The following is a 124515-nucleotide window of genomic DNA, read 5'->3' as shown; positions in this document are numbered from 1 at the left end:
CTGTCACGATAATATGGATCTGCTTATATCCTAAGTACACTTCTAGATCTTTTCACTGCATTTTACTGAGACACACATGCCGCCCTTCCCCCATTAGGTTTGTGTAGAGCACACACACAAAGCCCCTTTGCAGGCACTTGGCTGCAAGACCCCTCTTTCTCCCTGCTAGAATTCCTCCCCCCTCCCTCTTCCCTACTATACAGCTGTAATGTGAGACCCTAGTGTGTGCCAGCAGCACAAAGAGCAGTTCTGTGACCAGCCAAATCCGGTTGCCGGAAACATGTTTCTTTGTCCTTGAAAACTGAAATATAATGGCAATGTTTACTGATATAGGTGAAAAACTTACATTTCTGGCAGCTACATCGGTGGATCCACCACCCTGTGACTTTTTCTAAGCTTCCGCACTAGTAGAATCCGAGAAATGGATTTCTACTTAACCGGGTCATACAGCCACCCCATGTTTAGACTTAAATGTAAGCCAATTTCGTGAAAAGACCTATAATACTTCCATCAACCCTCTATGAGCTTCTCCCCAAGAGTTATGACTAATAGGTTTCTCATAACTTTCCAAGGGGGGCGTATTCAGCCACCCGGTGAGGTCAGCACGGGGGAAGTTCCTTAGTTTCTGGGCCAACTATTAAATAGGAACAGGCATTTTAAAGCTTGTTCAGTACTTGGAGGAGGACAGCTAATTACCATCCATGCTGTGGACTGAATCTTTGCCTTTGGGAACCCCTCCCCCACAACTCCACATGGCGTACCATTGACTGAAACATGTAAGCTCTTCTTTTAATCCTCTTTATTTCGTAATTGTTTGTACAAAATACTGTATTTCTTTTTGGAGTCAAAACTATAATATTTACTAGGTTCATTTTCCTTGCTCTAATAACTTATTGCCACGACCTCCGAACTAAGTCAGCGCTACTGATTGGGTTGGCTCCTGACCCATTATTAATCATAAAATCAGGAGCTGGTGGCAGCGAAGTGTTCTGGACTTTGGGGAGACTCTGGGATTGACGGACAGAGATTTATAAGTATATTTCCCGCCTGGGACTGGGAATAGTTATATCGCCCCCACTGCAGCATACCCAATAGCCAGTATACAGCTAGGCGGCCCTTCTGGCGACTACTTATCCTAGGTGTAGTTCCCTGACTGCCCTGATGGTAAGGAGGGGCGTCAGAGAGCTGCAAATTCCAAACCAGAACTGGAAAGTGGGAGAAAATAAATCCTGCTGAAGAACTGGGGGCAACCAAACACCCCCAGTTCATGACAAACTCTGAGGCATGTGTAATGAAAGAAATCATTTACAGATCATTTACCGATCAATTCCCATTTTAACTAATTCAAAATAAAACGGTGATTGTTAAATTAAAAATTTAAGTAACACATGCAAATCACATGTTCAGGTGCACATTAAAATTACACTGCTTCATATAGATAGGTCTGTAACAACCAGAAATCTTGCATGTTTTTAAGTGACCAAATACTTATTTTCCACCACAATATGCAAAATAAATCTTGCCAAACGAGACAAGGTGATTTCTGGATTTGTTTTCTCATTTTGACTCTCATAGATGTGGTCTACCTATGATGTCTTGAATGCTGCAGCCAGGATCATATTCCTCGCCAATCTTTACACCGATGCCTCTACCTTGTGCCAGTCCTTACACTGGTTACCCATCCACTCCAGAATCCAGTACAAACTTATTACCCTCACCCACAAAACACTCCATGGCTTAGCACCACCCTACATCTCCTCCCTCGTCTCAGTCTACCACCCTACCCGCGCCCTCCGTTCTGCTGATGACCTGTGGTTAGCATCCTCAATAATCAGAACCTCCCACTCCCGTCTACAAGACTATACACGTGCTGCGCCTATTCTTTGGAATGCACTACCCAGGTCAATACGATTAGTCCCCAATCCCTACAATGTTAAGCGTGCCCTAAAAACTCATTTATTCAGACTGGCCTACCGCCTCAACACATTAACCTAACTGACCCTGTGTGGCACAGTCAGAGGTTTTACCATAACCAGGTTCCCCGCATCATGTTCCCACATGATTTATGCATCTATTAGCCCTCTGTGTCTGTACTGTTACACACTTAACATTATGGCTGGTCTGAACAATGAAGGCAACTGTTACCACCCACCTTTCGTGTCTACCTCATAGACTGTAAGCTTGCGAGCAGGGCCCTCATTCCTCTTGGTATCTGTTATGATCTATGTGATTGTTGTTATGCTGTAATGTCTATCGTCTGTACAAGTCCCCTCTGAAATGTAAAGTGCTGCAGAATATGTTGGCGCTATAGAAATAAAATTATTTTATTTAATATAAACATAAGGGAGATAACATTGTTGATGCCACCTTTGTTTCTACTGATAATTCCGGTGGCCTCTTTCAAAGGTCCAAGTAGGTGACACCAGTGTCAGACTGGGGTGCTAAGGGTCCACCTGTAACCAACTCCAGGGCCCCACTTTTCAGCTTCAAGAAAATGTGACATTATCATCAATCACAAATTTATATAACAATGAACTGTGTAGATAGTTAATGAATAAGATGCCGCTTTTGTCTGTACATAGTGATTCAAGTATATAGTGCCAAGTTTTGATACTTATAACACTACGCAGTGAAGAGGCAGTGACCCACAAAGTTCAAACACAAAAGTCTCTTTAATGTATTTTCTTCACAGCATTAAAGTTAAATTCACACCACACAAGTGCATAGTATTAATTAGTGTCCATTTCAGCACACCACATATTACACGGCATCCTTCAGATTACAGTCACTAAACACGCCGGACTTCCCTTTGTCCATATTTCCGTGGGCGACTGCAGTGCTGTGTTAAAGTCTCTGACTCACAGCCTCCTATCGTTTGCAGTCATTACACACGCCAGTCCTCCTTTGACCAGTTTCCGTGGACGACCACACCACTGTGTACGCTGTCTCTACTCACAGCTGCACAAAGTCCTTTACTTCCATTTGTAGTCATTACTCACGCCAGTCCTCCTCTGACCAGTTTCCGTGGACGACTTACACCGCTGTGTATGCTGTGGGTGCCACGCTCTGTCCTCTGTCTCCTTACACAGACAGAGCTCTGCATGAGCCAACTGGTCTGCACGCTCGCACCCACGAGACTGACACACCTGACACAGACTTCCCAAACCCTTTCCTGCAGGACTTTTAACAAACAAACCTGTGGCTTTGAACCACATGGAAAACCTGGGCTAGAAATGAAACAGACTGCACCACTGACATACTACAGTCAGTTTCCAAACACACATTCCAGAGCAGGTTTTCCCTACATCTGTCTTGGACACGCCTATGACCTTCATACGCCTCCATGCACATCCTGGGGAGAATAGTGACCCCTACAGGTGACACCGGGCACTGCCTCACAGAGAGTAGTGGCCCACTCTTGCACAAGAGTCCCATCGGAACATTCTCCTGAAGGCCCGTCCAAGCCTGGGTGACACAAATCTCTTGTTAGCTGTCAATGCTTAAATTCAAAGAAACACTAGCGAAATGTAGCATGATAAAGTCGTTGACCATTTTCTGCAGCGTGTACTGATAATCCAGCATGTACAAGATGGAATTCTATGAAACTGGCGCACCACAAATCTAGTAAGAAACAGGCAGACCATATTTTCACTGCAAAGCCTGGAAGGCATTATTTGCCACGTAAGAATGGCTGAAATGCCAAGATACTTTCCTGGTCATGGGTATCATCTTCAAGTTACAGGATTTGTTTAAAAAATGTTGAGCCATCAAATTTCTGTTATAGGATATGCAAGGAGCATGGCAAGGAAATGGAGGAGAAGAATGACGAACTGAAGGTTATGTTAGTATTGACGATGATGATAAGCGCAATAACTAGCTACTGCTTGTGGATGAGAAAAAAAACAAGATAAAATAAAATTAGCACATACCCTGCAGTAAGTAAATAGTAATAACACGTATAAATAAGATAGGCTACTTGGTTAACACTATTTTAATGAAAAAAAGATAAAAGCCATCCCACCGCGATAAGGTGTTCCTAATCTGGATGGTCCTATCCTCTAGTATTAAAACCTCACCTTTTTTCAGAAGACCTGATGAGATCTATTTCTCTATAGACAACAGAGCCAATGTCCTAGGTGCAAATGCTACAATAACATTCAGGTGGGTCTTACAGTCTTCAAAATTGTACTAGATCTATAACGTTATGTATATTTTGGACCTTATCTCACATGTAGCAGCAGGGCCGGTTTTAGACAAAGTGGGGCCCTAGGCAAAGATTAAAATGGGGCCCCAAAAGCTAACATATTGCACATCACACAGAAGCATTTTGATTGTATTTACATGCGCTAAGTTCAGGCCACTAAATGAGTGTGAGCGACAATATTGAAGTCGTTAAACACTTGTTTCACGGCCTCGTTCCACCATCTGAGAAAGAATGATGGGAACAGAACCATCACTAATGGATCACTAACAGATCACCATACAGTATCATGTTGTTATCAGTAGCACATCTACAGTTTACACCCCATGGTCCTCCATATAATATAATGTCCCCAATAGTCCTCCATATAGCATAATACACTCCTCAGTCATCCATATTGTATAATACAGTCCCCATAGTCCTCCATATTGTATAATACACTCCCTATAGTCCTCCATATTGTATAATACACTCCCTATAGTCCTCCATATAATATAATGTACCCCACAGTCCTCCATATAGTATAATACACTCCTCAGTCCTCCATATAGTAAAATATACTCCCCATAGTCCTCAATATAGTATAATACACTCCTCATAGCCCTCCATTAAAATACACTCAGTTCTCCATATAGTATAATACACTCCCCATAGTCCTCCATGTACTAAAATACACTGCTCAGTCCTCCATATAGTTGTCATGATCCAGGTTGGATATGACAGAGAAAATGCACAAGTAACCTTTTTTTTCCTGTAGCTGTGTGCTAAAGTTTGGTTTTTGCCCACGGTGGCCATTAGGATTATTGCACTCTGGTGTCTTTTTTCCCCCCCGGTGGTGGTGAGCGTCATTCCACTCTGTTTCTTTAGTTAAGTGCACATGATTAGATTGCAGGTGTGATTGCTGGCTCTGCTATAAAAGAGTCACAAGTATAATCACGGGGGGTGATAGTCCTCAGTTACAAGCAAGCCTGGTGAAGGATGGAGCTGAAGGAGAGTCCCGGGCAGCTCAGTGAGAGTCCTGGAGTGGCAGCTATGGTGTCTGCGAGGAGGGCTGGCATGGCTTGGTGGAGTTGCAGCTATGGTGTCAGCAAGGAGTTCTTGCATGGCTTGGTGGAGTGGCAGCTATGGTGTAGAGCTGCACTCATGATGCTGGACTTGGCTGCTGGAAAGCTGGACTCAAGGTGCTGGACTCTTGCTGGAAAGCTGGACTCATATGCTGGACTCTGTTTCTGAACGGCTGCACGCAGGTGGTAGACTCTGTTTGCTCCAATGCTGCACTATGGTGTTGGATCCGGTTGGAGGAAAAGATGCACGCAGGTGGTGGGCTCTGTTGCTGGGAACGTAAGCAACAGAGCAAAGCTAAGTGGTGTTTCCATGTTTTGTCTCTTTTCCTTATGTGTGTTTTAGTGCAGTGGTGGGATTAGTTTCCGCACCGTCCACTTCACTAGTGAGGGTTTGGGTGCAGGGCGAGCTAGGGTTTAAAGGTATCCTGAGCGGCGCCTGGTGCGGAAACGGCCTAGGGAACGTTAAGAGTGTAGAGACACTGACTCAGGGGAGTGCAGGAGGTCTCCACTTCCCCGTTCCCTATCGCAGGGCCACCATTGTTATTATTACCCTGGTTTTCCCTTTTATTGTTTAAATTCACCTTACTGGAGGCGGGGTTTCCAGACATACATGTATTTCCAAAATTTGCCTGTTGGAGGCGGCGTATCCAGCTGCACGTTTTATTATTTAAATTCGCCCAACTGGAGGCGGTGTATCCAGGGTCACGCGTGTCATCTAAATCCGCCCTGCTGGAGGCGCTGTGTCCAGTCGCGTGTGGCCGTGACAATAGTATAATACACTCCTCATAGTGCTCCATATAGTATAATGCACCGCCATAGTCATCCATGTAGTACAATTCACTTCCCATAGTATAATGCACACCATAGTTCTTCATATAAAGTATTCCCCATAGTCCTCGATACAGTATAATGCAGCCCACATATAGTATAATGCAGCCACCCCACAGAGAATAATGCAGCCCCGTCATACAATATAATGTAACCCCCATAGAATATAATGCAGCCCCCCTCTTATAGTATAATGCAGCCACCCCTTAGAGCATAATGCAGCTACTCCACAGAATATGGAGGACCATGGGGTGTAACCCCCCATAGATATAATGTAGCCCCTCGATAGAATATATGGCAACCCCCTCATAGAGTATAATGCAGCCCCTTATATAGTATAATGTAGCCCCTCCATAGAATACAATGTAGCCCTTCTCATATAGTATAATGCAGCCCCCATAGAATATAATAAAGCCCCCATACAATATAATCTAGCCCCCCACAGATTATAATGCAGCCTCCCCATAGAATACAATGTAGCCTCCTCATATATTATAATGTAGCCTCCTCATAGAGCATGATGCAATCACCCCCCATAGAATATAATATAATACAGCCCCCCATAGAATATAATGTAGACCCAAATAGAAAATACAGCCCACCTCCCCATAGAATATAATGTAAGCCCCCCATATTATATAAAACCGCCTCCCCCATAGATTATAATGTAAAATATACCCCCCTTGGTATATAACACAGCCGCATAGTATATAGGCCAGCACCACACGGTATATAGCACAGCAGCACACGGTATATAGCACAGCACCAACATGATATATAGCACAGCATCACAATGGTATATAGCACAGCCCACCATGGTATATAGCCCTGCATGGTATATAGCCCAGCACCACAAGGTAAATAGCCCAGCATAGTATATAGCCCATCATGGTGTATAGCCCAGCACCACATGGTATATAGCTCAGCATAGTATATAGCCCAGCACAGTATATAGCCCAGCACAGTTTACAGCCCAGCACAGTATATAGTCCAGCATAGTATATAGCCCAGCACAGTATATAGCCACGCATAACATATAGCCGCCCCCCCGAATGGCCCCACAGTCCTGTACTCACACTGATATATAAAAAAAACCCACTATTCTCACCTCTCCTCTTGCCCGCGCTGCTGGCTGCTCCTGTCTCCTGCTCTGTCGGCACACAGTGAGTGCGCGATGATGTCATCGCACACCCACTGTGTCAGAGGCAGAGCGGGGAATGATGGGAGGGGAGCATCGGCTGACGCTCTCTCCTCCACTATTGCTTTGAACTGTACTGGCAGTCACCGGTATAGTTCAATGCGGCGGCGGGGGGAGTCAGCGCTGGGGGCAGGCGGGCCCCCCTGCCTCACAGGGGCCCCATAGCGGCTGCATGATGTGCCGCTAGCTGGGGGCCTCTGGGGGAGCGGGGGCCCTAGGCAGCTGCCTGGTCTGCCTGCCCGTAACGCCGGCCCTGTGTAGCAGATCCTGCAGTTGTTAACGCGAGGGTTTTTCCTTCATATAAAATCAGTCACATATATGTCTGGAGTCTTCACATCCACCGGAGTTGATACGATTTAATTCTGCTCTGGAAAATATGATAAACCCAAAATAGTGATCCACAATAGTGAAGGTCCAATAAATGAAAATAAGAGCTCAAGTTTTATTACTACTTACAAAATTTTACTCTTAAAACATCATATCATAAAATTTCATCTGCTGAACACGAAATTTCACCTTCAGCTTTTTAAAGGTCAGGTCGCGTTTCCTAAATGAGCTAATGGAGAGCAGTAGCTTCTCAAACAGGTAATGCCCGCGCATACGTCATCGCCAGCATTGCTCACGATATTCCTGCCAACGCTACGACCAGAGCTTTCTTTCGATCTGACAGGTTTTGTGCCTAAACCAACAGTGGCATCTGCTCCAGTACTGACCACAATGGAAGCATCAAGCATGATGACCCTACAGCGAAAAATTTTCTGGTCAATGGGGTTGAGCAATATTTGTATGGTTTCAGACATCAGTTGAAAGATGACAAGGCGGTTCTTCAGCTTAGGGTGGTTTCACGTTAGCGTTTAAGGCCGCAGCATTGGCCTGCGCACGGCCGCCGCTAAGCCCCGCCCCCTGCTGCGCCTCCGCCGGTAGCTCTGCCTACGGGCGCATGACGTTGCATGCGTCCTGCGTCCCCTATCTTTAGCACTGGGGACGCAGGCCGTGCGCAGGTATGCGTTTGGCGGCGCATGCGTCCTTTTGACGGGTGCGCCGACCAGCGCCAAATGCAACCACCCTTATACACACAAAAGGTGTGATTGCAGAAGGTGTAAGTACTGTAAAAGAGGTGGTGGAGAAGTGCCTTATGGTGCTGGAACCTTCAATGGACCTAGTGCCGTGGTGATGTATTGTGGTGGTGCTAGCATGCAAATCATTTATCCAGTGTACTGTGAAAGACATGTACTGTCTCTTGCCATAATTGCCGCCGCCCGTTTTGATGGTGGAGTACAACAAGCTACACAAAGACAATTTTAAGGATGTGAGAATACAAAGAAGGGACGGTTTTCTTCAAGAAATAATGTTGGCTTGGTATCTTCCAATGAGCCTGAGACAACAGCATCATTTGCCAAAAGGTAATATGATCCACTAAGTGGTACAGATAAGACCGCACCACCGGCTGCTGGACCAGGTGGGAGTTGAGTTGGCAAACAAGTTGTTTCTTAACCACCCAGTCAGGTATGGAAAAATGACAATAAAGAGGAGGAAAATTAGGACAAGTTTTAGATGTTGATGATAATACTGTTGAAGAGAATGACCAGGATACAGCAAAAATTGAGGATGGGGTGGAGAATTACAGTCCTGCTTACATTACTGGCCAGTTTGCTTTTCCCAGAGAGGTATAGTTCCTAGTTGCTAATAGCTTATTTTGTGAAAAAATAATTCTCACACCGTAGATGCCCACACAGTCACCACCGCGCCGTCCACAAGCAGGACTTTCAGTAGAAGATCTACTCCAGGAAGATTTTGGTCTTATGACCATGCATCAGCTCTGCTCTTTATCACCGATGCCACCACCCTCCTCCTCTGATGTTGTTCCTTCCTTGTCATTACAATCTTCTTTCCAGGTTGTGTCCACCACACAATCAGCATGATCGTCGTCATCATACCGGCAAGTTCTCTCATTTTTGGAAGTGTCATAGCCCGTCTCATGAATCTCACCTCTAAAATTCTTGAGAATACGGTGTCTTCCTCCACGTATGGCGCTGTGTGGATTTCAGCATACGGCTAAACCCTCAGTAAACAGACTGCATTCTTAAGTCTATATTGAAATGACGATGTGAATGATAACAGTGGATGATAATGGGTAAAAACTACAAAGAAATACAGTCATATGTAAAAGTTTGGGCACCCCTATTAATGTTAACCTTTTTTCTTCATAACAATTTTGGTTTTTGCAACAGCTATTTCAGTTTCATATATCTAATAACTGATGGACTCAGTTATATTTCTGGATTCAAATGAGTTTTATTGTCCTAACAGAAAATGTGCAATCTGCATTTAAACAAAATTTGACCGGTGCAAAAGTATGGGCACCCTTATCATTTTCTTGATTTGAACACTCCTAACTACTTTTTACTGACTTCCTGAAGCACTAAATTGGTTTTGTAACCTCATTGAGCTTTGAACTTCATAGCCAGGTGTATCCAATCAAGAGAAAAGGTATTTAAAGTGGCCACTTGCAAGTATGCACAGTGACACCATCTGCAGCAAGATGATGCTGCCGGTCTTTGGAGGTGGTCTGTGGATTGTCCTTGACTGTTCTCACCATTCTTCTTCTCTGCCTTTCTGATATTTTTCTTGGCCTGCCACTTCTTGGCTTAACAAGAACTGTACCTGTGTTCTTCCATTTCCTTACTATGTTCCTCACAGTGGAAACTGACTGGTTAAATCTCTGAGACAACTTTTTGTATCCTTCCCCTGAAAAGCTATGTTGAATAATCTTTGTTTTCAGATCATTTGAGAGTTGTTTTGAGGAGCCCATGATGCCACTCTTCATAGGAGAATCAAATAGGAGAACTACTTGCAAGTGGCCACTTTAAATACCTTTTCTCATGATTTGATACACCTGGCTATGAAGTTCAAAGCTCAATGAGGTTACAAAACCAATTTAGTGCTTCAGGAAGTCAGTAAAAAGTAGTTAGGAGTGTTCAAATCAAGAAAATGATAAGGGTGCCCATACTTTTGCACCTGTCAAATTTTGTTTAAATGCAGATTGCACATTTTCTGTTAGTACAATAAACCTCATTTGAATCCAGAAATATAACTGAGTCCATCAGTTATTAGATATATGAAACTGAAATAGCTGTTGAAAAAAACAAAATTGTTATAAAGAAAAAAGGTTAACATTAATAGGGGTGCCCAAACTTTTACATATGACTGTAAACAGCTTATATCAATACTGGCACATTACACAAACAACAGCATGATACAGAGTGCCATTACATCAGTAACTCATAACCAGGGCTGTGGAGTCGGAGTCGTGGAGTCGGAGTCGGTGCTCATTTTGGTGGAGTCGGAGTTGGAGTCGGTATAAAATGGACCGACTCCGACTCCTAAAATATATAATAAATTGGGCACAGTAGTTCAATGCAGGATGTGCTGAATATTTTTTCATAGGAGTTTGGGAAAGTTATGAAATGTCCTATAAATGGCTGTTCTATTCCTGATCTAAGGCTACATTCACACACAGTGTTTTTCCTGTGTTTTTTGAGGATACGTTTTTCAGCTGCAAAAGTTGATCATCTTTTTAAAAAACTGCATCACCTGAAAGGTTTTTGAGCTCATAGATAATGTTACTCAATAGCAAAAGCAGATTAGAAATCTGCTCTATCTATCCATTTATCCATATCTGTCTATCCATATCGTATCTGTACCAAAAAGAATGAAAACCGGGTAGTACACCAATATATATTCTGTTCTATCTAAATATCTTGATTATTGGATCATAAAAATGATTAAATGTCTGAGGTTCACATTGTACTACAATAAATTTTTCACTTAAATATAAGCAATATGTGTGGGAGTCGGAGTCGGAGTTGGAGTCGGAGTCGGTGTAAGGGAAATTGAGGAGTCGGAGTCGGAGTCGGAGTCGGAGTCGGTGTAAGGGAAATTGAGGAGTCGGAGTCGGAGTCGGAGTTGGAGTCGGTGTAAGGGAAATTGAGGAGTCGGAGTCGGAGTCGCAGGTTTGGTTTACCGACTCCACAGCCCTGCTCATAACAGAAGCAACATTACAACACATAAATGCAGTAATGAAGGCTATCTAGGGCAAAGTTCATGCTGCATGCTGTGCAAAGAGCATTATAAGGATACTATACTACACGGTGGCTGCATATACAGATTCCACCCCAAATACGTAGTTGTATTAGGACACTCACCGGAATCTGCAGAACAGGAGCAGTGATTGTAGAAAAGAGAGAGCCAGGATACACTTCTATCACTCAGAAAGCCCGGGAAAGATGTCTGCAGATTTGATTCTGCCCGGGAAAACTAAGGGGGCGGTTCTATGCAGAAAACATTACTTCTTAAAGGAGAAATAATCATGTATACAGAAGCAAGATAAATGGGTAACCAATGACATCTAAAGGCTGTAACGGGTATTACACTATAATATTATCTTGCGGCTCATGAATGGGCAGAACATACGGATTTTTGAAAAGTTCAAATATATTTCTATTCCACTTAAGTAAATGCACCTGTAATAAATGTGCAGGTACTGGTATGTCACCACGGAACCGAGACAGATCAAAAGTTAAAGGGTTTTATTTACAGGGATATGATACTCCTCGCAGGGAGAAAGCAGTGGGGGTTAAACTTGTTTTAAAGGGAATCTGTCACTCATTTTTAGTGATATCATGTAAAGATATCATTCAATTCTGTGCCCATATGGATTCTATTAGTACTTTTGATCCCCCCTTGACCCCGTGCCTTTGATACAAAAAATACCTTTTTAATCACTCTTCCGATGTATGTAAATCACCGTGGTCCGGTCCGATGGGCGTGGCTTCTTCCCCCCCCACCTTGGCTTGCTGGACGTAATTTCATCTGTGAATATCACAGATGCCGTAGTGCTTTTGTGCCTGTGTGGGCAAAGCATATAATCACTACTGCGCATGCGCCGGTATTTTTCCCTGCCGTCTATGCCCCAGAGGTCTTCACATGCCAGAGATGCTCTTCCTGAACACCGGATACCTGAGAAAAGGCCTGAGCAGTGCGTTCAGTAGATGATTTTCGTCCTCAGGTTCCAGGGTAATGAGCACTGCTCAGGCCTTTTCTAAGGTATCCGGCGTCCAGGAAGAGCGTCTCTGGCATGTGAAGACTTCCGGGGCATAGACCGTGCTGGAAAATACCCGACATGCGCAGTGTTAGGCGTCTGGTTTCTGCGTCTGCTCTGCAGGAATCCAGAGCCTCACATTCTGCGGTCTCCTGCTGTCTACTGCATAGAAGATTACTTTGCAGCAGACGGCTCCAGAGACTAAGTTCCTCTGTGCTCCTACTGGGCATGCTCACGAGGCGATCTCCCATTGGAGATCGGGAGTCATGTGCCCAGGTCCTGCTCCAGATCTCATTGGTCCATCTCGGAGATCTGGAAGGTCACACACGGCTATAAAAAGCGCACATGACCGTTCGGCCATGCGCTAGTATAGACTTTTCAAGCTAAATGTGTGAATGGTGACGGATGTATGATTCTGGTGACTGACTCATTTGAAACCCCTTCCCTCTGATATTACGCATGGTGATAGGGAATTAGTGTAGCAGTCAGTGGCAAGCCTTAGGCCACTGTGCACACCGCACCTCTACTCTAGCATCCAACATTGCACCTGCTTCCTAGCTTTGTCGACTAGCGGCCGTGCCCTACGCCGCGCTGCAGCCCTCCATGGCGTCCGCAGTAGCGACGCCGCACACACGGTAGGTCTAGTCGGGTGCAGCTCCTCTGCCTTGGGTCCTGCTCCTGTGACCAGATACCGTGTGTGCATTTCCCTGTGGTCTGTGACACTAAGAGGCTCAGCGTTTTCGTATGTTTATGTTGCGGCGCCTGTGTGTGAACAGGGCCCGCTTTGCGCACTTCGGGTGAAGTCTAACCCGTGCGCATTATACCGCCATATTGCTCGTCTGTCATTACCTAGCAGCGGTGTAACACCTACTGCACGGTGGACCCCGAGCGGCGAACGCACTTTATTTATTTTTATTTAGTGCGTTCCGCCGTTCCTAATAGTGCAGTAGTCATTGTATGCTTTGCCCACAGTTGCGCAGGCGTGAATACACAACGGCATCTGTGATATTCACAGATGAAATTACGTCCACCAAGCCAAGGGGGGGAGGAGAATAATCCCCGCCCATTGGACCGGACCACGGCGATTTACATACATCAGAAGAGTGATTAAAAGGCATTTATGCATCAAAGGTGCGGGGTCGGGGGGGATCAAAAGTCCTAATAGTATCCTTTTGTGACACGGAATTGAATGATATCTTTACATGATATCACTAAAAATGAGTGACAGATTCCCTATAAAGCAGTATATCAAACAGTCAAAAAGAATAACAGAAACAGGTGTTCATGGAACTTATCAGTCTGTTGAGTACTTGTTTGTTGGGTCGTCTACTCCTGCGTCGGCGGCGTCAGCAGCGGCACTTGTCGTCTCTCTAGTCGCTGTAGGCTCTGCAGTCTCTAAGGACCCACAACAGGGGTCTCGGGGGTTAATGAAGAAAGGCAGGGGGAACACAAAGCATTACGGGTGTCCCCTGTTCTGAGTCTAAGCTCCAAAACTAAACAGTCTCTCCAAGGAATCAAGGGCTCTGTGTCTCTATAAGTCTCTCAACAGGAGTCAGGGGCTCTGCACCAAACCACAGGTACCGGGGCTACGCACGGGGGTCACTGTCTCTGCACGGGGGTCAGAGCGCACCTCTCCAGTCACTGCAGGCTCTGGTCTCACGTACTCACAAGATGCAGTCTCTCTGCACAGTCCCCCTGGATTTGCCCTCTGAACAGGACTTCTCTCTTCTCCCCTGTGTGCAGCTGTAACCTGCCCTGTCCCCTGCACACACTGCTCTGAGCTTCGCGCGCTCTCACGCTGCCCGCCTTCCTGTTCCTCTCTCCTCCCAGCAGTCACATGACCCAGCACGTCCAGGGCAGAAAGTCTTCCCCCTAGCAAGCCTGCTGTCTGGCCAAGTGGTTCCAGATCTGGAGCAGAGAAGGTAGCCCCCCCCTCTGAGTCTTCTTGTGCTTCACCCCCTTACACACCCATCTCTACTATCCATCCCATCATGTTTCTCTATCACAAGTGTTCAAATTTGTCGGCTTTGCTTCAAATCGATTTGCTCGTCTCCACTGAGGGATGAAAGAAGTACCTTAATCTCACAAGGTGTCTTGTTTTTAACAATTGATGCAAATAATCAAAGAATATTTCATATTTCATTGTTTCATAAATGTATCATTTCAAAATGTGAAAAATACATTTAAAAAAGTTGAAAAACTGCTGTTATTTTTTACATTCACTGAATAAAAAAGAATAAAATCTAAACAAAAGAGTTCCAAGATGGCCGCCGCAGGGATCAGACACACATGAGGGAGCTCCACACCCAGAGGAGTCAATCCGTGTCATCCATCCTTAATACAGGAAAGATGTATATCTTTGTACCGTGTTAGCCAATAGATAGAAAAATATTCAGGATTGAGAGTCCTCAGTGGTTGATACCTTTTAATGGCTAACTGAAAAGATGGTAACACATTGCAAGCTTTCGAGACTACTCAGGTCTCTTCATCAGGCTAGACTAATACAACATCTGAAGAATTACATATATATGCACAACACAGCACAGAAATAACGCAATAGATAAGACAAGTGACGTGAAGCAGAATTATGATTATGGGAGAGGGAGAAACATAAATATTGGACCAGTACATAGATAAGGAGTCCGGATGTTTTGTTGTCCTCTGATTGGGATCTGGTTCTGTGTTGTGATGCCCCCACAAGGTCTTAGGAGCAAATTCCTTAATTGATGTAAAAAGACATAAATCCATGCGGCACATTCATTCCAGCACTGAGAGTGTCAAAGGTCATCATAAATTTATATTCACAGACTCTTCTCTCTCTCTGAGATGTGACGTTACCTTTCAATACCAGTAATTTCATATCCCTGATGTCGTGGTCCATCATACAAAAATGTTTGGCCACAGGTAGATTCATTCTTTTTTCTCTTATTGTGTGACGATGAGCATTCATCCTTGTTCTAAGTTTTTGCCCTGTCTCCCCCACATACAGACCCCCAGTTGGACATTTAGTACAAATAATTAGGTACACCACATTAGATGTAATGCAGGTGAAAGTGCCTGGGATCTTGTAGTCCTGATGTGAGTTGGGGATCTTTATCTTGTCCGTGGTCATTATAAATGGACAGGTTTTACATTTTTTTCTGGTTGCAAGGAAAGGTTCCTGCAGCTGTAGGAGAGGACAGGGAGCTTCTGACAATGATGCTTCTTAGATTTGTGGGCTGCCAAAAAAATCTTGCAATGTGTTACCATCTTTTCAGTTAGTCATTAAAAGGTATCAACCACTAAGGACTCTCAATTCGGAATATTTTTCCATCCTTAATAGTGCTTCTCTAACCATCCTGCTCTGGTGGGTGCCCAGTGCCCGGGGGACCAGACCTCTCCCTACCCATCTGCTGTCTTACCTGACGGAGGATTGCTGATCGGGTTCTGTGTGATTGCCGGGAGCTGTGTTTCCTCTCCTCCTGTGCAGTTACACAGCAGGGGAAATCCCCATCTGCTGCAGAATCACTGAGCAGCCTGGGGCCTTAGAGGGACACTGCAGATTTCCTCTACTGTAGCCAGAGCAGTGCTGTTGCCTCTCCACAATAGTGGCCAGAGAAGCTTATTAAGAAACGCCAATATTTGTGAGGGGCTTTGAGAAGATCCAGGCATTGACCTGTTATTTGTGTCACTGGTTACCTTTGGGGGGGCAGCTACTGGAACAGAACTTTCTTGACCCCCCCACACACCCCCTCCCCCAAAAGGATACATATAAAGCAGGAGAGTATCTACTCCAAAAGCCGCCTGATCCCTGATTTACTATTTCATCCAACATACCAGTTAAGTTGGAGCTCTGCTGCCATCTACTGCTCATAACAAAAATGAGGCACTGAAACGGGCTGCAATATACTACCACTCCGGATACCACTGCTGAGTGGCACTCAGTGCTCTCTTTTACACATAGACGCCCAGAGGCGTATCTAGGCTTTCTGGCACCCGGGGCAAGAATTCGGTTCAGCGCCCCCCCAGCCCAAGTACATATGCGACTTGCACACTTAGCCATGTACCCACGAGCTGCTCTCCCTAATGCTCTCAATGTTCAGTAAAAAACAGAGAAGCAGGAAGAGAAGCTCGTTGTCAAGTATGAAAATCGCATATGAGTGAAGTGTCCGTGTGATGACTACTGGAACCTGCAGGGCTGAATCCTGACATTGCAGCTTCTGAATTCTCACAACGAATGCACTGCACACTTTTAGGATTCTCCCTTGCCGATGTACAGTAATGTCAGCACAAGTATGTGATTTATATACTTCTGGCCACATTCCGACTAAACGTGCCCGGCCTCGCTCTGTTCATTTTCATTGAGTGAGGCCACACATGTCTAGTCAGCATGTGACCGTATGTATGTAAATTACCGGCACGAGAGAATCCTGACAGCGTTCAGTGAGCACTGTGAGAATTCAGAAGTCTGCAGTCACATAGAATGTCTGCAGTCTGATCACCGACCTGGACAACCCCTGTAATGTTCCTAATATAAATAAAACCATGAGAATAAGTCAGTGTCACAAATAACATTTACACCCAGGTACCTTATAGATGACGTCGTCTCTGCAGTCGTTCTCCTTTTCTTCTTCTTGTCCAGACCCCATGATGAGTTTTCTCATCCACAGCCGTCTCTGTAGACTTCCATCTTCTCCGGTCTTCTGCAGCAAATCTCCACACGATGCCCTTAAAGATAGAAGTGTCATTATAATGCTCCTGAATAAAAATGTCTGCAATATACTGTCGCCTCACACTATTCCCCTCCCTCCTCATACTCTCCTCTAACATCCAACCTGTTCACCATACTGTCTCCTCATATATTTACCCCCTCACTGTCTATACTGTCTGCTCACACATATCCCCGACTCCCCATACTGTGTCCACATACATCCCATCACCCTCACTCCCCATACTGTGTCCACTTACATTAACCCGTTCGCTCCCCATACTGTCTGCACCCATCATACTGTGTCAGCACCAATCCCCCATACTGTTTCCTCATACATACTCTTCATTTTGTGTCCTCAAATCTCCCCACACATTAAATCCCCCATCCCCACTCCAAATCCCCCCACACATTAACCCAATCCCCACTCATTAACCCCCATCACCACTCCAAATCCCCCCACACATTAAATCCCCCCATCACCACTCCAAATCCCCCCACACATTAACCCCATCCCCACTCATTAACCCCCATCACCACTCATTAACCCCCACACACATTAACCCCCATCCCCACTCATTGATGCCCCCACACATTAACCCCCATCCATTAACCCCCCACACATTAACCCTTATTCCCACTCATTAACGCCCCCACACATTAACCCCCCCCACATTAACCCTTATTCCCACTCATTAACGCCCCCACACATTAACACCCATCCCCTCTACAAATCCCCCCCATCTCCACTCATGAACACCCCCCCATCTCCCATCTTCGGTGGTTCTTCAGCTCCACAGTGGAGCACACTTACCACCAGGATTCTCTCTGGGCGCCGGGGAGTGACGTCAGCAGCGTGATCACATGACCTGATCACTCTGCTGACGTCGCTCTGACCCGGCGGTCAGAGCTGTACTAGCGTCTGTATAGACGCCAGTACAATTGCTGCCTGGGAGTTGGCGCGGCGTCCTTCTCTGCGTTGGCTGTCAGCTTGACAGCCGACACAGAGAACCGCCGACTCTCAGGCCGGGGGGGCGGCAGAACGCAGCCGCCGGGGGAGAGACATTGCCGACCGCTGCATTAGGCGGCCGGGCGGCCCGACTGCGCCCCCCTGCTGCCTGCGCCCGGGGCAACTGCCCCGGCTGCCCCCCCTGGATACGCCACTGTAGACGCCTCTCTTAAGGGCTCGTCTTCTAAACTGCTGTGGATACCGGCCCAACTGGAGACTCTTTTCAGCCTGTTTACCGTTATGATCTTCTGAGTGGTCCATATCCCCTAAACCATCTTGGATCTCCTCTGGATCAATTCTCCGTGATGTCCTACCTAAACTACTTAGTTATGTAGGTTCTTGCACTTAAATCTCGACTGAGACGTCTCCCCTCTCCTTACAAGTGCATTTCTATTCATTTTCTCTCTCTCTCTCCATCTACATGGAAACATTTGTAAATTCCAGTAGCTCCAAGGCTACTAAAACCAGGGCACAGGCCACCAAATCTTCTCCTGAATCACCAGATTCTAACTCCGTTATGTCTAAAGAATCCCTACAAACCATTGCTGACTATCACAAAGCAACTTATGCCAAAAATAGATGCAAGACTTCTTTCCTTTCAATCATCATTGGCATCGATCACATCCCAGTTGTCCGACCAATCCACCAAAATTTTGGCAGCAGAACAGCGGATCAGTGATTTGGAGGACATTGAACAGTCCTATGTTGCTCAGCTTAAAGATAAGGACCATGTGATAGAGCAGCTCCAAGACAAATTCGATGATCTGGAAAACTGGAGCCGCCGAAACAATCTCCACATCATCAGCGTTCCCGAGTCAGTAAAAGATATCCACCACTTTACTTCCTACTGGCTCCCATGAGCACTTAATTTGCCTGACCGACCTGGCTCCATGATAGTCGAACGAGCCCACAGACTTGGACCTCCAACTCCAGAATCCAATGCCCGCCTCGCCCTGTTATTTTTAAGTAACTTAATTTTCAGGACAAAATGCTAATGTTTCGGGCATTTCGGGCTATGTCTGCTGTGAAATATGAGGGACACTCTCTTCTTATGTTTCAAGATTATTCTGCCGTGGTGGCAGCCGAGCGCCGCGCCTTTGCTCCAGCTTGTAAACTTCTGCATGACAGAGGCTCCTGCTTTGCCCTTTTCTACCCGGCACGTCTGAGGGTGGAACTCCGAGGAAAGATGATGTTTTTTGTTGACCCTAATGAAGCCATGGAGGAGGTGAAGCGCTCCTCCCGAGCCTCTTCTCCGGACACTTGATTTCAATTTCATGGTTTTTGTAATTTTTTTCTAGTTGATAGCCATGTTGCATCTGTTTATATTTACCTGCATGATTAATCTTTCAGTTTCTACTTAATGCACGTTGTTTGTTATTTTTACTGCATTATGATTATGGGAGGTCTTAGTCGAGATACTGTCATATAATGTTTATTGTGGTTTCTCTATTGCTTGTGGGTTTGTTGTAGGGTGGGCTCTTCCTCCCTAGGCACGATTTTTTATTTGTTTTTCTTGGTGTTAGGGTTTGCTTGCTGGGACAGACCTTTGCCCAGGTGTTTCTTCGCTGATATTACTCTTTCATGGCCTCAATGTGGCATAGGCTAATATGGCTGACTCTAATACTGTAGATCCTCACATTAATGTAGACTCTCTCAAATTGTTATCTTGGAACGTGGCTGGGCTCAATACTCCGGTGAAATGCAGGAAACTTTCTGGATTCTTGGAAAACATCCTCCGCTCCGTAACAAGCATTATCCGGACTGCATAGAGGCTTCTTTTTCAAGGAAGAAGCGTGGAGTTGCCGTCCTGTTCCATAGAGACCTTGAATACTCCATTCAAGATGTGGTAAGAGACAAGGCGGGATGATATTTGCTGATTAGGATCCTTGCTGAGCAGAGAGAATACTGCCTTATTAATGTTTACGCACCTAATGCGGCTAGCCCTTCCTTTTTTTCTAAGCTGGTAGAAGTCATCCATAGCTGGCATCCTACTACTATATTATTAGGTGGGGATTTAAATGCTCTTCATATCTTTTTAGATAGGTCTACCTCACCGCCTGCATCCCTCTCCCCAGTTGGAATGATTGCCATCTTATTAGATAGGCTTGACTTATTGGATTCCTGGAGATGCTGCCATCCTACGGAAAAAGAATATACGTTTTACTTTAGGGTTCACGACGTACACACTCGCATTGATTACTGGCTAACATCTACCCTTCTTTTTTCATCTTTAAAATCGGTTGAGATTCTTCCAATGGTTATTTCAGATCACTCTCCTGTCCTACTTACCCTAGACCTTCCCACAAGGACAACGCTCTCCTTTCGTTGGCATTTTCCCTCATATCTTTATACGTCGGACAATTTAAAAAAATGTTTGGCTGGCTGGTGGGAGACATACATGGAGGATAACTTGGAACACTTAGAAGACATCAGTTTATTCTGGGTTACCACTAAAACAGTGCTCAGAGCACATATTATCTCTTATATGTCTCAGAAAAAGAAGAAATTGTCCTCCTTGCGGCCTCTTCTTGACCAGCTCACTCAATCCTATAGAGATTTCCGGCTACACAATACCTTCTCATCCAAGGAGGCTTACCTCAGTGCTAAACATAATCTGGACACCTTACTGCATGAACAAGCGCATAACCAACTTGCCTACCAACGTAACCGCTTCTTTAGTTGGTGTAAAATAATGCATATCCTGTAAAATACTCAGGACTAGTTACCAGATAAAAATATAGTGGTTTATTTGGTTTCTTCCATCAAAGAAAGGTTATTACAGAAAAACAGGTGAATAAAAATAAGTGAAAGAGATATTGTCCATTGTTCATAGCAAAGCAGCATGTATTCTTCTTTCTCTACGGGATCTCACATGGCAAATGGCGTCTGTCTCTCAGTTCGGCTTCTTCGTAATAAAGTAACATACCAGCTGTTGAGTTATGTCATCTTGCGTCTGTCTCTCATGATGGTGAAGGAAGGAACGAGCGACCTCTACAGTTAGCCATGAATTATATACGTCTCCTAAAGCACGTGGTCTCTACATATATGGAGCTGTCTTTCTACCATGAGCCAAGCTTAAAAATAGCCTATGTCGTGTAAGCTAAAGCAATGTACAGAACTGGTTCTTATAAGAAATTAACGGATTATTAATATTTAACAATTCCCCCTTTTGAGGGAGACAGACATTAATTGGAACCCTCAAATATAACAAGATCTTCTTTCTTCTTTTCTTCTTCTTTGACAAAATAATTTAATATCAATAATAATAATAATAATAATATCAGATTACCGTTATAAGTACTCAATGACATAATTGATGTGAATTCATGTTATGGTAAGTCGTGAACAATATTCATATAAAATATGTATAATTATACTTCCCTAAGTCTAAATTGAAGCATCTCAGGTCCAGTCATCATCATCTGATGTCATCTGGTCTTCATTTTGATGTCTTCTGTCTTCTTCTTGGTTCTTTTAAAAATACAGTTTTCTTATAGCATATAGATGTGTTGTGTATCAAATCAAAGTCCATAATTTCAAATGTTAATACGAAAACAAAGTCTATGCAGCTTTAATATCTGTGCAGTGTCATCTTTAAAAACCTGGGCTTACATTGGCTCGCCTTGGATATTCTGGAATCCTCCATCGGTACTGGTCTTTGAACAGGTGTGACGTCTTTGGTCAGCAAAGCAAGGGTTAAAATGACTCTTCCTTGCTAAACATAGCACCATAACCAGTCCTTGTCCTAATGCACAGGACATATGTCAGGGTTGTAGCTTCCTGATAATTACCTTCATTGTTCACCAGCTTTCATCGAAGCTTTTCAGGTGATTGAAAACCTCTGGAACTTGATAAGAACGTGATAACACCGTTCATCTCAGCATCATAGGATCATCGTCCTCTGGTTGTCAGGTTAGACACTTTAATTGTGACTGTCGGTGGTGGATACTGCACTTGTGACTGTCAGTGGTGGATACTGCATTTGTAATTAACACAGTCTATTACTCAGTAATCACAGCTTTGTTACCTTCTGAGATTTCTGGATCGCGGCATTCTTCTTCTTGCAACTGATAAAAATCAATGAAGTTTAGAAATGTGAAAAGTCTTTATTAACATAATTTCAGTATCTTGCTTGAAGTCTTCATTCCCTATTCTATACCAAATCTGGTAATTTCCCTATCCCATAATATCACAGCGTACCATAGCAATCAGTAATATCCATATAATTATTATCAGAATTTGTACTGTATATGGATTTCAATATTTGAAATAATAAACCAATAATAAGTGATAATACATTATTATCCATTTTTTTTCATGTGATAGAACATTTTTATGTCATAGGTGTAATTACCTTTTTCAACCCATAGGTGTCACTGTGTTTTATGTAACCAGTGTTTTCATCTTTATTAATAAGGAATATATTTATTATACTAATAATATGTAGGAATGTAAAGCCATGAACCAAAATAAGAATATATGAGTGAGCGAATGAATGAATAAAAGAATTGTTGCATATAACTCAGAAGTGAAACATTTTCTTAGTAATAGAACCATATAATTGCTATATTTAATGAAGCAATATTCTCAGTAGATATTACTTTACTAAATATTGGTGAAAGAATTAAAAATAATGAAAAATAAGAATAAAAATAAAAATAAGAATAAGGCCTTTATGTTGATGCAGAGTAGTTATGTCTTCAAATTATGCAACTTTGCATGTAATTCCTCTTAGTGTAAAGAAATGACTCTTTATAATACTTGTTATTATACCCAATACTTATACCATTGTACCTTATTAATATTTTTTCCTATTAAAATGTGTGAAGAAGAGGTATTAATCAAATGTGATTATGTAGTCAGGATAAAAAACATATTTCCCCCTTAATACCAAAAAATATTGTTTCATGAAATAATTCATTTATCAAAACCAAAATTAAAAATAATTAATTAATAAATTGTGTAAATATTATACTTGCTTATACCATTATTTGTCTGAAGATGTGTAACCATCAAAATTAATTTGAATATCATAAAATTATCCTTTGGAAAAATTAATTTAAATGTAACACACTTGGACAGAGAAGGAAGGTCCACTATTCCCAGATGCAGCTGGTGAATACCAGGCTCTGTGCTGGTGCCTGTTTAAAAGAGCTAAAGCTGATAAGGAAAGAATAGATTTTCTTCCTAAACTATTTTCTATTTTGTTGTGCGATTGCACTTATCCACAATTAACTAAATCAAGAAATAATAATTACTATAGAAATATAGAAATATATGTTTGTATAGATAATATTTCATTATGTATCTTAATATTCTAATTTCCTAAAGATAAAAGCTTTGGGGTTTTTTTTTTTTTTTTCTCTCATGCATTCAGGATCCTGAGGTCTCACAAACGTATCACATTACTCGCTCAGCAGCTGCTCATACACTCAGTCACTGTCACTCAGAGTCACATATTAAGTTTCACATATGAAAGTGTGATGAATACACGTATTTTAACCCAAATTATCCTAATTATCAATGCATTGTAAACTATTTCAATTTAGTCTCTTAATATTTCTTTGAATATTCCCCAAATACACATGACATAAATATATATGTATAGCTATACTTGACATTTAGGCCTGGAAAAAATTCCATTGCTTTGCAAAAGTTGAGACCCCCTTTAAAATTCTTTTCCTAAGGAACAGGGACATAGTATACTGGTATACTTGTATTATTAGAACAAGGTTCAAATTCCCCTGCTGTGGTTGTCATTCAAACCATGCAGTAAAAAAAAACACACACCCAGAACATTTTAAAAAGCAATTGGTTATTTCCTTTTAAGGGTTAGATATATAAAATCATGCAATATTGCAACATCCTGTGTAAATAAAGGCATAAATCCTTGGAAGAGAATTTTTCTCGATTAAGTCCTGCTTTGAAATGAAAATTCTAAGGAAACATAAAAAATAAGGTTAATATCATATAATTCTAAATATTATTACTGATGTAGATTTTAATTTTCATTAAAAAATACAGTTCTACTATTTCTACTTCTACAAACACTCTATATATACTGTATGACTATGTATATATCCACAAACCATAAAACTACAGGATTATACTCTATAAAATAATTACATATAACTCACTAATTGTATAACACTGTTACACAATATATATATTACTTTTTCTAGCCAATTCCTACACCCATACTTATTTCTCTGCAAAAAATATCCTGAAAGGTTCTTGCCATTTTAAAGCTGATAGATTCTTGGAGCAGAGTATTCAGTTTACAGGCCATGATGTCACTCACCACCTGTTTCTGTCTGTTAAATTCGGCCATCTTTGTTACAGAAAGAAAATCAGAACTCATCATTTTTCTTAATTCAATTTGTGTCTTTTCGGTGTTCTTTTGCATCATTCCATATGGTTTATAACAAACATGTGATTTTCTTTTTCTTTCTTCGTAGATTTGATTTTGGGGAAAACTCATTTTAAAAGGTTTTGCTAATACAGGCTTCTGATAAGATTTTACTCTGCCTGTCTTTCCAAAATTAGCACAATTTATTTTCCTTTCACGATTCTCGTGTTTCCTGGCAAAATCAAGAAATTGCGCACATTCAAACAAAGAATCTTTTTGTGACGCAATAACACGAGATGCAGGATTTAGAAACCAAAATTTGCTTACAAAACTCCTTATGAGGGACGGTGTTTTGACATTCTCACTCAGCATTTTGTACAAACGTTCATATATGGACATGAACGTAAAAATACATTCCTTCCGACCAATCCTTAATTTTTGAAGAATATCAATATCTGGATGATTTTCATTTGATGAACAAAAAATGAGAATTTTTAATCTGTCCTTATCAGTTAAATTCTCATGTGTTTCACCAGATAACTTTAAAGACAATCTCCTAGCAAAATTTACAGGGATCCACATTTTGAACAACTGATTCTTCTCCTCGTTAGATAAATCAAAGTTATCAGTACAACTTTCAAAGATCTCAGAGTTTCTATAAACATCTATTTTGTTGTCATAAGCAGGAATTATTTGGCATATTTTTATCAAATTCTTCCTCACGCTACTTCGGATTTGGGCCTGTGAGTCTTCTATTTTTAGTGGTACGTCTTTCCCTTGTACGTCCTCTACGTCAGTTCTGAAGTCTCCTCCTACTTCTCCATCTTGTTCCACGTCTGCAAGGTCACCTTCAATAGCTGCTACTTGTAACTGTTTCTCCACATTACAGTGAATCTCGGGAATATCACTATCCTCTACACAATCATTTTTAGATTTCTCTGACACAGATCTATGAAATATATCTACCATCTGTAGAATATTTTTTAATCTCTCTCTTTCTCTATTGAAAAACTTAGAATCTAACCTCTGATTCTCGAGTTCACACTCGGCATATAAACTTAACCATAAAACTTCTGAATTAGAATTGTCTACAGACTTAAATTTCAATTTACTCTGCTTAGCAAGACAATTAATGACATCCATTTTATCTTACCTTGAAATGTCTCAGCTCCTTTGATGGACAACGCTGGGTTCCTGTCTTCACACGTCTGGCTTAGGTCTGGTACTTTTGGCACTTGTAGTACTTCTCAATCTATCTGGTACTTCTTACTTCTAGGTTCTATGTGATTCTTGTAAGTAGTGGAATTCCCGATAACTTGCACATATGATTTGACGTTAGCAAAGTCCAATCCCCCGTGTGTGCAAGTTGAAGGAAATCCGCAAAAAAGTACAAAAATTCAGATCCGGCTGGCTCTCCAATGTAAAATAATGCATATCCTGTAAAATACTCAGGACTAGTTACCAGATAAAAATATAGTGGTTTATTTGGTTTCTTCCATCAAAGAAAGGTTATTACAGAAAAACAGGTGAATAAAAATAAGTGAAAGAGATATTGTCCATTGTTCATAGCAAAGCAGCATGTATTCTTCTTTCTCTACGGGATCTCACATGGCAAATGGCGTCTGTCTCTCAGTTCGGCTTCTTCGTAATAAAGTAACATACCAGCTGTTGAGTTATGTCATCTTGCGTCTGTCTCTCATGATGGTGAAGGAAGGAACGAGCGACCTCTACAGTTAGCCATGAATTATATACGTCTCCTAAAGCACGTGGTCTCTACATATATGGAGCTGTCTTTCTACCATGAGCCAAGCTTAAAAATAGCCTATGTCGTGTAAGCTAAAGCAATGTACAGAACTGGTTCTTATAAGAAATTAACGGATTATTAATATTTAACAGTTGGGGCAATAAACCTGGGCGCCTTTTGGCATCACTAACGAAACCCTTCAGAAAGGCTACTAAAATCACCAACATCAAACATCCTAATGGTTCCATTATCCGTGACCCAGTTCAAATATGTGCAGTTTTCAGAGATTTTCATGCAGATTTCTATGGCCCACCCAACGATTCTCAGGAAGAAGGCTATAATTTCCTTCACAAGGTTGATCCACCAAAACTTTCCATCTCTCAAAGAGAAATTTTAAATAAACCTATCTCTCCTGGGGAAGTTGGATTGGTGATCCAGTCTCTTAACTTGCTTAAAGCCCTTGGACCGGATGGTTACTCAGCAGAATTCTATAAAATATTGCGACCATTACTTATACCCCACCTTACCTCTCTTTTTAATCATATTATAGATTCAAGTTCCCTTCCTGACCGCTTCAATGAAGCGAGCCTTTCATTACTACCAAAGCCAGGTAAAAACCCATTTCTCTCTGCCTCGTACCGCCCAATCTCCCCTTTGAATGTAGATTTCAAATTGCTCACCAAAATTATGGCCAACAGATTACAATCTATACTTCCTAATATCCTCACCACGTCCCAACCAGGCTTTGTCCATCACCTACAATATTAGAACGGCATTAGCCGCTGTTATTCATAGTCATCAAACCAAAGCTAAACGAAATATCTTGGTTAGCCTTGACGCCGATAAGGCTTTTGACCGGGTATCTTGGTCCCAATATTAGGAGTCGGATTTCTGCGTTTACTTCGCAGGGATCCAGGTCCTCACATTCTGCAGTCTCCTGCTGTTTATCTACTGCAGAGGAGATTGCAGAGGAGATTGTCTTGCAGCAAATCTCTCCTGAGGCTAAGTCCTTCTGTCTTGCTACCGAGCATGCTCATGGGACGATCTCCCATTGGAGATCGAGAGTCATGTGCTCAGGTCCCGCTCCTGATCTCATTGGTCCATCTCAGAGATCTGGAGGCTTGCGGAAGGTCCCGGCTGCTATAAAAGGCACACATGGCTCTTCCACCATGCGCTAGTGTAGACTTACTTGCTGCTGTGTGTATGAGGACGGATGAATGATTCTGGTGAATGACTCATTATGAAATCCCTTCCCTCTGATATTACGTATGTGGTCAGGGAGTTAGAATCAGCGCCAGCGCTCCTCTGCTGCAACATCCACAGCTGCTAGCATCCGACATTGCGCTTGCGTCATAGCATTCTCATTTAGCGGCAGTGTCCACGCCGTGCTGCAGTAGCAGCTCTCCTTGGCGTCCGCAGCTGCGACGCTGCACACACGGTAGGTCTAGACGGACGTAGTGCCGCCGTCTTGGGCTACTCCTGTGACCGGATACCGTGTGTGCATTTATACTGAGCACTGTGACCTCAACAGGCTCAGTCTTTGTATTTGTGTTTGTTTTTGCATCTCTGTGACTTAACTGAGATTGCTCTGCTCATCTGGGTGACGTTTAACCCTGTGCGCATTACTGCCATATTTCTCCTGCCACCACTTAGCAGCGGTTATATCACCTACTGCACGGTGGACCCCGAGCGGCGAACGCACTTTATTATTATTTTTATTTAGTGCTTTTCGCCGTTCCTAACACCCACCTCATCCGAACTCTTAAATACAGATTGTTTGGATTTTCCTTTTTCAATTTTATCCGGATGATTTACACCACTCTTCAGTCCTCAGTATGGCTCCATGGTATTCAGTCATCCCCTTTCTCAATTTTCAGAGGTACGAGGCAGGGATGTCCTTTAAAATATTGCCCTAGACCCTCTACTTAGATATCTGGAGATGATTCCTTCCTTTGAGGGAATTGAGACAGGCCACCTTACACTCAAGTCCTTGGCATTCGCTGAAGACATACTACTCATGATAGCCAATCCTAAGGAGTCCATTCCTTTCATAATAGGGGCTTTCCATGACTGTGGAGAAATCTCGGGATTCCGCATAAATTTTAACAAATCCAAGGCTGTAGCGATCTTCAGGGATGCTCGACAAAAGTGGCCCTTCCCTGTTCCATTTCAGTGGGGGCATGGTTCTTTACGATATCTTGGCATTCTTCTACCCTCCAACCCACATATTATTTACCAACTTAATATCTGACCCTTAATATCTGCCATTACTCGGGAAATACAATCTTGGATGTCTTTTAAATTATCTTTCGCGGGTACAGCTCACCTTACTAAAATGGTTTCCTTTCCTAAAATACTCTTCCCTTTACAAACGCTACCTATTCTATTATCTAAAGCTGACGATCAACTCCTGACTAAGATTTTTCGACAATTTATATGGGGCTCGAGGGGGAGATCTAGGATCAGTATTTTTAAATTGCAACAGGCTAAATCTTTGGGGGGGGGGCCCAAATTTTCCAAATTTAAGATTATATAGTGTTGCAGCCATTTTCAGACATTCTCTTGATTGGATTTGGGCCCATGCTAAATTTTCCAACACCCCATTAGATGAAGCAATGTCTGGACCGATCAGTCTTCCTGCCTTACTCCATTTACAACAAAATAGAGTTCCCACTGCGATCAGGGATAATCCTCTGCTATGGTCTGTGGTATTGGCATGGCGTCATGCTGGAAGGATCAGCGGACTAGACCCTTATACCTCAATTTTCCTTCCCTTTCAAGGTAACCCTTTCTTTTTAGAAGGCAGACCACCCCCAATTTACCGAGTGCTGGGGGAGAGAGGGTGCAGACTGGTCTGCGATCTTCTGACAACTGCTCAATGTCCTCTTTCTCTGGAGGGTATTTTCTCCAAATATTCAATCTTAGTGGGTAATATTTTTATCACTACTCAGATTAAGCATTACGTTGACTCGGTCTTCCGAGGCATACCAGACAGTGTCAGAACCTGTCCTCTCCACCTCATCTCCCTTGGCGCTCGTGCAGGAGTTTATTTGCTAAGTCTTATGTATAAATTAATCAAACCTTCTATTTCATGGTCAGATTCTTCACCAGGCCCGGGCAGATGGGTATCACAACTATCTAATTACAGACTGACTGATCTTTTGAAAGCCACTCTACGTTTAAACTCTTTATTGCCATATGACAGCTACTCAACTATGGCCCTCATGATTTTCCATAGGGCTCACATCTCCCCGGAGGTCAAACCTAGGATGTCTCTATCGGCTAATCCCTCTTGTCCCAAGTGTTTACACTCTACAGCTGACATCTTTCATTCTCTCTGGGATTGTCCGAAGACACAGGAGGTTTGGGATATGCTTCTTCGCCATCTCACTAACACCTTCAACATTTGCTTTACATTATCTCCGGAATGGGCGTTATTTAATATTCTCCCACGGGATCAACTACTCGGACCCTCTGCTCAGCAACGACGTGTTTTATCTATTTGGGCGGCGGCTACCCGCAAGAGTATTCTGCATTTGTGGGCACAGGACGCAACCCCTTCACTAAGTCTAATTTATTCGAAGGTGACATATTTGTTTAAAATGGATTGGATTGAGTCCATACTTCATAAAGAAAGTCATACGGAACATTTTTTCCTCACATGGTCCTCCTTTTATGAATCTGCAGCCACTATCGGTGCGTCAAGCATTACATGGCTGCTTTCAATTCACTGGTTGGTATATGAGAGAGCTTATATCTGGTAACAAACCTGATTAAACCTGCAGGGTTTCAGACGTGCCTTTAGTTGGAGTTGGGATTGACTGTTATACTGAATAACCCCGTCTTCCTTTGATTCTTTCAAGCTACACTTTCTGGATATTGTTATGTCCTTCTTTGTCTTTATATGCTATGTATGTCACTGATTCTTATCTTGTTTGTAGACGGTTATAAATAGATTAAACAATAAATATCTCAGCCACAGCGCTGGCGCTATAGTCTACTCAGCTGCAAAATATTAGGATAATACCACAAAATTAATCCAAATAAATAAATAATTAAAAGTTTTAATATTTGCGCTCAGAGATAGACCTTTATATATACTAAACTCACTCTTCAAGTAGAAGTGGAAAACTAAATAGCCAACATAAAATGCAACCTCCAATTAGCGATGAGGGTCAGGCACCGCCTACTTGACTCTTTACAAATAACTCCAAAAATAGAAAATGAAGTTCAGATAATGCCACATATACAAAGTTCACCATGAGGCTAAGGAAAATAAAAATTGTCCATAAAAAGAAGAAAAAGAATTACCTTAAAAATAACTTCTTTGAACTGATAGTGATTAACAGTCCAGGTCCTGTGCATAGAAGGTTCCAATGAAATGACAACGATAATCTTTATAAAATCCAGAGAGAAGAGTGAATGCTATCAGTTGCGGACGCTTGTCCCGGCCGGAGACAGGCGTCCTCTCTGCAGTGCACCCTCCTGGGCTTGAAGCGGTAACCGCGCACGCCGAGAAAAGCTGACAAGGTCCGCAGGACCTTATGTGACGTCACAATCACGTGATCACTCACGTGACTAGCTATGGAGAGCGGTGAAGCTCAAAAACATCCGACGCGTTTCTGAATCAATGGATTCCTTCATCAGGGATACTCCATAGCGGATAGATAGCATTTATATACCCTCCACCTTCAGAGGTTCTGGTTCAGACATTGAAAGCAAAAAGTTCGATTTCACTATTAAGCCCATTAGGCATCAGAGTGTCCATCATGAAAATCCATCTACTTTCTTCTTTTGACATCTGATGGATGAAGTTGCCTCTCCTCCAACTCCTATTAACCACTTTGATGCCTGTCACTAAAGTACCTCTTGTAAGACCCCCATGGTTAATTAAAAAATGATTGGAGAGGGGGTGACCACTAAATTTATTCTTAATATTCCTCAGATGTTCCGCTATCCTTATATGCAATGGACGTATAGTCCGGCCGATATATAATTTGCCACAAGGGCAGGTGATTCCATATATAATCCCCTTAGTTTCACAAGTTATGAAGTCCTTAATTTTGACCTCCCGGAATTTATTTGAAATGGACAATTGCTTTCTGAGTCCTAATTTTCTACAAGGTCCACATTTATTGCATGGAAAAAACCCTTTTGGGGGTGTGTGAACATGTACATGACTCGTCAACATAGATTTAGGAATAGAAGGGGCTATTGTGTTACCGAGATTATTTGCTCTCCTAAAAACAAACCCTCTTGAAGGGTGACCCCTGTACAGGATCTGGAGCATCTGAGCCTATAAATACAATGGAGGATGATCTCCTTCATAGTGAGAACCAAAATGCATCTAGGACACAAAGTCCACTGATTACTATAGATGAAGTGCAGGGGGTGGAAAACTGTTCATTAACATCTAGTGAGCGGTTTTCAATACATCTCACTTCCGATGTTGAGTACTCTCAGACTGTTGGGAGCAATAGTCTGATGGTCAATACTGTGCATTCTAATATCAACGAAATATCACCATCCATCTCTACCCCACTGCCTTCTACTGTAACTCAGAATAGATTTATTGTGTTAGACAATTTAGGGACTACTCCCCTTAACTCAAGAGTGGACCATATTCATTCACAACCAGGCGTGAGTTTGGGTACTAAACCTCCGAGTAAACAGAGGAAAGCGCCATTGAGAATGAAAACCAAACAGAGCCATCTTCCTTTTTTACAGGTAGGCCAAAAAAAACACGTTACCGCTTCAAGCCCAGGAGGGTGCACTGCAGAGAGGACGCCTGTCTCCGGCCGGGACAAGCGTCCGCAACTGATAGCATCAAACTCTTCTCTTCACATGGTGTCATTACTCTGGATTTTATAAAGATTATCGTTGTCATTTCATTGGAACCTTCTATGCACAGGACCTGGACTGTTAATCACTATCAGTTCAAAGAAGTTATTTTTATGGTAATTCTTTTTCTTCTTTTTATGGACAATTTTTATTTTCCTTAGCCTCATGGTGAACTTTGTATATGTGGCATTATCTGAACTTCATTTTCTATTTTTGGAGTTTTTTGTAAAGAGTCAAGTAGGCGGTGCCTGACCCTCACCGCTAATTGGAGGTTATAAATAGATATTAAAAAAAAAAAAAATCTAAACAAAAAAAAAATAATATATATATATATATATATATATATATACCCCAAAATAACTTAATTAAAAAAAAAAAAAATCTATCTATATATGGACATATTGATCAAAGAAAAAAAAATTACAGCTTTTGGAATGTGCTGATGTAAAATCGAAGTAAAAAAAATAGTTGAATAAGATAATGCTTAAAATAGATGAAGTATAAAAAGTGATATAAGAGATGAAGGAACAGAGGAAGGAAAGTGACAGCCAGCATCCGAGTGCAGAAACCCCTCAGGACACGATCCCCCTGATCTGATGAATCCATTCCTCCAGCTCACCCTGAGCCTCCTGGTCATGTGATCCCTGACTCCGCCCACACATGTGACTAATCACATGACTGTGACGTCACCACAGGTCCTGTGAGCACAGAACAGCCCTGTACCCAGTGTGCGGCTCTGCAGGTATGTGGAGGGTCACTGTTACCAGGACCAGCCTACTTTTAGTAATCAAGAATTTGTTTGTCAACAGTCAGCATTTTCCAGTTTATGTCTCTGAGGTAACGTTACCCGTGCACGGAGAATAAGCCTCCTCACCTTGGCATGCCAGAGCCGGCATGTCACTCTCCACAAGGAGAAATGTTATCCCTTAGACCAGAGGCGTAGCTAGAGGTTCAGCTATCTGCGTGGGCCCCTAACCTCTGATTACAACTATGGTGGCGCCCTCTAGTCGTGGGTATAGGAGAACCTCGGCAGAAGACCCTGCTGTAACTAAAATAAACATCTCCACGAAGACCAACCCTGATATTACCCCCATATTGTGACCATACAGTGGTAGACACCAGTCCTACAAAGCATACAGGAGATCATAGCTCAGTCATAGTTGGTGTCTTACCGCTGACGTTCTTTCTGATGGAATCGTTCACTTTTCCCGTCTTTTCCATCTGGCCCAGACCGACATGACGTCTTCTCCAGCCAGGACTCGTCTGCAGAGATTACAGCACAGACACATCTGACTTCTCACATTCCCTGCACCGTCCATATCTATACCCAACCTGCGCAAACTCCCTATCCTGCTGATACCCCAATACTGAGCCGCTGCTGCTGTGTCCCTGTTACTGCACCTGCTGTGTGCTACAAAAGCAATGCTCCTCATACTGCTTCACATAGTAATGCCACCACTGTGCCCTTACATAGTAAAATGTCTCCTTTGTGACCTCACAGTAGCCCCAAACTCTTTACAGGCCCCACAGTAGTCCCCACACTGTATATAGGACCCTCCACTGTATGATGGCCTGACAGCAGCCTTCAAATTGTATAACGGCCCTTGCATTATCCCCCACACTGTATAATGACCCCCCCGCATTATCCCCCACACTGTATAATGACCCCCCCGCATTATCTCCCACACTGTATAATGACCCCCCGCATTATCTCCCACACTGTATAATGGCCCCCTGCATTACCTCCCACACTGTATTATGGCCCCCTGCATTATCTCCCACACTGTATAATGACCCCCCCGCATTATCCCCCACACTGTATAATGACCCCCCCACATTATCTCCCACACTGTATAATGATCCCCCCGCATTATCTCCCACACTGTATTATGGCCCCCTGCATTATCCCCCACACTGTGTAATGACCCCCCCGCATTATCCCCCACACTGTATAATGACCCCCCCGCATTATCTCCCACACTGTATAATGGCCCCCTGCATTATCTCCCACACTGTATAATGGCCCCTGCATTATCTCCCACACTGTATTATGGCCCCCTGCATTATCTCCCACACTGTATAATGACCCCCCCGCATTATCTCCCACACTGTATAATGACCCCCCCGCATTATCTCCCACACTGTATAATGACCCCCCCGCATTATCTCCCACACTGTATAATGGCCCCCTGCATTATCTCCCACACTCTATTATGGCCCCCTGCATTATCTCCCACACTCTATTATGGCCCCCTGCATTATCTCCCACACTGTATAATGACCCCCCCCGCATTATCTCCCACACTGTATAATGGCCCCCTGCATTATCTCCCACACTGTATAATGGCCCCCTGCATTATCTCCCACACTGTATTATGGCCCCCTGCATTATCTCCCACACTGTATAATGGCCCCTGCATTATCTCCCACACTCTATTATGGCCCCCTGCATTATCTCCCACACTGTATAATGACCCCCCCCCGCATTATCTCCCACACTGTATAATGACCCCCTGCATTATCTCCCACACTGTATTATGGCCCCCTGCATTATCCCCCACACTGTATAATGACCCCCTGCATTATCTCCCACACTGTATAATGGCCACGCATTATCTCCCACACTGTATTATGGCCCCCTGCATTAGCTTCCATGCCTTGAATTCTGGTCTGTGTCGGTCCCTGTCTGTGGGCTGATACTTGCACAGTCCTAATATATATGGCAAAGAGCTAAATAGAATCAGCTAGTGGTGCGTATAGAAGCCAGCATATGGGTATGGCTCCCTGAATGTATCCAGGTGACCCTAAAGAAATACTCTTGTCTGGAAAAGACCCCAAAGAGGGGAACAGAAACAAGGCAACCAGAGGAAAGAGAGGGAGGTAGAATGTTACCAATCTAAAGAAGAAAGTACACCCCTTGGCTTGTCTATTCCTCTCTTTTCCCCTTCTCCCTGTTTGGGGGTATTGTTATCTAGACTGAGTATATGTTCAGGGGCCTGCACCTATATGTGATTGTCTATATGCACCTATTTGCTGTTTCTATTTTCTGTCAGGCTATTTATCATATATATTCCTCAACCTTTTTTTTTGATAAAAGGTTTTAGAATGGGGTTTTCATGGTTGCCATCTTGGATTTACTGATATGAGATGACACAGACACTGGACTGATAGGACCCTAACCCCGGGACTACAGGACTGCATCACTATATATATATATATATATATATATATATATATATATATATATATATATATATATATACACACTTTGCTCCAGCAGTGGGTACACCAAATCCCACACAATTTTGCCACTCACTCCCTGAACAGTGGGACATTCAGGGGGTTGAATCTGGGTGTCCTTCCCTTCATAAACCTTAAATCTGTGGCAGTACCCTGGGGTAGTCTTGCACAGCTTGTAGAGTTTAATTTCATTCTTGGCCCTCTTACCGGGAAGATTTTGTCTTTATTTAAGCCTCTTCTTTAAATGTATTAGGGATTCATCCACACATATGTCCCTTTGGGGAACGTATACCTCAGCAAACTTGTTGCTGAAGTGATCAATGACCTGATGAATTTTGCAAAAATTTGTGGATGTCCTTGAAGCGTTTACGGGTCAAAGCCTTGGGGAACACTGGAGTGTTATATAAAATATCAACACTCCAATGATGTCAAAGTTCTGGTTTCTTCACTGTCCCCATATGAAGAACAAGGGCTCAAGACTTCATAATTTCTTCTCCTTCCATGGGTGTTCAGTTAGAAAATTATGAAGTGGGGCAAAAAATGTTGGGCATATAAATTTGTCTGAGAAAAAGACTTTGAAAAAGTCGAATTCTGTGAGTCAAGAAGTGGATTCTTGATCGCGCCACAAAATCTGGAATCTATGGCTTATAGTCTTCTGGGAGTGAAGTGCTCAGGGGGGCGCTGGCTCCTTTGCCGTTTTGGGGCGTATGCCTGGTGTTTTGTTATCACTTGTGTAAGAGGAGGAGAAATAAAGGAAGGTGTCATCCTCTCCCTCACTATCGGTGTCGGAGGCAAGTTAGGCGTATGCCTCCTCGGCTGGATACCGTATTTGGAATGAGTGCGACATTTTTTCACATGTGTGGTGTGTGTGTAAAATAAGCTAATTTTATTCAGGTGTGTGTGAGTTTGTTGTAAACTTTTTTATTTATTAGATTATAAGAAAGAAAAAAATAATAGAACAAAAGTATCAAAGAAAGAAAAAGATTAAAAAAAAAAATTTTGGTAAAGTAAAAAACAAACTTATTAAACGGACATCAGAAAAAAATAAATAACTGAGTGCCCTCAACTGACACTAATCCTGACTATTTTCATAAAAAATACTGCAGTAGACTGATTGCTACAGAATATTTTTACTGTCCCTAATCTAGCCTTATCAATTAGTCTAAATTGTTATATTCATTTGCTTCTTTTTCATACTTGGAAAAAAAACCCAACAACCGGATGACGATCAGTGATGTGCGTTACGAATTACCGCTCGGCAGCTGTAGGACGCATGCATGGATGTTGTCATGACTCTTGACAGGATGTTCTGTCTCAATACTGGTCAGGTCAGGGTTAATTCTATTTCGCCTCTCTTTGGTTCTGGGGTGGCTATTTAATGTTGGCAGTTCCTGGATTTGGTGTCGGTGATACTTCCGTATACTCGGTTTGTGGTTGCTGACCCAGGTTATTCGTCCGTAAACGTTGTGCCTCTGTGCATGAGTGCTTTGCTGTGTATGACCTAGATTGTCCCCTGATTTTTGCCTATGTATCCTGCTTTGTACTTCCCTGTCCTTCCTCGTAATCTGACCCCTTCGCTTGTCTCCGTTTACTCTCTGTCTTATTCCTAGGTACCACGCTCTCGTCTGGCTTTTGACCCTTGGCTCTCCTTTGACTACGTTAACTTTCTGTGCCCTGTATGCCGCGGGCTCAGTTGCCTTCCCTGTCCTCGTGCGCGGTGACTCCGCCCCCTGGTCACGTGACTGCTTAGTGTCAGGTCCTTGCGCACTGCGTGCCTTGTTCCTCCACTCCTTGTGCTTGTTCTCGTGCCCCCAGATAGCACCTTCTAGGCTGCGCCAGTGACACCATCGGTGTCATTACATTATCCCCAACCCTTACAACTTTTCAGGGGGTTTTGTGTGTTTGTTATGGAACCGCTGCATTCTCTGTCAGTTCAGGTATCTAACCTGACCAAAATTATGCAGAACCTATCAGTAGAGCAAAGAGCATTGGTTGCTTCTCACCAACAGGTACAGAGGGAGTTGACAGAAACAGTTAATATTGTTGGGGTGCTTCTTCGTTTGCCAATGTGGAGGGTACTGTGTCTGATGTTTCCCTGTCCTCTCCTGTACCCTCTGTCAAACTTCCGGATACCTTTCCTGGGGATAAGAGAAAATTTCGGGTGTTTAAGGAGAGCCGAGTCATTGGATAAAGGACTGTCCCTCCTGCCCCCCGGATTCCAAGGTCTCAGGAATTGACTAGGTCTCGGTAATTGCTGAGGAGGTTACCCAGACCCACAGGTACTTTTTTCCTCAGTCTTCAAACTGTTGTTAAAGTGGAAGTTGGTGTGAACAATTGTTATTTTTCCTCTTCTGCTTTTGTGGATTGCTGGTCTTCAGTAAACTTGATTGACTCGAGGTTGGTGGCCCACTGTGAGATAGGGACAGTGAGGTTGGACAAACCCGTGAGAGTGGTGGCTGTTGACTTGAACCAGTTCACAAAGGATAGGATCCGTTCTGTTACTAAAGGATTCGTCCTTAAGGTGGGGTCTGATCATCTGGAGCATATAGCCTGTTTCGTTCTGGACAACCTCGCTGCAGGTTTGGTTTTGGGGTTTCCTTGGCTACAATGTCACAATCCAGTCATTAACTGGGAGGCCCAGGAGATTGTTAAGTGGGGATCTAACCGTGAAAACAAATATCTGAATTCTGTGTCTGTCGTCCGTCGGTCTGGAGGTTATTCCGGAGTACCTGAAGGACTTCAAGGACGTGTTCTCCGAAAGTTAGGCCGAGGGGTTACTGTTGTGAGTTAATTCTCTGGTTCACCAGTTGTGAGTTATCCTTCCAGACTCCCTCTGGTGGTGACAGGAGGTAGTGAGGCTGATTTGATCGGTGGAGATCTGCCACCTGGGAATGAGGATGACGATTGGACCTCAGGAGTCTCAGATTGGACTTAAGACAGTCGACGCCCTATTCTGTTGCTGGTGATTCCTTCTGGCTTGTCAGCTCTTGTTTTCAGCTCTGTTACAGTCATCTAAAGCTAAGGTTTTCTGCTAATGTTCACACTTGATTTTGTTGGTCTGTTCAGTTTTTTGTGTGGTCAGCCAGCCCCGGCTGGGGACCGTGTTGAATTTCCACTCTTATTTATCTGTATTTGCCAATTTGCTTTTTGTCCCTTACTTGTTTGGCCTCTTTTTGCTCTGTCTCAAAATATTTCAGAGTGCTCATATAGTGGGAGAAGTCTAGTGTCTTCAGGGTTAATCGTAGGATCAGAGATCTGCAATCTGCATAGTTACCAACCTCTCTGGATTTCTGTGACTTAGCTTGTTTTGCTTTTTTCTCCTCGGTGACCCATTCATAACAGAATCACCAGCCATACTGCAGATTCTAGGGTACTCAAAAGCAGGAAAGAGTTGTTAAAAAAAAAAAAAGAGAGAAAAAAAAGTGTCAGAATTTTTTTTATTTTTATATTTTTTCCTCTTTTTCTCTGGGGCCGTAGGAGGATTTTTTTTTCTTTTTCCTAATGGAGATTAAGCAATTGTCTGATCGTGTGGAGCAGCTTGCTGCTGAAGTGCAGGTAATTTCCACCTACCTCATTCAGTCACATGCTGCTGAACCTAAGATCCCTACTCCTGATGTGTTTTCTGGGGATCGGTCTAAATTTCTGAATTTTAAGAATAATTGTAAATTATTTCTGGCCTTGAAGCCTAACTCATCGGGGAGCTCTGTGCAGCAGGTTAAAATTGTCATCTCCTTGCTGCGCGGCGATCCCCAGGATTGGGCTTTTTCTCTGACACCTGAAAATCCTATTCTGACTAATGTGGATGCATTTTTTCAAGCCTTGGGGTTGTTGTATGATGAACCTAATGCTGTTGATCAAGCTGAGAGAACTCTGTTGGCATTAAACCAAGGTCAGGATTCTGCAGAGTTATACTGTCAAAAATTCCGAAAGTGGGCGGTCCTTACTACATGGAATGATAGTGCATTGGCAGCTCTCTTTCGGAAGGGTTTATCAGAAACCGTAAAAGATGTTATGGTGGGATTTCCTGTTCCCTCTGGTCTGGATGGCTCTATGTTATTAGCCATTCAAGTTGATCGGCGTTTACGCGAACGTAAAACTACACGTGAGGCGCTGCCACCTTTTGGACAAACTACTGAACCTGTGCAATGTGATGGGGTTTTGTCTAGGGCGCAACGTCAGGAGTTTAGAAGGCGTAATAAGCTGTGTTTTTTCTGTGGAGACGTCTCTCATACTATTTCTGTCTGCCCTAAATGAGAGAAACGTTTTGCACACACATTTGCTGTGTGCAGTATACAACCTAAGTTTCTTTTGGCAATTACTCTGATCTGCTCCTTATCCACGTTTTACACGAAGGCTTTTGTGGATTCAGGAGCAGCGTTGAATCTGATGGATTTGGACTTTGCTAAACATTGTGGTTTTTCCATGATGCCTCTGCGGACGCCTATTCCTTTGAGGGGTATTAATGTTACTCCTTTGGCGGAGAATAAACCTCAGTGTTGGACCCAGGTGACAATGCGAGTTGCCCCAGACCACCAAGAAAATTGTAAATTTTTGGTGCTGCATAATTTGCATGATACCATTGTTCTGGGGTTTTCCTTGGTTGCAAACTCATAATCCAGTTGTGGATTGGAAATCTGGGTCTGTGGTGAGTTGGGGTTGTCAGTGTGTTCTTAGGGATGCTCCTGCTTTCTCCACCTCTCCTCAGTCTCAGGATATTCCTGATTATCTAGCCGATTTTTCTGATGTATTTAGTGAGAGCAAGTCTGCGTCTTTGCCTCCTCATAGGAGTTATGACTGTGCAATTGAGTTGATGCCTGGGTGTAAATTTCCTGAGGGTCGGCTTTTCAACTTATCAGTACCCGAACATGATGCTATGCGATCCTATATTAAGGAGTCATTGGAGAAGGGTCATATTAGACCATTCTCGTCACCTTTAGGTGCTGGGTTTTTTTTTGTGGCCAAGAAAGATGGTTCATTAAGACCGTGTATTGATTATCGTTCCCTTAACAAGATGACGGTTAAATATCAGTACCCGTTACCTCTGATGTCTGATTTATTCTTCAGAGTTAAGAGTGCCTGCTGGTTTACTAAACTTGACCTCAGGGGGGCGTATAATCTTATTCGCATCAAGCACGGGGATGAATGGAAGACGGCGTTTAATACTCCGGAGGGACATTTTGAGTACCTGGTGATGCCTTTTGGGCTCACTAATGCCCCTTCTGTCTTCCAGTCCTTTATGAATGATATTTTCCGTGACTTTGTGGATAAGTTTTTGATCATCTATCTGGATGATATTTTGATCTTTTCTAGTGATCGGGATTCTCATGTGGAACACGTCCGGACTGTGTTCCGGATTTTGAGGGAGAATTCCCTGTTTGTTAAGGGATCGAAATGCCTCTTTGGTGTACAGAGGATTTCATTTTTGGGATTTATCTTATCTCCATCGACTATTGAAATGGACCCGGCCAAGGTACAGGCTATTTATGATTGGGTTCAGCCTACTTCTTTGAAGGCCCTCCAGAAGTTTTTGGGTTTTGCTAATTTCTATCGTAAATTTATAGGTAATTCTTCTGGTATTGTCAAACCACTGACTGATCTGACCAAGAAGGGCGCTGATTTAGTCTCCTGAGGCTATCTCAGCATTTCAGGAGCTTAAGCAGAGATTTACTTCAGCTCCAGTTTTACAGCAACCTGATGTCTCACTTCCATTTCAGGTGGAGGTAGATGCTTCTGAGATTGGTGCAGGAGCTGTTTTGTCCCGAAAAGACCCTGTGACTTCTAAGATGAATCCCTGTGCCTTCTTTTCTCGAAAGTTCTCCCCATCTGAACGCAACTATGACGTGGGGAATCGGGAATTGTTGGCCATGAAATGGGCATTTGAGGAGTGGAGACATTGGTTGGATGGAGCTAGACATCAAGTTGTGGTCCTCACCGATCACAAGAATTTGATTTATCTGGAGTCGGCCAAACGCTTGAATCCTAGACAGGCTAGATGGGCCTTGTTTTTCACGCGTTTTAATTTTGTGGTCTCTTTTCTTCCGGGCACTAAGAATGTTAAGGCAGACGCCCTTTCTTGGAGTTTCTTTGCCGATTCTCTTAGTGTGACCGAGCCTACTACCATCCTAGGTGAAGGGGTAGTTCTTTCTGCCTTTTCGCCCGATTTGAGACGCGCCCTGGAGGAATTTCAGGAGGGTAAACCTGAGCGTTGCCCTATGGGAAAATTGTATGTTCCTGACCAGTGGAGAAAGTGAGTGATGTCTGAAATTCATTGCTCGGCATTGGCTGTTCATCCAGGTATTTTTGGTACCAGAGATTTGGTGAGTTGGTCCTTTTGGTGGCCTGCCTTATCTCGTGACGTCAGGAATTTTGTACAGTCCTGTGGGACTTGTTCTCTGTCTAAACTCTGTTCTCCTTCTAGTGGGTTGCTGTTGCCCTTGCCCAAGAGGCCATGGACCCATATCTCAATGGATTTTATTTCTGATCTTCCTGTCTCTCAGAGAATGACTGTTATCTGGGTGATTTGTGATAGATTTTCGAAGATGGTTCATCTTGTACCACTCCCAAAGATTCCATCTTCCGCTGAGTTGGTGCCCTTGTTTTTCCAACAGGTGGTTCGGTTACATGGGATGCTAGAGAACATTGTGTCCGACAGAGGAGTCCAGTTTGTTTCCAGATTCTGGAAAGCCTTTTGTTCCAATCTGGGAATTCAGTTATCCTTCTCCTCCGCGCTTCATCCCCAGACCAATGGACAGACTGAGAGAACAAACCAGACCTTGGAGTCTTATTTGAGATGCTTTGTATCTGCTGATCAGGATGATTGGGTCTCATTTTTGCCCTTGGCCGAATTCGCACTGAACAATAGAGCTAGTTCTGCCACTTTGATGTCACCCTTTTTCTGTATTTTTGGGTTTCATCCTTGATTCTCTTCAGGGCAAGTGGAATCTTCGTCCTGCCCAGGTGTGGACATTGTGGTTAAGAGAATGCAGCAGATATGGGACCAAGTGGTGGATAAGTTGTCACTCTCTCAGGAAAAGGCCCAGCGATTTTCCAACCGGCATAGGACCATTGGTCCCCGGTTTAAAGTGGGTGATATGGTTTGGTTGTCGTCTAAGAATATTCCTATGAAGGTTGCATCTCCGGAATTTAAGCCAAGATTTATTGGTCCTTATAAGATTTTGGAAATTCTTAATCCTGTTTCGTTTCGATTGGCTCTTCCAGTTACGTTCAAGATCCATAAAGTATTTCACAAATCTCTGTTGAAGAGGTTTGTTGAGCCAGTGGTTCCTATGGCAGCACCTCCTGACCCTGTGTTGGTTGAAGGCAATGTGGAATATGAGGTAGAGAAAATATTGGATTCTCGTTTGGTTAGACAGAGACTCCAGTATTTGGTCAAATGGAAGGGTTATGGTCAGGAGGATAATTCTTGGGTCTCTGCCTCTGATATTCATGCCAATAGATTGGTTTGTGCTTTTCACCGGGCCCATCCTGATCTGCCTGGTTGCGTGGATGAGGGTTCGGTGACCCCTCCTCAAGGGGGGGTACTGTTGTGAGTTCATTCTCTGGTTCACCAGTTGTGAATTCTCCTTCCAGACTCCCTCTGGTGGTGACAGGAGGTAGTGAGGCTGATTTGATCGGTGGAGATCTGCCACCTGGGAATGAAGATGACGATTGGACCTCAGGAGTCTCAGATTGGATTTAAGACAGCCGACGCCCTATTCTGTTGCTGGTGATTCCTTCTGGCTTGTCAGCTCTTGTTTTCAGCTCTGTTCCAGTCATCTAAAGCTAAGTTTTTCTGCTAATGTTCACACTTGATTTTGCTGGTCTGTTCAGTTTTTTGTGTGGTCAGCCAGCCCCGGCTGGGGGCCGTGCTGAATTTCCACTCTTATTTATCTGTATTTGCCAATTTGCTTTTTGTCCCTTACTTGTTTGGCCTCTTTTTGCTCTGTCTCAGAATATTTCAGAGTGCTGATATACTGGGAGAAGTCTAGTGACTTCAGGGTTAATTTTGCTATCAAAAGTGTTGGACATTATTTTTGTAGGGTTTTTTGCAGGTTGCAGACAGTGTCTTTCCTTTCCTTTCTAGTTAGTTTGGGCCCCATCGTTTGCTCAGCCTATTTTCCTGCCTGTGTTTGTGCTTTCATCTTGTTTCACCGTCAATATATGTGTGGGGGCTGTCTTTCCTTTGGGGTCTGCTCTGGGGCAGTTAGTTTTCTGTTATGAATGAGTCACCGAGGAGGAAACAACAAAAAGCAAGCTAGGCCCAGAAAACCGGAGAGGTTGGTAACTAGCGGATTGCAGACCCATGATCCTATCCACAACAACCAGCAGTAGCCGTACAGCACGCCCACGGCGGTCCCAGACGCCCCGTCACGGCCAGAGAACCAAACAAGCCCAAAGAAAGACAGGGAAAATCTAAACTGCCCCAGAGCAGACCCCAAAGCAATAGACAGCCCCCAACATGTATTGTCGGTGAAACAAGATGAAAACACAGAAACAAATAGAAAGATAGGCTGAGCAAACGATGGTGCCCTCACTAACCAGAAAGGACAGGAAAGAAAAGCTGCTATCTGAAAGATAGTGAGGAAACACTTAGCTAACCTAAATGAATTCAAGTCTCCAGGTCCAGATGAATTACACCCCAGAGTACTGAAGGAGATAGCAGAAGAAATTTTTGAACCCCTCTCCATAATCTTTGAAAATTCTTGGAGAACAGGAGAAGTGCCAGAAGACTGGAGAAGAGCAAATGTTGTTCCTATCTTCAAAAAGTGGAAGAAGGTGGACCCAGGCATCTATAGGCCGGTGAGTCTGACTTCTATACCAGGAAAGATCTTTGAACAAATTATTAAACAACATGTATGTCAATACCTGGATAAGAATGAAGTGATTAAACAGAGTCAGCATGGGTTTGTAACTAATAAGTCATGTCAGACTAACTTAATTTCCTTCTATGACGGTATCACTGATTGGGTGGATCAAGGAAATGCTGTAGATATAGTATATCTTGACTTCAGCAAAGCATTTGACAAAGTCTCTTATACAATCCTTATTGAAAAAATGACTAAGTATGGAATGGACAAGGCAACTGTTAGGTGGATTCATAACTGGCTTAGTGATCGGACCCAAAGAGTGGTCGTAAATGGCTGCACATCCAGTTGGAAGAATGTCTCAAGTGGGGTACCACAGGGCTCTGTCCTGGGCCCTGTATTGTTCAACATCTTTATCAACGATTTAGATGAAGGAATTGAGGGTAAACTGATTAAATTTGCTGATGACACAAAGCTAGGAGGGATAGCTAATACTAGAGAAGAGAGAGAGAGGATTCAAAAAGATATAAATAAACTAGAGAAGTGGGCAGCAACTAACACAATGGTTTTTTTTATTTAACTGTGTATTTTATTAACATTTTTAAACAGATACAGAAAAAGTACATGAATGTATAGATATGTCTCACAAGCTTGTTAGCAATAACTGTAAACCAGAAATCAGTATACATATCTTAATATCCACTAATACAATGAAAACAGGGAATATGACAAGACGAACAATACAATACTAGACAGGGAAATATAAGGAGGGGGGGGGAAGGAGCGGGGAAGGTGAATATTTCAGGCTTCCATCAAGGCCAAACTTCACTGTTATTCTTCATTGGCCCAATAAGTGTCCCATAGTGACCAAACACTTTCAAAAAGATCTACCGTGTCATTTGACAAGGCAGATAGATACTCCATCCTTCTCACATCTTGGATCCGAGAATGGAGATCGGCAAGTGAGGGTGGGTGGGCTAACCTCCAGTTACAGGCAATTAGACACCTGGCGGCTGTGGTCATATGCAACAGTAACCGCTTCACTCTCTTCCCCAGCTGAACAAGTGGTATATTTAATATGTAGAATTTAGGATCCAGGGGAACCCGAAGGTTAGTTACTTTATAAATAAGAGATTGCACCAGCCTCCAGAAACCCTGGATATTGGGGCATACCCAGAATATGTGCGGTATGTCTCCTCCTGTAGCTCCACACCTCCAACAATTGTCAGGTATAGTTGGGTTTAGTTTATGTAGTAGTGATGGGGTGTGATACCAATACATAATTAATTTATACTGATTTTCCTTATAAACATAGCACGAAGATGTCTTTGAGGCAGTATCCCAGATCCGTTTCCACGTACACAAGGGAATGGTCTCACCAAGGAAATCTTCCCATTTCCTCATATAGGTGTGATTTGGCTTGTCTTCTGGGCATGGGGCAACTAAAATACGATATATATCTGAGATGAGGCCTTTAGTAGAAACCCCAGCGCTGCATAATCTTTCAAATAGTGTAGGGATAGAAACTTCTAAGGAGGCAAAAAGGGAATGCATCAGGTGTCTTACTTGTAAATACCGATACTGGAAATTGCCAGGGAGATTGAATTTAGCAGATATGTTGGCGTAGGGGAGAAGGACTCTGGAACTTGCGTCTACTATGTCAGCAAAGCAAAAGAGTTTCCTGTCAAACCATGTTTTAGTCGCTATACCCTGCATACCGTCTGGCATTCTGGGATTAAAAAGAAAAGAAGTCAAGGGAGAACGTTCGGATTTAAGTGGAAACTTTTTGACACAACAGTCCCATATCCTCTTAGTGAAGGCTGTAGGGCCCAGGGTATGTGGATCAAGCTTGTTAGATGAGGTGCCCCAGAGGTAGGAGTTGGGGTGTATTGGGGCAAGCCATAACTTCTCTATTTCCATCCATCTAGAGAAGGCACAGCGATTAGACCATGCAGGGATGTGACGTAAGTGTACTGCCCAGTAGTACCTAGTAATATCTGGGACCCCCAAGCCTCCTCTCAGTTTACTGTCAAATAAAGTGGTTTTCTTGATTCTATGTGTCTTGTGGGCCCAAACAAATTGAAGTATACTAGACTGAATGCTGCGCAGCTCTTTGTATGGCACACACACCGGAAGGGTCTCAAATAGGTAAAGTAGCTTTGGCAGAACAGACATTTTGACTGCAGAGATTCTGCCAAACAGAGACAACGGGAGCCTGTTCCAATTGAGCAGGAGCTTTTTTATCTCAGTAAATAAACTAGGATAGTTCTGCTGGTATAATAGCTTATACTTAGATGTTAATTGTATCCCCAGGTATGTCAAGGATATATTTTTCCATTTATAGTTGTAGTTTTCCTGTAATGAGGAAACCCGCACCTGTGGAATATTAAGAGGCAGAGCTTCCGTTTTGTTCTGGTTGACCTTATACCCCGACAGCCTTCCAAATTGTAGCAATAAGGAATGCAAATTCGGGAGGGTGATATGTGGTTGGGACAAAATCAATAGGACATCATCCGCATATAGAGATAGCTTAAACTCCTTATCTCGTACCATTACTCCACGTATATTAGGGTCATTGCGAATAGCAGCAGCCAATGGTTCAATACACAAGACAAAAAGAAGGGGGGACAAAGGGCATCCCTGACGGGTGCCGTTGTGTATTTGAAAGGGTTGAAATGTGGCATAAGGAAGCCTGACCGAAGCTGAGGGGCATGAATATAGACTTTTCAGGGCAGTAATAAATGCACCCGAAATTCCAAAATGATGTAACGTTTCGAACATGAATGGCCACCCCAGTCGGTCAAATGCCTTCTCCGCATCCAAACTAAGAAGGAGTGCTTCACTCTCTGTCTTATTAACAACCTCTACTAAGTCAATGATCTTCCTGGTATTGTCTCCTCCCTGTCTACATGGGACAAAACCCACCTGGTCTTTGTGTATTAGGTGAGGGAGTAGCGCTGAAAGACGTAGAGCCAGTAGTTTAGTAAAGATTTTCATATCAGCATTAAGGAGTGCTATGGGCCTATAATTGGTACATTCCATAGCATCCTTCCCCGGTTTGGGTATAAGCGTAATGTAAGAATGTAGCATACTTGCGGGTATAGGGGAGCCCGTGAGGAAGCTATTAAATAATTTAACTAAATAGGGGGTGAGTCGAACCGCAAACGCCTTGTAGTAGAAGTATGTCTGGACCCGGTGATTTTCCATTAGGAAGTAATTTAAGCACCTCTCCTACCTCTTCACCCGTGATTTCTTTATTCAGTGTATTTACAGTGTTCTTAGTAAGAGTAGGCAGCTTACACTGCTCAAGAAAGGAGTGGATTAGGTCCCTCTGTTTTCCTGGGTCTGTAGGAAGAGTGCTAGGCAAAGAATACAATCTTGACAAATAATCCTGAAAGATGTTTGCGACTTTAGTGGGATCATAGAACATATTCCCTCCCGAATCTCTCAAGGCATAAACGGATGAGTTCCCCCTATCCTCTCTAAGTTGGCGGGCTAAAAGGGAGTGAGGTTTATTTCCTTTGTCATAATATTTATGCTTGCTATAAAGTAGTAATTTTTCTGTTGTATTGACCGCTAAGTCCCTCAGTTGGGCACGAGTCTTTACTATACCTCTAAGGGTACGTATTGTTGGGTTAAGGGTCATCCTATTCTCTAAGTCTCTGAGACTTTTGAGGAGCTGATCTCTCTGATATAATCTATCTTTTTTTATACGAGAGCTTAATGCTATGCATTGCCCTCTAAAGACGGCCTTATGGGCTTCCCAGACAGTAGAAAAATTAGGCACTGACCCCTCATTGTTCTCGGAAGTATTCCATCAATCCGGCTTCCAGTTTGTCTCTGTAGGGAGCCCTCTTGAGGAGGGACTCATTGAGCCTCCAGTGGCAGACTCTTGTACGTGGGATTGTCTGGTCTAGGGTGAGAGTCATTGGCGCGTGGTCTGACCACGTTATTGCACCAATATCCACATTGCTCGTCAATCTAAGGGTCTGAATGTTGCCAAAGAAAAAATCGATCCTGGTGTGTGTGCCATGAGGGGGGGAGTAGAAGGTAAAGGTTTTTTCTGAGGGATGTTTAACTCGCCATAGATCAAATAAGGCAAACCTGCGGATCAGTCTTCGAAAGGCAGCTGTCAATTTACGTTGAGACGGGCTCGACAATTGATTGTTAATGGTCAACCTGTCCAACGAGTCAGAGAAAATAGTGTTAAAATCTCCACCCACAATCCACGCTGAGGAGGGGAGGCGTGTTAATTTGAGGAGTACCCGGTTCAAAAAGAGGACCTGGGAGGTATTAGGGGCGTAGATGTTACACAGAATAATTGGAACTTCCTTATATGACCCTTGTAGGATAAGGTACCTACCCTGTGGGTCTGCCAGGGAGGTAGTAACTTGGATGGGACAGGTCCTTGATATCAAAATCGCCACACCGGCTTTTTTCCTTTCCTGGGAGGCTAAGAAAATTGTGGGGTAAAGGTGTTTAGCGAAATTGCAGTTCCCATTGAGATTCAGGTGTGTTTCCTGTAAGAAAACCACATCAGCTCGCTGGGTCCGCATCTCACCAAGCGCCATTCGTCGCTTAATGTTTGAGTTTAAACCCTTAACATTTAGTGTTAAAATTTTAACCATATTTTAGGTTGTAGTAGCAGAAAGCAAAATTAGCATTACATACAGAGACCAACCGGGTATTGCCCATCTCAAAATTGCCTGATGGCCCACGATGGATGGCTCTCAAAGAGGTACAGAAGATTCCCTCACCACAATCAGGGTAGACACATAAGGAATGGGAGAAGACATTTACAATACACACAACACATAGATCACAACATTTACATGTCACAAATATTACCAGAGAGGAGTAAAGCCACAGGCGAAAGCCTTCTCCGCTACCGTCCTCTCCGGCCAGGGTCAGAGAAAAGAAGATTGGCATAACGTAAAACTACCAATATCTAAACCCTGACCTCCTTTACCAACTCTTCCGTAGGAGGAACCAGGGTAACTCTAACCCTTAAAAGGGGGTCTGTAGCTATGGACACACTGCTATCACAGTCAGTGTCAAAAGCTAGATTCTAAACATTTAAGAGAGGGGAGTGTTCAATTCTCACCACCCTAGTAGCAAGCCAATGCAAATAGTGTGAGGAGTCTTAACCAGATATATTATCATAAAAGAAAAAAGTGAACAGCTACTTATGAAAGAAAGAACCAACCAAAGTCCCTATAATAAACTGGGGAGGACACAAGATCCCCCACCAACTGCCCCCCAAGGGGGGACTCCAGCTTGGAACCAGAGATTCAAACACAGGGCTCCAGTTCCCAGAAGGAAGAAAAAATATGAAAAATTGTTATCTCAGGTCGGAGCCGGTCGTGCCTTAGGTCGTGATGAGGGAGATCCCCCCCTAGAGTCCACCTGTTGCCAAACCGGACGGAGTGGACTGGACGGCATCTCCAATTCCCAGTCCACCAGGGAGGGCGGAGGAACCCCCAGGTCAGTGCAGAAGGCTGGGAGGTCCCGAATAGATCGAAGCACTACTGTACGACCATCTTTTGAGGCTATGAGGGCAAACGGGAACCCCCAGCGATATCGGATGCCCTTATCTTTTAAGGATGCAAGTAGTGGCTGCAGATGTCTCCTTTTCTGTAGGGTGATCCAAGATAAATCAGGAAATAATTGGATCCGAGTCCCTTGATATTCAATTCTCTCCGAAGCACGGGCTTTAGCCATAATAGACTCTTTTAATTGGAAGTCATGGACACAGCAAATAATGTCACGAGACTGATGATATTGCGGCCCCCTGGGGCGTAATGCTCTATGTGCTCTGTCCAATTTTATCCTTTGAGTTGTGGGGCACTCCAGTACAGTGTTGAATATGGTTTCAAGTATGGCATGGACATCCTCATTACCCGTGGCCTCAGGGACGCCTCTCACTCGGATATTATTACGGCGTCCTCTGTTGTCCAGATCTTCCAGATGTTTGTTAGTTTCACTCAGAGCCTGAGCATAAGAAGTCACGTTCTTTTGTAGTTTGATGATGTACTGTCTAGTATCATCGTGATCCCTTTCCATTGAGTCCACTCTGTCTGCTAGTAGCCCAACATCTTGGCGGATTGAGTTAATCTCTGACTTACAGGTTTCTTTTACTTCTGAGATCAGGGATTTGAAGTCCTCTTTGGTAGGGAGGAGATCCAGATACTTCTTCAATCCTCTGTGGTCAAAATGGTGTTCCATCTCTCCCGACTCAGTCTCTGATGGGGAGTCACGCAACCCCCCCCGTCCTCCTGCTGTGACACCAGAGCAGACAGTGAGGGCGTAGAGTCCAGGTCCATACCCACTGGGCCCGACCACGTAGTTTTATTTTTCGCTTGAGTGCCTTTATGGATTGATTGTCATTGTGACTTTGGTGGCATGGGGTCACTCGCAACACAGTCTCTCTTAGTAAGAAACTTGTCCAAAGGGGTCATAAACGGCTGCCCCCTTCTTAATCTGTATGACCAGCTTGAACCTCGTCTCCTCCTCAGCCCCGCCAGGTCGTCCCCTAGTCCGTGCAATGTATTATATCTCCTTTCAATATTATTTATTGATGTAAAACCGTTAAAATTATAGCTGTCCACTTATGTCCTCCATCTGGGCGGAAAGGCAAGTCTCCCCTCTACGCAGACATCATACAGGGGTGTATATCTCCTTCATGGCTCTTTCTCTTAGTAATTTCTTTACAACAGGCTATTATTTCGATGACCACTAGATGGCACTAGAGTATAAGGCAAAAAGAGCTTTTGCTGCTTTTTTTTTTTTTTTTTAAGGCAACTGCAGCCCAGTTTCCCGCTCCCTTCTTCTTCAGCTATCAGAGCTTGCAAAATGGCGTCGCCCACATGGAGCCCCGGGGTCCCGAGGGGGGCGCAATCGCCGCCGTTGCACCTCTGGAGCACAACCACTTTGTCACTTGGAGATGCCTCCTTCTCCTCAGGGACACTATCTCTCCCGTGTCTGAACTGGGACAGCACTGAAGGTAAGACCCAGGGCTGCACCCTGACTATGTGGAGGTGCTATAAGAAGGCCTTACCTCCACTGTTTCTCTGTGCGTGCTAGGAGCTGTCCCACGGGTATAGTTCCGATCTCAGTGTTCTGCTTGAAGCCCTCCTGGAGTTATGCTCCCAGCCCAGGTCTGTGTCCAGAACCCGGGGTGATAGCCAGGGAACCTGGCTTGCCCCTCGCCGGCCACCTAGGGGTGCTGAATCCTACAGGTATCTTCCAGGGTAGCAGGGGAACCAAGTCAGGATGTTTTGCAGCAAATTGTAAAGTTTAAAGAGGAAGTTTCGTGTTCTAAAAGCAGGAGCCCAAGTGAAGTGCTTCTTCCCTGTTAGGTGCCCAGGCCACGCCCCCAACAGAATGGTTTTTAACAGGGAGAAATGCAAAGTACTACATCTGGGCAATAAAAATGAAAAAAGCATATACAGAATGGGAGGAATAGGGCTAAGCAACAGCACATGTGAAAAAGACTTGGGTATACTAATAGATCACAGACTGAATATGAGTCAACAGTGTGATGCAGCAGCTAAAAAGGCAAATGCAATTCTAGGATGTATTAACAGAAGCATACAGTCTAGATCACGTGAAGTCATTATTTCCCTCTACTCCTCTTTGGTCAGACCTCATCTGGAATATTGTGTCCAGTTTTGGGCACCACATTTTAAAAAAGACATCAACAAACTGGAGCAAGTTCAGAAAAGAGCGACCAGAATGGTGACCGGTCTGCAAACCCTGTCTTATGAGGAAAGGTTGCAGGATTTGGGAATGTTTAGTTTGCAAAAGAGAAGACTGAGAGGAGACTTAATAGCTGTCTAAAAATATCTAAAGGGCTGTCACATTGTAGAAGGATCAACTTTATTCTCATTTGCACAAGGAAAGACTAGAAGCAATGGGATGAAACTGAATGGGAGGAGACACAGATTAGATATTAGAAAAAACTTTTTGACAGTTAGAGTGATCAATGAGTGGAACAGGCTGCCACGAGAAGTGGTGAGTTCTCCTTCAATGGAAGTCTTCAAACAGAGGCTGGACAGACATCTGACTGGGATGATTTAGCGAATCCTGCTTTGAGCAGGGGGTTGGACCAGATGGCCCAGGAGGTCCCTTCCAACTCTACGATTCTATGATTCTGCAATCACGCAAAAAACCCTGCCAAAAAAAAATGTCGGACGCATAGTGAAGACGGGATTTCATAAAATCCCCTCCTCTATGCAGGAACATCTGGCTGCTGCAGATTAAACGCTGCGGCAGGACGCAGCGTTCAATCCGCATCAAATACTGAATGTTTCCGCTACGTGGAAACATGCCCTTAGCAGTGAGGGGCTGCGGTGGGTCTCTCTGGGAGAGCGAGGAATGGATGGGGTTGGTGCATGGGGGGCGTGGTGGCTCAGTGCAGTGCGGGAAAAATAAGCTACCGCCCGGGACAGCGGTGCAGGTAGTCAAAATCAGAACTGTCCCACTAGATCCGGGACGGTTGGGAGGCTTGGTCATAATCCCACAGTGATCTCTCCCACAGTATAATGCTTTCACAGCCCTCCACACTGTATGATGCCCACACAGCACTAGACACAGTATGATGGTCCCCTCAAAGCATGATGCCCCTCAAAGTCACCAGCATACGTTATGATGCCCCCACAGACTCCACCTTAAAGTATGATGCCCAGACACAATCTGATCCTCATGCCATTTCCACCACACATTATGATGTCCCCACAATCTTTTACAAGAAATGATGCCTGACCGTATGCTGCTCTGAGCTGATGTTTGTCTCAAGCAGATGTTCTTCACGCAGGTCCTACTATGTGTCCTCTGTAATCTAGGATGGATTGTGATTCATGGCAATTGCCAAAAAATTATGTTTTTGGTAAATAAAGGTATTTAGATAAATGTTTAATATATAAATGTGTATCTGTTATGTATCTATTTATTTTTCAGAGAACCGCATTAAAGGGCATGTGTACACATGTTAGTTTGTCATTTTTTTTGCCACAAATTCAAAGATTTACTTAAAAAAAAGTGCAATATTGACTTATGTAACTAATATGTGCCAATTTTTCCCAAAAATAACTAGCTCCTGAAGAAAGGGGAAACCTCTCTGAAGAGTGGGCAAATCTCCAGGGTGCTGCAGAAACCTTTAGTAAGGCAGCTGTTCTGGCTCTACAGTGACATGTAAGAGTTTGAGCAATCCTGGTCAAAATCACTGTTATTGTGAACAGTTAAGCAAGTTGAAGATAAAATGATGTCTAAAAGGCCTAAAGTTAAAGATGACACGTTTCCTTTGTATTTTAGGCAAAAAAAAATCTACTCTATCATTTCTAAACACTGTTTTTCGGTGATTCCTTTGTATCCCCCTTTCATACTGCACCCACACACACACACAATACACCATTTGAAAGGTAAACTTGCCCCCTTGAGCAAGAAAGTAGCCAAACAAACCCCACATCCACGATTTGATCACAAAATACAGTTTAAACATTAATTTTCATAAATCTACAGTAAGGAAAAATGACCTGCAGGTGGCACTACAGTACCCTAAAACACACTACCAACACATTGTAAACATGCACTGCTTTTTCGCTGATTATTTCGCCCCACACACACATGATGTACACCATTTGAAAGGTAAACTTGCTCCCTTCAGCGAGAAAATAGCCAAACAAACCACACATCCACGATTTTATCACTAAATACAGTTTAAACATTCATTTTCATAAACCTGCAGAAAGACACAATGACCTGCAGGTGGCACCTCAACCGGAAGACATTTTTTGGCCTTTACTTATCAAAACAATTTATTGTATTACCAATCTACATATATAAATATTGTGTCTGTTTTCATCATCTCATGGAATTCATTTACAGTTGACCAGCTTGCTTTTTCTGAAACTACCTGCGCCCCCGACAACCAATGTGCGAAAATTTCACACGGGCCAAGCTAGTATATATATATATATATATATATATATATATATATATATATATATATATATATAGTGACAATATTCCCATGTTTCCTCACCTGAATCCCTCTTGAGTTTTGTGCCTTTTGAATTTTTTTCACTTCTCATGTAATTATTGTATATACACTATCAATTAGTGTTGAGCGACTTTTGGTTTTTTAGGGTCGAGTTTCGTTTCATGAAACCCGACTTTTCCAAAAGTCGGGTCGAGCAAAATCGGCCGACTATAGGGAAAAGTCGGGGTCGTCCCGAAACACGAAACCCAATGTAAGTCAATGGGGAATAAAAGTCGGCAGTGAGAGGAGGACAGGAAACACACCTACAGTGCCCATTTGAATGCCAAAAGCATAAATTCTTGTTACTGAAGCTTGTCAACCTTAATTAACTTCATAATACAAGTTACGCACTGAAAAATGGGGGTTATTTGGCTACAGTTGTGAGGGGGAGGGCTGGCTCCAGGTTTTCGTGGGCCCAGGGCCAAAGAGCGCCCCTTTAACACATATCACAACTCATGATGCTCCGATACGGCAGAGAAATAGCAGTATAGTACAATGAAAAATACTTCACTTCTTACATCTCATGACTGATATCCATTTTAAATTCTCCAATACCTCCAAAAACGGACAGTATATAACTCCATACAGTATTATGGCCAGCGCTTAGTGCGCTATACAGAGTAATGAGGCCCATATATTTCTCCATATGGAATCATTGATCCCATATAATGTTTCAAACCGTATATGATGAGCTCCACATAATGCTACAGTATATGTTGGTCCAAATGGATGAAGCTCCACTGTCTTATGGGCCCAAATAATGCACCATATATAATGGGCCCCATTTCTACTGCTCTAGTGTATAATGGTCCCTGTAAATGCTGCTCCAGTGTCTGATGTCCACCTTTGGAATGCTCCAGTGTATGGTGGGCCCCATATATCATTCACCAGAGTATAGTGCTCCCCAAAAATTGCTGTCTCAACATTGAAAACAATTACATAAGTCTCCTTGCTAAGGAATCCCTGCACTACTCTGAACTCCTTGTCGTCCCCATCTTCCATCTCACTGCACTTGGCTGTTTAGGCCCTCCCACCGGCAGAGACACTTTTGCGTACTATGCGGTGCCCTGTGCCAGTGCCATCGCCCATGAGTATGCCCCCCCACCTGCTCAAGGAACCTGCACTTTCATCTGCACCTTCCTCTTTGTCACCGTGTAAGGTGGTATAGTATGCGGGAAGGGGAACCTGAGTTTCCTCTGGGTCAGATTCTGGCTGTGTAGAGTGCGAGGGGAATGTAGTGGTCTGGGTCAATGTACCAGCAGCATCATCCAGCAGTGGCTGGGCCTCAGTGCACTTGTGGCGTCCACAAGAGTACGGTCGCCACTGTGGCATTGCCTTCCTCCTAGGGAGTGTGTTGTCAAGCTTGGGAGCAACGAAGGATCTCTCTAGCAGTGAAACCAACACACACATTTCCCACTCCAGGCCAGCAGGGAGACCTCTGAACCTGACTGCTGAGGAGCTGCTCTCTGTGGTCGGGAGGAGGTAAGTTAGGGCACTCTGTGCAGGGATGGGGAAGTGTGTGGACGTGAGAAGGGGAGCTGGAGGATGAGCAGAGCTAAGGCTCACTCCTAGCTGGAGCGCATGGTCCGGATTCCGGTCTCCGAGTTTGTAGGGACACTGACGTTCCTGCAGCAGAAACCGGGGGAAGTAGCAGCTATAAATGCTCTGTACCCAACTAAGGCTCGGAGGCCTCAGCATCGACGTGTGCGAGGCAGAAGGAAAAGGCTTCAGCTGTCTGCCATACAAGTAAAGTCTGAGGAACATCTGTTAGACAGGAGGCGTTTCAGTGAACCACGGTCCTGTGAGTGCTTCCCCCACAAGCGCTAGAAAGGAGACGTTCAGGAAGGTACATGTTGGCGGAGTGTTGGAAGGGAGCTTTCCATTCTGGTCCCGGAGGTTGGCAGAGGTCCTGACCCGGAGGACACAGCACGGAGGCAGGCATCTGTGTAACCTGCAGACTGTGAGTAAAGCTTTGGAATTGCACGCTCTGGTGTCCTACAGTTATTCCAGCACCGCTACATCTGGGTACCAGCACCTACACCGCCTGTGCCTTCCCCCATCACTACATCTACACTTCCCTGGGACTCCAGCTCCACCTGTGGGGAGCTTCACCATCTTCGCTGCACAACACCATCAGTCCCAGAGGATCTGCATGCAGCGTCGGCCTAACATCTATGTCGCCAAACACCACAGGTGGCGTCAAACTATCTATATAAACTCTTTACCATTATACCACGCCATTTACATGGGCGCCCAGGGCCACCGTCCGGGTCACCGCTGCTGTGACACATCCCACTGACACCGGCCCGGTACCGAGTACCCCACAGCCCTGGGAGGGCGACCCATATGCCGACTGCTGATCGGGCGGCATTATTCCCACGAACCTCCAAACAGCGTCTCTGAAGGCAAAGTTTTTGGTTTCCGGGGGCAGTATGACTGCAAAGCTGAACCTTAAAGGAATGTCCAAAAGGGCACCACCAGGGGTGGAGCCTGTGGCTTAATTGGACTGCACCCGGGAAACCACTACCATACAAGCTACAGAAAAGATGGACAGATTGCAAGCTTTGTCGATTTTGTGTGTGGTGTGGTATGTCCGTTTGTAGTTGTGCTAGCGATTTCTCAGCTTTATTCCGTTAATGACCGAGACTCCGGCATGGCCCCGCGGTACGCGTCAAGCTTACTAGAGGGATACGAGAGGCTGTGGCACGTGAGATCGAGCAATAACAGGTCTAGCATTCCAGTACATGTCCGGGGCTGCATGCACGCTACACTGAAAGGACCAGCTTTTGTCACTTACAGGTGCAGATAACCTGCTGAACTCCGTTAGTGATGGGGATCTGGGATTCAGATTATTCCCCGCGAACGATGATTTCCCAGTAAGTTCAGGTCAACCGCAATTCCGGAGTTAGGCCTAACCGTCATTCCTGAAAAAATTACATGTCCAAACCACAGGTGCTGTAGCTTGCTTAACGGCTCGGCAGCCGTTCTCAGGCCCAGTATGGATTCAACAACATTGTAGAAAGTTGATAAAGGGTACAGTTTCACCGGATAACACGTATATATGTAGCCTAGTTTACACATTAAAAATGTATGTCTATAGATCAGGAGGCAGACTCAGATGTTCTCAGGCCCAGTATGGATTTTACCAGATTGTACAAAGTTGAGAAAGGGTACTTTATCACTGGATAGCAGGTATATATAGCATAGTTTAAACATGTAAAATCTCTGTGTTCTCAGTATCACAGCAATCTAAAAAGTGGAAAAAAGGAAATGCATTTGAGGCGTACACAACTATATACTTTTGGTGTTAATTTTAAATCTTCATATATATTTCTGTCTCAGTAATACAGTCCAGCCTCTCCGCAATAGGAAATGAGATGCATACAATTAGTGACATAAAGGCTATTGATTGCAGAAATCTAGGAATTATTATTCACGGGAAAAACTTCCGTCACAATTCTCATAGGCGATGCTGACCCTCAATTAATTTGTGTGTTGAGACAGTGAAAACAATTTTTTGTGAATAAAGTCTTGCTGTATCGCACTTCCGTTGATTCCATCACTGTTACTCATCTCAATCCAATTTTTATCACAGGGAGCAATGTAAACATGGTGCTCACTGGCTATCATGATCTGTCACGTAACTTTGGAGTGCAAAAGACAGAAGCCACAGGCCGTAGGCGATTCTATTTGATTGGCATGAGAGGGCACATTTTGAAATGTGCGCCGGAATGTCACACGTTTGTGAGTAGGAAAACTGTGAAAGCTGATGATAAACCACCACTGCATGTAATTGTGAGTCGACGTCCATAAGAAATGGAAGCCACTGATCATCTGGAGCTAGAGCCCGGCCAGCAGGACAGGGCATAGCTACATCTTAACCATCATCTTTCAGTTCAATCAATTTGTAGTGGCAGTCCCAGTGAAGGATTTGACAGCCCAGACTACACAGCGGAGGAGCAGGGAGAGGTAAACATTGCAAATGCTGGGGACCTGCCCAAGCAAGGGGGGCACACTCGTGGGCGTAGGTACTGGCACTGGGCCCCTCATAGTATGGCGGTGTGTCTGATGGCGGGTGTGCACCACCACTGTCAGAGACACTTGATTGCACTATGAGGGACCCTATGCCAGTGCCCGCGCCCAAGAGTCGGCCTACCCACCTGTCCAGGGCAACGGCACTCGCACGGTTTTGTGCGCTAGGTGGTGACCTCGGCCATGGGGGGGGGCCGACCACTTAGGGAGGTTTACAAAGTGGCATAAGTAGATGTGGGTCATTCAGCTGCTGCAAAAGGCGAAATAGGTCAAGTTTGCGGAATAGGAGGAGGACCAAAGCAAGCCATTTGTCTGGCAACCTATGTGTCATCAAGGGAAGGTGGGACAAAATCCTTGGAAAACCATGCATGGTTCATTTTAATGAAGGTTAGATCATCCACATTTTGGGTTGACAGACGGGTCCTTTTTTCTGTCAGGATTGATCCAGCTGCACTGAAGACTCTTTCCGATAGCACACTTGCAGCTGGGCAAGCGAGCTCCTGTAAGGCATATTGTGCCAATTCAGGCCAGGTGTCCAGTTTAGCGGCCCAATAGTCAAAGGGGAATGACCTGTGTGGGAGAACATCGATATGGGAGGAAAAGTAGTTGTTAACCATAGTTGACAACTGCTGTCTCCTGTCACTTTCCATCGATGCAGTATTACCAGTTGTGTGAGCGGTCCGTGAAAAATCAGTCCACAACATTGTCATGAAACCCCTGTCTCCAACGCCACTTCTGCTGTGTGCACCACGAACACCTCTGCCAAGCTGCCCCCGGCCCGTACGGCTCGTGTGAGACCCATCACCGCTGCTGTGTGCTGGGAATGCCTCAACCAACCGGTTAACCAGAGTTGCTTGTTTAGTAGCCAATATTAGGTCAAGGTTCTCCTGTGGCATGATGTTTTGTAATTTGCCTTTATAGCGTGGATCCAGGATGCTGGCCAACCAGTAGTCGTCATCGTTCATCATTTTGGCAATGCGTGGGTCCCTTTTTAGGATCTGCAAGGCATAATCTGACATGTGGGCCAATGTTCCCGGTGTCAATGATGCACTGCGAGTGCTGGGTGGAGGAGCACTTTCTGGCAAATCCACATCCCTCCAGTCACGCACAATCCCTGTACCAGACTTTGCCACGCCAACATTTTCACTTGCCCCACGAGATGCATCCTCTTCCCCTAAGTAATCATCCCCATCATCATCCTCCTCCTCCTCTTCTTCCTCCACCTCGTCCAGGAGAGGTCCCTGAGCAGACAATGGCTGAATGTCATCAAGGATTCCCTCCACCTCTTCCTCCTCGTTAACATTGGCTGCAGACGCCTGCTCTTTAAGGTGCGTCAAAGTTTGCATGAGCAGACGCATAAGTGGGATGCTCATGCTTAGGATGGCGTCGTCTGCGCTTACCAGCCGTGTGCATTCCTCAAAACACTGAAGGACTTTACAGAGGTCTTTCAGCTTCGACCACTGCACACCTGTCAACTCCATGTCTGCTCTCAAAGTGCCTGGCCGTGTATCCTCCCACAAATACATTATGGCCTGCCTCTGCTCGCACAGCCGCTCTACCATGTGCAGGGTGGAGTTCCACCTTGTTGCAATGTCGATAATGAGGCGGTGGTTGGGAAGGTGGAGCAATCGCTGCAGCTTCTGCATACGAATGGAGTGTACAGGCGACCGGTGGATGTGCGCGCACAGTCTTCGCACCTTCTGGAGCAGGGCTGTTAACTCCAGATAATTATTGAGGAAGCACTGCACCACCAGGTTCAAGGTGTGAGCCAAGCAAGGTATGTGGCTGAGTTTTGAAAGGGCTATTGCTGCCACAAAATTACGGCCGTTATCACTAACTACCTTGCCTGCCTCAAGATGTACACTGCCCAGCCATGACTCAGTTTGTCGCTTCAAGTACTCGGCCAGCACCTCGGCGGTGTGTCTGTCGCCCAAACACATCATCTGCAACACAGCCTGCTGACGCTTTCCACTAGCTGCTCGATAGGGGGACACCTCGTGTGCAACAGTGGCAGCTGCAGATGGAGTGCTCGCACGACTGCGCTCTGTGGATGAGCTTTCGCTTCTGGAGGAGGAGGAGGGTCGAACGCCTACAGCCAACTGTTTCCTATACCGTGGGCTAGGCAGCACTATCCCACCACCGCTGTCCCCTGTGGACCCTGCATCCACCACATTAACCCAGTGCGCAGTGATGGACACGTAACGGCCCTGGCCATGCCGACTGGACCATGCATCTGTTGTGAGGTGCACCTTTCCACTCACTGACTGCTTGAGTGCATGGACAATGCGGTCTTTCACATGATGGTGGAGGGCTGGGATGGCTTTGCGAGAGAAGAAGTGGAGCGTGGTACTGCATAGGCCATGAGTTCGCAGAAAGCTGCGCTTTCCACCAACCGATAGGGCATCATCTCTAACGAGATTAGTTTGGCAATGTGGGCATTCAAACCCAGTGACTACCTTCTTTGTGATCAGTTGCACATGTGGTACTTGAGGTTTGGTGTTGTGTCCACGCTTGCAAGTGCATGCTGGTTAAATGTCTAAGCATGCAACTGGTATTCAAATTTTTCAGATTTTTCCCTCGGCTAAAGGTCTTTGCACACTTCTTACAGATAACCTTGGCCTGATCATGAGGATTTTGTTCAAAAAAGTGCCACACTGCACTCTTCCTACTTTGGGAGACATTTTACGGCCTAGCACGCTGTGATATTTTGACCCTCTGGACAAGCTGTCCAGCAACTCTTTTGATTTTTGGAACCTGTCTTTGGAGTGCTCCGGGCCTGCCAGATAACAGCTGTTGCGATGTCGATGTCTGCTGTGGATGCTCCTCCTCCTCATCTGAGCTATTGGAAGCAGCACCCTCTTCCCCCAATGGATGCCAATCTGGGTCAACAACTGGGTCATCCATCACCTCCTCTTCAATGTCATGTGCACCTTCCTCTGTGTCACCGTGTATGGTGGTATAGTGTGCGGGAAGGGGCACCTGAGTCTCATCAGGGTCAGAATCTGGCTCTGTACACTGCGAGGACAATGTAGTGCTCTGATTGAATGTACCAGCAGAATCATCTATCAGTGGCTGTGCATCAGTGCACTCCATGTCAGATTCATCTTGGCCTGGGTAATTCACCATTTCACTTGATAATCCAGGCATGGTATGTGAAAACAGCTCCATGGAGTAATCAGTAGTATGGCCTGCGTCATCCTTCAATCTTGGTTGGGGTGAAGGACACAAGGAAAGGTGTGGTTCATGAACATGAGCCTCCAATGATGACTCAGTGCTTTTATTTTTTACAACTTCAGAAGAGGAGGCGATAGAGCTGGAGGCTGAGTCAGCAATGTAAGACAAAACTTTTTCCTGAAGCTCTGGCTTTAAAAGCGGTTTGCTCCTAGAAAACTAAGCCTTCGAGGCCTTGTGGAGCCAGACGATGACGCAGGCTCAACACCTCCTGCATTCGGTCCTATTTTGCTTTTGCCACTACCATCAGATCCACCACCAACACCATCATTACCAGCTGCCAACCCCCGCCCAATTCCACGGCCTCTTCCACCAGCCTTCCTCATTTTTGGTAGAAATGTAGACAAAATCCAACAAACTATATAGTAATGTAAAACAAGGTACAAGGTGTCTATAGGACAGGGGAGATTTTGAATTTCTGCACACACTTGTGGACACTGGACACTTTTGGATTGTGTGAGGCACACTGAATATCACAGTGCTATGTCACAGGCTCGATGTCGCAGGTGTGAAAAATGTCACTAGAGGATAACGGAGATTTTTAATTTCTGCACACACTTGTGGACACTGGACACTTTGGGATTGTGTGAGGTCCATTGAATATCACAGCGCTATGTCACAGGCTTCATGTCGCAGGTGTGAAAAATGTGACAAGAGGAAAACGGAGATTTTGAATTTCAGCACACACTTGTGGACACTGGACACTTTTGGATTGTGTGAAGCCCAGTGAATATCACAGCGTTATGTCACAGGCAGAAATTGGCTAGTGTATGACAAACTACAAGGTGTATATAGAATTGGGCAGAATAGGAATCTCCCTAGAGTGTAGGTCTGTAAGAACGGAACAAGTCCTCGACTTATCCTTATAGAGCGACACACAGATAGCTTCACTGTGGCCGTGATAACAGCCGTTACACGGTACTGAGAGAGGAGCGTGCATGTACACGGCTGTCCGGTATACGTAAAATTGTCAAGCTCTGTGTTTTTTAAGTATACGGACTGACAGACGCTGTCTCTCTATAGTTTTGAATGTGATCAAACAGCAAATATATTTAACTGTTTGAAAACTAGACAAAACTAGAAGGTGCAGGTCTGTAAGAACGGAACATGTCCTCGACTTATCCTTACAGAGCGACACACAGGTTCACTGTGGCCGTGATAACAGCCGTTACACGGTACTGAGAGAGGAGCGTGCACGTACATGGCTGTCCGGTGTACGTAAAATTGTCAAGCTCCGTGTTTTTTAAGTATACGGACTGACACACGCTGTCTCTCTATAGTTTTGAATGTGATCAAACAGCAAATATATTTAACTGTTTGAAAGCTAGACAAAACTAGAAGGTGCAGGTCTGTAAGAACGGAACATGTCCTCGACTTATCTTTACAGAGTGACACACAGATAGCTTCACTGTGGCTGTGATAACAGCCGTTACACGGTACTGTGTGAGGAGTGTGCACCGCTGTATGGTGTGAAAAAAATGCACGCTCAGTACCTTACCAGGACAAAAAAAAAAAAATTGGGATTGCTTTTAAAAAAGCAGTTTGCAGAGCAGTGGGTAAACAGCAATGCAGCCGTCAGGAAGCCTTAGAAGGCAGCCTAACAACCAACACTGCTGATCCAGCAAAATATAGCCTCCACTTGCACTGCACACACAGTGACTGGTGTGTTGTACAGGCAAAATCGCTAGCAACAGAAGCAGTTTTTGGTGTCTTCTTCCCTGCCTAACGCTCTCCCTACAAAATCATCATCAGCAGCAGCTCTCCCTATTCTGAGATTAGCATGAGTAACATGGCGGTCGGCGTGCACGCCCTTTTATACCCCCTGTGATGCCCACCAAAGCAAGCCAATCACTTGCATGCCCTTCTGAAAGATGGTGGTGACCCCTGCCTATGTCATCACGTTGCCCACAGTGTCCGTGGATCCTGATTGGCTGAAAAAGAGCGCAAAACAATCTTTTGAAACGCGACTTTGGCGCTTAAGTCGCCGACCTCGTGGCCGACCTCATCCTAGGGTCGGGTTTCGTTTCATGAAACCCGACTTTGCCAAAAGTCGGTGACTTTTGAAATTTTTCGACCCGTTTCGCTCAACTCTACTATCAATGTATTGAAACAAGTTTTCTGGAGTAGCTGAAGCACCGTATTCTTCAGTAGACAAGCCCAATCTTGTGGAATACAGCGCACACTACACCAGGTCTGTATGGCCTCCTATAAACCACCCAAGAAGTTGGCCTTTACTACAATATTGAAGATTTATCCTTGCGATAAGTCATTAATAGCAGATCTGTGGAGGTTTGGTACCCAACACCAAACACTTATTTTTAGCTCCCACGAAAGTCTGGTTGCTTTGGGCGTTGTGGTGCAGGGAAAATAGTGAAGGGGAAGCAGCACGGAATCAGCAATGTGACTCTCAGGATCAATGGAAGTTCCAGAGGTCAGAATCCCACCAATCATTAAGTTATAGCATGTCCTAGCAATATGCCATCACGTAATATGATTATACCCCTTTAAATGTTTTTTGTATGGTTTTACATCGGCTTATCTTGTTTCCAATTAGATTCCACCAATATCGGATCCTCGTAGTGGAGATTTACATAATAGAAATATCCTGATTGACCTGTAAATGATGGATAGAATCAGAGACGGAATTATTTCAGAGACTATACTAGATCTCACCCTAGAGATCCTCTTCCGGCTTACAGGAGAGGTGAGAGATTCTGCTGACGTCACATTACGTCATCCATGGTAATAACAGATTATATGACCAGAGAGGTGAGAACTCTGGAAATGTCTGAAGTAATATTTATTAATGTGTCTCTTCATAAACAGAATTACACGATTGTGAAGAAGGAATCTAGTGATCGCTGTCAGGCCCCTGTGTCTGAAGGTTGGGTAGAAACCATGAGCCCAATCCCGGGGTCTCCACCGCACCCGCGGATACATGAGGACATCAATGACCAGATGATCCTAGAACTCATCTACAAGATGATTGAGCTGCTGACTGGAGAGGTGACACTGCTGGGAATGCTGGGACATTATACAGTGACGCTATGGAGGGATCGGGGGGGATGACGGTATCATTGTATCTGGCAGGTTCCTATAAGGTGTCAGGACGTCACCGTCTACTTCTCCATGGAGGAGTGGGAGTATCTAGAAGGACACAAGGATCAGTACAAGGACGTGATGATGGAGGCTCCTCAGCTCCTACCAACAACAGGTAGACATGACAAAATGATGTATATCTATATACCTGTATATCTGAATTGATTTTAAACTAATTAATAAGTCTTAAGGGCCCGTTACACATAGCGATATCGCTAGCAATATCCCTGTAACGTCACCGATTTTGTGACGCAGCAGCGATATTGCTAGCGATATTGCTGCATGCGATACTTACCTCCGACCGGCTCCCCGCTGGCTATCGCTGATCGCGCAAGAACGTCCTGGGCCGTTTCTCGTCGGGCGCTTCCTGCTGGGCTTCCTGTGGCGCCGACAAGCGACGCGTGGATGCGGGCGGGAGGACGTCAGGATCGCCGCGTCTGACAGGTAAGTAGCGACCCCCGACCCCTGCTATGTCGCTGGTGAGATCTGCCTGTGTGGCAGCTCACTAGCGACCACTTAGCGATGCACCAGCGATCCATATCGTTGCCGGGATCGCTGGTGCATCGCTAAGTGTAACGATACCCTTAGGGTATGTTCACACTGGGTGTTTTTGCAGCGTTTGTTTATGCTAATTTTCAGCTTTGTTTTACAGTACCAGCAAAGCCTATGAGATTTCAGAACTCTCATGCACACACATTGGTTTTGTTGTGTCATCCGGATTTTGTGCTTTGCTGCTTTCTTTTGGACATAGAGCGTGTCACTTCTTTCAGCATTTTTGCAGCGTTTTTCACCCATTGGCTTGAACGGATATTGAAAAAACGCTGCAAAAACGCAGGTATCATTATTTGCAACGTTTTTTTCTGCAGAAAAGTCATGGACATTAGCATGGACAAAGAGACACAAAAACGCACCAAATCCGCACCTAAACCTGCGTTTTTGCCGCAGCTTCTTTCCTGCCAAAGAATCAGGTTTTGCTGCAGAAAAAAAAGCAGCAAAAACGCCCAGTGTGAACTTACCCTTATTAGCTAAATGTTTGCACCTTTTGAGGTATCTTTTAACCACACTTCATAATATGTCTTGAACACCAAAGAATAAATCTGCAAGACGAGAAGCTAACCGCCTATCATCCTAATCTTCTGGACCTTGCTGTGAGGTCTACTGGATTGTGATTTCTGTTTCTATATTGCCCCGACTGAATCTTTCTACATCGATATTTGTATGTAGATATGTTATAAAATATATATTTTTTCTTTGAAAAAAAGACCATTATAAAATGAAAAAGAAGTCATAAATGGCATACAGGTAAGCCCAAATAGAGACAAAACACAACAATAGATGGAAAGGCACCAGGCATCTGTCTCTGTTCCATGGACAGTTTGCACAAAATCTACATGAATTCTGGCATCCAAGAACAGTGTTTGCAATAGCCAAGCAAAGCTTAGCAAACTGCAAGGAATGCTCTGTGAACTTCACCCTTTAACAGGGATCTGCCCTTAGCTGTGACGATTTCTGGGCTGCATCTACGGTGAAGCTGCTCGTTAGTGGAGCAAGTGCGAATAGACAAAAATAAAATTTGGGGGCATCATACTGTTTGGAGGGTTATGTGGGGCCATTATACTGTTTGGAGTGCTATGTGGGGGGCATTATACTGTTTGGAGTGTTATGTGGGGGGCCATTATACTGTTTGGAGGGCTATGTGGGGGGCATCATACTTGGAGTGCTATGTGGGGGGCATTATACTGTTTGGAGGGCTATGTGGGGGGCAGTATACTGTTTGGAGGACTATGTGGGGCCATTATACTGTTTGGAGTGCTATGTGGGGGGCATTATACTGTTTGGAGTGTTATGTGGGGGGCCATTATACTGTTTGGAGGGCTATGTGGGGGGCATCATACTTGGAGTGCTATGTGGGGGGCATTATACTGTTTGGAGGGCTATGTGGGGGGCAGTATACTGTTTGGAGGACTATGTGGGGCCATTATACTGTTTGGAGGGCTACGTGGGGGTCATTATACTGTTTGGAGTGCTATGTGGGGGGCATTATACTGTTTGGAGTGTTATGTGGGGGGCCATTATACTGTTTGGAGGGCTCTGTGGGGGGCATCATACTTGGAGTGCTATGTGGGGGGCATTATACTGTTTGGAGGGCTATGTGGGGGGCATTATACTGTTTGGAGGGCTATGTGGCGGCATTATACTGTTTGGAGTGCTATGTGGGGGGGCATTATACTATTTGGAGGGCTATGTGGGGGGCATTATACTGTTTGGAGGGCTATGTGGGGGCCATTATACTGGTTGGTGGGCTATGTGGGACCATTATACTGGTTGGAGGGCTCTGTGGGGGGCCATTATACTGTTTGGAGGGCTATGTGGGGGCATTATACTGTTTGGAGTGCTATGTGGGGGGCCATTATACTGTTTGGAGGGCTATGTGGGGGGCATTATACTGTTTGGAGGGCTATGTGGGGGCCATTATACTGGTTGGTGGGCTATGTGGGACCATTATACTGGTTGGAGGGCTCTGTGGGGGGCCATTATACTGTTTGGAGGGCTATGTGGGGGGGCCATTATACTGTTTGGAGGGCTATGTGGGGGGCATTATACTGTTTGGAGTGCTATGTGGGGGCCATTATACTGCTTGGAGTGCTATGTGGGGGGCCATTATACTGTTTGGAGGGCTATGTGGGGGGCCATTATACTGTTTGGAGGGCTATGTGGCGGGCCATTATACTGTTTGGAGGGCTATGTTGGGGGCATTATACTGTTTGGAGGGCTATGTGAGGGCCATTATACTGTTTGGAGGGCTATGTGGGGCCATTATACTGTTTGGAGGGCTATGTGGGGGGCCATTATACTGTTTGGAGGGTTATGTGGGGGCCATTATACTGTTTGGAGGGCTATGTGGGGGCCATTATACTGGTTGGTGGGCTATGTGGGGCCATTATACTGGTTGGAGGGCTCTGTGGGGGGGCATTATACTGTTTGGAGGGCTATTTGGCTGGCATACTGTCTGGAGGGCTATGTGGGGGACCATTATACTGTTTGAAGGGCTATGTGGGGGGCATTATACGGTTTGGAGGGCTATGTAGGGGCCATTATACTGGTTGGAGGGCTATGTGGGGCCATTATACTGGTTGGAGGGCTCTGTGGGGGGCATTATACTGTTTGGAGGGCTATGTGAGGGCCATTATACTGTTTGGAGGGCTATTTGGGGGGCCATTATACTGTTTGGAGGGCTATGTGGGGGCCATTATACTGGTTGGAGGGCTATGTGGGGCCATTATACTGGTTGGAGGGCTATGTTGGGGGCATTATACTGTTTGGAGGGCTATGTTGGGGGCATTATACTGTTTGGAGGGCTATGTGAGGGCCATTATACTGTTTGGAGGGCTATTTGGGGGGCCATTATACTGTTTGGAGGGCTATGTGGGGGGCCATTATACTCTTTGGAGGGCTATGTGGGGGGCATTATACTGTTTGGAGTGCTATGTGGGGGGCCATTATACTGTTTGGAGTGCTATGTGGGGGGCAATTATACTGTTTGGAGGGCTATGTGGGGGGCCATTATACTGTTTGGAGGGCTATGTAGGGGGCCATTATACTGTTTGGAGGGCTATGTGGGGGGCCATTATACTCTTTGGAGGGCTATGTGGGGGGCCATTATACTGTTTGGAGGGCTATGTGGGGGGCATTATACTGGTTGGAGGGCTATGTGGGGGGCATTATACTGTTTGGAGTGCTATGTGGGGCCATTATACTGGTTGGAGTGCTATGTGGGGGGGCATTATACTGTTTGGAGGGCTATGTGGGGGGCATTATACTATTTGGAGTGCTATGTGGGGGGCATTATACTGTTTGGAGGGCTATGTGGGGGGCATTATACTGTTTGGAGTGCTATGTGGGGGATAATTATACTGTTTGGAGGGCTATGTGGGGGCCATTTTACTGTTTGGAGGGCTATGTGGGGGGCATTATACTGTTTGGTGGGCTATGTGGGGGGCATTATACGGTTTGGAGGACTATGTGGGGCCATTATACTGTTTGGAGTGCTATGTGGGGGCATTATACTGTTTGGAGGACTATGTGGGGCCAATATACTGTTTGGAGGGCTATGTGGGGGGCATTATACTGTTTGGAGGACTATGTGGGGCCATTATACTGTTTGGAGTGCTATGTGGGGGGCATTATACTGTTTGGAGGGCTATGTAGGGGCCATTATACTGTTTGGAGGGCTATGTGGGGGGCATTATACTGTTTGGAGTGCTATGTGGGGGGCATTATACTGTTTGGAGTGCTATGTGGGGGGCATTATACTGTTTGGAGGGCTATGTTGGGGGTCACAGTTGGGGCATCATACTGTATTGAGCTCACCATGCCATATTTTGCTGGGTGGGTACAGTAGGGTCATCATACTGTGCATCTGGAGTGGGTTGTATAGGAATTTGCTGTGTTGGCATCATACTTTATGGGGTCAATAAAAGGGGAATCTAGAGCTTCAATAAGAGGAAAATTACTCTGAGGGCTGCAAAGTTGTTAAGATATGCTCTTATGTGCCCCATTGGTTATGATTATTTTCTTTTTTTGGGGAGGGGTTCCCGATTAGAACCTCTGCTATAGGGCCCATGATTTCTATGTACTCCCCTGATAGCAGAACTTATGTAACACAATCGTGTATGTAGCAACCATGAACATAACTATGTGATCTGGGATCATCTTCGAATCATGTCTACTGAGAAATCTTATTTAAACAGAGTCAAGATTTAAGAGAGCAGGAATCCAAGATTCAAGATGCCATAAAATGGTGAAAGTGAGGTATTGTGGCCCTGGAACAAAAGTGAGGCTATGTATAGTATGGATCCAATGAGGGGATGGAATGGTATAATTGATGAGTTGTAGTCTAACAGCCGGTGAGCTGAAAATGGAGGCCGAAATGAAATCTACTGTACCTCTATGCAATAGACAAATGGTTTTCATGATCTGTGTAAAGATCAAGTGAGACCAGAAAGTGGAAAAAAAATATCATTATCGATAGAGTTAAAAAAAAGAATATTGAAAGTGTTTAAAAAAAAAAATCACCCCACTTTTGTCATCCTTGTCAATGTGCAGAGGTGGGAAGTTCTGAGGGTGTAAAAGAAGTATTACTTGTGAATCATCAAGTATTTGAGGGAGGATGTGGTCACGAAATGGAAAGGAACCAAACAGGAGACTGTCAAAAATGGAAGAGAGACGTTAAGATCTACCAATTTTTGACAATGTATTTTGAAATTAGATAAAGCAGTATATTAGATAGATTTGGATGGAGTGAAAAATGTGCACGAGGGATAAAGAACAGGAGATCGTCAGTGTAACCTTGCGACTTGTAGTTTTAACTGTAAGTTCAGCTAAGTTTTGGGTAAAGCGTAATAAAATAGAAACTTTTTTAAGGTATTATTAAAAGTTTTATTTTTTTTGTCAGATGACTTTACTAGGAGCTCGACAGAACCTCTGAAAACAGATTTCAAATCAGATGATCTTGATGTCACAACAGCGACGTATGAAGGGCCTGCTGTTATCACAGATAAATCCTCATCGTCTGATTCATCACAGATCGATAAGGAAAATGAAATTCACATAAGGGTTGAGAAACCTCAAACAGCTCAGAAAGGTGAGAAACCATTTTATGTGGAGAATGTGGCGAATGTTATTATCAGGGATCACAACTTGTTATACATCAGAGAAGTCACACGGAGAGAAGCCATATTCATGTTTCGAATCAAAACTTGTTATAGATGAAGAAGCCATATTCAAGTTGAAAATGTGGGAAATGTTTTCACTAGGAAGCACAACTTCTATATGATAGACGTCATGTGAGGGAAACAATTTTCATATTCGGAATGTTAAAGGGAACCTGTCAACTCATTTTTCGCATATAAGCAGCGGCCACCACCATTAGGGGCTTCTCTTCTGCATTCTGTAATGCTGTAGATAAGCCCCCGATGTAACCTGAAAGATAAAAAAAAAAGAGTTAGATTATACTCACCTGGGGGAGGCAGTCCGGTCCGATTGGTGTCGCAGATCCAGGTCCGGCGCCTCCCATCTTCATGCAATGACGTCCTCTTCCTTGCTTCTGTCGCGGCTCCTGCGCAGGCGTACTGATTTGCCCTGTTGAGGGCAGAGTAAAGTACTGCAGTGCGCAGGCGCTGGGCTTCACTGACCTTTCCTGGCGCCTGCGCACTGCAGTACTGTGCTCTGCCTTCAACAGGGCAAATCAGTACGCCTGCGCAGGAGCCGCGACAGAAGCAAGGAAGAGGACGCCATTGCATGAAGATGGGAGGCGCCGGACCCGGATCTGCGACACCCATCGAACCGGACCGCCCCCCCCCAGGTGAGTATAATCTAACTTGTTTTTCTTATCTTTCAGATTACATCGGGGGCTTATCAGAATTCTGTAGATAAGCCCCTGATGGCGGTGGCCGCAGCTTATGTTCGAAAAATGAGGTGACAGATTCTCTTTAAAAATGTTTTACCCAGGAATCATATCTTCTTACTCTTGAAAGAACTCAGATGAAGGTGAAGCCATTTTCATGTTTAAAATATAGAACTAATTTTATTCAGAAATTACATCTTGATTTGTGGTTTTAGCTGTAATTTCAGCCATGTATGGGGGAAAATGATACAAAATACAAGCAGACTATTAACTCAACAATAACAAGTTTTATTCTTGGCAGGCAACTGTTTCATGAACACAGGGGGACATCTCATGTCGTCAGATTTTGAAGCAGATGATCTTGGTATCATAAGAGCTACGTATGAAGAGCAAGCTATTATCACATCATCTCCTAATTCATCTCAAACTGATACAATGTACAGGAGTCTTATAAACCATCAACCAGTTCACAAAGGAGAGAAGCTATTCTCATATTCAGACTGTGGAAAATATTTTAAACAGAAATCTCATCTTGTTACACATCAGAGAATTCACACTGGTGAGAAGCCGTATTCATGTTCTGAATGTGGGAAATGTTTTAGCCAGAAATCAGAGTTTGTTAAACATCAGAGAATTCACACAGGGGAAAAGCCATTTTTGTGTTCAGAATGTGGTAAAGGATTTATAAATAAGGCACGGCTTGTTATACATTATAGATGTCACACAGGGGAGAAGCCATATTCATGCCAAGAATGTGGTAAATGTTTCACAGTTAAATCACATCTTGTTACACATCAGAGAGTTCACACGGGTGAGAAGCCATATTCTTGTCCAAAATGTGGGAAATGTTTTTCCCAAAAATCATGTCTTATTGTACATGATAAAAGTCACACTGGAAGGAAGCTTTTTTCATGTTCGGAATGCGGGAAACGTTTTATCCAGAAATCAAATCTTCTTGCACACCAGAGAATTCACACAGGGGTGAAGCCATATTCTTGCTCAGAGTGTGGGAAATTGTTTCGCAATAAATCATATCTTGTTTTACATCTGAGAATTCACACAGGGGAGAAGCCATATTCATGCCCAAAATGCCGAAAATTTTTTACTAATAAATCAACTCTTATTAAACACGAGAGAACTCATATAGAGGAGAAGCCTTATTCATGTTCCCAATGTGGAAAATGTTTTAAGCAAAAAGCACAATTTATTATGCATGAGAGAAATCACACAGGGGAGAAACCATTTCCTTGTTCAGAATGTGGGATATATTTTAACCGAAAATGGAATCTTACTAGACATCAAAGAAGTCACACAGGGGAAAGGCCATTTTCATGTTCACAATGTGGGAAATGTTTTAAGCTGAAAACACATCTTACTACACATCAGAGAATTCACACAGGGGAGAAGCCATTTTCATGTCCAGAATGTGGGAAATGTTTTACAAATCAATCAAATCTTAGCAAGCATCAAAGAAGTCACAGAGTGGAGAAGCCATTTTCATGTTCAGAATGTGGAAAATCTTTTACAAAGGAATCAAATCTTGGAACACATCAGAGAAGTCACACAGGGGAGAAGCCATATTTATGTTCAGAATGTGGGAAATGTTTTACAAATCAATCAAATCTTGATAGGCATCACCGAAGTCACACAGGAGAGAAGCCATTTTTATGTTCTGAATGTGGGAAATCTTTTAACCAGAAAACACATCTTACTAGACATCAGAGAAGTCACACAGAGGAGAAGCCATTTTCATGTTCTGAATGTGGGAAATGTTTTGCACAGAAGTCCAATCTTCTTAAGCATCAAAAAATTCACATGGAGAAGTAGTAATTTTCTTTTTCAATATATGTTACAGACAAATCGGCCAAAATAAAAAATAAAAACATTTACAGTTACAATAAAGCTAAATATACAAGCGAAAAGCAGTGCTGGACTGGGGTGTCAAGGGCCCACCAGTGACATTGACTTGAGGGGCCCACTGTTCAGCTTTATACAAATATTATATTACCCTATTTTACAAATTTACTTCTGCTTCTATGTAAAAATAAACTGGGTACTTTGTTGAATGAATGACAAGAGCCTGCTTCTGTCTGTACACAGTGAATTAATGTAATGTCCAACTACTGCTCATGTTGGGGGTAAGTGGTTCACTCTTGCATAGGGGCCCACCAGAGGATTCACCTGTTCTCCTGTAGGCCAGTCCAAGCCTGAAGAAAAGAGGAAGAAATTGAAAACTAAATGATGATTGTGAAATGCATGAAATTATCAATACATTTCTGTTAAGCGAAAAAGCAAATAGAATTGAGATAACACCCCTACATATCAACCGTGTGCATAGAATATTTCATGGTAATGAACTGTATATTATTGCACCTGAAAAGTAATCTTTAGTAAAAGTTTTATTAAAATGTTTACTATTACAAAAATGTGTATGTTTGTGTTTGAGACAGTCCTCTTTTGATTTTTAGATATTACGCTATAGTCTCAGAACCTAATGGCGTTGAGGGAGAGCTAATGGCATCACCAGGATTCAAACCCACAACCTGCATCATTGTAGACAGCAGCAAAAGCTGAGAACCAGAGCTTGCACTAACAAATACGAGAATTTTCTAGTGCAGTGTGGGCTATATATACATTTCTAGTCCCTGTATGTCACGATACAGCTGTCGAGGGACCTGGGACCAGGGGCTCCTTTCCTGGCCTTAACGTTAGGGGGTGCCCTAGCTCGCCCTGTTCCCCCAGGATACTTCAGATGGCGAAGACGCCGGGGCTTCCGTTCTTGCTACTGTGCAATGCAGTACACCAACCCGACAAACAAAGACAAGGGGAAACGGAAAACTCTGCACACACAAAATATTCTCTCACATATAACAGAGGAATCCACCAGGGTGTTTTGAAAGGGGAATAAAGCAAATCAGGGAAGGATAAGCGATTATGAAGCATACAAACCAAACAACAGTCGCTAATAACTCCTCCAGCATTCCTTCTCATATCATCTTCTCTCCCTCCTATTGTCATGAAGCAAGAGCTAACTCTGACAAGGACTTGGTAATAGAGCCCAGATTTTATAGGGAAAAGGAGTGGCTAACCAAGCAGAGTAGAACACAGGGATTTCCAACATGGCCGATTAACCCCTGTTCTGCTGGAAGAAATAAACACGTTTAATAAACCGCAGAAGTGCTTCTTCTCAGGAGCGGAGTAGAAGTAACCAGACGCTGCGTTCTTATCGCTCCGCTCTGTTGCAGTAAACTTCGTGATACTGTATTTTAGAAGGAAAATAAAAGAAAGATTTTTTTTCTTCCTTTAATGGTCTCTATTTTACAATTTGTAATTAAGAGTTTTTCAAAAAGATTTGCGAGACCCTGGTACAGTGGTCATATCCGAAGTCCGTGAGCCCTGCAAACCTCCTGCTACCTGCCGGCACAGAATGATGCATGCATGACTTTGCACCATTCCTACCAATCAGAAGAGAAGCCATGGATGCCGGTAGTTAGGAGGAGCTTATCAGGGCTCTGATCAAGTGACCATTGACTACTGATGTGGCCACTGGATCAAGGTTTCGCAAGTCTTTTCGATTAACTATAGTTTAAATTTTTTATACCTAATATACTTTTTTGCTAAATAAAATCAGTTTTTATGGGGAAAAAAGTTTGTTTTTTCTAGATTATTTAACCCCTTAATGACCGTCGATACGCCTTTTAACGGCGGCAGTTAAGGGTACTTAAACCACAGCGCCTCTTTTTAACAGCACTGGGGTTTAAAGTTATAGCGCCCCCCCAGCATCGGAATTTCTCTAGGACGCCAGAGAACATGATTCGGGTTGGTTTTTACCGACCCCGGTGTTGCGATCGTCGTTATTAACAGTATAACGGTGATCGCAAAAAAATTTCTCCTTTGATGTGATCGCACATCTGAGGAGAGATAAATAGGGTTCCCCGGTACCTCTAGTGTTCCCTGCATGCCCCCTTATCTTCCCTTCGGGCTGCTGGCGTCTTCCGGGAGAAAATGGCAGGTGCATGTGCAGTGGAGATTTTTCCTATTGGTTCATTTTGATCACTGTGATAAGACCTATTGTGGAGCTTCGTGTTTGTTTGGTTTTTTTTGCCTTCCTCTGGATCAACATGTTAGGCTATGGGTTGAACTAGGTGAACTTAAAGTCTTCCTTCAACCATAAAAACTATGTTACTATGTAAAACAAACAAAAAAATAGTAAATCAAACCTCCCTTTATCACCCCCTTAGTTAAGTAAAAATAATAAAATAAAAAAAGTTTTTATTTCCATTTTCCCATTAGGGTTAGAGTTGGGCTAAAGTTAGGGTTGGGGCTAGAGTTGGGATTATGGTTAGGGTTGAAATTAGGGTTAGGGTTGGGATTAGGGTTGGGGTTATGGATAGGGTTAGCATCATGGTTAGGGGTGTGCTGGGGTTAGGGTTGGAGTTAGAATTGAGGGGTTTCCAAACGTGACATGGCGTCTGATCTCAATTCCAGCCAATTCTGCATTGAAAAAGTCGCTCCTTCCCTTCTGAGCTCTGTCGTGCGCCTAAACAGTGGTTTTCCCCACATATGGGGTATCGGCTTACTCAGGAAAAACTGCACAACAACTTTAGGGGTCTAATTTCTACTGTTACCCTTGGGAAAATAAAAATTTGAGGGCAAAAAGATCATTTTTGTGGAAAAAATGATTTTTTTATTTTCGCAGCTGTACGTTATAAACTTCTGTGAAGTACTTGGGGGTTCAAAGTGCTCACCACACATCTAGATAAGTTCTTTTGGGGGTCTAGTTTCCAAAATGAGGTCATTTGTGAGGGGTTTTCACTGTTTAGGCACATCAGGGGTTCTCCATACGCGACATGGCGTCCGATCTCAATTCCAGCCAATTCTGCCTTGAAAAAGTCAAACGCCGATCCTTCCCTTCCAAGCTCTGCCATACGCCCAAACAGTGGTTTACCCCCACATATGGGGTATCAGTATACTCAGGACAAATTGCACAACTTTAGTGGTCTAACTTCTCCTGTTTCCCATCGGTAAATAAAAATTTGGGGGCAAAAAGATCATTTTTGTGGAAAAAATATCATTTTTTATTTTCACGGCTCTACGTAGTAAACTTCTTTGAAGCACTTTGGTGTTCAAAGTGCTCACCACACATGGATAAGTTTCTTTGGGGAGCTCTTTCCCTTCCAAGCTCTGCCGTTCACCCAAACAGTGGTTTACCCCCACATGGGGTATCGGCGTATTCAGGAGAAATTGCGCAACAAATTTTGTGGTTCTTTTTTTTTTTACACTTGGGAAAAAAAAGTTAAATGTTCATTTTTTCCTTCCATATTTCTTCAGTTCCTTTGAAGCACGTAAAGGGTTAATACATTTCTTGAATCTGGTTTTGAGCACCTTGAGGGGTGCAGTTTTTAGAATGGTGTCACTTTGGGGTATTTTCTGTCATGTACACCCCTCAAAGTGACTTCAAATGCAATGTGGTCCCCCCAAAAAATGTATTTTATAAATTTTGTTGTAAAAATGAGAAATCGCAACTTTTAACCCTTATAACTTCCTAACGAAAAAAAATGTTTCCAAAATTGTGCTAATGTAAAGTAGACATGTGGGAAATGTTATTTATAAAGTATTTTGTGTGACTTATCTCTCTGATTTAAGGGCATAAAAACTAAATGTTTGAAAATAGTAAAATTTAAATTTTTTTGCCATATTTCCGTTTTTTCATAAATAAACGCAAGTCACATCAAAGAAATTTTTACCACTAACATGAAGTACAATATGTCATGAAAAAACAGGGGAACCCCAGAAAAAAATTGACATGGAGTCCCCCTATAAAATCAAACCAACAAAGGCTAGGCAGACAGCTGCGGGCTGATATTAATAGCCTGGGAAGGGGCCATGGATATTGCCCCCCAGGCTAAAAACATCATCTCACAGCCTCCACCGAAATGGCACATCTTATAGATGTGCCAATTGTGCACTTAGCCTCGCTCTTCCCACTTGCCCTGTAGCTGTGGCAAGTTGAGTAATATTTGTGGGGTTGATGTCACCTTTGTATTGTCAGGTGACATCAAGCCCACGGCTTAGTAATAGAGAAGTGTCAATAAGACACCTATCCAAAACTAATCATATAGTTATATGGTCAATAAAGACACAGCCAGAATAAAGTCCTTTATTAATCTTAATTAACTATACTTGCTGCATCGCCTAATCCCCGACTCCCTCGTCTCCTGCAACCAAAATAAAATAATAAACCAACAAATATAATACTATCCTGTCTGCCGTATTCCATTTACTGAGTGTCCTACGATGATCTCACATGTAGAACAGTCACATCGGGAGATGTGACTGCTCTACCCCACCTCCAGTGATACACTGCGGGAGACATTACCTCCTATCAGTGTATCACTGAGCCGCCGTGAGAGTTCACCAGAGTTCATCACTCCGGTGCTCTCAGTTTATGGCAGTACCGCTGTGTGAGAACTTTGCCGTGACAGCATAGAGCCAATCAACTGATATACCGCGGGAGCGATGTCAGTGTATCGCCGGTCGAGTTGAGTGGTCACATCTCCCGATGTGACTGTTCAACACATGAGATCGCCGTGGGACAATCTGGATTACCTTCGACTACAGCGGTCAGGGAGTATATGTTGGTTTATTATTTTACATTTCTAGGAGACGAGGGCGTTGGGGATTTGGTGTGTGGTATGTGTTTTTATTTATATCTGAATATGTATATGTATCAATATGTATGTATTATGGGAATAATGTTTGTAATTTTACTTTTTTTTTTTTTTTTTTTTAACCATGAGCAGAGGTGCTGGCAGATGATACTACTCTCCCATGAGCAGCACCTGCTGTCACTGTTATCAGTGACACCAGAGATAGATATGGGAGCAGTAGTCTCATCGGCCAAGCCTGCTTCACCGCTGCAGGTCACAGTCAGCTTCAGAATCATGCTGACATCTGACAGTATGATCCCGCAGCACTGTGACTGACAGTACCGGCGGTAGCGTTACCACACACACACTCGCAGACACACATATTCTCCGCTAAATTTCAAAATGCAGCATTGTTCACAGCAGTGACCAGGGAGTCAGAAATGCTTCCAGGGGTCTCCTCGTCCTGTGCCCATGTCATTTGAGCACATTTTCCATAAATTTCCGCAGTTTTTGATCTTGGAGCAACTCCATACAGACGATCGTGAGGAATGTCTGAAGCTGATTTTGCAGTTGCAAGAGCGGGAAGAGCAGCGGGCCCAGGTTTAGTGGGAGTACCAGTTGGAGTTTGCCTGAATCTAGGGGTAGAGGTCTTCCCAGTCCAGCAGTGAGTCCAGCAACACTCATTTCCTTAAACCCCGCCCCCAGAGCACTTTCTAGTGATGGAAAAGGATGGGGAATTGGACATTTTCCTGCGGGGATTTGAAAAAGCCTGCAGACAGTACCAGCTGCCTGAGAACCAATGGGCCCGATAATTAACCACAGGGCTCAAAGGAAAAGCTCTGGAGGCATTTGCTTCTCTTCCCCGAGAGCATGATGGAGATTATGAGGCCATCAAGCAGGCCCTGATAAAGAAGTACCAACTGACTCCTGAGGTTTACAGTAAAAAGTTCCGGTACCTCCAACGTTGCCCACACAACAGCTACAATGATCTGGGATCATCTGGGATAAAGAAGTACCAACTGACTCCTGAGGTTTACGGTACCTCCAATGTTGCCCACACAACAGCTACAATGATCTGGTGCATGGACTCAGAATCCATTTTGACCAGTGGGTGAAGGACTGTCAGTGATCACCTTTGAGCAGCTGAAGGATCTGATGGTAAAACACCAGTTCCTACATCTTTGTCTGGCGGAGGTGCAACAGTTCGTGATGGACCGGGAGCCAAAAGATGCGGACAAAGCAGCGCACACCAACGAGGCCAACCGTAAACCGGAGATGCGGAGGCCGGTCACCGCCAGCTGGAAAGGGGGTAAGCCATCAACCAACCCCAGTACCCTTGCCAGCTGACCCACTGGAGGCCCTATCCCCTTTGCCAATGCCAGGACTACACATGATCCCCGCAAGTGATATTTCTGCAGTCGGCTTGGACTTCTCAGTGTCACTTGTCCGGAGAAGCAGAAGAGCCCCCCAGCCAAGGCCTCAGGGCCTAATGCAGTTCTTTTTGTGGGTGAAGTGGTAGGGAGGGCCTGTGAAAATGTGCAGAACGTCACAGTGGGGAACACTGTTGCTATAGGCCTCAAGGACAACGGGGCCGAAATGAACCCTCATCTGACCCGAGCTGGTGACCCCTGAAGAGATTATCCTGAGGAAAACCCTGACTGTCACCGGAATTGGGGCATCCGCTGTCCTTGCCATTGGCCCGGGTTTTTATAGATTGGGGTGTCTGAAAACTTACCTGGGGATGGTTGCGTATTATGTTCCTGACACCCCTCCCCGATCTGATACTGAGGGTAATGTTAAAGCTAATGATGCGAATGTGCATGGTTTACCTGATAATGATGATGTACAGTATCTGAAGGTACAGGAGTGCTCAGCCACGTCACACTGCGGGGTGATATGGCTGAGGAACCCCTAACAGGAGCAAGCATCAGTGTGAAGGGAAATGGGGAAACATGAAGAAGGTGATGCCGCAAAACTGACCAGGGCCACTAAGGAAGGTGACCTGGCCGAAGGTACCTACCCCATATATAGCACTGCTCTTGAGGTAATGGGGGAGGATGAGGAAGTAGTGCCCACAGCCGAGCAGGCTGATCGGACTGTGGTAATCCCCGGGTAGACCGCCTTTTTATTTCAGCCACTGTCACACGCAGTCAGAGTGCCCATAACGCAGGTAACACCCTGCCTTCTGGCTAGTTTCATACTAGCATATGGCCGAGGTGCGGAGGGCTGCGGGCTTCCTCCGTGAAGCTCCGCCCCCGGCTGCGCCTCCTCCGTTCTGCCCCACCTCTGTCGGCATGCGGCCTGTGTACCCTATCTTTAGCATTAGGTACGCAGGCCGTGCCGATGAATGCAGATGCCTCCTCATGCGTCTTTTTGATGGTGCGGCGACCTGCGCCAAATGCATGTTGCATTTTGGTACTCTCGCCGCACTGTCAAAAAGACGCACTTCTATTGGCCTAAAATGGGGACAGATGTAACCAACTTCTGCTGCTACTGTACCACATGTCAAAGAGTGGGGAAGTCAGGGCCTGCTCCCAAGGCTCCCCTGATCTCTTTGCCAGTGATAGAGGAGCCTAGTGGTAGACTATGCAACTCGGTATCTGGAGGCAGTGGCTCTGTCCTCAACTAGGGCGGATAAGGTGGTGGATGCCCTGTTGGCCATCTTTTAGCAAGTAGGGTTTCCCAGGGAGATGCTTTCTGACTAGGGGACTCAATTTATGTCTCGCCTAATTGAGGCACTCTGTAAGAAAATGCAGGTGAAGCGTCTGGTATCTAGTGCGTATCACCCCCAAACCAATGGTTTGTGTGAGCCCTTCAACAGTACCCTCAAACAGATGCTAAAAATGCTGGTCGAGACCCAGGGACGCGACTGGGAGCGGTACCTCCCACACCTGCTATTTGCAAGAGGTTCCGTAGGCCTCAATGGGATTATCCCCCTTCGAGCTCCAGTACGGCAGGCGAGTCCTGGGACCCCTTGGGTTGGTAAGGGAATCCTGAGAAGAGCCGAGCCCTTCAGAAGCGTCCATAGTGGAGTATGTCATGCGCTTCCGTGACAAGATGCAGAGCTTGACGCAGTTGATGCATGACAACATGGCGCAAGCCCAGGCTGACCAGAAGCACCGGTACGAACAGAACGCCCACCAGGTGGGTCAGAAGGTGTGGGTGCTGGTCCCCGTACCAAAGGATAAGCTTCAGTCGGCCTGGGAAGGCCCGTATGTCATACACCAATAGCCCAACCCAGTCACCTACGTGGTCACTCTTGAACAAGCTCAGGGTAGGCGGAAGGCCTTCCACGTCAATATGATGAAAGCTCATCAAGAACGTGGAGCCTGCATCCTACAGGTCTGCAACCTGCCCGAAGATCGAGAGTAAGACGCCCCTCCTGGACATGCTGGCCCAAGCGAAGGCCAGTGGGTCCGTAGAGGATGTGGAGGTAAGTGCCTTGCTATCCGCACACCAGCGGTCGCAGCTGCGACCTACACTGGGATCCTTCCGGGCTGTGTTTACCAACAGACCTGGAAGGACTGAGGTAATGGTCCACGACGTGGACACCGGGAATCATGCCCCAATCTGGCAGACATCCTATAGGAACTTAGACGAGGTGCAGCACATCATGCGCTAGGAGATCGATGAGATGTTACAGTTGGGGGTGATCAAGTAGTCCAAGAGCATGTGGGCCTTACTTATAGTCCTGGTGCCAAAGAAGGATTGGACCACCCGGTTCTGTGTGGACTACAGGGGGCTCAACGCTTTAACAGCCTCCGATGCGCACCCAATGCCACGCATCTAGGAGCTGCTTGAGCCGTTAGCTGGCGCGCGCTATCTATCCGAGGCACAGAAGTCTGCCTTTATCACCCTTTTCGGACTGTACAAGACCACGGACATGCCTTTTGGCATGAAGAATGCCCCTGCCACATTCCAGCGGATGGTCAACCACCTGCTCCAGGGACTAGAGAGGTGCGCGGTGGCATACCTGGATGACATTGATGTCTTCAGTTCTACCTGGGAGGATAATCTCGAGCATCTCCAGGTGCTTGGGTGCATCCACCAAGCAGGCCTGACCATCAAGCCGGGAAAGTGCAAGATGGGCACGAGCAAGGTCCACTATCTGGGGCACCGGGTAGGCGGAGCCCGGGAAAGTGTACGCTATCGTGACCTGGCCCACCCCCAGATTGATGAAGAGTACTGTGTGACACTCATTAAGTCCATGCCTCAGAGACTGCAAGCTGTTATAAAAGCCAGAGGTGATGCAACAAAATAGTAGTGATGTGCTGGAGTGTTTTTTTGTTGGTTTGTTTTTCATGATTCCATATTTTTTCCCTCAGAATTGAGTGACTCCATAATTTTTCCCTATGCTTGGTCTAAAAAATGGAACCATTACTGACTACCACATTTTTTTATCTTGATTTCTTTTAGTGTTTCTTAAAGCCAGAAAGTTACCATTTGAAATGGCTTTAGTTTTGTGCCATGTCTGTGATCGGCTTTTTTTCTACAAAATTAAACAACTGAATGAACATCATCCAAGGCCGGTGATTCCAAAATTTTTGCCAGGGGTTGTAGTCTTTAGTATCAAACGAGGAACTGGTGGCACCATAGAGGCCTGGGGGGATTGTGGAACCCTGGCAGTGATGGATTGGGGGTTTATGTGTATATTCCCTGCCTGGGGCTGGTGATATACGTACCGCCCTCACTACAGAGTGCCCAATTACAGGACGTGACAAGGCAGCCCATCTCGCGACAAATTATCCTAGGTGCAGTTCCCTGACTGACCTGAGGGTAAGGGGGGCGCCAGAGAGCTTCAAGTTCCTAACTGGGACTGAAGGTGGGAACATAAGTTGTGGGGTTATATACCTCATGACAAATTCATTATATATTTTTATATAGTCAGTAGTCACGTATTACATTTGTGCCAGCTACCAAAACTTATGCAGTTTTGCACACAGATGTGAATATGCTACCTGATCATGGATATATTCATGGATTCTGTAAAACTAAAATTATAATTTAAAAAAACCTTAGACTATTGTTATACCTTGTACTGTCCGTGCAGTAATAACAGAGCGGCTGGACGAGTTGAAAGCATTGACACCCCCTGCGTTTAACACCTATTTGTCAATGGAGGCATACATGGACAGATCTGCTGGCCCAAATGGTTATCTCCCACCTTGACAGCTACCTCTTACTCTATGTCTGCTCTACATCAGATAACCTGCTTTAATTTCCTGTCTACAGTGGGGGGTGAAAGCAGTGAGCAAATGCCCCCAGCCTTGCATCTGTACAAACAATAACCCCTTATGACAGTATAAAACATAAGATGTTATCTGAGCTTGCACAGGTGATAACCGATTGCCTCCGGTGTGCTTGAAAAATATGTGCCAGTCCCCGCAGCTGCTGTTCGACAGTCGCAACACATGCAGGGATTGCCTAACAAACAGGGAATCCATGCATGTGTTGCAGCTGTCGGACAGCCACGAGACAAGCAGCGGCGGGGACTCAAACATATTCTTCGAACACGCCAAAGTCACTCGGTTAGCACTCGAGCATGCTCAGATAACACCTTACACGAGCACGTTCGCTCATTACTAGTAGCTTTGCGATGCTCAATTCATCCCAGCATCTGTCTTCAAAATTTAACAGCGATGGTGAAAAATATAGCAAGTTATCAGTAACTCAAGACCGGTGTGTGCGGCTACATGTATTCCTATGCAGCCACACGCTCCGGTCCGAGTGCCGGGTTTTCATGCGAGAGCAGTGAGTATGAGCCCTAAGATTAAATATACAGTGTGTTACATGACACGTTCCCTATACCACTGCATAATCAAACCACATTACACAGGGGGTCCCTAAAGTCTGGACACACAGGAATTCTCATTAACTAGAATGTTAATTAATTTAATTAACTATAATAGAATTTTGAAAAGAGCATCAACCTGTGCATCGCAAACAATGGAAATCGCATTGAATGAGTTAAATAATATTCCAATGTAACTTCCTGAAAAGACTTTAGCGACACCCTGTCGTGGTGTACTTACTTTTGATACATGATTTTACTCTGATCTGTATTGCATTCACGCCTGTGCACGTTTTCATGACACGCTATGCTACTTGTGTGATTTTTGTATATATATATATATAAATAATACTTTCTTTTTTGGCTTTATTTTTCTACACTATACATTATGGTACGATCTGATGACATTATAGAATTTTGTTCTTTTAGCGATTTTTGAAAAAAAAAAAAAAGACTCCGGCTGAGTCAAAACGTTATAACCGCACCCGATAATCACATCCAAGGGACAGTGTGTGTTAATACACCGACGCTACACTACATACACATTTACAGCCCATTAAACAGTTCTTTAACCAATAGGTCATTTTCTGATGAGAGCTTCCTTTCAAGAACTACTTGGTTCAAAACCTAGAAGCAAGTCTCCAAAGATTAATAATTATCTGCCAATTGTCCTTACAGTCTGGACACAAAAATGCATCTGCCCAAGAAATGACATTTATTAACATTTTATTAAACTGGAAAATTAAAAAAGTGTTCTATATGATTTCCATCATTTGCGATGATAAGGTTGTTGCGCTTTTCTAAATTCTGTTATAGTTAATTAATAATTAAATTAATTAAAATGATAAAGAGAATTCTTCTGTGTCCAGACATTAGGGACATCATGTGACTGAAATAAAGTGATCATTTTTTATACACTAAAAAACGTACGGGTGGACACTCATTGCTGATGGACACTCATTGCTGGCAGACACTCATTGCTGGCGGACACTCATTGCTGGCACTCATTACTGGCGGGCACATACTCATTGCTGGCAGACAGTCATTGCTGGCAGACAGTCATTGCTGGCACTCATTAGTGGCGGGCACACACTCATTGCTGGCAGACACACAGACACTCATTGCTGGCAGACACTCGTTGCTGGCAGGCACTCCTTGTTGGCATACAGACACTCATTGCTGGCACACAGACACTCATTGCTGGCGGACATGTAAGGAGGTCACCTTGCCCTGTAAATATTCACGCTACTGTATTTTGTATTCCTCACATGTCTGTGTGCTCAGTGGTGGGATTCAAATTTTTAACAACAGGTTCTGTGTTTGTGTGTAGGAAAACCACACCCATTTTAAGCCACACCCATTATTAAGCCACACCCATTTACACGCACCTTTTCCTCAAACATATACAAGTAGGGGCGCAGTAAAACAGTTGAAAAAAAATAAATTGGAATGAGATCAGAACAGTGCACCTTCTGGCCAGCGGCTCTCCTGACCCGAGTGTGACAGCCGCATATATTTCTATGCAGCTGTCTCACTTGACTGACCGGCTGGCCAGGCTGTGCACTACATTCTGATTCATACGACAGTCTGTCTGCGTCCTAACGGTAATTAAAAGTCCCAGTAGGCAGCATTGGTCCCCAATAGACAGCATTGCTCCCTATATACAGCACAGGTCCCCAAAAGGCAGGCACAGGTCCCCAATAGGCAGGCACAGGTCCCCAATAGGCAGGCACAGGTCCCCAATAGGCAGCATTGTTCCCTGTTATGAGCTAATTTTCTGCTCCACCAGTTGAGAGTTCTCCTTCCGTTCTCCCTCTGGTGATGACAGGAGGTAGTGAGGTTGGTTTAATTGGTAGTGATCTACCACCTGGTGAGGAGGATAACGATTGGATCTCTGGAGTATCAGACTGGATATAAGACAGCCGACGCCCTATCCTGGTGCTGGTGATTCAGTCTGTTTCTCAGGTCTTGGACTTCAGCTCTGTTCCAGTCTTCTCAAGTTAAGTTTGTTTTTTGCTAATGTTCACACTTGCGCTTGTTGGTCAATTCAGTTTCTTGTGTGGTCAGCTTGCCCCTGCTGGGGCTATGCTGAACTTCCACTCCTATTTATCTGTATTTGCCAATTTGCCTTTTGGTCCCTTATTAGATTGGCCTCTTTTTGCTTTGTCTCAGAATATTTCAGAGTGCTGATATAGTGGGAGAAGTCTAGTGACTTCAGGGTTAATTTTGCTATCAGATGTGTTGGACATTATTTTTGGTAGGGTTTTTTGGCAGATTGCAGACAGTGTCTTTCCTTTCCTGTCCTTTCTAGTTAGTTTGGCCCCATCGCTTGCTCAGCCTATTTTCCTGCCTATGTTTGTGCTTTCATCTTGTTTCACCGTCAATACATGTGGGGGGCTGTCTTTCCTATGGGGTCTGCTCTGGGGCAGTTAGTTTTCCTCTTTTCCTGCTTTAGGCTTATTTAGCTCTCCGGTTGTGACGAGGCGTCTAGGACCAACGTAGGAACGCTCCACGACTGCTGCTAGTTGTGTGTTAGAATCAGGGATCTGCAGTCTGCATAGTTACCAACCTCTCTGGTTTTCTGAGACTTAGCTTATGTTGTTTTTTTTTCCTCGGCGACCCATTCATAACAGTTCCCTATAGACATCACAGATCCCCAATAGGCAGCATTGTTCCCTATAGACAGCACAGGTCCCCAATAGGCAATCACAGGTCCCCAATAAGGCAGCACAGGCCCCCAATAAGGCAGCACAGGCCCCCAATAGGCAGCACAGGCCCCCAATAGGCAGCACAGGCCCCCAATAGGCAGCACAGGTCCCCAATAAGGCAGCACAGGTCCCCAATAAGCAGCACTGTTCCCTATAGGCAGGTCCTGTCTAGCCTGGATGCAACCAATTGTTTATGCCATACTAACTTCTCGACAGCACATGCTGACCTGGCGTTGGAGAAAGTGGTACAGTACAGACAGGCTACGTCCTGCGGTAGACCAGGTCTCCTGGATGGTCCCCAGGCCCCGCACCGCCCGCCCTGCTCCACCGTGTCCACACACTGGCAGCATACCACAGCACGGTCCGCATCGGTGACCGGGGGGATGAAGACGATGATCGTAGGCCACAGACGAGTCCAGCGCAGCTCACCCACTGGGTAGCGGGAGGCGCGCGGGGACTCCTCCAGGCAGCTCCAGATACCCGCCAATAGTCGCATTGCACTTCCTCAGGTATCAGTGTATGGGGGCCGTCGGGGTGTGCTCAGTCCCAGTCAGACTTAGTCAGTGCACGCACCGTGCACATATCAGTGCGCGGTATCCGACGAGCGGGGCTAGGAAGCAGAGCAAGAGTCCTCCTCTGCTCCTTCTGCAACAAAGTTCCGGATCGTGGCTCTGGATCTCCCCGGCTCGGGGAACCGGCTGCTTTTTTAACAACCGGTTCCACCGAACCGGGTAGAACCGGCTGAATCCCACCCCTGTGCGTGCTGAATGCATGTCATGTGTGTGTGTTTGCGGCCACATGACAATAGTTAGATTTAGAGTTAGTTGTAATACCGGAAAATGGACACTAGATGGGGGCACTGAGCACAACTGGAGGAAACTTTTGGAAGGGTTAAGATAGAGGAGTGGCTAGCCAGGAGCAAAAGGTAGATTTCCCTCTTGAGTGAGTTGAGTCCGGAGTAGCCAAACTGGAGAGTGGAGTACAGCAGACGTCTACAGCAGCAGCCAGTGAGGAAGGTCAGTGGAGGTCCTGCAGATCGAGACTGGGAACTGCAGAACTAGAGAGACTAACGGAGGAGTCTCAGTGGTCAAGTCAGCTAGCAGCGAAGAGCCGAAGTGACAACCAAGCCAGGCTATGGAAACCAGCCCGTGTCTGGAGTTGTGCAAGCCAGGGAGGTCAGTGGGTGAGCCCCTGTGGAAGTGGCAGCTGGAGTACGGGAGCTGTGTGACGAGTCTAGTGAGCTGCAAGCCTAGGACACGTACAGGAGCAACAGTGCCGTGAAGGGGTGAGCTGTACCGGATAAGACAGGAACCTTCGTGGGCTGAAGTCGGTCTCAGGAAGAAGGGTCGTGGTGCCGTGTTCACCGTGTTCTGTGTGACGTGTCCGCTTGCTTGTGAGGTTCATACGTAACGGAGGATGAAGTGACGTACTGCTGCAGATGGAGGGGTATTGCTGGAGACGAGTCCTGGAGCCGTTGTGCCCTGGAGAGAATAAAGCGGAGCTGTTTCCAGCCTCCATCTGCAGTCAATTACATCCCCAACGTGACCAGAATATGGGAGATGGAACAGCCTCCAGCACAGTGAGTACTGGAGCGGCCGGAGAAGCTCCTCCCCCCGGCGGCCGCGGTATCACCGACACTCATCGCTGGCGGACATCAGGCTCCTGCGCAGACGGACTTCTGTTTCCTGACGCTGCAGGTGAAGGGGCGCTGTGACTTTCCCTGCAGTTCTGTGCTCAGGATAGAGAAGCGCACCAGTAATGAGGAGTGTGAACGGCGTCGGAGCAGTTTTTAGATTCTCTGATTCTAGAAGTCGGAAAGTATCAGACTGAGCGTCAGAGTCTCGTGCACTGAGCCCATGGGAGGTGACAGGTGCATATTACCGTGTACAGTCATGCAGGGCTCTGCTGCTACAGACACACTGGGAACACGTGACCTGATCCAAACCTTCTATAGGCTGAGCGCCCGGTCATGTGCTCTCCTGACTCCTCCCACTCATGGTGACATCACCGCAGGTCCTGTAAGCACAGATCAGCCGTCTACCCGGAGCTGCAGGAGGAGGTATGTGCGGGGTCACAGGGGCCATTAACCCCCTTCACGAGCGGCCTGCTTTGGGCCTTAATTACTAAGATTTTTTTTTTTTTTAGATTTTTTTACAGTCAGAGAGAAAGAACTTTGTACTTTGAATAAACTGTTTATATGCTGTATATGTATTATGTGTATCTACAGTACGTATATATATATATATATTAGCTGTGAACGCGTTCTATGCCCAAGTGGCGAGCATTTGTATTGGTGTGTGGTCCCCTCACCCCCCCATCCTGGTATGTATGGTCTCCTCACCCCCCCATCCTGGTATGTATGGTCTCCTCACCCCCCCATCCTGGTATGTATGGTCTCCTCACCCCCCCATCCTGGTATGTATGGTCTCCTCACCCCCCCATCCTGGTATGTATGGTCTCCTCACCCCCCCATCCTGGTATGTATGGTCTCCTCACCCCCCCATCCTGGTATGTATGGTCTCCTCACCCCCCCATCCTGGTATGTATGGTCTCCTCACCCCCCCATCCTGGTATGCATGGTCTCCTCACCCCCCCATCCTGGTATGCATGGTCTCCTCACCCCCCCATCCTGGTATGCATGGTCTCCTCACCCCCCCATCCTGGTATGCATGGTCTCCTCACCCCCCCATCCTGGTATGTATGGTCTCCTCACCCCCCATCCTGGTATGCATGGTCTCCTCACCCCCCCATCCTGGTATGCATGGTCTCCTCACCCCCCCATCCTGGTATGCATGGTCTCCTCACCCCCCCATCCTGGTATGTATGGTCTCCTCACCCCCCATCCTGGTATGCATGGTCTCCTCACCCCCCCATCCTGGTATGTATGGTCTCCTCACCCCCCCATCCTGGTATGTATGGTCTCCTCACCCCCCATCCTGGTATGCATGGTCTCCTCACCCCCCCATCCTGGTATGTATGGTCTCCTCACCCCCCCATCCTGGTATGCATGGTCTCCTCACCCCCCCATCCTGGTATGTATGGTCTCCTCACCCCCCCATCCTGGTATGCATGGTCTCCTCACCCCCCCATCCTGGTATGCATGGTCTCCTCACCCCCCCATCCTGGTATGCATGGTCTCCTCACCCCCCCATCCTGGTATGTATGGTCTCCTCACCCCCCCATCCTGGTATGTATGGTCTCCTCACCCCCCATCCTGGTATGTATGGTCTCCTCACCCCCCCATCCTGGTATGTATGGTCTCCTCACCCCCCCATCCTGGTATGTATGGTCTCCTCACCCCCCCATCCTGGTATGTATGGTCTCCTCACCCCCCCATCCTGGTATGTATGGTCTCCTCACCCCCCCATCCTGGTATGTATGGTCTCCTCACCCCCCCATCCTGGTATGTATGGTCTCCTCACCCCCCCATCCTGGTATGTATGGTCTCCTCACCCCCCCATCCTGGTATGTATGGTCTCCTCACCCCCCCATCCTGGTATGTATGGTCTCCTCACCCCCCCATCCTGGTATGTATGGTCTCCTCACCCCCCCATCCTGGTATGTATGGTCTCCTCACCCCCCCATCCTGGTATGTATGGTCTCCTCACCCCCCCATCCTGGTATGTATGGTCTCCTCACCCCCCCATCCTGGTATGTATGGTCTCCTCACCCCCCCATCCTGGTATGTATGGTCTCCTCACCCCCCCATCCTGGTATGTATGGTCTCCTCACCCCCCCATCCTGGTATGTATGGTCTCCTCACCCCCCCATCCTGGTATGTATGGTCTCCTCACCCCCCCATCCTGGTATGTATGGTCTCCTCACCCCCCCATCCTGGTATGTATGGTCTCCTCACCCCCCCATCCTGGTATGTATGGTCTCCTCACCCCCCCATCCTGGTATGTATGGTCTCCTCACCCCCCCATCCTGGTATGTATGGTCTCCTCACCCCCCCATCCTGGTATGTATGGTCTCCTCACCCCCCCATCCTGGTATGTATGGTCTCCTCACCCCCCCATCCTGGTATGTATGGTCTCCTCACCCCCCCATCCTGGTATGTATGGTCTCCTCACCCCCCCATCCTGGTATGTATGGTCTCCTCACCCCCCCATCCTGGTATGTATGGTCTCCTCACCCCCCCATCCTGGTATGTATGGTCTCCTCACCCCCCCATCCTGGTATGTATGGTCTCCTCACCCCCCCATCCTGGTATGTATGGTCTCCTCACCCCCCCATCCTGGTATGTATGGTCTCCTCACCCCCCCATCCTGGTATGTATGGTCTCCTCACCCCCCCATCCTGGTATGTATGGTCTCCTCACCCCCCCATCCTGGTATGTATGGTCTCCTCACCCCCCCATCCTGGTATGTATGGTCTCCTCACCCCCCCATCCTGGTATGTATGGTCTCCTCACCCCCCCATCCTGGTATGTATGGTCTCCTCACCCCCCCATCCTGGTATGTATGGTCTCCTCACCCCCCCATCCTGGTATGTATGGTCTCCTCACCCCCCCATCCTGGTATGTATGGTCTCCTCACCCCCCCATCCTGGTATGTATGGTCTCCTCACCCCCCCATCCTGGTATGTATGGTCTCCTCACCCCCCCATCCTGGTATGTATGGTCTCCTCACCCCCCCATCCTGGTATGTATGGTCTCCTCACCCCCCCATCCTGGTATGTATGGTCTCCTCACCCCCCCATCCTGGTATGTATGGTCTCCTCACCCCCCCATCCTGGTATGTATGGTCTCCTCACCCCCCCATCCTGGTATGTATGGTCTCCTCACCCCCCCATCCTGGTATGTATGGTCTCCTCACCCCCCCATCCTGGTATGTATGGTCTCCTCACCCCCCCATCCTGGTATGTATGGTCTCCTCACCCCCCCATCCTGGTATGTATGGTCTCCTCACCCCCCCATCCTGGTATGTATGGTCTCCTCACCCCCCCATCCTGGTATGTATGGTCTCCTCACCCCCCCATCCTGGTATGTATGGTCTCCTCACCCCCCCATCCTGGTATGTATGGTCTCCTCACCCCCCCATCCTGGTATGTATGGTCTCCTCACCCCCCCATCCTGGTATGTATGGTCTCCTCACCCCCCCATCCTGGTATGTATGGTCTCCTCACCCCCCCATCCTGGTATGTATGGTCTCCTCACCCCCCCATCCTGGTATGTATGGTCTCCTCACCCCCCCATCCTGGTATGTATGGTCTCCTCACCCCCCCATCCTGGTATGTATGGTCTCCTCACCCCCCCATCCTGGTATGTATGGTCTCCTCACCCCCCCATCCTGGTATGTATGGTCTCCTCACCCCCCCATCCTGGTATGTATGGTCTCCTCACCCCCCCATCCTGGTATGTATGGTCTCCTCACCCCCCCATCCTGGTATGTATGGTCTCCTCACCCCCCCATCCTGGTATGTATGGTCTCCTCACCCCCCCATCCTGGTATGTATGGTCTCCTCACCCCCCCATCCTGGTATGTATGGTCTCCTCACCCCCCCATCCTGGTATGTATGGTCTCCTCACCCCCCCATCCTGGTATGTATGGTCTCCTCACCCCCCCATCCTGGTATGTATGGTCTCCTCACCCCCCCATCCTGGTATGTATGGTCTCCTCACCCCCCCATCCTGGTATGCATGGTCTCCTCACCCCCCCATCCTGGTATGCATGGTCTCCTCACCCCCCCATCCTGGTATGTATGGTCTCCTCACCCCCCATCCTGGTATGCATGGTCTCCTCACCTCCCTTTCGTGGTATTTATGGTCCCCTCACTCCTATTAAACTGCACACATACAAAAAAAACAAACATTTACACTCACCCTTCTTCCCTGTGTCCAGCGGTGTCACGTTCTGCTGGAGGCCGGGGGAGGAGTCTGGCGCCAGGGTACGCGCATGCCCATAGCGCTGTCCGGCTCCATATCGCCGGATCGCGCTATGCGCATGCACGATTCTGGCCGCATTCCAGCCCCGGTCTCTGGCCGAAGAGAAGCGCCGCGGTAATGCTCCTCCCGGTCAGGTAAGTATGGCGCCTGAGATCGCGGTATGTAAGCATACCGCCATCTCCGGGCGCCATACACACTCCTCACTGCTGGCTGCCTCATTCTGTCTGGAGCCAGACTGCGCAGACCATCATTTATTTTTCAACAGGAAAATGACCCCAAACACTCCTCAAGGCTGTGTAAGGGCTATTTGACCAAGGAGAGTGATGGGGTGCTGCGCCAGATGACCTGGCCTCCACAGTCACCAGACCTGAACCCAATCGAGATGGTTTGGGGTGAGTTGGACCGCAGAGTGAAGGCAAAAGGGCCAACAAGTGCTAAGCATCTCTGGGAACTCCTTCAAGACTGGTGGAAGACCATTTCTGGTGACTACCACTTGAAGCTCATCAAGAGAATGCCAAGAGTGTGCAAAGCAGTAATCAAAGCAAAAGGTGGCTACTTTGAAGAATCTAGAATATAAGACATATTTTCAGTTGTTTCACACTTTAATTATGTAATTCCACATGTGTTAATTCATTGTTTTGATGCCTTCAGAGTGAATGAAAATAAAGAAAACTCTTTGAATGAGAAGGTGTGTCCAAACTTTTGGTCTGTACTGTGTGTGTGTGTGTATATACAGTGGGGCAAAAAAGTATTTAGTCAGTCAGCAATAGTGCAAGTTCCACCACTTAAAAAGATGAGAGGCGTCTGTAATTTACATCATAGGTAGACCTCAACTATGGGAGACAAACTGAGAAAAAAAAATCCAGAAAATCACATTGTCTGTTTTTTTTTCATTTTATTTGCATATTATGGTGGAAAATAAGTATTTGGTCAGAAACAAGCAATCAAGATTTCTGGCTCTCACAGACCTGTAACTTCTTCTTTAAGAGTCTCCTCTTTCCTCCACTCATTACCTGTAGTAATGGCACCTGTTTAAACTTGTTATCAGTATAAAAAGACACCTGTGCACACCCTCAAACAGTCTGACTCCAAACTCCACTATGGTGAAGACCAAAGAGCTGTCAAAGGACACCAGAAACAAAATTGTAGCCCTGCACCAGGCTGGGAAGACTGAATCTGCAATAGCCAACCAGCTTGGAGTGAAGAAATCAACTGTGGGAGCAATAATTAGAAAATGGAAGACATACAAGACCACTGATAATCTCCCTCGATCTGGTGCTCCACGCAAAATCCCACCCCGTGGGGTCAGAATGATCACAAGAACGGTGAGCAAAAATCCCAGAACCACGCGGGGGGACCTAGTGAATGAACTGCAGAGAGCTGGGACCAATGTAACAAGGCCTACCATAAGTAACACACTACGCCACCATGGACTCAGATCCTGCAGTGCCAGACGTGTCCCACTGCTTAAGCCTGTACATGTCCGGGCCCGTCTAAAGTTTGCTAGAGAGCATTTGGATGATCCAGAGGAGTTTTGGGAGAATGTCCTATGGTCTGATGAAACCAAACTGGAACTGTTTGGTAGAAACACAACTTGTTGTGTTTGGAGGAAAAAGAATACTGAGTTGCATCCATCAAACACCATACCTACTGTAAAGCATGGTGGTGGAAACATCATGCTTTGGGGCTGTTTCTCTGCAAAGGGGCCAGGACGACTGATCCGGGTACATGAAAGAATGAATGGGGCCATGTATCGTGAGATTTTGAGTGCAAACCTCCTTCCATCAGCAAGGGCATTGAAGATGAAACGTGGCTGGGTCTTTCAACATGACAATGATCCAAAGCACACCGCCAGGGCAACGAAGGAGTGGCTTCGTAAGAAGCATTTCAAGGTCCTGGAGTGGCCTAGCCAGTCTCCAGATCTCAACCCTATAGAAAACCTTTGGAGGGAGTTGAAAGTCTGTGTTGCCAAGCGAAAAGCCAAAAACATCACTGCTCTAGAGGAGATCTGCATGGAGGAATGGGCCAACATACCAACAACAGTGTGTGGCAACCTTGTGAAGACTTACAGAAAACGTTTGACCTCTGTCATTGCCAACAAAGGATATATCACAAAGTATTGAGATGAAATTTTGTTTCTGACCAAATACTTATTTTCCACCATAATATGCAAATAAAATGAAAAAAAAACAGACAATGTGATTTTCTGGATTTTTTTTTTCTCAGTTTGTCTCCCATAGTTGAGGTCTACCTATGATGTAAATTACAGACACCTCTCATCTTTTTAAGTGGTGGAACTTGCACTATTGCTGACTGACTAAATACTTTTTTGCCCCACTGTATGTATATATATATATATATATAATGGTGTGTACTTTCCATATCTACTGTTTGTACACTTATGCAATGGTGCTCAAAAGTTTACATACCTTGGCAGAATTTTTGCTTTCTTGGCCTTTTTTCAGAGAATGAGTGATAGCTCCAAAACTTTTTCTCCACTCATGGTTAGTGGTTGGGTGAAGCCATTTATTGTCAAACTACTGTGTTTTCTCTTTTTAAATCATAATGACAACCCAAAACAACCAAATGACCCTGATCACTAGTTCACATACCTCATTTCTTAATACCGTGTATTGCCCCCTCTAACATCAATGACAGCTTGCAGTCTTTTGTGGTAGTTGTGGATGAGGTTCTTTATTTTATCAATGGTAAAGCTGCCCACTCTTCTTGGCAAAAAGCCTCCAGTTCCTGTAAATTCCTGATCTGTCTAGCATGAACTGCTCCCTTGAGATCTCCCCAGTGTTAGGCATCAGGTTCCTGCAGCTGCACAGCAGGAATCCAGAACCATACATCCAGCGGTCTCCCATTCCTTTCCGACCTGCACAGCAATCTCGGCGATCCAGACGCCCTGCTCAGACCAGTTCTCTGGGTCTGGTTGTTGCTGCCACCTCTGGACCAGCAATGGTAGCGCAGCCTGCTTTGCAGGAAACCACTCCAGAGGCTAAGTCCTCTCGCCGTGCTACTGGGCATGCCCACGAGACGATCTCTCAGTGGAGATCGGGGGTCACGTGCTCAGGTCCTTGTCCTGCTCTGATTGGCCCATCTCAGAGGTCTGGAAGGTCCCGGAAGCGCATGGCTATAAAAGGCCTGCATGGCCGCTCGGCCATGCACTAGTATAGGCTATACTTGCTATGTGTGAATGGTGACGGATGTATGATTCTGGTGACTGACTCATTATAAAACCCCTTCCCTCTGATATTACACATGTGGATGGGGAATTAGAGTTATAGTCAGCGCCAGTCAGTGGCAAGCCATATGCCACAGTGCATACCGCACCGCTACACTAGCGTTGGATAGTGTGAAGCCTCACGGCACTGTTCTATAGCGGCAGTAGTTACCGCCGCGCTGCAGTTGGCAGCACTTACCGGCGTCCGTGGTAGAGACTCCGCACGCACAGTAGGTCAAGACAGACACCGACCTCTGCCTTGGGCCGTGTCCTGTGACCATATAGCGTGTGTGCACGCCAGCTGAGACCTTGTGAAGCTAACAGGCTCGGCGTTTATGCTTTAGCGCCTCTGAGTTTAACAGAGTCCGCTCTGCGCACCTCAGGTGACGTTGAACCCGAGTGCAGTATATCGCCATATAGCGAGTCTTTCATTACTCAGCAGCGGTTGTTACACCTACTACACGGTGGACCCCGGGCGGCGAACGCGCTTCCTATTATTTATTTTTAGTGCGTTCCGCCGTCCCTAACACCCAGAGTGGCTCAATGATATTGAGGTCAGGAGACTGAGATGGCCACTCCTGAACCTTCACTTTGTTTTGCTGTAGTCAATGACAGGTTGACTTGGCCTTGTGTTTTGGATCGTTATCATGCTGGAATGTTCAAGTACGTCCCATGCGCAGCTTCCGGGCTGATGATTGCAAATTTGCCTCCAGTATTTGCTGATAACGTGCTGCATTCATCTTTTATTCAACTTTAACCAAGTTTCCTGTGCCTTTGTAGCCCACACATCCCCAAAACATCAGCGATCCACCTCCGTGCTTTACAGTAGGAATGGTGTTCCTTTCATCATAGACCATGTTAATCTCTCTTCAAATGTAATGTTTATGGTTGAGGCCAAAAAGTTAAATTTCGGTCTCATCACTCTAAATTACCTTGTTCCAGAAGTTTTGAGGCTTTTCTCTGTGCTGTTTTGCGTATTGTAAGTGGGATACTTTATGACATGTGCGCAGTAATGACTTTCTTCTGGTAACTCGACCATGCAGCCCATTTTTCTTCAAGTGCCTCCTTATTGTTCATCTTTATCAGCTGATGTTATTTGTGAGGTTTTTCTTTGCATCCGGAACAATTTTCCTGGCAGCTGTGGATGAAATTTTTGTTGGTCTACCTGACCATGGTTTTGTTTTTACAGAGCCCCTGATTTTCCATTTGTTAATCACAGTTTGTACACTGCTGACTGCCATTATCAATTACTTGGGTATCTTTTTGTATCCCTTTCCTGTTTTATACAGTTCAACTATCTTTTCACGTAGATCCATTAACAATTCTTTTGCTTTCCCCATGACTTACAATCCAGAAACTTATAAGAATTGAGGGGGGCACCACAGGACAATAATCATGGGATACACCTAAGGCCTACATAATGTATACTGCACATAAAAGAAAAGAAAAATTATAGGCTATAATAAAGGGGATCACCACACAATTCAGAAACAACACATTAGTCTTCATTGAGTACAAAAACACACAACAATGACACAACGTTAAAAACATTTAAAAGCTACTCATGTGACATAACCTAACCAACACTAAAGCTCATAATAGAGCTACAGCCTTAAACCAGTCCCACATGTGAGAAAATAATAGCTGTGCACATATGTAAACAGCATCCAATATGGAAAAGTAGGGAGGGAAAATAAGAACTCAAGGATATTAATATAACCCCAGTCCTAATCAAATAACCCTCAAGCCGCCCAATCATGAACCTGCTCAGCATAGGTGGGACATGTCAGAGCAGTATACATGCATTGGCTTACCCAAATAGAAGCCAGAAAGCCTGATGCGGCTACGCCACCATAACATAGCCACAGATGGGTCAAAAGTCCATTAAAGGAAAGGAATAAAACCCCTATTCAAACCCCCAAAAACCAGGCTATTAATCATAGAAGAATCATCACAGGCTAGCCCGGAATAAATACCCTTATATAAGTGTTTGAGGCAAAGGCAGCCAGTGAAGCACACATGGAGACAGGAAAAGGCAGAAGGCGATGTCCGACGCGTGTCGCCACTCACGGTGGCTTTGTCAGGGGCAGTCATTACTGGCGTCCCGTACCCAATTTATATGTGTAGATCAAGCAGAAATGAGCTGCAGCTGTGCTGCTTATCAGAGAAGCGTGGAGACCAGGAAGCCCATCATCATTGCACGACGGCAACTCAAGACGCTGCGTTGCTATGAGCGGGGCGTAAACAAACGAGCGCATGTGCGGATATCTAGTGGTTTGACGGAATTTCGCGCACGCGCAATCAGTATAATGGCACAGATATCTCAAGATCAAGTCTCGCGCACGCGCAGCTAATGTAGCGACCGAATGCCACCCGCAGCCCCATCAACACTACACGGTGGAACACACAATACGCAGGCGCAGACAAGGAATAAGTTTTAACATAAACGCAACTAATGTACTGGCAAATATACTACGAATGTACCAAAAATAAGTAAAAATTCACTCTGGCACAATAAATTTAGCAGCAGGACCTTACTGGCACGATTATAGGCAGCGTATAGAAAAATACTCAATGCGCAGGAGCTAGTTTGATGCAGAAAGCAAAGTTTCGTGCTAGCACAGCCAGTGTAGTGGCCACACAACACATGCGTGTGTACACAAGCGCCAATTTAGTCCAGAAACGTCAATGGCTGGATGAAAGATGCAAGAGTCTGTCTGGATCCCAGAAACTCACTCAGCTTTTATGGACACACACTGATTACATACAAACAGGTCACAGGTGAGGATGTTACCTTTAGCTGCCAGTCAAACCCATTTGTGTCAACTTCTGTGTATGTTATCAGGCGAAAATCACCAGGGTATGTGAACTTTTGATCAGAAACATTTGGATGTTTTGGGTTGTCATTATGATTTAAAAAGAGAAAACACAGTAGTTTGACAATAAATGGCTTCACCCAAACACTAACCATGAGCGGAGAAAAAGTTTTGGTGTTATCATTCATATTCTCTGAAAAAAGGCCAAGAAAGCAAAAATTCTGCCGGGGTGTGTAAACTTTTGAGCACAATTGTATATACAAGTCCATCGCACAAAATTAGAATATCATCAAAAAGTGAATTTACTTCAGTTTTTCAATACAAAAAGTGAATCTTCTATATTCTATAGAGTCATTACACACAGAGTGATCTATGTCACGTGTTTATTTCTGTTAATGTTGATGATTATGGCTTACAGCCAATGAAAACCCAAAAGTCATTATCTCAGTAAATTAGAATTATTAACAATAAACACCTGTAAAGGCTCCTAAGTGTTTAAAAAGTTCCCTTTAGTATGTTTCAGTATTTCCACAATCATGGGGAAGACTGCTGACCTGACAGATGTCCAGCAGGCAGTCACTGACACACTCCACAAGGAGGGGAAGCCACAAAAGGTCACTGCTAAAGAAGCCGGCTATTCACAGAGTGCTGTATCCAAGAATATTAATGGGAAGTGGAGTGGAAGGAAAAAGTGGTAGAAAAAGGAGCACAAGCAACCGGGATAACCGCAGCCTGGAAAGGATTGTTAAGAAAAGGCCATTCAGTAATGTGGGGGAGATTCACAAGGAGTGGACTGCTGCTGGAGTCATTGCTTCACACCACACACAGACGTCTCCAGGACATGGGCTACAAGTGTCACATTCCTTGTGTCAGCCACTCATGACCAATAGACAACGCCAGAAGCGTCTTACCTGGGCCAAGGAGAAAGAGAACCGGACTGTTGTCAGTGGTCCGAGGTGTTTTCAGATGAAAGTAAATTTTGCATTTCATTTGGAAATCGCGGTCCCGGAGTCTGGAGGAAGAGTGGAGGCCACAATCCAAGCTGCTGGAGGTCTAGTGTGAAGTCTCCAGCATCAGTGATGGTTTGGGGAGCCATGTCATCTGCTGGTGTAGGTCCACTGTGTTTTATCAAGACCAAAGTCAGTGCAGCCGTCTACCAGGACATTTTAGAGTTCTTCATGCTTCCCTCTGCCGACAAGCTTTTTGGAGATGGAAATGTCATTCTCCAGCAGGACTTGGCCCCTGTCCACACTGCCAAAAGTACCAATACCTGGTGTACACACAACAGTATCACTGTGCTTGATTGGCAGCAAACTCGCCTGACCTTAACCCCATAGAGAATCTATGGAGTATTGTCAGGAGGAAGATGAGAGACACCAGACCCAACAATGCAGACGAGCTGAAGGCTGCTATCAAAGCAACCTGGGCTTCCATAACCCCTCAGCAGTGCCACAGGCTGATCGCCTCCACGCCACGCCGCATTGATGCAGTAATTGATGCATAAAGAGCCCCGACCAAGTATTGAGAGCATTTACTGATCATACATTTCAGTAGGACAACATTTCAGATTTTAAAATCATTTTTCAAGCTGCTGTTATAAAGTATTCTAATTTACTGAGATAATGACTTTTGGGTTTTCATTGGCTGTAAGCCATAATCATCAACATTACCAGAAATAAACTGAAAATTCATAAAATTAGAATATCATCAAAAAGTTCATATCAGTTCTTCAATACAAAAAGTGACTCTCCTATATTCCATAGAGTCATTACACACAGAGTGATCTATTTCACGTGTTTTTTTCTGTTAATGTTGATGATTATGGCTTACAGCCAATGAAAACCCAAAAGTCATTCACAAGACAAGAAAAAAAGTGACATGAAAAAAAATGTTAATTATTTACAAGTGTTTCTGGTCGCAGTTTTCCCTTTTATACAAGTCCTCTGTTTACTGTCTGCTCCCGGCTTCCAAAACTTCCTACAAAAGAACCTGAAAGTAGAAACGCACCCTAAATGTTAATTATTTGTAGTATTTTGGGGGTTTATATGATTTTGCATATGCTCATCTTCTTTCCATACAGCAACGCTGATATTTTCTATATAGAATAATTGTCTTTGACGGACCCATAAAGAATGTGTAACGCCCGGGACAAGATCGCAGAGAGGATATTACACCTCACCCTAGACATCCTCTTCTGGATTACTGGAGAGGTGATGTGGCGTCGTCAGAATTTTTCACATCATTCTCATCTCTGGTAATAACATGTCTGTGATGATATCTATTACTGTGTCTCTCCATAAATAGGATTTCACGGTGGTGAAGAAGACCTCAAGTGATTGCTGTCAGGCCTCTGTGCCTGAGGGACGGGGAGGAACCCCGAGCCCAATCACCGAGCCTCCACCGCACCCCCGGATACATGAGGACATCAATGACCAGAAGATCCTAGAACTCACCTACAAGATGATTGAGCTGCTGACTGGAGAGGTGACACTGCTGGGAATGCTGGGACATTATACAGTGACGCTACAATAATAATAATATTTATATAGCGCCAACATATTCCGCAGCGCTTTACAATTTAACAGTTTCAAACACAACAGTTAAAAGTAACAACTTTAACAATAGTACAGTGATTAAAGCAAAATAAGATGGCCCTGCAAGTGAGAGCTTACAATCTACAATGAGGTGGGGGAGATACAAAGTACAGGTGTGTATTTACAGTGATGTATTTACAATGATGGTCCAGGTATCTCGAGCGAGTGGGGGATAGATAGAGATAGTGAATGGGCTACTCCCGCACACTTACACATAAAATGACTGATTAGGGAACGTCATAGGCTGCTCTGAACAAATGTGTTTTGAGGGAGCGCCTAAAACTGTGCAAGTTGTGGCTGGTCCTAATTTTTTGGGGTAGAGCATTCCAGAGGATTGATGCAGCGCGGGAGAAGTCTTGGAGTCAGAAGTGGGAGGTGCGGATTAGTGCAGAGGTTAGTCGAAAGTCGTTTGCAGAGCGCAGCAGTCGGTTAGGCCGATAGAAATCAGGGAGGAGATGTAGGGGGGTGCTGCACTGTGGAGAGCTTTGCGGGTGAGAACAAGTACTTTGAATTGGATCCTATAATGAATGGGCAGCCAGTGTAATGACTAGCGAAGAGCGGACGCGTCCGAGTACCTATTAGCCAGATGGATGACCCTGGCTGCTGCATTAAGAATGGACTGGAGAGGGGAAAGTCGAGTGATGGGGAGGCCAAGTAATAGAGTGTTACAGTAGTCCATGCGGGAGTGGATCAGGGCGACAGGGTTTTTGTTGTTTCCATGGTGAGAAAAGGGTGGATTCTAGAGATGCTCTTTAGGTGTAAGCGGCAAGAATGGGCAAGAGATTGTATATGGACTTCAACTCAAAAATATTTCACGCATCCGTTCATTCCTCACCCAAGAATCTGCAAAAACCCTAGTCCATGCCCTCATCATCTCTCGCCTTGACTACTGCAACCTCATGCTCTGCGGCCTCCCCTCAAACACTCTCGCACCCCTCCAATCTATTCTAAACTCTGCTGCCCGACTAATCCACCTGTCCCCCCGCTATTCCCCAGCTTCTCCCCTCTGTCAATCCCTTCACTGGCTCCCAATTGCCCAGAGACTCCATTACAAAACCCTAACCATGACATACAAAGCCATCCACAACTTGTCTCCTCCATACATCTGTGACCTCGTCTCCCGGTACTTTCCTGCACGCAACCTCCGATCCTCACAAGATCTCCTTCTCTACTCCCCTCTTATCTCCTCTTCCCACAATCGCATACAAGATTTCTCTCGCGCATCACCCCTACTCTGGAACTCTCTACCACAACATATCAGACTCTCACCTACCATCGAAACCTTCAAAAAGAGCCTGAAGACCCACCTCTTCCGACAAGCCTATAACCTGCAGTAACCACCGATCGACCAAACCGCTGCACGACCAGCTCTACCCTCGCCTACTGTATTATCACCCATCCCTTGAAGATTGTGAGCCCTCGCGGGCAGGGTCCTCTCTCCTCCTGTACCAGTTATGACTTGTATTGTTTAAGATTATTGTACTTGTTTTTATGTATACCCCCCTCACATGTAAAGCGCCATGGAATAAATGGCGCTATAACAATAAATAATAATAATAATAATATGGGAGGTGAAGGAGAGATTGGTGTCAAACATAACACCCAGACAGCGCGCCTGCTGCCGGGGTGTTATTATGGTGCCACCCACGGAGAGGGAAATGTCAGATTTAGGGAGGTTGGTAGACGGCGGGAGTAGAAGTTCACTTTTGGAAAGGTTGAGTTTCAGATAGAGAGCGGACATGATATTGGAGACTGCAGACAGACAGTCACTGGCGTTCTGTAGTACAGCGGGGGTAAGGTCGGGGGATGATGTGTATAGTTGTGTGTCATCAGCATAAAGATGGTACTGAAAGCCAAATCTGCTGATGGTCTGTTCAATTGGGGCTGTGTAGAGAGAGAAGAGAAGGGGGGCCAAGGACTGAGCCCTGAGGTACTCCGACAGCGAGAGGAAGAGGAGATGAAGTGGAGCCAGAGAATAAGACGCTGAAGGAGCGGTCAGAAAGCTAGGAAGAGAACCAGGAGAGAGCAGTGTCCTTAATGCCTAGTGACTGGAGCCTAGAGAGACGGAGATGGTGGTCAACAGTGTCGAAAGCGGCAGAAAGGTTGAGGGGAATGAGCAAAGAGTGGTCACCATTACGTTTTGCTGTCAGAAGGTCGTTGGTCACTTTGATGAGTGCAGCTTCTGTCGAATGTAGGGGCGGAAACCGGACTGTGATGGGTCTAGGAGGGAGTGAATGGAGATGTAACGGGTAAGGCGGGAGTTAACCAGATGCTCCCAAGAGTTTAGAGCTGAAGGGGAGATTGGAGACTGGTCTGTAGTTGTTTATGCAGGATGGGTCGAGAGCGGGTTTCTTTAGTAATGGAGTAACGATGGCGTGTTTGAAGGAGGATGGAAAAATGCCCAAGGAGTGGGAGAGATTAAAGACTGTAGTTAGGCGAGTTGTGACGACTGGAGAGAGAGATTGGAGGAGATGTGAGGGAATGGTGTCATTAGTGCATGTAGAAGGAAGAGAGGAGCCTGGAGACTTCTGTGATAGGATCATATGTGGATACTGAGCCAGGGGAAATGCAGGGAGGGATGGGAGTCACTGCGCTTGGTGGCTGGGAGCGGATTTCCTGACGGATATTATTTTCTTTATAAAGTGGGAGGCCAGGTCGTCAGCACAAATGTCTGTGATAGGGGCTTGTGCTTTCGGCCTGAGGAGGGAGTGAAGGTGTCAAGAAGTTTCTTGGGGTTGTTGGATAGTGAGGAGATCAGGGTGATGAAGTAGGTCTGTTTGGTGAGGTGTAGGGCAGAGTTATAGGTTCTTAACATGAATTTGAAGTGGATGAAGTCTTCTGGTGTGCGGGTTTTTCTCTTTTTCTCCATCGGTGTTCAGCACTCCTAGAGCTTTGCTGGAGAGGTCGAGTTTGCGATGTCATCCAGGGCTGTTTTACTCTGTGCTTGGAGGTTTTGCAGGTGAGGGGAGCAACTTGGTCAAGGGTGCTTCTGAGAGTGTCATTGTAGTGATGTGCAGCCAGATCAGGACAGGAAAAGGAGGAGATTGGGGACAATGATGAGTGTAGCGAGTATGCAAGTGTATGGCTTGTAGATTTCTGAATGTGTGTAGGTAGGAGTATGCTGGGGTGGGCGAGGATTTGTGAGCGCGAAGGAGAAAATGTTGTGGTCAGAGAGTGGAAGCAGTGAGTTTTTTAGGTGGGAGATTGAAAAGAGCCTGACAAAGATCAGGTCAAGGGTGCTACCGTCTTTGTGTGTCTTGGAGGTTGAGAGCTGTGAGAGGCCGAGAGAAGTGGTTAGTGACAGAAGCTGGGATGCAGATGTGGAAGTGGGGCTGTTAATGGGAATGTTGAAGTCTCCCAGGATAAGGGTTGGGAGTTCTGAGGACATGAAGTTCAGCAGCCAGGCTGAGAAGTGGTCAAGGAATTGGGTGGGTGAGCCTGGGGGCCGGTATATGACCGCTACTCTGAGGGAGAGGGGATGGAGGAGCCTGATGGTGTGGACCTCAAAATAAGGGAATAAGAGTAATGAAGCTGGGGGGATGACCTGGAAAGTGCATTGTGGGGACAGGAGTATGCCGACTCCACCACCAAGTCTGTTTGTGGGTCTCGGGGAATGGGAGAATTGTAAGCCACCATGGGAGATGGCAGCAGGTGAGACAGTGTCAGAATCCTGAATACAGGTTTCGGTGAGGGCCAACAGATTAAGAGAGTTGTCCAGAAAGTAGTTGTGCAAGAAAGGAAGCTTGTTACATACAGACCGTGGATTCCAGAGGGCACAAATAAAAGGAGATGAAGGAGTGCAAGTAATATTAATAAGGTTAGTAAGGTTTCAATGTGAGGTAGGGTCGGGGTTGAGGTATGGTGGACCGGGATTGGGGGAGATGTCCCCTGAAATCAGTAGGAGTAGGAAGATAAAGAGCAAGTAGTTATTGGAATTGTAAGAAGTTTTTTTGTACGATGTGTTTGGGCAAGATGGGCTGAGGTTTTTCAGGAAAGTGAGAAGTACATGGGAGAGGGAAAGAGAGAGGGGCTGATGTCTATGAGTCATGATGGAGGGGGGATGGGGCGGTGAATATGAAAGGCAAGAGAACACAGAAGGATAAAAATAAGGCACATGGATAAAAGGGAGTACAAACTTTGGTTACCTGTCTCCTGCCCTGACTAACTGCCTCAGAATAACTGCTTCTTCTGGATGCTTAGCTATAACTGCTTCTTCTGAATGCTTAGTTAATGGGCTGCTTTGCTGGGGAGATGCGCGTGCAAGAACCCCACACTGCGTGCACCCCTTAGAATGCAACTAAATATATAGACCACACTACAGGGTCAGGAGAAAGGGATTGTGGGAGCTGGTTTGGGATAATTTGGCAGCTGGAGCCTGCACACGAGGGGGTGGTTAGATGATCAAAGACACTAGACCTGGCTGCATCTATATGCTATAGCACCTTCCACCCAGATAACATCTAGAGTGATCCCAGTCATGAATATAAAGCAGTAAGTATTAAATACAATGCAACAAATGAATTATACTAAAGATTTAGCAGGCACATTAAAATATGTTGCAACATGGTAAAGCAGCAGATGACAGACAGCAAGCAGAGGTGGGGAGTTGTACCATTAGAATATATTGCAGCACATGAGACAGCAAGCAGAGGTGGGGAGTTGTACCTGTGTGAAGAGAGAAGATGGATGTTAGTTCTTTGCCATGGAATAACTGCTTCTTCTGGATGCTTAGCTAATGGGATGCTTTGCTGAGGGTATGCATGTGCAAGTACCCACGCTATGAAGGGATCGGGAGGATGACGATATCATTGTATGTCTCAGGTTCCTATAAGGTGTCAGGACATCACTGTCTACTTCTCCATGGAGGAGTGGGAGTATCTAGAAGAACACAGGGATCGGTACAAGGACATGATGATGGTGGACCACCAGCCCCGCACATCACCAGGTAATAGACAATAGACAGGACTAAATAAACACGACCTATAATTATATGTATGTAAAGATTGAATTCAGTCCCTGCATGTGTTTCCTATAGTCCTCTCCAGTAAGAGAACAACACCGGAGAGATGTCCTCGTCCTCTTCTCCCTCTGGATCATCAGGTAGATGGAGACGGAGTTCATGAAATTTTCCCTATGATGTATAAATGTCTTGTTGAAAGTTCAGTATTGTTTCATCCTCCAAGGGTCACAACAATCGCATCTATTTCACAAGAGAATATAACTTCACCATTATTTCCATGAAATACAGTGGTTAATTCCTCAACCATCATAAGTAATACACCCCACACCGAAGCCATCCTTCATCACATCTGTCTACAATGTCATGCACAGATACTCACAATACATAAAGTACACAAGGTAAGATAAAAATCAAATGTATACACACGGCGTAAATTGCGTTGAAAATGTTTTGGTGTTTTTTTTTTTTTATGCCAATTTCTCCCAGCTCCACCAAAATGGGTAGATGTGGGACAGGACGTGGGCGCAGTGGGGATGTGACACCACAGCTCGTGAGCTGAAGCATTCCTTACATTGCAAATCTTACTCCAATCAGGAGCTGGAGTAAAATTTCTGGGATGGGGCACAGAGGTTCACGCCACTCATCAGATTTTCCCTCGTCACACTCCCACTCATCAAGACTGGCAAAAAAATTGGTGCACGTTGTTCATGAATTTTATGCAAAATCAGATAAACTCTTTACTTTTGTCTGTAATCTTTTTTTGTTTTGTTTTTGTTTGTTTTTTTAAGAGCAAAAGGGCACGTTCTCCTAAAATGTTGCAAAATTTGCAGTGGGGTGGTTAATGAGTTCAGAAGTACAGAAAATGACTCCAGGTGGGGAGTAGTGTACATTTGGGCAAAAAAAAAATGTATGGAATTTTTAAAAAGTCACACCTGATAAATCAGCCAAAAACATTTGAAAATTCCAAACCCCGACCACAATGATGAACATAAAAAACAGGCAAACACATAAAATAGTCTTTAAAAAAATTGCAAATTAAAAGAATAAGGCGCAAATGAAAAACACCAAAAACTAGACAACTGTCATGATACCAGTGCTGGTGGACCGGCACTTCTGGGGTTAATGGTTTGATCTCAGTGCAGACTCTCACCTGCACACCTGGGACTTATTATGGTGGCCTCTCATTGGTTCTGGGAGAGGCTTCTTATTGCCCCAGGAAGCTCCCATCCCCCGTCAGTTATACTTTCGCCCTTGGCATTGTGTGGTGACCCCTGAGTGTGTTTGTGCTGTGTTCTGGTTGTTTGATACTCTGTGTACGACTCGGTTTGTTCTCTGGATATTGCTTGTTGGATTCTGCTTGGTACCTTCTATGCCTGTTTGGTTTTGACCCCTGCTTGGCCCCGACTATCCGTTCTGTCTCACCCCTGGTACTTTACTGCTATCTCTGTGTATGACCTCCGTTTTGCCTGACTCTGAGTATTTCTGTATAGTGTCCTGCTGTAGGGAAGGTGACCTGACGGACGGACTTGTCAGAAAGTAGGAAGGAGGGTTTGCACATTTTAGGCAGATAGCAGTTATGACAGTGGGGAAACAGCTAGGAAAGTGTAGGTGACGTGCAGTACCTGGGGTTGACCACAAGATGGCAGGGAGGAGTGTGAGTTCAGGACTTGACAGCAGCTTAGTGCTTTAGAAACAGTTGGTCATGGGGGGTGGAGTTACAGGGAACCGGGAAAGTTATAAATTTGACAGTAGGGATCCAGAAAGTTCCAGTCCCTAGGAGGAGCTCAAGAGGAGAGGAGCCTGTGGCAAAGTGGGTGTTGTGAGGAAAGCTCAACCAGGGGACTGAGGAGAGAAGAAGTCAGGGGGGTGGTCCTGACACGAAATACCGCAGTACAGACGAGGTCCCGAGGGAAACACATACCGAATTTGACGACGACAGCTGACCAGTAAAATTACTGTTGGTGTACAGGCCTAAGGCGGCCACAGTGACCAAACTGGCAGGAACGTCACTAAGCTGAGAAAGGGACGGTGTGTGTATCTACGTCCCAAGTGAAAGTACGGTGTGTGTGTACCGGGGCCTGGAAACGGAGGGCCGTGAAGGAATTGCGGTGTGTTGTCAGAGCAGTCAGTCGGACGGCGGAAAATCAACTTGGACCTGTTGCATTTGAAAACTGCCTCCATCTTGTGTCTGTACGTTACTGCGCGGTATACAGAGGGACCACCCCCCAGTCCGGCCCATCGACCCTACACTGCCATCTCTGAAAGCAGGACGCTAAGCCCCGCCGCCTTGCAGTCACATGACCTTAGGTCCTTCACTGCTTGCTAAACTTCAGCGTCCACAGGTCCTGTGTATCTGTACTTTCCGGCTGTACCTGACCCCGGACCCCCCTACAGTGCGGGTGAGTCCCTGCTCAGCGGAGGCTGCACGCCGGCGCTGGAAGGATCCCGACACAAAAAAAAGGCATAAATGTACCGTAATAGTAAAATGGGCGCATAATCTGCTAATCGTCATAACAAAATTTGTGACCAGGGAAAAAGAATTTTCTTTTGACTTCTACGTTTTTCTTGAATCAGGATGAGGATCTGAACAATAATAATGCTCCAGACATAATAATAAAAGTAGAGGAGATGGATGTCTGGGGAGATGAGTGGTGTAAAGAGGAGATCCCGTCCGATAACTGCTCCGGTGAGTAGTAGATGCAGATTACAGTCATATATTCTATTCTTTCTCTGGCTACAGTTGTGTAACATTTTTTTAAATGGGACCTGTCACTAGAATTTCAGTGGCGAAGTTGACTTCATACCACTATAGGCCTTTTTAATAATGTGCTAAAAATGATTAAATCTATAATTTTACAATGCGTTTGAAGTCAATCAACCAGAACAGGGGCGGAACTACTGCATGTGCAGCCGGTGCAGCTGCACAGAGGCCCGGGAGGAGAGGGGGCCCAATCAGCTGCCGAAATATCTTGTTCTCCGATAGAGCCAGCGGCAACATCTACACTAAAAGGCGAGTAAGGGGCCCGTACCTGAGTCTTTCGGAGTCAGAGAGGGACTGCACTCTGCAGAATATGTTAGAAGGGCCCCTTCCTCTCCTCTTAGTTGATGCTGCCGCTTGCACTGTGATGCAGGAGCCGGGATCCCTGGACAGGCCCCGGCTTCTCTGCTTCGTGCAGGCAGGAACAGGCCTGGTAAGTATGGCTGATCTCAGCCAATCCTCTATCCTGCCTCCTTACTGCCTCTGACTGCTGCTGGGAACAGCGTCCGAGCAGTTAGTACATCTGACACCACTCCTGCCTCCTGAGCAGTTCTGACAACTGAACTGCCTAATGTTCACATGAGCTATCACATAAACCCCCCCCTGCCCCCTGTAGCTACCTGCACCCCTTGTACTGAGGGGGCTTTATTGGAAAACCACTGCACGGGCCCATTCAGAAGCAGGAGCTGCAGTGTGAATGGTGCCTGAGTGGACCAGTGCAGCCATTCCTCAATAAAGACTCCTCAGTATAGGGGTGGCAAGTGGCTACAGGGGAGAGGGGAGGATTGTTATGAATGAGTCACCGTAGGAGGCAAAAACAGAAATACTAGTCCAGAAAACCAGAGAAGTTGACAGCTATCGGATTGCAGACCCCTGAACCTATCAACAACAACTAGCAGTAGCCGTGGGGGGTTCCTACGGTGCCCTAGACCCCTCGATCACAGCCGGAGAACTAAATAGCCTAAAGACAGAAAGGAAATCTAAACTGCCCCAGAGCAGACCCCAAAGCAATAGGCAGCCCCCAACATATAATGACGGTGAAGCAAGATGTAAAAACACTCACACAGATAGAAAGATAGGCTGAGCAAATGATGGGGCACAAGCTAACTAAATAGGACAGGATAGAAAAGCTGCTGTCTGCAATCCGCCAAAACCCTATCAAAACAAGAGCCAACAGACTGATAGGGAAAAAAGCCCTGAAGACGCTAGGCTTCAAAAAGACTATATCAGTACTCAGGTATTTTCTGAAGACAGAGCAAAAAGGATTTCAGCTCACCCCAGCAGGGAATGGCAGAAATCCAGAAAAACAAGGCAAAACAAAACCAAAACACAAATGCAAAAAGCAGAGCAGAAAACTTAGCTTTTGAGGAGCAGGAATCAGACTGGTCTCCTAGAATCCCTCTGAGAAATCACCAGCAAGGCAGAAGGGCGTCGGCTGCCTTATATCCAGTCAGCAATTCCAGTCACCCAGTCATCATCATCCTGCTCAGGTGCTTGGTAATCAGCCTCACTACCTTCCTTCACCAGAAGAGGAAGTTCATCAGACCTCAATGGTGAAGGGGAAAATGAACTCACAACAGAGGATCATGTGATGGCCGCTGTTCACACGGGTCAGGCACCTGCCAGAACTTCTAAGAAGGAGGATGTAACAGGGTCTTCTGTGCTGTAATACCTCTTACATTACCGCCCCGTTTCTCAGGAGGTTCACTCTGCTTTTCCTCACTTCTGAATGAAGGACGCTGGTTCGAAAGGCTTTGTAACATGGGAACATATAAAAGATCACTGCTACTCCTTGTATTTCCAGTGTGACAACCTTTTACTCATCGGTCTCAGAATATACATACATACAGAGGGCAGGACAATCATTGTGTGTCTGGCCAGTAGATAACAGGCTTCAATTAAGACGCCAGACGTACATTACAATAGCCGTGGGATTTACAAAGGTGGGGGGAGGTCAGATGTGGGATATCTTGTTTACCTCTGCCTAGGGGGTTGCAGCCAGTCGGTTGCTGCATTAAGGGCATACATCTCCTATTCGGTATGCTGGGGGGTTCTGTAACACGGCTCCCCCTTTTCAGTGACACGATCATCATACACAGTCTGATCCTTAACGGATCGGCTTGGGGATGACCGAAGTCTATGGGGTTGGTACAAGTTCCATTTGTCGACTTAGTCCATCGGCATTACCATTTTGTTTGCCGGGTCTGTAGTGGATAGTGAAGTCTGTTGTAGGGCTAAACTCCACCGCAATAATCTGGCGTGGTCTCCAGAGACTTGATTAAGCCACACTGGGGGATTATGGTCCGTTAGGAGGGAAAACTGTCGTCCATACAAATTTGGTTGCAACTTCTTGAGTGCCCATACTACCGCCAGGCACACCTTCTCGATGGCCGCATAGCTTACTTCGCGGGGCAATAGTTTCCGACTCAGGTAAGCTACCGGGTGGTCTTGACCATCCGGCGCGACTTGGCTCAGCACTGCCCCAAATCCAAACAGAAGCGTCTGTATGAACAAGGAAATGTTTAGTTGGATCGGGTGCGGCCAATACCGGGGTATTTGTGAGGGCGTCCTTTAGCTGGCGGAAGGCTTCCTCACACTCGGGGGTCCAGATTACCTGGCGGGGGAGGTTCTTACGGGTCAGATCAGTGAGGGGCTTGGCTACGCTGCTGTAATTGGGGACAAATTTCCTATAATACCCTGCTGTCCCTAGAAACGCCATGGCCTGGGTTTTAGTGTGTGTGGTGGGCCATTTGGCTATGGCCTCAATCTTGGCTGGTTCTGGTCACTGTTTCCCACTTCCCACCCAATGTCCTAAATACTGAACCTCTGCTTTGCCCACGTGACACTTGTTCGGGTTCAGGGTGATTCCGGCCTGGTGGATCCTGTCCAATACTATCTCTAGGTGATTTAGATGCTCATCCCATGTCGCGTTGTAGATGGCAATGTCATCCAGGTAGGCACAAGCATAGTCCTGGAGACCATCCAGAAGCCGGTCAGCCAGTCTCTGGAAGGTCGCAGGGGCATTTTTCATCCCGAATGGCATAACTCGAAACTGGAATAAGCCGAATGGGGTGACAAATGCTGACTTAGGAATAGCGTCAGGACTTAGGGGGATCTGCCAATAGCCTTTGCAAAGATTGATGGTGGTCAAATACTTTGCCCCCGCCAGCCGGTTTAACAACTCATCCACACGCGGCATGGGAAACGCATCCGTCACCGTTTTCTCATTTAGCTTGTGATAGTCTACACAAAACCGGGTAGTCCCATCCTTCTTGGGCACTAACACTACGGGGGATGCCCAGGGACTATCTGACTCTTCAATGACCCCTAAATGCAACATCTCTTGTATTTCTTCGCATCCCTTCTCGTACAGACTCAGGAATGCGGAAGGGGGGTAGTCTCAGGGGGGTCTGATCCTGGGTTTCAACCTTGTGTTGTGCCAGGCGGGTGTACCCTGGTCTCTCTCTGAAAACATCCTCTGTCGCTGCCTCAACAACGCCTCCGCCTGCTGTCTCTCCCGGGGCCCTAGGTTTTCTCCCAAGTGTACGTGGTCCCATGTTTTATACTGAGTCCTCTCCCCTAAGACATCAGGCAAGGGGAGTTCTGCTAAATCCTCTGCTTCGGGTGCACAGATGGCCACTACCTCTTCAGGGCACTCCCGGTAGGGCTTCAGCATATTCACGTGGAGCATGCGGATAACCCTGGAGTCGTCACAATCGGCGACATTGTAGGTGGTGTCGGCTAATTTCCCCACTACCTGGTAGGGCCCCTGCCATGCAACTTTGAACTTGTTTTGCCTAGTTGGTTCTAACACCAGGACCTTCTGTCCTATCTCAAAGGTGCGTTCTCTGGCCCTCCGATCGTACCATACGCGCTGGCGCCGTTGGAGTGCCTGCATGTTCCCACGTACAGCCTGAGTCAGCTCCTTTAGGCGGTCCCGGAATTCCAGCACATAGGGCACAATAGGTATCCCTTCTATGGTTCCCTCCCCTTCCCAGTGTTCTCGCACTAAGTCTAGGGGTCCCCTTACCCGCCTCCCGTATAACAGTTCGAACGGGGAGAACCCTGTGGATTCTTGGGGCACCTCCCGATAGGCAAACAGGAGGTGTGGCAAGAATTTCTCCCAGTCCCTGTAGGTCCTGGTAAAAGTCCCAATGAGCTGTTTTAATGTTCCGTTAAAACGTTCACAAAACCCATTGGTTTGCGGGTGGTACGGGGCGCTTCTAATGAACTTTACGCCGCACAGCTTCCACAGTTGGTTTGTCACCTCTGCTGTAAACTGGGTACCCTGGTCCAAAATAACCTCCCGGGGAAATCCAACCTGTGAGAAAACCTGGAGCAGGGCGGCCACCACTGTCTCTGCCAGTATGTTAGGTAACGCAACCGCCTCTGGATACCGTGTGGCATAATCTACCACTGTCAATATATACTTTTTCCCGGACGGACTGGGTTTGGCTAAAGGCCCTATCAGATCGACCGCTACTCGGCTAAATGGCTCCTCCACAATGTGGAGGGGGTGTAGTTTGGCCTTGCATCGATCCCCCCTCTTTCCAATGCGCTGACAACTGTCACAGGTCTGGCAGTACTGACGAACATCATAGGTTACCCCCGGCCAAAAGAAGTTTTGTGTCAGACGATGCCTGGTGCGACTGACGCCGAAGTGCCCGGCCAAGGGTATGTCATGAGAGATTCGCAGTAGCTCCTGCCTATACTTCTTGGGAACTACCAGCTGTCGTTTTATAGTGGGGGTCGTCCCTGTGTGGCGCTGCTCCTTAACCCGGTACAGGAGTCCCTGATGCCATACAAACTGTTCCCCTTCTAGTACTCCTCTCCCCTCCTGTGCCTTCCCACGATACCCTTGTAATGAGAGATCCTCAAGTACCTCCCTTTTAAACTCAGCTGGGGTGGCCCAAGAAATGTGTCTGGCTATGGGGATACTTGTAGGGCTGGGTTGTCTTACCTGGCCTCCTCTGAGTGTGATTCCGCCTCCGCAGCTCGAGCTTGTCTCCGGGTGGTCACAGGATAGGTCTCAGCCAGAGGGGCGACCGAGAATGCAGACAACATGGGCCCCAAGTCATTTCCCAGCAAGACGTCGGCTCGGCAGGCAAATCCTCCATCAGGCCGACCTCAACAAGGCCATCCCCGACTCCCCAGTTCAGGTGAATCCTGGCAGTGGGCAGTTGATGTATGGCTCCCCCTGCTACACAGACGGCCACTGTCCGGTCCGTCTTCTCTTGGTCCCGGACGAGATGAGGCTTCACAAGGGTCAAAGTTGCTCCGGAATCTCTTAGTCCCTGCATACATTTCCCATTAACCCACACCGCCTGTCGATGCTGTTGTCGATTATCTGCCCGGGCTGCCTGCACGGGGTCTACTTCATGCAGCACTTCCTCCATCTCTTTCATCCCCGGATTAGTCATAGCCCGGTTGACGGTAGCTGTTCCCGCCTTTGGTCACTGGGTACACTGAGTCCGGTTGGGACATTGTCTTTGCAGGTAGCCCAGCTGATGGCAGGTGTGGCATCGCACCCCAGGGGAACTCTGGTAAGCCGGGGTTTTAGCTGGTCTCCCGACAATCTTCTGTGGTTTAGGAGCCTCCAGACCCATGGGAGGGCCCCTAGTGACAGTCTTTGATCCTGACAACTGAGACCTCCTGGCATCATGATGTTCATTGGCCAGACGAGCGGCCTCCTCAAGAGTCATTGGCCGTCTGTCCCTAAGCCATTCTTGTGTCTCGGGGTTTAGTCCAGTAAAGAATCGCTCTAACAAGACGAGCTGGAGGACGTCCTCCTTAGTGGTTGCTTGGCTCCCTTGTACCCACTGTAGCAGTGACCGCCATAGTTTACAGGCCCATTCAGCGTGGGTATCTGTTACCTGTTTTATAAGTCCGCGGAACTTTTGGCGGTGTGCCTCTGGTGTCAGCGCATACAGGGCCAAGATCACTTCTTTGACCCGCTCATAGTCCATACAGTTCTCATCAGGTACCGTGAGATAGGCGTCCGCTGCCCGGCCTGTCAGCTTGCTGGCCAGTACCTGAACCCAATCCTCCGGCTTCACTTGATGAAGGGCACACTGCCGCTCAAAGTCCTGCAGAAAGCCATCAATGTCTTCCCCTGCCTCCCCTAACTGTCGGAAGGCATTATACTGGATTTTTTTGTGGCTTACCGCTGACGGTACCTGGGCGGAGGCCAGAGCTCCCCCTGCTCGCTGACTCTCCTCTCTCTGCTCTGCCATCTCCATCTTGGCTAGCTCTACTTTGGTCCGCTCTGCCATCTCCATTTTGGTTAGCTCTTTCCTGGTCCGCTCTGCCATCTTTTCCTTCAGAGCAGTACGCACATCAGCCATCACCTCTTGTATGATCTCTACTGCAGGGTTTGGGCCATAGAACGCCAGTTTGCTCTTTACCTCCCTCTGGAATTCAGTCTCTTCCACGTTCACATTGGGGGGCGCTGCACTGTCATGTTACATGATGGCTGCTATCAAATCCGCTTTTGTTTTGTTGCTGGCGATTAATCCTCGAGCTTCCACCAGGTCTTTTAACGTATTCCTCTTTAACTTCTGGTAGTTGTTTTCCATTCAGTCCTTTACTCCTATAGACGGGGTATCATATCCCACTGCTGCCACCAGTGTAACTGGGTCTTCTGTGCTGTAATACCTCTTACATTACCACCCCTTTTCTCAGGAGGTTCACTCTGCTTTTCCTCACTTCTGAATGAAGGACGCGGGTTCGAAAAGCTTTGTGACATGGGAACATATAAAAGATCACTGCTACTCCATGTATTTCCAGTGTGACAACCTTTTACTCATCTGTCTCAGAATATATATACATACAGAGGGCAGGACAATCAATGTGTGTCGTGCCAGTAGATAACAGGCTCCAATTAAGACGCCAGACGTACATTACAATAGCCGTGGGATTTACAAAGGTGGGGGGAGGTCAGAAGTGGGATATCTTGTTTACCTCTGCCCAGGGGGTCGCAGCCGGTCGGTTGCTGCATTAAGGGCATGCATCTCCTATTCGGTGTGCTTGGGGGGTTCTGTAACAGAGGAGAAGTGTCAGAATCACTGACTGCTCGGAGGCTGCTCTCTACAGCTATCAGAGGTAGTGATGAGGCAGAAGCACTGGTGACTGCTGGAGATCTGGCCAGTAAGTGCTGATGGATGGACTGAAGACCCCCAGGATGAAGCTGCTGAGGATAGAGGACATCAGAGGGACATCATATGTAAGTAATAAAATGTGTACAGATTTCCTGTTTTCTATGTGTATTATCATACTTTTGTGCACTTGTTTGTAAAAGTCTATATATAACGTATTTTCCGGCATATAAGACGACCTTTTAACCCCTGAAAATCTTATTAAAAGTCGGGGGTCGTCTTATACGCCGAGTGCAGACCAATTTGCATATGGTGAAGGAGTGGTCCCGATGACGAAGAGGGGGCGTCTCACAGGGAAGGTGTAAGTGGAGTTATCCACCTTTTACCTCATTGGTGGCAGCGGTGCTATCTGCGGGTCTCTATTCTGGGGGTGGCGGCTTCTCTTTGTGCAGCGTGGGGGCTCTGTGCTGGGAGGCGGCTGCGTCAGCTCTTTGTCCAGTGACAGGGCTCCGCCGGCATTTCCCCAAAGCCCGGAGGCCCAGGCAGCTTCATTGCTGCGATGCGGTGGCCTCTGGAAAATGGCCGCTGGAGCCCACGCATGCTCAGATTCAGATCTCGTCCCAAGATCTCAGATGAGATCTGAAACTGAGCATGCGCGGGCTCCAGCGTCCATTTTTCCTCGGGCCTTGGGGAAATGCCGGCGGAGCCCCGACGCTGGACAAAGAGCCGCCGCAGCCGCCCCCCAGCACACCGCCCCCATGCTAGACAAAGAGGAGCTACCGCTGACCCCCAGCACAGAGACCCGCAGATAGCACCGCTGCCACCAATGAGGTAAAAGGGGATGAAAACTCCATTTACACCTTCCCTGCGAGACGCCCCCTCCCTTCGTCATTGGGACCACTCCCCCACCATATGCAGATTGCTCCGCACCCGGCGTATAAGATGACATATGACGTATAAGAAGACCCCCGACTTTTAAGAAGATTTTATATTTTAACTGGAAAAGTTGGGGGGTCGTCTTGTACGCCGGAAAATACGGTATATGTTCCTGTGCAAAGTGTTTATATGTATCTATGTGTACTGTGTTTATGTGTGTACACACAAAGATAATCACAGTACACTTCATATATATGTACTGTATGTATGTGTATTAGTAACTGAGTGGTGTACAGTAGTCTGTGTGTGTATAATATATGCTAAATGGGAGGCATTTAGTTAAATGTGTGTTCACTTGCAACATGTCTCCCAGCCAATAGCTTGGAGACATGTATAAAAAACATCCTCCAATAGGGAGGTGCCTGAGCAATCCCTATAGTTACTGTATGTTAGGTGTTTGGTGTGTTTTCTACTGTATGTTGCCAGGTCCACCATCCCTAGTCTGATATAGTATCCCATATGAGCTGTTATTGGTGCTCACTTCCTGTGACCGCTTCGGCGGTGTCCCTATCCTGAAATCGCATCTGCGGTACCGGTAACTTCCAGTCCCTTATTAGTTAACATCCTCTCTATTTATGTATGGTGTCATCCTTTATTATATAGCATCGTGTTATGTGGAGCGCCGTCCATTATTGCACAGTATTATCTCTTGTCATCTACAACAGGGGTCCCCAACCACCGGTCCCCGTTGGGGTTTTTTTGCCGGTCCGTGCCTCAGACCAGTACTAAGCACTGACTGTGTGATCTGCGGCGGCTGACAGCCCCCGGGGCGCGAGTTTGCACTTGGAAGGTCCTTTGTGTAGTGGGAGTGTCAGGGGAGTGGCAGTCTCTGGGAGGTGCAGCCGCTCATTGGCTGTGAAGCTCCATGCTTTGATTGGCTGCCAGGCTGCAATTGGCCTGACGCTGATTGGTGCATCAGGGCAGCGTGGGGCAGGTTTAGAAGGTGGAAGGCGCACATTCACGAGCGCGCTCAGTCAGTACGGACTCGTGCTCCTGTGTTAGCTGCTGTATATATATGCGTGCATTCCCGACCTGAGCCACTTGAGCTATATACTGTGTATATGTGTGGGGCCATCATACTTTATATTGGGGGATTACAGGTGTGGAGCCATCATACTAAATATGGGGAATTACAGGTGTGGGGCCATCGTACTATATATGCCCCGCCCTCATATGACCAAAGCCCCGCACCTGCCCCTCCCCGCCGGGCCATGGAAAAATGGTCTTGTTTGAAGCCGGTCCCTGGTACAAAAAAGGTTGGGGACAACTGATCTACAGCACCGTCCCTTACATTGAGTATTCTCATTATTTTTGTTATTCACAGCACCCTCGCTTTATTGCATAGTGTCCTCTCCTGTAAAATGACTGCTGATGGAGCAGCATCTGACCAGAAGACCGGTCCGTCAGCTGAACCCATCATAACAGGAGCTTTCCCATGCTCCATCAGCCATCATTTCAGTTTATATCTAACAAGAGCGGACGATATGTAATAAAGAACAGGGAGGCATAAATAACAAAAAGAATGAGAATCTGATAAGTAAGGGACGGTGCGGTACATAACAAGAGGGAATTATGTGATAAGGGACGGCGCTATACATAAAATATGTATATCTGTAGCTTGGTCGCCATAAAAGGAGGGGGGCCCAGATACATTTCTTGCACAGGGGCCCCAAGCTGTCTGTCCACCCCTGAGCCAGAACATGATAAAACACATCCAAAAAGAGCAGTAAAAAACTGTCTGTGGCAAAATGCATTATTTACACATATTTACTAATGTGTCGGGTAACAACACCAGAACTGGTTAAAAATAAGGATTTCTTGTTAAGAAAGATTCAAGAAAAATCAGCAGGGAACTTTAAAAACAATGATTTTCCTTGCTCTTATCGAAATGTGCAAATTATGGATTCAGACTGAAGGAAGCAAAATCATGAAGAGAAAGAGATGGAAACAAGGCGTAAAGAAACGTGTGCAGCAAACCAAAAATGTGTTACACCTTTAGATTCCTCAGAGTACCCCCTTTTAGGAAGTGAAGAACCATGCAACTTCCTGGCTTTGTTGTGCTTCACTAGCAGCAATCTGTACCCTCTAGATGCAAGCTCCTCAGTGATTCATTCCCAGACCAAACTGAAAGCTCTCACTTCCACACTTTATCCACCAATTTACTTTGATGACAGCTTTAATCCTCTTTGGCGTTGTCTTTTTATCTTCAGCTTTATCAGGTCATCACCAGGAATGGCTTCCAATGAACAGGTATGCCACGTCAAAAGGTCACATGTGGAATCATTGGCCTTTAGAAAGTGTTTGCGATCATCGGGTGTGTTTTACAGAGGTAGTGTTGGTATATTTCCATACAGTGCTGATACCTTTTTCACATCTCAGCCAGAATATGGCAAGAACCACACAACCAAGAGAAACGATAGTCTATCATTACATTATGACGTGAAGGTCAATCAACCTGGTAAATTGCTAGAATATTGAAGTCATCACCTATGGCAGTCATGACAACCATCAAATGCTATGATGAAAATGGTTTTCATGAAGACCACACCAGAAAAGACCAAGAATTACCTCTGCTGCAGAGGATAAGTTCATCAGAGTTACCAGCTTCAGACAACACAAATTCACTGCACCTTGGATATCTTGCCCTCATAAATGATACATAGACATCAAGTAGAAGACACATATCAGCTGTCCAGAGGAGATTATGAGAAGCAGTACTAATTGTCGAATTGCTGTGAAGAAACTGCAAACAATGAGAATAGACTTGAGCAACATGAGGACTAGACATTAGATCAGTGAAACTCGGCAGTGTAGTTCAATGAGTCAAAATGAGAGATTTTAAGTCCTAACAGCCATATTTATGGAAAACGCAGAAAAGGTGAGCAGATAGTTTTTACATGTGTGGAATAATGGAGTGCTGCGTTGGATGACATAGCCTCCACAATAACCCTTCCTCAACCCAATGGAGATGGTTTGGGATGTGTTGGGCACAGAGTGAAGGCAAGGCAGCTAACAAGTGCTCAGCACCTCTGGGAACTCCCCCAAGACTGTTGGAAGCCATTGCAGGTGATGAAGCTGCTGTAGAGAATGCCTAGAGGATGTGAAAGTTATCATCAAAGTGAAAGACGTCACTTTGAAAAATCGAAGGTTTAATTTACATTACGGTTTGTTTCTCACATGTTTCCCTATTCCTTGTTTCCCTAGGTGTTCCCTCATAGTTGTGCTTCCTTCAGTCTGAATCTACAATATGCACAGTGCCACAGTCCAATATGAACATGGAAATTGATAGCATGAACACGTGTCCAAACTTTTGACCAATACTGTATATAATAGAAATGAGTGAATCTACTGAGATTCGAATTTGATAGATCGCTTAAATTTGGCAAGGAAATTCAATTTGCAACAAAGTTATTCTGGGCGAGCGAATGTTCTTTTTAATGTTCTGGGATCTCTTCAGACCATCAGCATAATAAACGTGGGGTGAAAAAAATAACTATATATTCACATCAACCCTTACCAGTTCCACCACCTATCACTTGGATAAGTAAACGGCATCACCACATAAAGTGACACATTCTAGTTTTAAAAAATGAGGTTGCATCAAAATATGAAGTAAAAAATGGTCATAAAAAGATATGGTTAAATTGTTCACAGATAGTAATAAGTTTTGTTCTTGGCAGATTACTTAACTAGGATCTCGGAGAAACATCTGATATCAACAGATATTAAAGAAGAAGATTCTGACATCACACACTATACACATGAAGAACATGGCTTCTTTTCACATAAAACCTCAGACCTTCACAGCAAAGATCTACAATCTAAGCCTTTTAAACAGGTCCTATCTTCTCATTTATCACAAACTATTAAGGAAAAGGAAATTCACATTATGGATCAACAAATATCTCACAAAGGGGAGAAGCCATTTGTATGTTCAGAATGTGGAAAATGTTTTCGCCATAAATCATATCTTGTTATACATGAGAGAATTCACACAGGGGAGAAGCCATATTCATGTTCAGAATGTGGGAAATGTTTTATCCAGAAATCGCATCTTGACAAACATGAGAGAAGTCACACAGGAGAAAAGCCATTTTTGTGTTCAGAATGTGGGAAATGTTTTAACCACAAAACAAATCTTGTTTTGCATCAGAGAATTCACACAGGGGAGAAGCCATATTCATGTTTAGAATGTGGGAAATGTTTTACAGATCAATCAAATCTTGGCAAACATCAGAGAAGTCACAAAGGGGAGAAGCCATATTCATGTTTAGAATGTTCCAAATGTTTTATCCAGAAATCTGATCTTCTTGTACATCAGAGAACTCATACAGGGGAGAAGCCATTTTCATGCCCAGAATGCGGAAAATGCTTTACTGATCAATCAAATCTTATTAAACACGAGAGAAGTCACAAAGAAGAGAAGCCGTTTTCATGTTCCCAATGTGGAAAATATTTTAACCAAAAAGCACATTATATAATTCATGAGAGAAGTCACACAGGGGAGAAGCCATTTTCATGTTCAGAATGTGGGAAATATTTTAACCAGAAATCGCATCTTACTACACATCAGAGAAGTCACACAGGGGAGAAGCCATTTTCATGTTCTGAGTGTGGGAAATGTTTTACACGGAAATCAATTCTTCTTAAGCATCAAAAAACTCACATGGGAAAGTAGGTTTCTTTTTTCAATATGTGTTACTGACAAATTAGACAAGATAAAAAAAAAACATTTGCCATCTCAATAAAGCTAAATGTATGTAACTGTAATGGTGAAAACACTGTTCCGTGGTCCGAGGAGAGCCTGGAGGGGTGTGACTAGGTGAGCACCTGACTTTTCACTAGAGCCCCCTGATGGTGGGGTTAGGCTTGACTCCCGATAACCACCAGGTACTACTCAAGGACGGGTCACGGATGCACGGCAGCTGAACCCCAAGTGACTAACAGCTGTAATGGCCCGGAGGGAAAAAAAAAGCTGATTCAGGCAGGCACTGGTGGGTGCGGACTGGTACGGCTGATATGCAGATTGGCATGGCAAGTGCTGGCAGGTCCGGCAGATGTACAAACTGGCACGTTATGTGCAGGCGGGTCGGGCTGTAATACAGATTGGTACAGCAGATGCTGGGGGGTCAGGCTGTATCACAGATTGGTATGATAGGTGCAGGTGGGTCTGGCTGCAGTACCGGTTGGCACGGCAGGTGTAGGTGGATCCAACTGTAATCCAGACTAACAAGGCAAGTACTAGCAAGGTGGTAAGGAACGGACAGATTCTAGTGGACAGGGACCTGAGAACTAGCAAGCGTTTTTAGAAACAGACTAACAACATTGCACAGGCACCTTCATGCATGTGAAGATGTGTTAAATAATGTGTCCCCCAGCCATTGGCTGCGGACACTTTAGGACGGCATGTGCTGCTCCTTTAATATGTAGAGAGCGCGTGCCTGACCTAAGCACAGTACCCGAGGATCTGCGCACCCCGGGCAGCAGCCGACGAGGAAAGAGTAGTAGGTGCGGGACGGGACTGTGGCGGTGAGTGAGTCGGCGTCCCTGCCGGGGGAGAGGAGCAGCGTGCAGGGACGTCGGTGCTGCAATATACAGGAGAAAAGAAACAGAAATTGAAAATGCATGAAATCATCAATAAATGTCTGTTACCCAAGAAGCAAATAGAATCGAAATAACATCCCTACATATCAATCGCGTGTGTATAATTTTGCACATTATTATACTGTATTTGCATATTAAACCTGGCATCTAATTTTTAGTAAAACTTTTATTAAAATGTTTATTATTATTAAAAGGCATTTGTCTGTGTTTTGGGCTGGTGTTCCATTTTATTGATTGAGAACTAATGGGCATTTTAGGTAGAGTTAAAGGAGAATTACATCTTACATCCCAGAAAGATGCAGACTCTCAAGACTAAATATTTTTTATTATAGTTCCCAGATCTTCTTCAGTTTGGTAGGAAACACTCTAGTGTCGTAAACAATCATTCCATGTGAGATTGTTGAATACGCAGTATGTGGAAAACGAACAATACTGCCATACATCAATTGCTGCTCTACTTTTGCTTGCTTGGAAAATAGTCTTGAGGAGTAGTAACTGAGTAAGATGTTGTCAGTACTCCTTATTAAGAAGACCCAACAGCATAATGATCGCGGTCGCAGAGGCTGCCACTATGATTGGGCCCGTGCGTGAGGAGGGTCAGCTGACCTCAGTGCCTGTTTTAGCTGGATGTGCGTGCGAGGATGTACTTTCAGCTGAAGTGTATTGCAAGGCAGGGATCCTCCAGGTCCCTGCGCTGCAATACACGCTGTCAGCCAATCAGAGGCTGGCAGATGATATCGACGTGCCAGGCATTGGCGTCACAAGGCAATAATGTCCTGCATCGCCGTAGCTTGCACACCGATGTCAACTGCCGATATTAGCTGCTGGCCGATGATTAGTCGGTGATGCGTATTGCAGCGCAGGGAGCTAGAGGGTCCCTGTGCCGCAATGCACTTCAGCGGAATGTATGTCTTCAGATGCAAATCCGGCTGAAGTAAGCCCCCTCCTGCACGAGCCTGGAATAAGACGCTGAATAGGAAGCTGGAGTTTGAAGGTGAGAAAAATTTTTTTTAGATGTAGAATTGGGAACATAAATACCGGAAAGGGGTGTAGGATGGGGGACATATATACCAGTATAGGAGACATATAGATTCCTACATAATGAAAGTGTGGGGGGGGAGGGTGAACCCGTATGTCTTTATAGGATTTAGAACTCTATAAGGGCGCATGCATCTGAGCAACATGCGGGTGATCGGGTTCTAATTACGCCACTGCCCAACAGGTATACTCAGGGACAGCTGGTACTGGAGAGAGTCCACCAATCTTGAGATTTCATGAATTTAACATCTGCATATACTTCAGGGGCACAGAGTGCGGCTGCATTTGTTTGTATGCTAAAATTTTTAATGCTTTATGTAAAGGAGAGATTTTGTGCTGCCAGGACTACAGGGAACGATGAGTGATGCTGAGTAGACAAAATCACTTTCCTTTGTAGCCCTGTATCAGCTTTTACAATTGAGATACAGCAAGAACACAGTAGGGAGGGCTATTAAATAAAGAAGCCAAGAGACTCATCTGCTTAAGGGAAGCCTCCATGTCCAGCCTGTAATGATGGATGACTGTAAGTGGAGAGCTGATAATCTGTCCCCTGTAAACCAGGCCTGCACAGCATGCGGCCCTCCAGAGGTTTTGCTGTCCTGGAGACAATGCTCCTTTCTTAATAAATTGAAAAGTTTTTGCATCTCTCAGTCGTGAAGATGTAAGAAGATGAGCCGAGACAGAGTCAGTAGTTTCCGGTGCACTTTGAGGCCAGAACTATCGGGAGTGTCACCACTGTTGCCGGGAGAAGGTTCTTCTGGGAGGGGAATACCTTTGCACTGGGGAGTGGGGGAGATAAAAGGGACTGAGCGCCGGAACGAGGGAGACTTGGCGGGAAGTTGACAGAAGAATAAAGAGAAGGTTGACTCCCCACTGCTCTGACTTCTAACTCCACGTTATCCATCCCCCAGCGTTCTGATTTGCAAACTGACTCCCTACTGAGCTGGCTTCGGACCTTGCTTGACGGCTCCTTCCCGCCCACAGTGGCAGACAAGCTGACTTGCTCCGTTCCTAGAGACTACTTCAGAGGATCACGCCGCCATGGCCTGTGAGCGTGCACACGGTTCATGTTCAGCACCATTCCAGAGGAATCTGAATAAAAGACTTTGTTTCTACGTTCCAGCGCAACCAAGCCAAGCGGGACCGGATACATCGGCACAGTCGGGAGATTATTTCTTTTTAATTTCTTTAAGCACAATATCATTGCATATACCATATTTTTCGGACGATAAGACGCATTTTTTTCCCAAAGAATTTTGGGGGACAATGGGGGGGGGAATCTTATAGTAGTTGGAATATACTTACAAGTCGTGTGGCAGCAGCAGGAGTCGGGCGATTCTGCGGCGGTCCGTAGCTGCAGAGCGATGATCACACTCCCTTCCCAGGCTGGTGCGGCAGTATTCGGCGGTGCGCAGTGGTGCAGAGGTTTCTCCAACATTTTCTGAAAGCCCGGAGCCCATTGTTATGATGGGTGGCCACCGGGAAAAAGGCTGCTGGAAGCGGCGATTGCGCAGATTGAGATGCCGGCAACGAGATCTCGGTGCCAAGATCTCAATCTGCACATGTGCCGATCCGGATGC

General features: G+C 45.6%; 2 protein-coding genes and 1 long non-coding RNA gene across 3 annotated transcripts; 2 read left to right on the top strand and 1 right to left on the bottom strand.

The window, feature by feature from the left end:
• The first annotated feature begins 43801 nt into the window (after nucleotides 1–43801).
• Nucleotides 43802–122104, top strand: LOC141056298 (uncharacterized). Its single transcript, XM_073553042.1, has 8 exons — nucleotides 43802–44061; nucleotides 53161–53258; nucleotides 63923–64072; nucleotides 64195–64374; nucleotides 64459–64582; nucleotides 69923–70111; nucleotides 71175–72688; nucleotides 120204–122104. The coding sequence occupies exons 3-8, from the start codon at nucleotides 63989–63991 to the stop codon at nucleotides 120969–120971; spliced, it is 2859 nt and encodes a 952-aa protein (XP_073409143.1). The 5' UTR covers nucleotides 43802–44061; nucleotides 53161–53258; nucleotides 63923–63988; the 3' UTR covers nucleotides 120972–122104.
• Nucleotides 71141–87799, bottom strand: LOC141056305 (uncharacterized). The gene is made up of 2 exons (XR_012221607.1): nucleotides 87285–87799; nucleotides 71141–73080 (listed from the first exon to the last, which is right to left on the bottom strand). It is a non-coding gene; the product is annotated as an uncharacterized lncRNA (long non-coding RNA).
• LOC141056296 (uncharacterized) lies at nucleotides 87937–115435 on the top strand. The gene is made up of 7 exons (XM_073553040.1): nucleotides 87937–88081; nucleotides 100032–100161; nucleotides 100256–100435; nucleotides 105367–105490; nucleotides 105581–105645; nucleotides 108080–108191; nucleotides 115356–115435. The coding sequence occupies exons 2-7, from the start codon at nucleotides 100084–100086 to the stop codon at nucleotides 115418–115420; spliced, it is 624 nt and encodes a 207-aa protein (XP_073409141.1). The 5' UTR covers nucleotides 87937–88081; nucleotides 100032–100083; the 3' UTR covers nucleotides 115421–115435.
• Nucleotides 122105–124515: the final 2411 nt, after the last annotated feature.

Source organism: Dendrobates tinctorius, unplaced genomic scaffold (genome assembly GCF_039654945.1).
Source record: "Dendrobates tinctorius isolate UK_male_01 unplaced genomic scaffold, ASM3965494v1 ptg000196l, whole genome shotgun sequence".
NCBI lineage: Eukaryota > Metazoa > Chordata > Amphibia > Anura > Dendrobatidae > Dendrobates > Dendrobates tinctorius.
The sequence above is the reverse complement of the archived record's forward strand: the minus strand, read 5'-3'. Positions and strand labels throughout refer to the sequence as shown.

Bases quoted from the DNA above. Each gene is read 5' to 3' on its own strand.
- LOC141056296 (XM_073553040.1), top strand. From the start codon at position 100,084: ATGTGTAACGCCCGGGACAAGATCGCAGAGAGGATATTACACCTCACC. The intron at 100,436-105,366 runs GTGACACTGCTG...TGTATGTCTCAG, and splicing joins TTGAGCTGCTGACTGGAGAG to GTTCCTATAAGGTGTCAGGA. The intron at 105,491-105,580 runs GTAATAGACAAT...TGTTTCCTATAG, and splicing joins CCAGCCCCGCACATCACCAG to TCCTCTCCAGTAAGAGAACA.
- LOC141056298 (XM_073553042.1), top strand. From the start codon at position 63,989: ATGATGGATAGAATCAGAGACGGAATTATTTCAGAGACTATACTAGAT. The intron at 64,375-64,458 runs GTGACACTGCTG...TGTATCTGGCAG, and splicing joins TTGAGCTGCTGACTGGAGAG to GTTCCTATAAGGTGTCAGGA. The intron at 64,583-69,922 runs GTAGACATGACA...TTTTTTTGTCAG, and splicing joins TCAGCTCCTACCAACAACAG to ATGACTTTACTAGGAGCTCG.